We start from the raw sequence: 144,179 nt of genomic DNA on the forward strand, positions 1-144,179 counted from the left end.
TCTGTATTTGTCCAATTTCACCAACTCCGCTTGGGACGAATTTTTGCATGATGCTCAATGATGTTTTAACATCTGGATCAGCGTAGATTTTCCTTTTAAGCTTATCTTCATCTGCGGTCTCTATGTATAACCCATCTTTTGAAGTCACTCTACTAATGGCTACATATGCTTGACCAGCAGCAAAAGTACGATCCAAATTGACCACAACTTTATCTGTTGTCATTCCTTGCACTTTGTGTGCTGTGCATGCCCACGACAGCTTAAGTGGAAATTGGTGTCGAACTACGTTTTTGGTATTCTTTTCCTTGATTTCTTCCTGAATTCTTTTAATCACGATTCGATTTCCGTGTGGGGTCATTGTTCCATGAAGTTTACCGATTTCTTTACTGTCAAAAATTACTTCAACTCCTTGAATGTTTTTTCTCTGGTGATCTCTTCCAAACTCAAAGTGCGATATATAACCCATTGCACCATTTACAAGTCCATCTTCGACACTCACATTTCTTGTTAGCATAACTCTTGCATTCACAGCTAAAAGCAGTGAAGATGAGAGTCCATCTGTTTTGGTTGTGATCAGTGGTTTTTCGCGTAATTTTAACCTTCCTGTTGTTTTGTCTTTCTGGTAATCCTCTGCATCTACCTCTATAAAATTTGCACAGCATGTCTGCAACTTTTCGAGATTGAAATCGTTTACCTCGTCGTTTGTAGAATAAACGTGCAACGCATCTTCTGGACCTTCCCTGATGCAATCTCGCAGTACTGTCAAAGCTTCGTTCGATATTTGCTCATCAATTGTTCTAACACGCAAATAATTCAAAACGGTAGCAAACTCAACATCCTCTCTTTGACGCATTATTTCATCCAGCTCAATGATTTTGAAGAAGTCTAACCAGTAGTCAACAGGGTATGTGTCATTAACCTTATACAATCTCTCGTCTTTCCGTTGCTTTACAGGGGGAAGCTGGTAAAAATCACCTACAGCAATGACCGAAATACCACCGAATGGTTGCTTGCATTTTTTAATTTGGACAAGTCGTTCATGTATGTAATACATCAGACGTTTAAAGACCATGGATACTTCATCTATGATCAATATTTGTACATTTTCTAATTTGGACCTCATTGCACTCAAAGTTTGTTCCTTTAAGGGTTCATATGGAATGGGCAGAGCTTTAGTCAACGAAAAAACGTGATGAATTGTGCTTCCTCCAATGTTAAAGGCAGCCGTTCCTGTAAACGCAGTTAGAAGAATTGATATGGCGTTAGGTATGGACAATGTCTTTCCAAGAAGTCTTGAGGCTTCATAATGAATCGCTTTAATCAAGTGACTTTTGCCTGTTCCAGCTCCGCCCGTTATAAAAACATGCAATGGTTCTGGATTTTCTTGTGATATTTTCTTCAGACACCATTCGCGCACTGAATAAAAGACCTCTTTTTGCTTATCATTTAAGCTTTGCAGTAAAGGAAGCATCTCTTGTCTTGAATTGGAAGCCTCCCTGATGTGATATAAAACATCTGAAGAATCTTCTCTTTCAACTTCCTCAGTTACTTCCTTTGGTTGGGTGTCTTTCGAGTGCAATATTGATTTCTGAATTAAACACTCTTCACGCTTCATTTCAGTTTCGGGACAAAGACTTGCCCATGCATCTTCAGGCTCGCCAATCAATTCAAATATTTCAGCAGCATTTTCAATTGCTTCCTCGTCTTTTGAAAACTGATTTCGATGTCCATTGACAACATCCTTCACTGCTTGTAAATCAGTATCTACTCTGACAAACCCATTGCTATAGAATGACTCATATAGATCAAAACCTGGTGGTTTTAGTTGCCTTTGATTAATGTAAGGCAAAAACAGCTGTAGTATTGATTGAAAATACTTCTCTGGTGCACTTTCAGCATTGAATCGTGGGTATCTTATGACAGCTGGTTTACCTCTTGTTCTTTTCTGGATATAGCCTTTCCCATTTCGCAATTCATATATTCCTTCCTTTTCACCCTGTGGAACTTGAGATTTTGCAAGTACTCTGAACTTGGAGCAGAACTCTGCAAGACACATCTGATTAAAATAGTCAGTCTGTGGGCGATTTTCATATCTTTCTACAATATTCGTCATCCAAATATCTTCCTCATCTTCATCGCCTTCAAATTCGTCCGATTGCGGTTTTCGTTTTGTTTTTAGCTGTGAAAGAGGTTTGCTTAAGCGTGTCGGATTTTCCCCAACAGGAATAAAAACTACTTTCCTTGAGCATTCTTTCATTTTTAAATTGCATACTCTGTACACAGCCTCTTGTGCACTGACTTCTCTGTGGTTTAAATAAGCTGATCCTATTTTCTTCATAGTTTGCTTTGCACTTAAATTTCCTTCGGTTGCCTCAATTTTCGTTTGTTTTAATAACATGCCCATTTCCCTTTCTGCTTTTGAGATGTACGAAATAATGTACACAATACAACTGTATGGGTCAAGAACATACTGAATGTCCATGTTGGCATCCCAGCATTTGAGGAGACATTCGTTGTATTGATTTGTCCACATTTCAACTGGGTCTCTTTTTAAAATAGTGGTTGTTCTTGATGCAAGTACTCTATGTGCTTTCTCATAATCCTCTTGCGACAAAGATAAATCTGCAAATATCTCCTCAGTTGTTTGAGTTTCGCTATTATCATCAAGAACTTTATTCCACACATTAAGTAAAGTATCCTTAGCTTGTGACGTGTTCATCTGCATATTGGTGTGAGGAATCTCTGCATCTTCTTCACATAGTTCAGCGATAAAAGTTCTCTCTGATGGCGGTCTTGGGAAGTTGAACCTGCATTCTGTTCCCTTTTTTCGGCACGATTTAGAATGATTTTTGCTATGTTGTTGAACACTTAACACCGCCTGTCTTAGATCTTGTTCATCATTTTCGGATGGAAGGGAACATGACACATACTTATCAATAAAGTCACATACACGTTCCTCAGAATCTTCCCCAAATTTTGGCGCGTCTTCAACCCAGTATAAGCAATGCATATGTGGGGAACCCCTTTGTTGGAATTCAACTCTTATGAAGTAGTCAACAACATTTCCTATGGGATTGGCCGGTGACAGAATGACTTCTTTTTGGAATACATGAAATCTGTGTTCAAACATTCTGGCAACAGTGACCGGATTTCTTCTAAGAATTTCACTCTTTTCAGACCAGTCTAAATCAGCAGAATTTCGATTGTCATTATCATGATGTAAAATGCAACCCACTATTTCATTCCATCTGAATTCAGCAGCCGAAAAAGAACAAAACCATGTTGGGATTCCTAACTGTCGTAGCATTGCAAAAAGATCTTTCTGTGTTGTGGACCAATACGCAGGTGTTCCTCTTATTGGCTGCATGAATCGCAAGGCTTCGTCATTTTTGAAAAGTTTCGAGAGGATGATTGGATCTTGTAGCATGTCTGATGTTACCAATTTTCCATCGTTACTTTTTGTCAAGGATTTTCGTACTGATATCTGTGTTTTCTCTATCACCTGCTTTAATTCTGACATAAATTGTGCAAAAAATATGTAATTCGTGTCCTTTGCGAATCTATTGTCTGTATTCATAAGTCGGTTGTTGAAATATCTAGATAGTGTTATCCTTTCATCCCTATCTTCATTCCATGAGAATCTGCCAGAAGGAAATAAATGTGGGAATGACTTTGCTTCATTTCCTTCTTCCTGTAACATCTTAACAGGGTTTTGTCCTTCGCCTGGTGCAATATTAAAGACATCATCAAAGTAATGATCAAGGACTTCTTGCGCTATGTCAACAGGCTGTAAGCATGTATCACTTGCAACTTCCTGGTTGTGATTTATCTCTATTTCTGGCGTTTCGTGATTGCTTTCATTAGTATCAATACTATCACTCATCAAACACTGATCGTCATTCTCAGTCCAATTACTGTTAATGGAAACTTCTTGGTACCATTTATTGTTTTTTTTCAAAAATTCAAGAGCAGCTTTAATGTGTCGTGGACTTACGAACTGGTATTCGAAATAGCCCTTGTATGATAGTTTGCGTTTCAGTTTCACCCTCAGTAACAGATTCTCATCATTGTTTAGTGGTAAACTGGTTGTTTTCTTTATGTTTGAAGGAACGCACACTACAGGGCCATGCACATTTCTTTGACCACCTTGTGGAAGAGACATGACTTTCATAAAAGGGATGTGTAAAGCAATGAGGTGTTGCTCTAAGGAATTCAAATCGCTGAGCTCTGGTGGAATTTCCTCAAGTGACATTTTATTAATTGCAGCCTCTTGTGGTATTTTCCCACTCATGATTTTTCTGTGACATGTAAAACACACCCACATAGTAGATCTCGGACAATAGTCTGTACAAGACGCGCCACACTGGTGAACATATTTGTCACCTATACACAGATCTGCCACATTTCTTGCCTGATGGTTCATTGTATACATTTCATGTGTACATCCTCGAACTTGGTTTTCAAACAGCAAACGATGACAACAACAACATGTGTACTCTGGTCCTTGTTTGATCTTGTTTCTAAAGAAATTCACTACTTCGCCTTCACCTTTCAACTTTTCCATTCGTTCTTGTCTTTTCTTTGAAACTTTTTCTTTCTTTAGTCTTTTAGCCTCTGAACTCAGATGATAACTCGCTTTGCTTGCAATTTTAACTTTTTCTCTGTGATCTTCATCTAATTTGTATTTTTCTATACTTCTTTTTTTGACATTTCGTCTATGAATGTCATCCGCTTTGTACTTTTCTGTACTTCGTCTTTTAACTTTTTCTTTGTGCATGTCATCTAATTTGTACTTTTGTGTACTCATACGTTTCACATTCTCTTTGTGTGTAATATCAGCTCTATACTTAGTTTTGCTTCTGCTCTTCACGTCCTGTCTGTGCGACTCATCTGTCTGGTACTTTGCAATACTTTTTTGTTTCATGGTCATTCTATGCTCAGCGTCCAGTGCATATTTTTCCACACCTTTTTGGATCAAATTTGTCCTGTAATGTTCGTCATTCAGATACTTTCCTTTACTGGTTTCTTTAACCTTTGACCTAAATGTCTCATCATTACTGTACCGCATTTTTTTCTTAGCAAGCAAATTTTCACTTGGCATTTTATAAAAAGAGTTGCGTTTTGCTCTCATTCTTTCTCGATTGCTTACCCTTTTGTTATATTCAACCTCAAAACTTGGTGTCAAAGGTTGATGCTGCAAATTCGTTGACCTACTCGAGACCATTGTCACAACATCATAATGATTCTGATCTTTATGGTGCAAATAAATGGACCCCGATTGTCCAATATCTAAATCTTGATCGACCATTCGCCCAGAAAAAAGCACCCACCGATTGTCTGAATATGTATAGATATCCGTCTTCAGCAAATGAGAAAGTCCCAAAATTTCTATTTCAGTTGCCCATTTTCCATTTTCAATCATATGCGTGTTTGAAATATGGTTCTCAACAGAGGTGTCTTCATGTCTTAAAAATGGTTTAAAACACAACTGGTTCTGAAGTAAATGATGACAAACTGCTGAGCGAATTACCCTATGAAAGTCTTGAGATTCTGTCAAACTAAACGAAATTGCCTTAAACAAACAATTTCCATCCTGATCTATGTCTTTCACCTCAACTGGTTTTTCCATGTTTAATATGTCAGCTGCCACGTCTTTAGAGTTGTCAACAGATGAACAAACTATTCCAAATGACTCACACAACTGTCGTTTCTTTACACCTGACAGAGGCATAAAATTAAAGCCGTTATTTTCCCTGCATACATACTCAACGTCATCATGTCTTGATAAATGAGTGTTTGGTGTAGCATTGCAATTTTCTCCTACGTATACTTCTGTAGCATTTGCATTCTCCATAACACTTACAGACTCTCTGTGTTGCTGCCTTTCAAGAGATATTTCCCTACACTGAAATTGTATTAATGAGCAGTGCACTCCTGTTATTTCACATTGCACAGTTTCAGAATACCCCATCGACCTGGCCAAAGTCACAACATGATTGAATAATTCATGGATTGTCCTGTAAATAACCCTTGTACTCTTTCCACTCTCACACAGATATCCCTCTTTAGATCTAGAATGGGAATCAAAAGTAAAATACTCTTCATTTGTTTTCCCTATTAAAAATGTATTTCCGCCAAAACAAACAAAGCATCCGTCTGTGTCAGCAAGAGCAATCTGAAGAGCCTCTATAAGTGGATATGCATTGAAATCATCATATTGAGGTTCATCTCTAGATAAATTGATCAAACTAGGTAATGACTCATTTGCTTTGAACTCAAAAGTTTGACTGAAACACTCAAAAAACTGGGGTAATTCATGTACCAAAAGGTATCTACTGACAATTGTTGAACTGCGTTGCAAGTAACTATACAACTCATTTCCTGTACATAAAACAGTGTTCATGTCTTTTCTATCCCACCATTTAGTATCCTTAATCCTTTGAAATGCAACTGCTGCGAGACAGTTTGCTACACATTGGGTTCCAGCATTTTCACCGAAAATGATGTCAGCTTGATGATAAGAAGCTTGAACAGAAAAACAAACCCTATTTGTTGTTGACATGCTATTGTTGTTGGTTTCATCATCATCATGATCATGATCACATTCATTTCTCATATATACAGTATCATCATATAATTTCCTTTCAGTATACTTATTAGTTCTCGTCAAGTTTCTGGGTGCATCAATTGATATCCTGCTGGACTCACCCCCACAAATGGAGGATGACATACCCAGCTGCGCCTGTCCTGCTGAGCCAGACACGTGCACGGTGTCCGGCTCAGGTACCCTCGGTGAGGTACAAACCCACGGTGGGGAGTCAGGGGACGGTGCCATGCCGCCGCTCTGGGCACACAGACGACTTCCCTGAGAAGATGCAGAACTCAGGGCATTTGGATGCATTCTCTCACGAAGAGGGGCCTGCATCCTGGCCAGGGGTTTTTCTTCCTTCAGAGGAAACCCCATGGAAACCTGCCCCGGAAGATTACCGAGGGGAGCTGAGACAACTCCATCTACTACCTCGCAAGAGGTAGAAGAATTTTCAAGTGGGTGATCTAAAGGGATCTGCTGCTGCTGTCTTGCATCTCTCATTCTCTGCCTGTTTTTAAGCCGACTGACCCTTTCACTCTTGCCCTTAAGCTTTCTCTTTGGCATCTAAAAAACACAGATAATAAACATTTTTATATCCTACAAAAGGTTGAAAGATGATTATTTTTGTACACAATTTCAAACTAAACATCATTGAAATGGTGACCATCGTTAAGATACTACGGATATTAGTATGTAAAGCAATTTAATAATATGAATCTGACCAAGATAAAAAAAATATATCTTCTATGACCTTCACATTTGACCTTTCAATTTCATTAAAGGCCACAGCACACCCTTTGCCCAATCGGTCGGTTTATCTAAAGTATGAGTCAAATAGGGCAAAGAAAGTATCTATGGTCTGAAAAGAAAAATTTTGAATGGTTTTATGTAACCTTAACCCTTGCTCTGCAAGCATCACTCAGAGTAATCATTCATCCTTTGTTCAAAGGCACCATGTCAATGTGTGGGTGTAGTATAAACCAGATTGGAGAGAAAATATGCTCATGACAGGAATTATTCATATTTCTGCTGTGACCTTAACCTTTGACCTACAAATATGGTTCAAGGTCACAGCATACCATTAATCTAAAGGCACTCTTTGGGTTAAGTTTGAGCCAAATTAGGCCAAGGTGAGAGAAGATATCCTTTGGAGAAGAAATCTCATGGACAGACACACAAAAAGACGCACATACTAATAATTATAGACTGCATGAAGAGTGGGACCTATTTTATATTTTTCATTTGTAATAGAGGGTAAAATACATTATGAAAATTGTATACAAACAATGAACCCATTTATTTTCAAATGATCTTTCATCAAACCAAGGACGCAAAAATAACATCTTTCCTAACTTACAAAATTATGCACTTACTCATTGAAATCTTATTTCACTATTGAGCAATATACTAAAGGTTGCCAATATATGATGATTTAATTGCTGAGAATCAAAACATATTTTGGGAAAATATAAAGTTTCAATTATGGAAAAAAGAAGCATATTTGTATTGCATAGCTCAGACTAAATTTACATATGCCAAGAACTGCATTTACATGCAACCAAAGTAAATGTGTTATAACAAAAAAAACTCAAAAGTATTAGATAAAAGCTCTTTGTTATCAGGGCTCTACATTAACTTTTTTTCCTACTTGTCCATTCGGACAAGTGATCAAGACATTTACTTGTCCGAACTTCAACTTCATTTGTCAAACATTTTTAATATTAAAGATTAAATATTGTCAACTTGAAAACTACAGTTCTGTATTACTAAAAAAAAATCATTTATTGATTACTCTAGCTATAATTAATAACCTGACCTTTTAAATGGAAACTGAAGGTGTCTGTCCTAAATGTATTTTTTCCATATAACATTAAACATGATTTGTCAGCTGTAGCTTTGTCGTGGCAAATTACAAGACATTTTAAATTTAGCAACAGGTTTAAAAGTATATGTAACTGTTATATTGATTTCTTAGCTGTTTTTTAAACTGAACATTGAAAGTCATCATAGTCTTTAAATGATGAACGAAACCTAAAATAAATTACATTTGTTTCCATAATCCTTTATCTTTGCTACCTTTTCTTACTTTCTTTTTTCTTATCATGTGTGTTTGGTGATTTGTAAGAACTAAGATCCACACTATTACAGTTCAGTTTGAAATTAGTGAACTGTAACCCCAAAGAGTAACTCAAGTGCATTGCAATTTAATGTCGGGATCAAAATTCAAAATAACTAATCGATAAACTTATAACGAGACTACGGATAAACTTATCACTAAACTTTGTTTTCTTTTTTAAATGTTGGAGACTTCTTTACATAACAAGAGGCCCATGGGCCACATCGCTCACCTGAGGAACAATAGGTATGATAAAGTCAGCTTAATGGAGTCATAATACAAACAATCTGGACAATATACAATAATACATGTAGATCCTGTATAAATAAAATCCATTATGCCGCACACTGCGCTAGAGAGGCCAGAACACCAGCAGGGATGACCACACACTAGTGCTATGCCGCAACCACCACCATTACAAGCAGGGATGACCACACACTTGTATTAATGCGATACAGGGCAGGGATGACCGCATACTCTGTATCGTAGGTTAGAAAACACGAAATTAGATAGAGCAGGGATGTCCACACACTCAATCTATCCCAACCTGTTCAAGTTTAACCCCATACAGTCGCTCAATGTAACTCAGTAGACACTGTCCCTATACATGTGCCGGCCTAAAATAATTCATAGTATCTAAAATTGGAAATCAAAAATAAACAAAATAATCCGTCCTAAACCAAAACTACTTATGCAGAACAACTTATATACATTGAATATTAATTACTGTATAAAAATAATCATCACAATAATTGGATAACAGTGGATGCATTAATTAAAATAATCAAGAATCAATAAATCAAGGGCAATAACTCAATACAGTAATACAAAAAGATTCTAATGAAAAAATAGCTGCCTGCTTCAATTGTATAGTCATATCACATGTTGAGTATTGAAGTTCTCAAAAAGATCCTTTACAATTGTTTATATATGGGATATTTAGCTACATCAAACTCTGAGCCTTCTTGTGGGACCAAAGAATTGTCCTGGAGCCAAAGTCTTAACAATTACAAAGAATCATCTTGCTGATTAGTTTCTGAGAAGAAGATTCTTAAAGATTCACTCTGTATATTCCTATGTAAAACTTTCACACAAAACCCCCCCAATGTGGCCTCACCATACCCACAGGGATCATGATTTTCACAACTTTCAATCTACACTACCTGAGAATACTTCCACACAAGTTTCAGCTTTCCTGGCTGATTAGTTTCTGAGGAGAAGATTTTAAGATATATTTACTCTATATATTCCTATGTAAAACTTTGACCCCCCATTGTGCCCCACCCTACCCCAGGGATCATGATTTTCACAACTTTCAATCTACACTACCTGAGAATACTTCCACACAAGTTTCAGCTTTCCTGGCTGATTAGTTTCTGAGAAGAAGATTTTTAAAGATTTACTCTATATATTCCTATGTTAAACTTCAACCCACCATTGTGGCCCCACCCTACACCCAGGGGTCATGATTTTCACAACTTTGAATCTACATTACCTGAGGATGCTTCCACACAAGTTTCAGCTTTCCTGGCTGAATATTTCTGAGAAGAAGATATTTAAAGATTTACTCTATATATTCCTATGTTAAACTTCAACCCCCCATTGTGGCCCCATCCTACCCCTGGGGGTCATGATTTTTACAACTTTGAATCTACATTACCTGAGGATGCCCCCACACAAGTTTCAGCTTTCCTGGCTGATTAGTTTCTGAGAAGAAGATTTTTAAAGATTTACTCTATATATTCCTATGTTAAACTTCGACCGTCCATTGTGGCCCCACCCTACCCCCGGGAGTCTTGATTTTCACAAATTTGAATCTACATTACCTGAGGATGCTTCCACACAAGTTTCAGCTTTCCTGGCTGATTAGTTTCTGAGAAGAAGATTTTTAAAGATTTACTCTATATATTCCTATGTTAAACTTCGACCCCCCATTGTGGCCCCAACCTACCCCGGGGGTCATGATTTTCACAATTTTGAATCTACATTACCCGAGGATGCTTCAACACAAGCTTCATCTTTCCTGGCTGATTAGTTTCTGAGAAGAAGATTTTTAAAGATTTACTCTATATATTCCTATGTTAAACTTTGACCCTCCATTGTGGCCCCACCCTACCACCGGGGGGTCATGATTTTCACAAATTGAAATTTACACTACCTGAGGATGCCTCCACACAAGTTTCAGCTTTCCTGGCTGATTGGTTTCTGAGAAGAAGATTTTTAAAGATTTACTCTATATATTCCCTTGTTAAACTTCGACCCTCCATTGTGGCCCCACCTTACCCCCGGGGGTCATGATTTTCACAAATTTGAATCTACATTACCTGAGGATGCTTCCACACAAGTTTCATCTTTCCTGGCTGATTAGTTTCTGAGATGAAGATTTTTAAAGATTTACTCTATATATTCCTATGTTAAACTTCGACCCCCCCATTGTGGCCCCACCCTACCCCCGGGGGTCATAATTTTCACAAATTGGAATCTACACTACCTGAGGATGCTTTCACATAAGTTTCATCTTTCCTGGTCTTATGGTTCATGAGAAGAAGATTTTTGAAAATTTCTCGAAAATTTTCATAAATTCCTAATTATCTCCCTTTGCAAAAGGGTGTGGTCCTTAATTTTCACAACTTTGAATCCCCTTAGGCTAAGGATGCTTTGTGCCAAGTTTGGTTAAAATTGGCCCAGTTGAGAAGATGTTGAAAATGTGAAAAGTTTACAGACAGACGGACAGACGGACGGACAGACAGACAGACAGACAGACAGACGGACGACAGACAAAATGTGATCAGAATAGCTCACTTGAGCTTTCAGCTCGGTGAGCTAAAAATGCAATAGTGGCCCGCAACATTCACTTGTTCGTATATTTTTTTAACTGGTACCAGACAAGCGTTAATGTTGAGCCCTGGTTATGTACAAATTAACTTGAAATGATGAAATAAACTAAGGGGAAATAGAAATGCATACATCATTTTTTATACTTAAAATATTTTAATGCAAATGAGATATTAAAACCATGAAGTTTTAAGCTGAACAGAATCTCTATATTCTTGCTAACTACAAAAATCATCATCTCAGTAGCTTTTTTTAAAAATTGATTTCTTTAATCCTGATTTATCACGAAAATTGACTTATATTCAATATTTAATATATACAGTTTCAACAATGAAGGCAAGAAGCATAATACTTTAAGTAATTGAGGGACATGTTGGTTTTTTTTTCAGTTTTGATTATAAAACTTTTTATGCATTAACATGCCACATTCAGAAAATAACGTCAGGGTCAAGCTTTAATTTGGTTAATTGATGGTTTGTTACATTGCATGCTAGCCAGATGTTTGGGGGTATTCAAATCTACAATTTCACAACTTCATAAATATGTTAAAGATACAGGAAGTACTAAATAGCATATACGTATTGGAAGGCCCCAAGCGATAAAGATCCCAGAGATTATCGCAATCAAACTTGCACACTTGAGATACAATAGTAGGACATCAGTGGAATCTGCAAACCTGTTCCTTAAAAGAATAAGTGAACAAGTGATAAGCTGTGAATGTGACAGCAAACCGGGTTTTAACTGTAGCCATATCATAATCCATGTCAACCCTGAATTGATAAACACTACCTACCGTATTTAGTGAAATGGAGTACCCTATATGCAATATTTTGCAAAACAATGATTAAGTTCAAAAGCTGGTATTTTTTTTTTTTTTTTTTTTTTTTTTTAGAAATTATCAGAAATCTAAATCCTAGCGAAATACACACCTCTGATACACAGTACCCGCAAAGTTATTTTTTTACAATCTTATCCTATCCTATCGTGTATCAATCCAATCGTATCCTGCGTGTATACTCTTCTATCATGCGTTAATCCTACCCTATCGTGCGTGTATACTGTTCTATAGAGCGTTAATGCTATCCTATCGTGTGTTGCCCATAGACTTCAATGCAAAATTCAAAGAGTCATTAGTTGGACCATAATCAAAATTTTGAATATCCTTTGGTGGAGAGTATTTTTATTTGATAACACCTTCAAAATGATATCATGATTAAGAATATCGGACCATTCATTTATAAGGTACAAAATGTGGTCATTATACATCGAATACCTTAAGTCAAAATTAATTTTTCCGTTTTTAATGTTTAAACTGCACAAGCAATGCATTTCTAATAGTCAACCAAAATTTGAATGTCAATCAACGACTTCTTAGTGAGATACACAGATCACAATTCTTTGTTATGAAAAAGGCTCATGTCATGCTTTTGATAACATTTTAAATTTTCAAAGTTTAGCTAAAATAAATAAGATAAATGCTATGAACTGTTTATTTATGTTTATAATTAAGCACCAGATAGAAACATGAGCTTGAAAAAAACTTTTCACAGAATATCAATCCAATGTAAACAAATACATGGCACAAACCAGTTACCTTATTTACATAATAAAGAATTGCGAGTTCTGTATCTTGCATATAACTCCACAAATGACACTCAAATTTTTATTCATCATACAAATCTCATAATAAACAAGAGGCCCATGGGCCACATTGCTCACCTGAGCAACCACAGCCATGATAAAATCAGCTTTACGGAGTAAAATACCAAAAAAATATGGACAATGTAGTCTAACAGATTCTGTATATCAAAAATTCATTTTTTTCCCAGGATATTCTGTTTATCATTTGATCCCTTTTTGTCACAGTATAGTCATTTCACATATTGAGCATTACAGTTCTCAAGAAGATCAAAATCAACTGGGATATAAACCTCCATCAAACTTGTGTCAGCCCAAGAATTGTCCAGAGGCCAAAGTGTAAACAATTTAAAAGAATCAAAAATATGTCAAAATTTTTGCATACAAGTTAAACCATATATTATAACATTTGAACTTTGGTGAATTTAAACTGTTTTCTTTTGTAAAATTGGACCCTCCACCCCATGTGGCTCCATCCTACTCCTGAAAAATATGATTTTGACAAATTTGAATCTGTAGTATCTAAGATTGCTTTCGCTAATGTTGCACCTTTTCTAAGAAAATGCTCTTTTTTTTAAGAAAAAGATTTTTCTCAATATATTCCTTTGTATAGATTTAACCGGTCCCCGTTGTGTCCCTTCCCTACCCCTAGGGATCATAATATGACCAAACTTGAATCTACCCTACCTGATGATACTTCACACAAGTTAGAGCTTTTTTAAAAATAAAATTTCTCTTTATATTCCTATGTAAAAATTTTACCCTCCATTGTGGCCCCACCTTACCCCAAGGGATCATGATTTGAACAAACTTAAATCTACACCAACTTGACAAAATTGAATCTACACTATCTAAGGATGCTTCCACACAAGTTTCAGCTTTTCTGGCCAAATGGTTTTTGAGAAGAAGATTTTTAAAGATTAACTCTATATATACTCCTATGTAAAAAATCGAACCCCCCATTGAGGCCCCACCTTATCCCCAGGGATCATGATTTGAACAAACTTGAACCTACACTATCTGAGGCTCCTTCCACACATGTTTCAGCTTTTCTGGTCAAATGCTTTTTGAGAAGAAGATTTTTAAAGATTAACTATATATACTTCTTGTAAAACTTTGACCCCCCCCCCCCATTGTGGGCCCACCTTACCCCCAAGGACAATGATTTGAACAGACTTGAATCTACACTATCTGAGGATGCTTCCACACAAGTATCAGATTTCCTGCCCAAATGATTTTTGAGAAGAAGAAGAAGACCCCCTTTACAATAGGGCGTGGCCCTTTATTTTGACAATCTTGAATCCCCTTTACCCATTGATGCTTTGTGCTAAGTTTGGTTGAAATTGGCCAAGTGGTTAAGGAGAAGAAGTCGAAAATGTAAAAAATTTACAGTCAGACAGACAGACGGACTTGAGCTTTCAGCTCAGGTGAGTTAAAATTGCAAGTAATAAAATTAGAAAAATCAAGTTTTTGACTAAAATTGTGACAGTGTTCCTTTAAGGTGGCTCACTACACCTTAAAATATTTTCTCAAATCAGCAGGAAATTTATACTTGATTATGAGAGATATCATAATGGATAAGGGTGTGCAATATTATCAATATATCAGTATATTGTAATTTATTAAACCCAACGATAATATATCGCAATATATTTTTCCAATACCGGTATTTACGATATTTTAACCGGAAGTGTCCAATAGACGCTAAATATGGTGTTAAAGCTGAATTTCAAACCCATTTAAATTATTTTATTTTCTTGTTTGAATTAATTACAGTGCATAAAAAATCGAGATTGAATAAAAAACGACCAATATATAACGTGGTATTCACTGCATTCTTAAGTTACGGTCACATACTAAGTTACTATACAACACTTTTCCGGAATACATGTCGAAACATTTTGCGGTGTAGAATAGGTGTTTATCAAAATGGTGGACGAACACAACGTAGAGCAAAGTACTGATATTCCTGAATTGGACTATAGTTTTATAAAGAATAACAAATTATAACACATAATAATGTGTGAGTCATGTTTTTTTATCACATGTAAAAAAACTAGTCATGTACTTATGTGTTTTTTTATAGTGCACTTATGCTATATATACGTACATATATTTTGTTTCCACTTATTTAATGTAATGTAATGAGATTAAAGAGTTGTTATTCAACTTTGATTTTAATGAAGAAAATTCATGAAAACTAGTCTTTAAACCAAGATTTTACGAGAAAAAAAGAAAGAAAAAAATCAATATATTGCAATAGTTATCGCAATATGCTACAAAATATCGCAATATGATTTCTCTGGCAATACCCTTGCCTAATAATGGATAAGAGGTTTTTAAGTCTAATAGGCAAAGAATGTGCAATTTTGGATGGAAAGTTGCATTTTCAAAAATTTAATTCAGTTAACATGAACAAAAGCTCCACGCCAACTCGAACTCATTATCTGCGGTTCAGAAGCCCAATACCTTAGCCACTGAGCTACGACAATATTCAACCCAATCGAACAATATAAACATACTGTTTGACAAAACATTTAAATCGCCACCTTGTGACATAGTGTCTCAAAAAGTATAAGTCTGGGTGTGGGGAGGTATCTTAAACGAAGGGACCAACTTCAAACAAATAACCACTTTGTATAAATTATAATCCATTTTTGATGAAGCATTAATTCAAGCTGATGAATGCGAACATTCAGAATAAAAATGAATTTGTAGCTATAGAATTATTACTTTAATGTTTCAGATAGAGGACAATAAAAATTGAAAAATAATTTTAAAAAAATGAAATATCTCAGGGCAAAGCAGAAAAAATTCAAACCATGCCCAACCCAAATTGTTAGTCTGCTATCCATGGGCGTCGGAACCGGGGGGCTAGGGGGGCTTAGCCCCCCCCCCCCCCCACTTTTTTTGCAAAGTTAGACCTAACCATTAGAAACATAGCATGATAGAGGGTTCAGCCCCCCCCCCCCCCCCACTTTTTCTCTGAGGATTAGTCTAGCCCCCCCCCCCCCCTCTTTCAATTTGCTTCCGACGCCAGTGCTATCACTACCCCATTCCAATTCAATCAATTAAATTCGTTCAGAGTTAAAGCACGTTTGAAAATTTAGGGAAGAAACACGTTAATTAAAATTTATTATTCTATATTCAGAATTGCCATTCTAGGAACAAAGCAGAAACGCGAGGCCTGGATAGAAAATACAACCATGTAATACATTATCCCTTTCGGCGCCCCGTTCAGGTTTTAGTCTCATGCGTGATGCATTATAAATATAGGTTTTTGATGTTATTCCTCTTTCATTTTAACTAAATCAACATATACAAAAAATAATAAGCAACTCAGTATTCAACCATTTCCATTGCGTTTTGTGTATTTAAATATTTATAATGTGACTTCAGAACATTACCAACCCCTATGGCCATTGTTATAACCTACAAGATGGCGCATGCAAACGCCTTTTCACTCATACAAGACATTTCGTCCCAAATGCATGTACTATATACTTACACTGAATTTCTGAAGTGTACATACACACACTCTTTGTTACTTGATTAACAAGACTTTTACTTTACACTTTGATGAGGTTTGTTATATCAAATATTGCTCATGTGCAGCTCCCCGAACTTCTGCGTTCTTCTTTGTAAACAAATCTAATTATAGATAAATAACGCTGATTGGCTAATTCTCCGGTGAGAAAATTTACCCAAATGGCGTCTCAAATAATTTAATTCCTATTATCATTCTAACAAAATATTATAGGCTAATGGACCATGTATTCAAATTGATATTCAAAAGTTAAAAATAGTTATGTTGCACTCAAGTGTAGAGGTAGCATCGTTTTATGAAAATTTGGGGGTGGGGACGGGGGGGGGGGGGGCAGACTCATCCAAAAAATTTTGGAAAAAAAACAAACAAACAAAATAAATAACAAAACAACATATTCAAAAATCTTTAAGAAGAAACCTATATATAGCTTCTATTTCACTCTTAATTTCCGTATTTTCATTCCAATTTTTACATGCTCACCAAAAAGTTGAAATGGGGGGGGGGGGGGGGCAACTCCATGATAGTTCAATTGTTTATATGTAATTCAAGAGAATTAGTTGCTGCGAGAAAAAGTGGGAAGGGGCAGCCCGTCCCCCGGCCTCCTGATGCTACGAGCCTGAAGAAGAAATTTTTGGAAAAATCTTACGTAATTTATCAAAGTATAGGCATGCATAAATCACATAATATCAACATCGCAAGAACTAACGGTACGTTGTTTAACAACGTATGCTATTATGAGTACATGTTATTCGTTAATGAAGCAATAACAACTTGTATGTCACTGGGTTCATGCTAAAACGCGGGACGAAAAACGGAACGGATAAAAAAACGGAAGTTCCTAATTCTTAATTGATATATTATATATAATTATGTGTATCAAACATTCACATTAATATAGTATATGCATTGATCACTGTCCCAAATTAAAAATCGATGGGAGGGTGACCCAGACATTTCCTACACCTCATATGAATCTATTCGCATCATATAGAAGTTGCTCGCATGTTTTAACAATAAATGAATCACTTAGGCAAAAGTAAACAACTAATGAATACACATATATTCAAATAATTATACTAATACACTATTAATTGATTATGTAAATAAAAATATCTAGACAACGAATGCTGATAAGAAAAGAACATATTAAGATAATTATAACATTCCATCTACAGCGTTTAGTTAATCTATGCAATTAGATTGTGTTATATTTTGATAAAATGATTTTGAAAATAGAATTACATTGATCGGCTATCAAAATATGATGTGCAGCCAAGATGGTCATGGCTGTTGTTTGTCGGTAGTTTTTAAATCTCAATAATGCGTTATCTTTATTAGTATGTGTATCATTATAATTTAAGATAGTATAAGATAAGAAATTTCACAGAAGATGGGACTTGATGTAAACTTTTTTGTACATTTTTCCTGTCGTTACTTCCGATACCAATTTATCGGACATTTTTTGCTAGCGCTCTCGAGCGCTAGCAACTACGATAGTCCTTAATTTTCACTGGAATACTTATGCTCGACTCCGTAGTAGAGGGTACTGGGAATACTGTACTACTGTAGATAAACTGTACCATTTTTAATTTCTTTTTATCATCTTCACGGGAAGTTTTATGTTTTATCGTGTATGTCAAAAAGTAACAGTAGCTTCGGTCTTATAATGCAAAGATATTTTCAATATTATAATAAATAACATGTAGCTAGCTTTATCTTAAATTCCTTCAAGTTCGGAAGACAATTAACTTCGGATATTTTCTTCGGGCTTGCCGGAAAGGCACGAGAAGATACGATTGCTACAAAACAGTACCAATGGTTCCTGAAAAAAATTTACCTCGAAATTGAAATTAAAGGAGATACATTATGATTAAGGCACAGCCAATGAGTTTTGTCATTGCCGATGTGCAGTCCACTCTAGATTCACAATTTCAAATAAGTGAGACCCCACTCCAGCACAATTCTAGCACACCACTGTGCCTTCCTATTGTTAAATAATCGATTCAGAAATTTAAACCAATGTTTTAGAAATCTGCTTCTGTGTTTTATGATTGCTACAGCGCTAGCTCACCAATCTTTTTTTTAAATGATAAGCTTGTACAACCTTTTTTGTGCAGAGCTGATCTCAGGAACTTTACTATTTATGTTTACATAATATGTCAAAGTTTATTCTACCGACACCTGCTACATAAACTTAACATTTACATGTACATGACGTTTCATTAATCATTTCGTGTTAAGAATGTATTCGATGCGAAACATCACGGTGCGAACCATCTCAGTGCGAAACAGAATAGGTGCGAACCATCTCAGCGCGAAACATGTTTAGGTGCGAAACATTCCGTACCCATCTGTAACACCATACATTATCCTGTCACTGAATGTACTATATAAGAAACTTTTTAAAAGATCTTATAATTAATGCAAAAAGATTTTTTTTTTAATTTTATTATCTTCAGTTTATATACCTATATAATTAATTTCTCCATATATGGAAATTCCACTGACTAAGCCACCGGTATGGACCAAACAAAACAGAGAGATCTACGGGGTTTTATCCATGAAATTAATATCAATAAACAGCCGTTTCCACATTCCGTCCGCGATAGATTAAATTCTTAATCTCAAAATAAGAATTACTGAAGTACGACTTAACCATATCACAAATTCCCGCCCTTTTTGGACCTGCGAACGGAATGATGAATTCAGACCAACAACCTGAACAATACGCATCTGGCCCCAAAAAACAGAAAATGGCAACATCTCCTGTAAGTTACTTTTATCATGGTTGTGAAATATATATTCTAAACGCTTTATCTATACGTATGCGCGGATCCAGAAAATTGTTTCACGGGGGGAGGGGGGGGGGGGGCGATGGTTATTTGGATCCGAGGCATATTATGGTAATTTTATAATGTAATTTAAAGAAATATGAAGTTTAGGGGGGGGGGGGGGCGACCCCTCAGACCACCCTGGAGATCCGCGCATAATACAATTAAGTTTATTTTGTAGGGGGCAATGCAAAAAGTTTTTGTATTGGAGGAGACAGAAGAAAGGAAAACTCTCGAAGGAAGACGGTTTGGAGTCACCAACTGTTTGGCAAAATCCTCCAATTATAACTCTCTTCATGAAATGATAATACCAGAAAAACATATTCCTAAGATTCAATCAAATTTGAACAAATTCGTCTTATTAAAAGGATATTCCCAAAAGGAGGATGGATCCATCCGTCTGGCAGAAAGTTCGACTGTAAGTATTGTTTCATGTTTTAAACATTAAATTATTCTGTTCATTATTTTTTGGTTGATCCTGAGTATTCTTAAATTGATATAGAATACCTCCTCTTTCTTCAGTACATTGTAATTTTATTTTAAATTACATTTTAGGAAGTGTTTTAAATTGAACCATGTTGTTTAATGTTCTCTGACCATCACCCTCAATGTATTTTTCCCTCAGAAAAATGTGATTTTTCTTTCAAGTTTTATAAATGAAATAAAAAGAAAGTTATTAAAAATTGACTTTTAATTGATATAATGGAGTTTAATGCAGGTTGAGTTCAAAGGTTAAAAAAAATGGTATACAGGTGGCTCAAAACCCTTTACCTAGAATTCACTGCAGCCACTACCCACTACGCCAAGCATTTTGTTGAATAAACTCAATGCTTATAGTACATGTAATACTACAACTAATTAAGTTTGTAAGTATAAAAGGCAGATTTATGGGATAGATAGAAAAATTATGGTGAGGCCACATGATATATTCAATTAGATTCTTATCCAAGCATCTTTTGCAAAAAAAATGGTGCAAGTGGGTAGATTTTATTTTTCATATATATATGTCACCTTTCATCTTCTTGAAATAACAACTGCTCTCTATGTTTCAATTGTTAAAGCTAACCAATTTGTAATATTTCAACCCCATTTTATTTCGACTGAACTGGTAATGCATGTATACATTTGCATCCTTATGATAACAAATATCACTGTAAGCAAATCCTAATCCCCATGTCAAGCAGCTATTAGAATGTTCGAACTTTTTTGTATACCTAGCCAAAATTGCTTATCTATCAAAACAACAAACATATTTTGAAGAAAAGCAGTAGGCAAGAGACTCTTAAAAAGCAGCAGACCTGTGCTTAAAGTGGAACAGTTAACATGTATGGGATATCTATCATTAATAACTATGTATTTTATTGCTTGCAATCACAGATCTTAATATACAAAATTACCAGTATTAAACATATTATCAAGAGAAAACAAGATTAGAGTTGAATTTTGTGGCATTTTTTTTTAACTGAGATAAATTGAAAACATACTTAATATGTAAACATATAGTTACTTATATATCTTAACCATCTTTTTCAGGTCTTGAACACTTCTGATTCACCAGTGTCAGCTGAGGTTATTCAGATGTTTAAAAAACCTGAACCAGTGCAGATAGCTGCAATAAAGACAAAAGACAAAGGCCAGCGAGTCTCTCTAAAGGCACAAGTGGAACATGTATGTTACAAAAATATCCAATTTTATGCCCCACTTAAGTTCTTAAAGTTTGCCACATAAACTGCATTCTTAGTTTCTTATCAAAGGTATTAAAAGTATTTTATTATGCCCTAATCTGAAGAAGGAAGGGCATATTGCTTTGCTGTTGTCCATTTGTCTGTCGGTCTGTCAGTCCACCAACAGTTTCCGTTCATTTTCTTTGCAGAGGTTGAACATATTGAAATAAAATTTTAGATATATATATACACTTGAACTTCGATATCTCGAACACCCATATCTCAAATACAATGGATATGTCGAAGTGATTTTTAAGTCCCAACCACATATTTTTTAAAGCAATATGAGCTGCAATTTTAATGATAAGATTTTTTTTAATGAAAATGTTATTTTTTACTAAAATGACAAAAATATCATGGTGTTTAAATTTCTTTTGCCAAATTTGTGTGAAAAGGGCCGTTAAGGAGCATTAATTGGAGCGAAATTGAATTATTGTCGTCCTGTACAAAAATTGATTTACTATATGTTCCTTAGAAGAATTAACTTTCCTTTGATTTAATGATTTTTTTTATAACCGTAAATTTTTTGCTCCATATATTAAAAAAAAAAAATTTTAAAAAGCGCCCCTGGCGCTCAAATTGAACATACGACTCAAATTTCCCCCCTTAAATATAAAAAGGGTAGTAAAATAAAATAGCTAGATAAATCCCTGAGTGTGAAGAAACCTACATATTCCAAGTAAAAAACTATTTATACAATCAACTTAGATATTATCACAGTGAATGATTTGAAGGTAAGGTACCTCACTACACCTACTTTATACTTTTTAAGACACTACGTCACAAGGTGGTGATTTAAATGTTTTGTTAATCTGTTTATATCATACAGTTGGATTGTATATCGTCGTAGCTCAGTGGTTAAAGTACTGGGCTTCTGAACCAAAGATCATGAGTTCAAATCTGCCAGGAGCTTTTATTCATGTTAACTGAATTAAGTTTTTAAAATTGTACTTCTTCATCTAAAATTGCACATTTTTTTGCCTATTAGACTTAAATACTTTTTATCATTATGATCTAGCTATCATAATCAAGTAATTTTCTGCTGATTTTAGAAAATATTTTGCGGTACTGAGTTACCTTAAATGTAAAAGCCCTGAACAAAATATAAAGCACATCATAACAACCAAAAGTCCATTTTCTCCCTAAAACCTATTCACACCACAACTTTTCACATCTGATACTCCCCAAGCAAACAAAGAATCTAATAACTTGATTGGTTTTCAGCTAACCTTAGCTAAAAGCTCGAGCGAGCTTTTCTGATCACATTTTGTCTGTTGTCCCTCCTTCTGTCTGTCTGTATGCAAACTTTTCATATTTTCAACATCTTCTTAAGAACCACTGGGACAATTTTAACCAAACTTGGCACAACGCACGCTAAGGCAAAGGGCATTCACAGTTGTAAAGATTAAGGATCACACCTTTTTTCACATGCTTTTTCACATAATTTATTTAGGAATTATTAAAAAAAATTGAGAAATTTTCAAAAGTCTTCTTAAGAACCATGGAGCCAGGAAAACTTAAACTTGTGTGGAAGCATTATTAGGTAATGTAGATTCAAAGTTTTCAAAATCACCTACCCAGGGGTAGGGTGGGGCCACAATGGACGCGTCAAAGTTTACATAGAAATATATAGAATAAATCTTTAAAAATCATTTTCTCACAATTAAACTAATCAGCCAGGAAAGCTGACACTTGTGTAGTAACATCATCAGGTAGTTTAAATTCAAAGTTGTGAAAATCATGACCCCCCCTCCCACCACCACCATGAGGGGTAGGGTGGGGCCACAAAGGAGGGTCGAAGTTTAACATAGGAATATATAGAATTTTTTTTTATGAAAACTAATTAGCCAAGTGATTCTTATAATTGTTTAGACTTTAGCCCCTAGACGATTCTTTTGCCATACAATGCTGGGTCAGAGTTAGTAGATTTATTTCCCATATATTTTTGTCCTACCCACAAATACCACAAAAATTGAGCCACCTTAGATTTTAATGATTCCACAGTAGTTTACTTTTCATAATGAGAAAACAAATTTTGTACTTGAATTTTTATTTCTGTAAAGATATCACCATGCAAATGTTTTATTCATTTGAGAGTTTTTTTTAAAGACAGATCTGTTTACAATTACAAACAAATTATTTTCTTATTTGTATGAAAATTGTCACAATAATTGATGACCCCTTCTCAAAAATTACCACAATCTAACTTCCTCTCCAAAAATAATTCCTAATTACCAATGATCACTTACATACTTTCACCCTTTAATGCTTCTAGATTTCCAACTTGCTCACAACTAATGCCTCCAAAAGGAGAATAGTACGTCTGTCAGATGAAACTGGAGAAATTGAATTAAAACTATGGGGTGACAAGGCAAATCTGATTCATGCAGCAAACGAGACAGTAATCATCACATGCGTTGGCGTTGATGTATACATGAGCAAAGTTTCGTTGAACACAACCATGTCTACAACAATCCAGGTATTCTCAACACCTTCTAGATACCATTGATTTGTTCTTACATTTCTTTTGATACTGTAAACATTATAATATATCTTTAACATTTTGCAAAAGTAGAATGGAACATTGAATTACAATAGAACTTGTCTAATCCAGTGGAGGATAGTTCTGAAAAATTATGCCGGATTAGCCAACATCCGGTTTGGAGGACATTATTGCAAATTAATAAAAGCATTTAATGCAGTAGCTCTTGCTCGTCTATTCTTAAAATTCTTCTGAAATATATTAGACATCTTTGATAATGATTACAGTGCTGATTTTCATTTTTTATTTAAAAATTAGAATTGCTTAATGGAATAAATACACCAAAAATACTTTTTTTAATAAGATCACTGTAATTTAAAATTTTTCCAAAACCCGAATAACCCGAGATGTCCGATACGGGACAACTGCATGATTCATATAGATGGCTGATTACATAATGGCACAAACTGTTTTAATGCAGTTACAATTGATAAATATTCAAATACAGGGGAATTTAATTAAAAATGGAGCATTAAGTGTAACCATACAACAAGCATTACAAACGATATCGGCAGTCTTTCTCGTGGGCTATTCACAATCATGGTCTGTAAAAGAAATTGGAGTGAACTATAATATGCAATACCTTTTTGATCTAATTTTGGCTAAAAAAAAAATGTGTATTTATTTATAATAAGAATTAATGAGTTGTTAGTTTTGGATTTATATTCACAGTTGTTTAAATCAATAGTTACGAGAGGAAAATTAATTGATAATTGACCAGTAACTATCCTTCATAAGACTGATCGATAAGTGGCCACATTACGGGACATAACTTTCACTAATTATAAGCAACCAGTTTTTTTTCATCACGGCCAGTGTACAGAATATACAGCATCCGGATTGCACACCATTTTTTAAACAAAATGATAGAGAAATTTCATGGGATTGAATAATGTCACAAGATGCTAATGCACAACATCTGGATTCAACAAGTTTTACTGTATTCATTTGTGGCAAAACACATGCAAACCAACCTTGTTTTTATTTTTCAAAACCAAGAATTTTGGTAATAATTTATACAGTTCCATTACAAATGTTAAATTTGATATTTTAGGTTTCTGATCAGCAAACCAGTATCAAAGGTGTTGTGGAGGCAGCAAACTTTGATGAGTATGTAATATGAACGTAGTTACTGAAATTTGATCAAATTCTACCATCTTTAATATCTACAGCTGCAGGAATGTAACTCATGGTCTTAAAAAATTTGAAGTTACCTGGCTGGGAGGTACAGTTCCCCTCATAGTAAAAAACTGAGATAAATGGCATACAAAAACTGTGCTAGTTTTGGAGTGATTAAACCTATTTCCAAACACATTCTGTGGAAAAAATAAAACCATTAAATTCTTCATTCAATTTACTGATGATATTGGTATTTTACTTGCCTCAAACTTTCTCTGAAATACACTAATGACCTAGGAAATTGAAGTATGTTAAATTCACCTCAAGCTCAAAAGTCACCCTTTCTAAATGTAAACAAACTGCATCACTTCTTTTACGGGACTGGTGGTGGAGTTTAAAAGTAAAGTGATGTTGTTTGTAGTAAAATGTCAAAGAACTATATGGAATCAAATGTTTGTATAGAATGTGTTCGGAAATAAGGTTTGTCAGTTCATTCTGCTCAATTTTTTGTGCTCCGTAAATTGCAGTTCTCTTAGACAGGAAGATACAAACCTGCAGCTACTTAAATATCAAGATTATGGGGAAGAAACTACCAATTGTGATTGTTTTCATTTACTCTACAATTTTACATTTAAGAGAATATGTAAAACTTGATAATATATTCCCATAATCTGAAAGATTGAATATTTATTTCAGAATTTTCTCTCCAACATTATATCAGACATTAGCTAATAGAACTTTACCACATCATTTTTTTTCATACCATAACACATTTCAAAATTATTTGGTAGGAAAAATGATTTTAATAGCTTTCATATTTTTAAATAATGAATATCATTATTCTAAATATACTCATTGTATGTAAATAATTATCAAAGTACTGTATAATATTATGAAAAAAATCATATATGGTTATTTCAGTGATGAATTGTCTGTACTCATCAATGACCAACTATTCACCATTCCTCAAACTTTGATGGACAGAATATTTCCCCTTGGGGATTTCAGTTCCGATGTTACAGTCACTGCTGCAGTAAGAGGGAAAAGTATCATCAGCATGTATGCATTTATTGATCTGATTACCCACTATTCAATAATGTAGTAGTGGCTATTTTTGAAAGCTGCACATTTACTTAAACATCATTAAGTGAGTTGATAATTGATACATATCTTCTTCCTTCTTAATAGCATTCACATCCAAGGAGAGGATCTTGATTGAAAAAAGGGATAAAGATGAAAGAATAGCCTTTGACAGGGTTTGATACCAAAGTAAAAGGGATAATTCAAAAACAGGTACCTTTACATTTTTATACCCCTGCAAACAAAGTTTAGGGGGGTATATTGTTTTTACCCTGTCCATCTGTCCATCTGTCTGTAGACCCAACTTTGTCCCCCCTATAGAATTTTTATTACTGCATGGAACAATTTGAAAATTTGTACATAAGTTGAACACCATTTGAAGATGTGCACCTGCAATTTTTTTAAGATCAGACAAGATTTAATGATTTTATGACATTTTTTATTTTCCTTATTCTATATATTGTACACTTATGTTGAAAAGTAAGGGAGCTAATCCTTACAGATTTTATTAATTAATAGTATTAAAACACTCTCAAATATATTTATGTAAATAAATCCAGATGGAGGTTGTTTGTCTTTATGTATTAATTTATAAAGAAAAATATTTTTTATAAGTATTCTATTAACTGACAATGCAAAGTTTTTGTTTGTCAATGATAAGTTCTTAGGAGCATAAAAGATCATCAAAGACAACGGTGGCTGAATTCATTTGTTCCAAAGGAGCCATTATCTGAGCCATGGCTCAGATGCAGCATGTGTTTAGGGGAAAATGATAATCTGTAAATTGGGTGATGGTTTTGGGGCTATTTTAAAACTGTTTCATGTAAACCAAAAGTTTCTATCATTAAAAGGAAATAATTAATAAAGCAGTTCAACTATTTTTAGAAGTTATTTAAATTTATTAGTCAAGAAAATTGATGAAGTGTCTCTATTGGGAATTAATTTAAATGGAATTCAAAATAACTGAAATGATTGTAGTGTTTTGGCAATTTTAGAATTGTTTGTAATGTTAAATTTTCTTTTTTACATATTTTTATATAGTATGGTGATTATGGTAATGTTTTGGGAGTTTAGAAATTTAACAAGCTCATCAAAGAAAATCATAGTCCTATGGGATCAAATTTCTGATATGGAGTTCCATTGTGCCATAGGAAATATTGAGGAAAATTGCATCTGTCAAGACTCTAATTAGAAAAATATTGAAAGTTTTATCAACAGAAAAGCATTGCTTGGCTACTAGTATTTCCATTTACTGCAAAGGGAGGGGTTATTGACATTTTGTTGGTTTTTCTTTAAATCAATTAAATTTAAAAGAAAATATCAGATACATATTTTTGTAAATGTATTACTGTTATAGATATGTATTTACAGTGAAAATCTGACAATATTGATTTTAATTTTTCAATTAAATATGCCAGAAAAGACCAAATTATAAAATTTTTCTCTACCTCTACACTTGTTGGGTTAAAGCTAAAAACTATGTTATGAATTCCATGAAGCCCTCTACCGATATTGTGAAAATCATGGCCCCGGGATCAGAGGTTCAGACCCTACAGTGGGGTCAATATGGCCATTTTGTAATCAAAGTACCGAAGTACTGAAAGCTGGGCTCTTTTGGTGTGTCTTTAAGCATATTGTGTAGTCAAGACTGAAAATCTCTCTCTCTCTCTCTCTGTCTGTCTCTCATGCTTTTAATGTCGGCAAAGCATCAGAGAGCAACCAAATTTTGTAAGTGGCTATAAACAAAAAATATGTCTGTCTAGTAGAAGTTAAAAAGTTCAATAGTTGCTGCCTTGAATTTTGCAACAAGCATTATATATTCAATCCCCATTTCTTCATCGCGCAGCAAAGTAGTTCATGGAAATTCATGCGCATTGTATGTGTCCAAAATGCATAGTAATGTTTTAAAAACACGTTATTAATAAGAAAACTAAAAAAGATAGACAATTCATTCGAAATTTAAAAAAAAGAAACAAAATGCCAACACTTTTGACAAAACGTGGCTCTTTGTGTAACTATTTGGTATAGCGGAAGCTTTACCTTGACGCTGTTTGTTTTTTTGTTTACTTGTGCTATTTATAGTAACATTGACGATTTGCCTGCCTATAGCCAGGACTCTGCTTACAGCAGAGCCCGGCTAAAAATGGATTTAGTTTCTATTAATCTTTTTTTTTATTCCCATATATGATTGTTTAAAACTGAATTCATCGTTATGAAGTCCTCTCCATAAATTGTAAAATTCATGGTACAGGTATAGGCCCTTTGGTGAGGCCAATAAAGCATATTGAAAAAAATGTTTTAAATATTGAAAAAAAAAATCTTCTCCATTCCCAGATATAATTCAGAAAAACTAAATCTATGGTAATGATGTCCATAAACTTCACTCCCTAAATTTCTGAAATTTGTGCCCGTGATGGCTGCTGGGTCATATGATCAGGCACTAGGACGAGGCCAGTATGGCCCTAAAATTGATATCTCTACGCCCATAAATACTTGTGTAAAACTTAATACATGGTCATAAGGTCCATATTAAAAACATCTACCCTAATTGTGAAATTTATGTTCCCCACAACAGGGTTTCAGGCCCTAAGGCAGGATCAATAACTATGACCATATGTTGAACATGTATTTTAATTTAAGATCATTGCTGTCAACCATTAACAATTTTAAATTCATCCTGAAATTCATAATTTTAAAATTATCACTTCACAATATTGATTTATAAATTGAATATTTGTTGTATTTTAGAAATTCTACTTTTTTATCCTGTGCATTGTATACTACAGAAAAGAGGTTTTGTCTGCATTGTGAATATTTTAAGATATTGACCATTAAAGGCCTGCAGGTCTCTTACTATGAAAAGTTTAAAATTTTTGGCCCCTGGAGCTTAGGTATAGATAATCTGAGATTCCTCCGACTTTTGAACCCCATTGCTCCATTTTCTTGAATGAATGATTTCATGCATCAAATATCAAATGCAGTATACAAGTCGGAGGAGTCTCAGATTAAGGTTTAGACTTCAAAATTAAACTTTGAAAAAAAGCGTATATTTTTTAATGAAATTCCCAATGTATCCATATAATCTTGCACACATACATGTTCTCGTGCCCTACTTAGTGTGCTAATTAAACACATCTGTCATTCATACAGAGTTAATACAACTTTAAGTCATGTTGTACACCACAACTGTAGTAATTCCAACATATAAGATAAGTGATAGTAGATCTAAGAAAGTAAAAATGAAACACTGTTTTATCAGTTTTTAGAAATACCACTCCATTTTCTATATTCCATGCTTTCAATGCACGATCTTCAACAGAGTGTGGTATGTGTGATAGTAAAACAGTTTGATCAATGAGTTTTAATATATATGTGTCTGAATTTCAGTTAATTTGTTTCCTTTTGCATTGGACATTTCTTACCAGTTTTGTGCATCATGTCAATATTTTTGTTTATATTTCTACAAATCATTCTCTGTAATTTAACATGTTCAGATGAAATACACTGTACTTTAAGGTGGAATAACACATCATCACAAAATGGCTGACCGCTGATCAAAATGACATTTCATTTTATTAAAAGGATTTTATTGACTGCAACATTTAACTTACTCCATAGCTGCGTGGATAAAGTGTCGGACTTGTGATCCTTACATCCTGAGTTCGAATCCAACAGGGGCTTTTGTTGTTACTTACTGGAATAATTATTTCAGATATTCATTTTTTATCCCCAAACTGCAAATTTATCCCTTATTTGACATTTGTATAGTTTATTTATCAGTATGTCTTTAATTATTAAAAAAAATTCAGTTATTTTAAGTGACTTTTTCCAGGTGTGTTTTTCCACCTTAATGGGGTGAAGTATGATTAGTACTCTCGGCTTCATATAAACAGTGTGTAGTGATGACAGTGATGATAGAAACCATAAAGTAATATGGCAGTAGTGAAAGAGATAAGAGAAATAATCCATCCTTTCTTTAACCATCCAGCTTTAATGACACAAATTTTTTCAATATCTAATTCCTCTTTATTTTCTTTTACAGTGAAATCCAGGAAGAATCACTGATGCCAGTTACTGAACGTTAATTAGATATAGATGTTATGATTTCATTTTATTGCTGGCAGAAACAGCATTTTACTTTAACTTCATGAATTGTGCCATCCAGTCTTATTCTTACAGTAGGCATTGCCTTTAAAAGATAAGACGGTGTCCAACAAAAAAAGACAATTATGTAGCAAGTGTTTTTTTTTTCATTTCCCTTAAATATGTTGAACAAATACTTGAAAAAAAAATATCATGTAAGCATGCTGTTTTTTAAAACCTATAAACTCAATTTTTTTAAATATTAGGACCAAAGATAATATGTTTCCATTTATTTATATTATATTTATTAACTGCAATATTGAGACTTGTACAGAAATATGATTTATAAAAACTGTTACATCACAAAAAAAAAAAATTGGACTGACTTACAAAAAATATTCACAACATTTCATGTGTACATTATGTAGATTAGGCAAATTTTAAGTGTTTAAGGCACTCTACCCTACTCCCAAGTTAAGTTCTATTATTTTGTTTGTACACTATGTAGATTAGTTAACTTTTCACTATTTCATGCACTATACCTTAAGTTACAGACACAGTACAGATATATTTGTTCGTTTCAGATTTGCAATATTAAAATCCACAACGAATGCATATTTTAATCATATTCATTGGCTTATGATATTCTTTTTCGTAAAATGAGATATTGTATTACCTTTGAAGCAACTAAACAATTGAATTTTCTTGCCTTTTAATAATTGAAAATGTTCCGCTACATTCTCCAACACACAAACTTATCGTCCTATTTTTTATCATCACTTCAGACAGAAAATAATATTTGATGATTTTGCTTGTTCACAATTTTCCTCAAAAAGTTTAAACTAAGACAGATCTTTCAAATTGTCACTGATGGTAAACAGTGTTTAGCCGTAGTGCTCTTTGCATATATCACTAGCGGTCGTCACCGGAAGGAAACAAAAACGCATTAATTTCTGTCTTGTTTTCCAATATGTTTCTGTTATTTTGCAATAAAGATGCTTAAACGTATGCAGAATATGTATTTTGTTTTAATATCTATTGACGCATTTTCCAGATTTCATGCGTCAAAGTTCTGAAGCGAAGGTCCCAGTGCCGTAGGGAATATAAGAGTGGACTTATGCCCAGGCGACCCTGGTTCAACATTGAATGCCAATAAATATTTTCTTTTTTTGTGCTTACATGCACAATTCATTGGTGACATGAAATCATAAAACCCTTTGGTCGCCATATTGCATCCAACGTTGGTCACCTCACAACTGCCACGGTTATATTTACCGGAAAGTTACGGTCGGTTGCTTTCTGATAGAGGAGTTTGCACGAACTTCTAAATAAATGAACTACACAGAAGTAAAATGTTCGTAATAAAAAATAAAGGAAACAAAAAAACCCCACAAAATATATTTATTCTTTGAAAGAATTTTCAAGATATCGGTGTTATTTTGCACAGATACTGCTGCTTTAAGTCCTAAGCGTTGGTTAATTGAAATATGACGAACTTAAAAAGATATACATGTAGAAAAAAATCCTTTTCTTATGGATCGCTTAATATATTATGCTGTTTATGCTCTGAAATTCAGAAACGAAATATATTTGCATTTCGGTACCGCTGTCATTAACAAAATGTTATCTTTCTTTTATTAAAAAATAAATACATATGTATTATTACGAAAAAATCGAGTTTAAGGAAAAGTTACATCAGTTGAAAATAAATATCCCAAAGCGTTTCAGAGAAAAAAGTTAAAAAGTAAAGTCCCATATCCCATGCGGTAGGTGCTGGCACGATACAAAAACCCAAACTTACCGATGCCTAATATCGTTGAAGAAATCGAAGGATTCATGGATAATTTTAGGGAATATAAAAACTTTGAATATAAATTTCAATAAGTTTTCTGTTTGATTCAGGGCGTAGAAAATGCTATACATGTGGAAGTCGCGCTTCTTTTAATTATTTTTTTTTTATCCTTTCTTTTTTTTTTTTGGTGTAAGTATTAGGTGTCGAATCGGACTGTTCTTCAACACAACAGACAAAAAACATGGTAAATAGCTTGTAGTACATTACGTTTTCCGACTACATACTCAACAATGGTTATTTTATAACTTGAAATTTTCTTTAGCATTATTGTATTAAAATATTTTTCTGACGTTTTAAAACTGTTTGGTTACCCAAATAGCAATCTGTACAAAAAGGGGTCAATAGGGGGCATTCTTGAAACTTTGACTCTACGTAAATTAAGGAACGATTACTATCTTGCAAATATTTATCATGCAAGAGTCGTGCAGAATTTGAGTCGTGCAGAATATAAATCTAAACATCATATATCTTCAAAACTGTCATAGCGACTCCAATTAAGGACTTAGCTGATTAGATTTCTCGAAAACTATCCAACCGACCTCAACCAAATTTTCACAGATGATTAGACGTGATCTGAATTTTATACATTTTTGACGTCCTCACTTTAGGTACCGATTGATCGGTGATTTTCAAATTTTTCACGACCCATTTTATGCAAACTTAAACTCAGAAACTATCAAAGATATGATTATGAAAAATAGAAGCACAGGGAAAGCTAATTTTTGTATACTCTTAGATGTAATCGTATTTCAAAAAACATTTGTCTTTCAAGGCACATCCACAAGCTGTGCAGTCTGTTTACATACAGACAGAAGTCACGATAAACTTTATGAAGCTAGATTTTATGGACCAGCCCTGTTTGATGTTTTGATTAAGTTTCTGTTTTAACTGATAGCATAAATAATCGATAAAATTTCAAAATTTGATAATAGGAATCGATTTAAATCAAAAATTCAAACGTTTTCTCTTCTATGATGTCTATCAAAATATGTCTACTTCTCTAGTTATATTGCGTCAAAGTTTAAGTACTTTGGCCCCTAAAAATCCCTAATTACGTAATAAATGGGCGTGGCAATGATTTTTTCTAATAAATATTGGTTCGATCAACAACTTTGCTTCTATAATGCATTACAAAATCTGTATCGTTTTTAAATTATTTGTAATAGAGTTAACGAGTGCCTTGGCCCCTAATTTAAGGGGCCAGCCCCTTTTTCTTGATTTCTTTGAGAATGTCTTAAGAATACTAACATTTTTTGTTCTTACACCCATCTAAAATTGTTGATCATTTTTGAGATACAAATGATTGAATATTTAGGGGCCAGCCCTCTAGATCCTTAAATGGTACAGAAATTCGTGTTTTGACATGTGGAATCGATTTAAATCATAAATTCAAACATTTTCTTTTCTATGATGTCTAGCAAAATAGTTCTACTTCTCTAGTTATATTGCGTCAAAGTTTAAGTTCTTTGGCCCCTAAAAATCCCTAGTTACGTAAAAAATGGGCGTGGCAATAATTTTTTCTAATAGATATTGGTACGATCAACAACTTTGCTTCTATAATGCATTACAAAATCTGTATCGTATTTAAGTTATTTGTAATAGAGTTTACGAGTGTGTTGGCCCCTAAAAAAAGGGGCCAGCCCCTTTTTCTTGATTTTGTTGGAAAGAACTTTTGATTTTCTACCACTTTTGTTATATATGTCTTAACAAAATATATACTGATAAAAAGATATAAATCAAAACGTGTGAAAATTTTGAATGAAAATTCGTACCCAATTTTCGTGCCCAGGCGAGCTCTAAGAAATGGCGCAACAGGCATTAAACAACTACATGCTGCACAACTTCAAACTATCGTCTACCTACCCTGAAAATTTCATATTCATATCTCTTATGGTTTCCGAGTTTATAGCTGCACAAAATGGGTCGTCAAAAATTACAAAATGGCCGACAATTCGGTACCGGAAGTGACTACGAAAAAATTAAGAAAAATGTATGAAGTTTAGATCACGCCCTAACATCTGTGAAAAAATGGTTGAGATCGGTCGAATAGATTCCGAGAAATCTCGTGCACAAAATTTGGAAAAAAAAAATAATAATAATAACTAGACACGATCTCGTTGCGAGCAACGAGGAGGTCTTCCGTCCGCTGAAGCCGGAAGACCCTAATAATAAAAAACTGTTTTTGTCTAAATCTTAATTAAAGAGTGTTTTTCAACTTGTACTATAGTCCAACACCCTTTTATGTTGAATATTTTAGTTAGAAAATTAGAAAAAAAAGGGAGAAAGAACAAATCTTGGCTCCGGCGAGTTTACAACACACAGCCTTTGCAGGTGTCTCAAAACATGGCTGACGCGAAATAATTCCCGAATTTGTCTTTGAATTTTGGAAGTTCCCGCCCGGGAGAGGAGCTGAGTTTTTGTATGAGATGAAAAACAACGTGTAAGATGTCTGACTATTCAGGTTTGGTAACAGTGCGAGGTCATTTGAAATATTGATGCGTGTTTGTGTCTGGAGGGGGGGGGGGGTGAAAAGACCCGAGCTTGATTTTCGTCTTAAATAAATCGAAAATAGAATTTTGAGGTGTGGATCTCAGATTCGGTTAACAACAATTAGGGGAAGTCCTAAAACAATGACTGATTCATTTTACCCATGTATTTCAGTGTTGAGAATGTTTTTTCGTGTCGTTTACTATTATGTTTGACTGTTTTATTTCAGCAGGATTGATAAAATCTTTATAAATGTAGAAATAACGAAATCAGTAACACGTAAATTTATTCGGTAATAATTTGATGACAGTAATTTCCACAGTTGTAACATTCATTAGTAGTTCACACGCTATCGTAGATACAGACTAAACGGAAAACAAGAAATATACATGCAACAGAAATATTACGCGGATGCCTACATCCCTTGTACTGTGTAAATTTTAAGTCCCCGTACAGGCTATACTCGCCGTTTGATCTCAGGAATTTCTTCCTAATTGTTCAATCCGCTGCATATTTCACAGACAATAAGAATGGGGTCCGAGGTACATTTACACAAAATTTCATTAGGATTGAGTAAGGGGCTCGGGAGTTAGAATTTTTTTCTACAGTACATGTCAAGCACGCCAATCGAAACTCGAATGCCCAAAAATTCATATCTCTCTTAAAAATGAACGAATAGGTCTGGTTATAAGTACAGTAATCTAGACTGGAACTAGGTTGAAAATAAAGGTTCAAGATGACAGATCCAGTAAAATCAGGCCAGGAAAACTAAATGATTTTGTGAATAGGAAGGGGCGGGGGGGGGGGGGGGTCGGTTTCTTGTACTGTGTAAATTTAATTTCCAGGTTGTTTGAAAGATGTAACTATTGATTTTTTTTACATCTATTTATTCTTAGGCTCAAACACTCATAAACGGGTGGTCAGTTTTCAAACCTTGTCGCAGTCACCCGTTCGTTTGTATAGTTACGTGTATAAACTTCGGAGGCTTTTCTTAATCCCGACAGGCAACATATTTGTATCAGTATATAGACATGCACAAAAAAAGGAAAAAGTACACCATCTTTAATAAAAATGACTTTTTAGCGTTGACTTCCAATCAGTAAGAAGACAATCATTTAACAATGAATTTCAAATTATTTGAATCCATAGACATTATCCCGTAACTTGATATAAAATACGTATAATTTTTTGGACGCCAATGTGCATTTAGCTTCTATCCAATTTACTCCACGTTACCTGTACTAGTTCTTATTCAAATGCTAAAACATTTGTACTTGAGAGAGAGAGAGAGAGAGAGAGAGAGAGAGAGAGAGAGATTACATAGCGTTTTATAATGTTCAGGAAATCAATATATAAGCAACCTATGTCAATAAACGCATGTATACATGCATGTGTGTATCTATATATGGGATTAAATACTAAGCAGTCCTCCTTTCTAAGCCGAGTAGAATTACGTGGGTGCATTGCTAAATGTTGTGTGCATACAGTCATTGAGATGGCGGCATTTCTTTGATGCCGGCAAAGCGACCCAGCGAACTCGAATGCGGTCGAACTGCAGGGGCACTTCGGCGGCATGTCTTTGATGTCAGCGATGCGACGAGCGTCGTAATTTAGAAAGCTCTATATTTGTACTAAAAAAAGCCGCTCTTTTTTTTTTATTTATGACAAAAATAAAACGGAAAACATTCAAATCCATCATTTTAAAAAAAAAACCATTAATCAAAACACAAATGAGAGAGAAAAAAGATTCGGCACTCAGGGACTGAACCCGGGTCGCCTGGGCACAAGTCCATCACTCTAACGACTGAGCTACGCGGACCCTCGCTTCAGAACTTTGGAGTCCAAAATCTCAAGAATGCATGGATTGATTTTAACACGAATTTCATATTCTGAAGTTTTGAGAGCGTCTCTATCGACTGAAAAAATAAAAAAAATTCAAGTTTAAAAAATTGAAAAATTAAGGTTTTTCATTTCCTTCCGGTGACGACCGGAAGTGACGGCGGACGTTCGGATATGCGAAGGGCACTGCGGCCGTTCACTCTCTACCTTTTCTGAAAATTTGAAAGTCCTATCTTGAATACTTTTTGAGAAAAATTGTGAACAAGCAAAAACATAAAATCTTTAATATCTCGGTACCGGAAGTGACGACCAAAAAAATCTCGTGTAATTTTTTTACAAATTTTGTCCTGAATAAGATCTGAAAGTTTCACAAAAATCAGCTGAAGCGTTTTTGAGAAAACGTGACAGAAAAAAAAAATAATAATAATAATAATAATAGAGGAAAAGAAACAAAGCAAAAACAATAAGGTCTTCCGTTTCCAACGGAAGACCTTAATAAGAAACAGTACGAAAACAATAAGGTCTTCCGTTGGAAACGGAAGACCTTAATAATAACTAGATACGATCTCGTTACGAGTAACGAGTAGGTCTTCCTTGCGATTTCTGTTTTTAATCATACCATTAATAATCGATGTAATTTTAGAATTACCCCCCCCCCCCCACACACACACTTTCAGATAATGTATACAAATCCCTAATTACGTAATAAATGGGCGTTGCAATGAGTTTTCCAGATAGATATTGCTACAATTAACAACTTTGCTTTTATAATGCATTGCGAAATCTTAATCGTTTTTATGTAATTTGTAATAGGCTTTACGAGTTTCTTGCCCCTCCCCCCCCCCCAAAAAAAAGGGGGCCAGCCCCTTTTTCTTGATTTCTTTGAAAAGGTCTTAAGAATACCAACATTTTTTGTTCTTACATCTATTTAAAATTGTTGATCATTTTTGAGATACAAATGTATGAATATTTTAGGGGCCAGCCCTCTAGATCCTTAATGGGGACAGGAATTCGTGTTTTGATAAGTGGAATCGATTTAAATCATAAATTTAAACATTTTCTCTTCTATCATGTCTAACAAAAAATGTCTACTTCTCTTGTTATATTGCGTCAAAGTTTAAGTACTTTGGCCCCTAAAAATCCCTAATTACGTAATAAATAGGCGTGGCAATATTTTTTTCTAATAGATATTGGTACGATCAACAACTTTGCTTCTATATTGCATTACAAAATCTTTATCGTTTTTAAGGTATTTGTAATAGAGTTAAAGAGTGCCTTTTCCCCTAAATAAAGGGGCCAGCCCCTTTTTCTTGATTTTGTTGGAAAGAACTTTTGATTATCTATTTTTTTTGTTATATATGTCTTAGCAAAATATCAACTGATAAAAAGATATAAATCAAAACGTGTGAAAATTTTGAATGAAAATTCGTGCCCAATTTTCGTGCCCAGGCGAGCTACAAGAAATGTCGCAATTGGCATTAAACAACTACATGCTGCACAACTTCAAACTATAGTCTACCTATCCTGAAAATTTCATATTCATATCTCTTATGGTTTCCGAGTTTATAGCTGCACAAAATGGGTCGTCAAAAATTACAAAATGGCCGACAATTCGGTACCGGAAGTGACTACGAAAAAATTAAGAAAAATGTATGAAGTTTAGATCACGCCCAACCATCTGTGAAAAAATGATTGAGATCGGTCGAATAGATTTCGAGAAATCACGTGCACAAAATTTGGAAAAAAAAAATAATAATAAAGATACGATCTCGTTACGAGTAACGAGTAGGTCTTCCTTGCGATTTCTGTTTTAAATCATACCATGAATAATAGATACAATTTCAGAAATACCCCCCCCCCCCCCCTCCCCCACACACACACTTTCAGATAATGTATACAAATCCCTAATTACCTAATAAATGGGTGCGGCAATGAGTTTTCCAGATAGATATTGCTACGATCAACAACTTTGCTTGTATAATGCATTACGAAATCTTAATCGTTTTTATGTTATTTGTAACAGACTTTACGAGTTTCTTGCCCCCCCCCCCCCCACACCTAAAAAAGGGGCCAGCCCCTTTTTCTTGATTTCTTGGAAAAGGTCTTAAGAATACTAACATTTTTTGTTCTTAAACCCATCTAAAATTGTTGATCTTTTTTGAGATACAAATGATTGAATATTTTAGGGGCCAGCCCTCTAGATCCTTAATGGGGACAAAAATTCGTCTTTTGATGTGTGGAATCTATTTAAATCATAAATTCAAACATTTTCTCTTCAATGATGTCTAACAAAATATGTCTACTTCTCTAGTTATATTGCGTCAAAGTTTAAGTTCTTTGGCCCCTAAAAATCCCTAATTACGTAATAAATGGGCGTGGCAATATTTTTTTCTAATAGATATTGGTACGATCAACAACTTTGCTTCTATAAAGCATTACAAAATCTTTATCGTTTTTAAGTTATTTGTAATAGAGTTTAAGAGTGCCCTGGCCCCTAATTTAAGGGTCCATCCCCTTTTTCTTGATTTCTTTGAAAAGGTCTTAAGAATACTAACATTTTTTGTTCTTACATCTATTTAAAATTGTTGATCATTTTTGAGATACAAATCTTTGAATATTTTAGGGGCCAGCCCTCTAGATCCTTAATGGGGACAAAAATTCGTCTTTTGATAAGTGGAATCAATTTAAATCATAAATTCAAACGTTTTCTCTTCTATGATGTCTATCAAAATATTTCTACTTCTCTAGTTATATTGCGTCAAAGTTTAAGTACTCTGGCCCCTAAAAATCCCTAATTACGTAATAAATGGGCGTGGCAATATTTTTTTCTAATAGATATTGGTACGATCAACAACTTTGCTTCTATAATGCATTACAAAATCTTTATCGTTTTTAAGTTATTTGTAATAGAGTTTAAGAGTGCCCTGGCCCCTAATTTAAGGGGCCATCCCCTTTTTCTTGATTTCTTAGAAAGGGTCTTAAGAATACTAACATTTTTTGTTCTTACATCTATTTAAAATTGTTGATCATTTTTGAGATACAAATCTTTGAATATTTTAGGGGCCAGCCTTCTAGATCCTTAATGGGGACAAAAATTCGTCTTTTGATAAGTGGAATCAATTTAAATCATTTATTCAAACATTTTCTCTTCAATGATGTCTAACAAAATATGTCTCCTTTTCTAGATATATTGCGTCAAAGTTTAAGTACTTTGGCCCCTAAAAATCCCTCATTACGTAATAAAGGGGCGTGGTAATAATTTTTTCTAATAGATATTGGTCCGATCAACAACTTTGCTTCTATAATGCATTACAAAATCTTTATCGTTTTTAAGTTATTTGTAATAGAGTTTACGAGTGTTTTGGCCCCTAATTTAAGAGGCCAGCCCCTTTTTCTTGATTTTGTTGGAAAGAACTTTTGATTATCTACCACTTTTGTTATATATGTTTTAACAAAATATCAACTGATAAAAAGATATAAATCAAAACGTGTGAAAATTTTGAATGAAAATTCGTACCCAATTTTCGTGCCCAGGCGAGCTACAAGAAATGGCGCAACAAAAATTAAACAACTACTTGCTGCACAATTCCAAACTCTCGTCTACCTATCCTGAAAATTTGATATTCATATCTCTTATGGTTTCCGAGTTTATAGCTGCACAAAATGGGTCATCAAAAATTACAAAATGGCCGACAATTCGGTACCGGAAGTGACTACGAAAAAATTAAGAAAAATGTATGAAGTTTAGATCACGCCCTAACATCTGTGAAAAAATGGTTGAGATCGGTCGAATAGATTCCGAGAAATCGCGTGCACAAAATTTGGAAAATAATAATAACTAGACACGATCTCGTTACGAGTAACGAGGAGGTCTTCCGTTCAATTTTTCAAACGATACCATTAAAATATCAATGAAATTTCAGAATTTCCACTCACATTTCACATACAGCACATTAAAGATTTAATGTTTTAATCCCATAAAAATTCCTAATTATGTCATCAATGGGTGTGGCTATGAGTTTTACAAACTGATATTGTTACGATCAACAACTTTGCTTCTATAATGCATTACAAAATCTTTATTGTTTTAAAGTTATTTGTAATAGAGTTTACGAGTGTCTTGGCCCCTTATTTAGGGGTCAGCCCCTTTTTCTTGATTTCTTTGAAAAGGTCTTAAGAATTCCAACAAATTATTGTTCTTACACCCATCTAAAATTGTTGATCATTTTGAGACACAAATGATTGAATATTTTAGGGGCCAGCCCTATAGATCCTTAATGGGGACAGAAATTCGTGTTTTGATATGTGGAATCGATTTAAATAATTAATTCAAACATTTTCTCTTCTTTGATGTCTAACAAAATATTTCTACTTCTTTAGTTATATTGCGTCAAAGTTTAAGTTCTTTGGCCCTTAAAAATCCCTAATTACGTAATAAATGGGCGTGGCAATATTTTTTTCTAATAGATATTGGTACGATCAACAACTTTGCTTCTATAATGCATTACAAAATCTTTATCGATTTTAAGTTATTTGTAATAGAGTTTAAGAGTGCTCTGGCCCCTAATTTAAGGGGCCATCCCCTTTTTCTTGATTTCTTTGAAAAGGTCTTAAGAATACTGACAATTTTTGTTCTTACACCTATTTAAAATTGTTGATCATTTTTGAGATACAAATGTTTGAATATTTTAGGGGCTAGCCCTCTAGATCCTTAATGGGGACAGAAATTCGTGTTTTGATAAGTGGAATCGATTTAAATCATTATTTCAAACATTTTCTCTTCTTTGATGTCTAACAAAATATTTCTACTTCTATAGTTATATTGCGTCAAAGTTTAAGTATTTTGGCCCCTAAAAATCCCTAATTACGTAATAAATGGGTGTGGCAATATTTTTTTCTAATAGATATTGGTACGATCAACAACTTTGCTTCTATAAAGCATTACAAAATCTTAATCGTTTTTAAGTTATTTGTAATAGAGTTTAAGAGTGCCCTGGCCCCTCATTAAAGGGGCCAGCCCCTTTTTCTTGATTTCTCTGAAAAGGTCTTAAGAATACTAACAATTTTTGTTCTTACACCTATTTAAAATTGTTGATCATTTTTGAGATACAAATGTTTGAATATTTTAGGGGCCAGCCCTCTAGATCCTTAATGGGGACAGAAATTCGTGTTTTGATAAGTGGAATCGATTTAAATCATTAATTCAAACATTTTCTCTTCTATGATGTCTATCAAAATATTTCTACTTCTCTAGTTATATTGCGTCAAAGTTTAAGTATTTTGGCCCCTAAAAATCCCTAATTACGTATCAAATGGGAGTGGTAATTATTTTTTCTAATAGATATTGGTACGATCAACAACTTTGCTTCTATAATGCATTACAAAATCTTTATCGTTTTTAAGTTATTTGTAATAGAGTTTAAGAGTGCCCTGGCCCCTCATTAAAGGGGCCAGCCCCTTTTTCTTGATTTCTGTGGCAAGGTCTTAAGAATACTAACAATTTTTGTTCTTACACCTATTTAAAATTGTTGATCATTTTTGAGATACAAATGTTTGAATATTTTAGGGGCTAGCCCTCTAGATCCTTAATGGGGACAGGAATGCGTGTTTTGATAAGTGGAATCGATTTAAATCAATAATTCAAACATTTTTTCTTCTATGATGTCGTACAAAATATTTCTACTTCTCTAGTTATATTGCGTCAACGTTTAAGTATTTTGGCCCCTAAAAATCCCTAGTTACGTAATAAATGGGCGTGGTAATAATTTTTTCTAATAGATATTGGAACGATCAACAACTTTTCTTCTATAATACATTAGAAAATCTTTATCGTTTTTAAGTTATTTGTAATAGAGTTTACCAGTGTTTTGGCCCCTAATTAAAGGGACCAGCCCCTTTTTCTTGATTTTGTTGGAAAGAACTTTTGATTCTCTACCTCTTTTGTTTTATATGTCTTAACAAAATATCAACTGATAAAAAGATATAAATCAAAACGTGTGAAAATTTTGAATGAAAATTCGTACCCAATTTTCGTGCCCAGGCGAGCTCCAAGAAATGGCGCAACAGGCATTAAACAACTACATGCTGCACAACTCCAAACTATCGTCTACCTTTCCTGAAAATTTGATATTCATATCTCTTACGGTTTCCGAGTTTATAGCTGCACAAAATGGGTCGTCAAAAATTACAAAATGGCCGACAATTCGGTACCGGAAGTGACTATGAAAAAATTAAGAAAAATGTATTAAGTTTAGATCACGCCCTTACATCTGTGAAAAAATGGTTGAGATCGGTCGAATAGATTCCGAGAAATCGCGTGCACAAAATTTGGAAAAAAATAATAATAATAATAAATAATAATAATAATAATAAGAAACAGTACGAAAACAATAAGGTCTTCCGTTGGAAACGGAAGACCTTAATAATAATAAGAAACAGTACGAAAACAATAAGGTCTTCCGTTGGAAACGGAAGACCTTAATAATAATAAGAAACAGTACGAAAACAATAAGGTCTTCCGTTGGAAACGGAAGACCTTAATAATAAGAAACAGTACGAAAACTATAAGGTCTTCCGTTGGAAACGGAAGACCTTAATAAGAAACAGTACGAAAACAATAAGGTCTTCCGTTGGAAACGGAAGACCTTAATAATAATAATAATAATAATAAGAAACAGTACGAAAACAATAAGGTCTTCCGTTGGAAACGGAAGACCTTAATAACTAGACACGATCTCGTTGCGAGCAACGAGGAGGTCTTCCGTCCGATTTTTAGAATATGGAATAACCTTACTCTTGACCTTCATCAACGAAACGTATCCGGAAAAGGAGGCGGGATATATGAGTAATGGGTGAAAGACTATTTATCCCTTTGGTGTCCCTTATTTGAGGGATCAGCTCCTTTTCATTCATTTTAGTCTAAAGGTATTTTTGTGTACCACTAATAAGTATTTAGAAATTGGTTACCGTTTTTATCTTGGAAAAATCGTTTTGATATCCGGTCCTAAAACTCCTGTTAGAGTCCAGATAAAAACAATATATGGTTGTACATTGTTAAGCTCAATATTTTGAGCATCTTTTGTTCAATATTGCTTTCCAAAGTTTTCCTCCATTTTGAGATATTGAGCATCAAAGACTTCTGGCCCCTTAAAATCCCTAATTACGTAACATAAGAGTATATGATTGCCATGTACATGTACATAACATTAGAATGAACTTAATTGCTTCTATAACGCATCAAAAAATATTTAACAGTAAAAAGTTATCATTAAAAGACTTTAGAGCCCCCTCAGCCCCTTATTAGAAGGGCCAGCCCATTTTTCATGATTTCAAATGAAAGCTCTTGTCAATTCAAACACATTTTGTTCAAAAAGTGTTTACAAATTTTGTACCGTTCTCGAGATATCTGGAGAGGGTCGTTTTAGGGGCCGACCCTGTAACTCCTTTTAGGGACCGCATAACAAGGAAATTATGGTTTCAGATTGTTAAGCTCAATATTTTGAGCATCTTTTGTTCAATTTTGCTTATCCAAATGTTTCTTCATTTTGAGATATTGAACATCAAAGTTTTGGACTTCTGGCCCCTTAAAATCCCTAATTACGTAACATAGGAGTAAATGATTGTCATGTTTAGGTTAATGACCTAAGAATAAACATAATTGCTTCTATAATGCATCACAAAATATTTCACGGTAAAAAGTTATCATTAAAAGACTTTAGAGCCCCCTCAGCCCCTAATTTGAAGGATCAGCCCCTTTTTCTTGATCTCAAATGAAAGCTCTTGATTTAATTAAGTTGTTTTGTTCTACTTGTTTTAACAAAATGCTTTCGAGAAAAGAGATATTCAAAGAAAACCAAGAAAAATCACGACGCCTTTTTAATCTTAATTTTCAAGCTCGGGCGAGCTTCGGTGCTCTTTGAGATAAAGATGATTAATTACCATTAGACACTATTTCAATCTTTCGTCTATCAGCCCTGAAAAGTTCAACATCATATCTTAAATGATAAAAGAGGAGTTCTCCGCACAAAATACCCCTATAAAAACAGTTAAATCCACGATATCTCAAGACAGGAAGTGACGTCATCAACAAAAAAAATTTCCAACAAGGTTCAGATCATTACCTATCAAAACTGAAAATTTGACGTAAATCAGTTCAGCCGTTTCCGAGATATCGCGTGCACAAAATCGGTAAGAAAAATAATAATAATAACTAGACACGATCTCGTTGCGAGCAACGAGGAGGTCTTCCGTCCGATTTTTAGAATATGCAATGACCTTACTCTTGACCTTCATCAGCGAAACGTATCCGGAAAAGGAGGCGGGATCTATGAGTAATGGGTGAAAGACTATCTATCCCTTTGGTGTCCCTTATTTGAGGGATCAGCTCCTATTCATTCATTTTAATCAAAAGGTATTTTTGTGTACCACTAATAAGTATTTAGAAATTGGTTACCGTTTTTGAGATATCTGGGAAAAATTGTTTTGATATCCGGTCCTTATACTCCTTTTAGGGTCCAGATAAAAACAATATATGGTTGTACATTGTTAAGCTCAATATTTTTAGCATCTTTTGTTAAATATTGCTTTCCAAAGTTTTCCTCCATTTTGAGATATTGAGCATTAAAGCCTTAGACGTCTGGCCCCTTTAAATCCCTAATTACGTATTATAAGAGTAAATGATTGCCATGTACAGGTACATTACATTAGAATGAACATAATCGCTTCTATAACGTATCACAAAATATTTAACAGTAAAACGTTATCATTAAAATACTTTAGAGCCCCCTCAGCCCCTTATTGGAAGGGCCAGCACCTTTTTCATGATTTCAAATGAAAGCTCTTGTCAATTCAAACACTTTTTGTTCAACAAGTAATTACAAATTTTGTACGTTCTTGAGATATTTTGAGAGGGTCGTGTGAGGGGCCAACCCTGTAACTCCTTTTAGGGACCGCATAACAAAGAAATTATAGTTGATTATTGTTAAGCTCAATATTTTAAGCATCTTTTGTTCAATATTGCTTATCCAAATGTTTCTTCATTTTGAGATATTAAGCATTAAAGTTTTGGACGTCTGGCCCCTTAAAATCCCTAATTACGTTACATAGGAGTAAATGATTGCCATGTATAGGTAAATAACCTTAGAATGAACATAATTGCTTCTATAACGCATCAAAAAATATTTCACGGTAAAAGGTTATCATTAAAAGATTTTAGAGCCCCCTCAGTCCCTAATTTTAAGGGCCAGCCCCTTGTTTATGATTTCAAATGAAAGCTCTTGTCAATTCAAACACATTTTGTTCAAAAAGTGTTTACAAATTTTGTACCGTTCTCGAGATATCTGGAGAGGGTCGTTTTAGGGGCCGACCCTGTAACTCCTTTTAGGGACCGCATAACAAGGAAATTATGGTTTCAGATTGTTAAGCTCAATATTTTGAGCATCTTTTGTTCAATATTGCTTATCCAAATGTTTCTTCATTTTGAGATATTGAACATCAAAGTTTTGGACTTCTGGCCCCTTAAAATCCCTAATTACGTAACATAGAAGTAAATGATTGCCATAATTAGGTTAATAACCTAAGATTAAACATAATTGCTTCTATAACGCATCACAAAATATTTCACGGTAAAAAGTTATCATTTAAAGACTTTAGAGCCCCCTCAGCCCCTAATTTGAAGGGCCAGCCCCTTTTTCATGATCTGAAATGAAAGCTCTTGATTTAATTAAGTTTTTTTGTTCTACATGTTTTAACAAAATGCTTTCAAGAAAAGAGATATTTAAAGAAAACCAAGAAAAATCATGACGCCTTTTTAATCTTAATTTTTAAGCTCGGGCGAGCTTCGGCGCTCTTTGAGATAAAGATGATTAATGACCATTAGACACTATTTCAGTCTTTCGTCTATCAGCCCTGAAAAGTTCAACATCATGTCTTTAATAGTAAAAGAGGAGTTCTCCGCACAAAATACCCCTATAAAAACTGATAAATCCACGATATCTCAAGACAGGAAGTGACGTCATCAACAAAAAAATTTTCCAACAAGGTTCAGACCAATACCTATCAGAATTGAAAATTTGACGTAAATCGGTTGAGCCGTTTCCGAGAAATCGCGTGCACAAAATCGGTAAGAAAAAAAATAATAATAATAATAATAATAGGGAAAAAGAAACCTAAGAAAAACAATAAGGTCTTCCGTTGGAAACGGAAGACCTTAATAATAGGGAAAAAGAAACCTAACAAAAACAATAAGGTCTTCCGTTGGAAACGGAAGACCTTAATAAGAAACAGTACGAAAACAATAAGGTCTTCCGTTGGAAACGGAAGACCTTAATAAGAAACAGTACGAAAACAATAAAGTCTTCCGCTGGAAACGGAAGACCTTAATTACCAACAGAATCAGTACAAGGTCTTCCGTTGAAAACGGAAGACCTTAATTAAATATTTCTTCAAGTTGTTACTTAAAACAAATAATTTTCAGCTTTTTATTCGGGCAAACATTACAGAGAGCGCCAAAGGAGTTCAACTTTAAGTGATTGTTCAATGTCATGGGGGTTCGAGGCCTGAAATATATCATTTAAAAAATTTGACAGATTACTTGAAATTATTCATATCAAATTATTAGAGACATTTGAAGAAATATAAGGATTTCTGAGCAAAGTGCACGAAGCAGGATAAAACAAAACAGATGCCACATTATGTAGCATTACAAGCACATTAAATTTTGTATATATATGCTTTTCGTACGTTCTCTCACAAAACATTTACTGTAAACATATTACATTTGTCTGTGTATTCTTTTTAGCGTTTTTTTGCAGAAGGCCGCTTCCGTCAAATCAAGTACATCCCTAAATGCCATTTCTATATATATACAAGAATAGGAACACTCAGAAATAGGCTATTTCAAATCCATGCTAACTTGTTGAAAATAATTTTCCGCTAAATATCATACTTTCTTTAAAACTTTTTTAAACAGTTCTTCTTTCAGTTTTAAAAAGTGTTTAAAATTATTAAGATTAAGATGTTCCCGTATTTAATAAAAAAAAAAAGTAGCCGTCCCCATTGTCCGATTTTTTAAAACGCTTGTAATGAATGCATTTATCTTAACACGCTACAATAATATATATGTAGGCTCATTTGGATACAAAATCATTTACTATATCATTAATATATTTAAATTTCTTTTGAATGAAATAATACAAAATTAGTTAATAAAACGATCTATTTATATTTTCCATTACTGTAAGATGTCTCAAACATTTTGTTGAAGGTTCTGGTTTTGAATATGAAAGTACACAAGATTTGCAATAAATAGTGGCACATAAAACAATCCTAATAATTAATCAGTTTTAAAGAACAACTATAGATACACCGAGAAAAAAATATAAGTTCTTTTGAAAATCGAAACACGTGATTTTATATTTTAAATAATAAAATGCAGGTTACCGTGCATTTGCTCTATAATATGTTAATACAGGTTTTGTTAACCATGATACGCTTGTCCTTTCTATATTGTAGAAGTATGAGCAATTATACTCAGCATTCTTCTCCTGTGTTTTATAGTGCTACATCTTTTCTCGTTAGGCTAACAACAGTACGACTCACGTCTTGCGAGTGTATGTTAAACAGAGTTGTCAGAGTCTTAAACTTGTCTCTACGGAAGTGATCACGTGGTTGCACAGCCTCTAAAGAACAGTATGTGTTTCTGGAACCGATGCTATCGTACAGAGATTCTGCGCATGCGTCCTCCATGTGGACAATCAATTCACTGTTGATGTACACCCCTTCATTAGGGCTGTCTAATATCTCTATGGTTCTGTATGGATTTAAATCATCGAGACTTTCCAGGTCCTGTGTTTGTCTTTGCAAAGAAAACATCGTACAATATGAGAATGTGAATGTCATATTTTGATGCAATATCTGTATTAGTTGAACAATGTTAGAAGGTTTTTTTCAAAATAGTTTCTATACAGTTCGATAAAAAAAATTGCTAAGAAGCCTTTGTATACTAAAATAATGAAACAGTAAACTTATCCACGGAATATTGCTATTTACCTATATGATCTTCAAAAGATTGTCCGAAAATTGCACTTACCTTCCGGCGTTTGGTAAAACTACAGAAGTGGCTTTTTTCCTTAGGTGCAATAAAACAAGTTTTTTAAAACAAATCTTTATTATTCAAAATTGTGACGTATTATGACATATATTCTGAAAATTTAACACGGACAGGAAAGCTTTTAAACAGTTTTTGTTATGAATTTTATCTTACCTTTTCCTCCATGCAAGGTAGAACAGAAGAGTAAAAGCAATGTTCAAAACAACAAGTGTGGACATACATATTGAAGAAATCAAACTCACATCTTAAAACAAATGTAAAAAAAAAATGCAAATACAATACAAAAACACCTTCAGATTTTAAGATAAATTGTATATGTACATACACCTTTTTATTTTACATGTTTTAAAACCTACATCAACCAAGAATGCTGATAAGAATCAAAGTTGATTACCTATTTTGGGCGCATACTCAATTTGATCAATGGTTTCGAGGATCTCTCGAGTGGTTAGAGTTTCGTACTCGGTCTTATTAGTCCAGGCCAATGTACTTGTTGGTGCATATTCATTTGCGGTACCTGCTATGCAAACAATGCATTTTTCATCACTTTTTTTTTTTAATTTTTCACTAACAACGTTTGCCTTTTATCATTAATTTTATTTTGAATATTATATCGAGATCCATATACCGCTTAGTATGGTCAGGTATACTTTAATGGGCATAGTCACGATTTTTATCAAAAATCATTTTCTGATTTTAAATCATTACAATGCTATGCCTCAGTAAGACATTTTTAAGAAGCAACCAAAATTTAAGCGTTATTCGTTGAGTTATAAGCGAGTTACAGAGCTTACAATGTTTTGCTTTGTAAACAAAGCTTTTGTTTACATTTTTGAATGTTGAAGAAAAAATTCCAAATTTAGACCTAAAATGAATGTATTAAACGTTAGGGAGAGTTTCTTTATGCTTAAAATGGAAAAAAAAGATAAACAAATCAGATTTAAAAAGTGTTTAACTGGTATATTGAACCTACGTAAGCAAATACAGGGCACGAGCCTTGTTTACATGACAAAGAATTGGGAGCTCTGTATCTTGCGACTGACTGTCAAATTTCATTTGATCATTAGAAATGCATCGCTAAAGTATTGTAAATAATAAAAACAGAAAAAAGGTAATTGACCAAAATTATGACTATGAACCTTTAAAACGTTCAGTTTTCAATAAAATGATTAATCAAACATGTGTCACTTTTAAATATAATTTAAAAACACGTGCAAACCACAACAATTCAATGCTCTTCCTGCTTTTTTCGAAGAGAGCAATAAAACTTATACTTCATGTTTATCAAACATCAATGGTATTTTGATGATATAGAACTTTTAATGTATAATTTATGTAAGCTACGAGTTATTTATATAAAGATTTTTAATAAACTTGAAAAAAATTAAAACGCATGAATCTGTTAAAATTATTTAGAAAAAAACTTACTGCCTTCTTGAACTCTGGGTATGAGGAACGCCCGAGAGACTTTAGTTATGTCCTCTGAATAATTGACTGGTTTTTTGAAAATAGAAAATAAGACTTTTGAGTTAAAAGCAATCAGTGTAGAGAGTAGCAATGTATTTAATATCAATTATCAGAATTTCTTTTTTTCAGAGGTTTTTTTTTCACTTGTTCATCATTTAGTTTGATGAGTTTTGTTTGTTTGTAATAAATGTACACAAAAACATGGCAACAGAATTCTGAGCTCCATGTCTTAAATTTTACTCTACAAATTACAATGAAATTATGTCTGACCATTAGAAATTTCTATGACCTTAGTTAGGCATCGTATAATTTTTTTTTTTTTAAATAGAATTTATAAATTTTCAGTCCAAATTGCGAGCGTGCCTTTTTCAAAAACGACTAAAATTCACTTAAAATCATCAATATGGGTCAACACAAGAGGTATCTAGTCTCCATTTCTTATCTTAGTATCTATACATCTTCAGGTGGTTTTTATACATTTGAAGTTCCAGTCGCAAACTACTCGCTAAAATGCATATTCCAAATACATTACGTCAAAAAATTCTTTTCTTTATGTCGACAGATATCGTTTATACCAAGAACTGCTTTGCGAATTCTCACGCACTTCGTTCGATACATTTTTCAACTTACCTTCAAGAAACATCGGTGGTGTAATTTCTGAATTCATATATTTGTGTCAGGCATTGACGTCTCAAAACTGTTCTGTTGGTTTGTTTTGAATAATGTCCCTTTTCAAACTATATACTTCTATTCAATTACAGTACCAAGTGGCCTTTACGACATGAGCACGAGTTTTTACCTGTGCATTTCCGCATATTGTACATTTTTTCTGGAAATTAAAAGTGGATTCACATGAAACTATAAACAGGCTTATTATAGTTTGCAATAAAAGCCATCATAAATTGTGTTTCAAATTGAATCAAATTCCTGCATGCAAATCTACTTGATAAACTTTTTTTATTTAAAATTTCAATGGCTTTTTAAATCAAAGTACTGAAGTACTGAAAGCCGGGCTCTTTTTGATGTATATTCATGTATATTGTATAGTAAAGACTGAATCTCTCTCTCTTTCTCTCTCTCTCTCTCTCTCTCTCTCTCTCTCTCTCTCACATGCTTTTAAAGTCGGCAAAGCGCCAGCGAGCGACCAAATTTTGTAAGCGGCTATAAACAGAAATATGTCTGTCTGGTAGAAAAAAGTTCAACAGTTGCTGCCTTGAATTTTGCAACAAGCGTTATATATGGAATGCCATAGCTGCCTTAAGGTCAATTTCATATTATATGAATTGGTATATTTTTTATATGCAATAGTAATATCATTATATGCAGTGCTAACATCATTATATGCAGTGCTAACATCATTATATACTATTATGTGATCCTAACTGTATACGCGGATCTAGAAGCAGAGGGGGTATACAATTTCTACAAAGTACAATCATTTTTTGAAATTTATTTTACTTTTAAAATTAAACGCGTACTCTAATAAAAATTCATTCGATTTATCACACATCGATGTATCAAGAACAGAGAATATCTCTCTCTCTCTCTCTCTCTCTCTCTCTCTCTCTCTCTCTCTCTCTCTCTCTCTCTCTCTCTCTCTCTCTTCAAAACAAACGACAAGTTGACCAGGAAATGTGCATCGCCACAACGAGCGCGGCATCTTTTTAAAAATAAAACTGGACCTCTTCCCCATTAAAACTTTTCAGCGAGAACCAGTTTACAACCGCATCATAAAGAGTTACGACTGCATATAAAGAAGTTACCACTCCATATAATGAAATGATCACATCATGTAAAGAACTGACCTCATAATACAATGACTCAACAGGCATATTATAAAATTGTCACATCATATAAAGGATTTACAATTGCATGTAAAGCTTTCACCACAATACATAAAGGTTTTACCACCATACATAATGGTTTTATTACACCATAACATGATGTTAGTACTGCATATAATGAACTTATCACCTAATGTCAAGAAGTTGCACTGCATAAAAGGATTTTGCAATTGCACATGAAGAGTGTACCATATAACCTAACGATTGAACAAGAGTTCATTATGAGTTTAGCTCTGTATGAAATGAGTTTATCATATCATATAAAGATTTATTCATAGCATATAATGAATAAACTACTGCACATAATAATCTTACGACATAATGTAATAATGTTACCACTTCATATAAAGATTTTACCCCTGAATATAATGGTGATATAATAGTATATAATGATGTTAGCACTGCATATAATGATGTTACCACTGCATGTAATGATGTTACCACTGCATATAATGATGTTACCACTGCATATAATGATATTACTATTGCATATAAATAAGATACCAGTTCATATAATATGAAATTGATCTTAAGGCAGCTATGGCGTTCCATAGTTATATATTCAATCTCCATTTCTTCAACACGCAGTAAAGTAGTTCATGGAAATTCATGCGCATTGTATGTGAACAAAATGCATAGTTTTGTTTTTAAAATACGTTATTACCAAGAAAACTAAAAAAGATTTTAAATAAAAAGAAACAAAATGCCATGTTATAGCGGAAGCTTTTACTTTGACGCTGTTTGGTTTTTTGTTTACTTTTGAAGTTGTGCTATTTATAGTAACATTGGCGATCTGCCTGCCTACAGCCAGGACTCTGCTTTCAGCAGAGCCCGGCTAAAAAATTATGCAACCCTCTTAGAACGCGGTAATAATTTATCAGAGCACTTGAAATATTTCAAATTTCTCCTACGTACACTTAACAGTTGTGAACTGGTGGCAAAATTTACGTTTCAATCACTCATGAAAACTCGGGTGACTTCGTTGTTAAAAGGTAAACTTCACGAAAATCCAGTTTTATGTTTTGTAAAACCGTTAAACAGTTCCAAGAAAAGGTTTTAAGATTAATATTTGTAAACTGCAACAAAACTTTTGGAAGTGAGCAATTAAGTGCAAGGCTGGTTTGAAAGCGCTTTGATATTGTGATTTTATGGGAAGTCAATTTAAAAATGAAATTTTTATTCATTTTGTTTCCAATTCTCGCAATGAATTTATTCTTCGCGGTGAAGAATTTTTCTTCTTCTCGGATGCAGGAGAGTTTTTGATTGGTGGAAACTTTAAAAACAAAAGGGATTTCGGAAATTATTCGTTGTGTGACTGTATGTAACATTCCTGGCCCCAACCACCCACAAAGAAAGGTTACCTAGGCAAGATACAATTTAAATCACAATGAACTCGTACAAGATTCACACAGTTTATTCTTTTTCATAAAAAATTCCATAAATGTTTGGTCTTTTCCCCATTTTTCCCAAACACAAATATCGTCATCATTTTCAATACAATACCAGCGATGGTATTGAGACCGTTTGTCCATTGACATTTACTCAAGAGATTATTTGCCTTACATAATTATCTAAAATCAGTTTTGTTTGTTCAAACTGAACTCGGTTGGAAGACCTCGTTGAAACTACGCGGGTTTGATGATCGCTTTGCTCCCTCCGCCTATTCTTCACTTCATATGATCTTATTATTACGAAGATATGGCGGTGATTATTTTGCACAATTATTTACTGCCTTTTTGGCTTTATTTCTACATGTAAATAAACTGATATACATGTACCACTATGCAACAAGAAATAGTACATGTGTAATTGACAAAATAGATTTCTTAGTGCATTTTTTCACTGACATGATACAAGTTTGTTTCTCAGTGTTGAAGACAAATATAAGCCTTATTTACTTCATTCATTAACAATTATACACAACTTAATAAATTAATAATAGGATGTGCAAAAGGGTATATGACGCCAAAGAGGAGGCGGAATCAACGACAAAGATTGAAAATGCACAAGTACGCAATTAACTTAGATATTTGATAAAGAACTAAACCACATATACTCTCTTTAATGACCAAACTCATAGAACTGAAAATGATTATTTATTGAGATTGTTAAGATTATTTCTAAATCATGATTTAATACAGAAAATTTATGGGTTAAAGAGACGTACCTTGACACGATTTGAGGTCGTTCTCCTAAATTTTTATTTTCAATTTTTAATGTTTAGAATTGTAAGTTGAATATTTTAATTCTTCATCAAAATTTGATAGTAAAATATCAAGTTACAAACAAGAACAGAGTTTGAAATTCTTTATTTTGTATACAACGCTCCAATAGTGTTAATGTTCACCTATGTTTTATTGGGATAAGTTGTAATCAAATGTTGCTTTCTTCTGTTTATAATATGTTTTGCAAACAAATATAGGACATGAGATTTGTTTACATTCCAATAATTCATTACCTCTATATCTCTCTTACCGGTATAACTTGACTTCTAACACTCAAAATTTGGTCACTCATTCAAAATGCACAGGTAAACCATTTTACAAAATAAAAATAAAACTAAATTTTAATTAAAAACGTGTCAAGGTCCCTTTAAGATACGTTTTAAGATTATTTAAGATACGTTTTAAGACTAAGGAGATGTTGAAATCTGGACTTATAATAAAAGTCTGATATTCTACCATATGCTTTCGTTTTTAATGTGCATTATTTCAATTATATAATTATGTTTCCAGAGGCTCACCGTTTCGCAAAATTCACATAGAATTATAGGCTATTTTATAAGGCAATTTATATGCTAATATCTGTATGCCCCATTATAATATATGTCATGCAAATGTTGAGGAACAATTACTTGATAGTTGATACATGTGACCTTATTTCGAATATATGTCGCTGTTTGTACCATTTCAAATTAAAATGTTATAAGACTGGGTGGTTTAATTCAATCTAGGAGGAAGGGGTGTCATTGGTCTGTCAATATTATATAACATGATTCCAAATTAAGAAATTAAAAAATGATAATTAGTTCAAATACGTAAAAATTCACGCTATACGATTTATTTTGAGAAATATTATGCCAAATAAGTCAAGCCAATTAAATTTCTCTTTCCAAACAAAAAAGGAAGTTTGCATTCATACGATCTTCCTCCTAAACAAACATTGATCATTTCATCTCGAATGTTCAATAGAGTCTCACTGGAATGATTAGGATAACAAGAGGTGATGTCAATTATGATATGACGTAAATAAATCAGTTTAAGAGCATAATTTAAAACGTATGTTATGATTATGAAGAAAAGAAACACTTCTGGTTTTTACATCATTTAAAAAAATGATTTCCAGTCAGTTCAGAACTGCAGTTAATACTGAAATGAGATTTCCTTTATATTTTGTCTCATATAATTAAAACATAATTAGGTCGACGTCTGTGTTGACGAAAACTTGAAAGCATTTTCCAACAAAGACAGAAGGTCGGTTTGCTTTGAGCAATCACTTGTATATTATTTACCCGAGTTAAACAGTTGATTCGTTTTCAGTTTCTAATTTCGACAGAATATTTTGTACGTCTTTTGCATTTAAAGTAAAGAATGTCGTCAAAGTTTTCCATTTGTCACTCTGGCGCCTGCCACGTGACATGACAGGGTTCAAGCAATATCTGGAATCGAGGGTGTCGTAGGAAGCATAGCTGCAGTTGGAGTTCCGTACGCCAACTCCCGTATACGCGTGATCTGATGTTGTCGATGCGATTCCAGATGTACATGTATTGTACGGTCGTGTTTCTGCCTCTTCTGTACTCTGTCTGCGCCTTATTCCCAGCCTTGAAAGAGATATAACACAGGTCTCTTATTAATCAATTGAATTTTCAAGCCGTTTAATCAAACAACAAGTGTCATTTCAAAATATGTTGTGCAAAATTGCTTTAAAACCCCTTCTTAAAATTCCTATAGATATGTCTGATTGTCCCTCCTTCAGGTCCAGTCAATTGCTTTTAAAATAAGAAACATCACCGGTTGTGTTTGTCTTTGAACAAAACTATCCATGGTTCTATGGTGTGTCTTGAGCTTAAACTAAGGTCGCAAAATTTCACATAATTTCCAGCATAACATGACTTTGATCCTAGTTTTGATGGGTCTTTATTTAACTATGAATATCATTGATATTGCATTAGTTTTTGGTCCATATCTTTAAAAGAAAAATCATCAGAGACGGTCTCTGAAGACCCATAGCTGCGTAATAGACCTGACATAAGGTTAAGGTTATGCAATCATCAACAAGCCAATTATCTAAAAATTGACCTATTTGTGAGAAAACATTTGGTTAATTAAAATGTTGCAGCATTTATGCTCCATGAAACAAGGTAAATATTCAAAAAAGATTCTCTTGACGACTTCAAACTGACAAGATAAAAATTTGTTTTTCTTAAGTGCTTTACTTTTTAACTACCTTTTCTTCCAAGAAATGTAGAAGTACAGAGTAAAAGTTAGGTTAAACAACAGCAGCACAAAAAGACATAGCGTTGTTATTACACTCAAATCTGTAAAATATCGAAAACATAGTTACAAGTCAACAATATTGCACTCATACTGCAGAATATAGAAACATACATCTTATAAGTATTTTCCGTCATATTTCTTGATATATTTTTGGTTAAATGTTTAATGCTAATGACACATTTTAACGCCCGATCAACCCAGTTAAAATTAAGTTGTCGTGTATATTCCTAAAATATTTCAACCAACACTGAGAAAATTGTTTTGAAATTTGTCTAGATTTAAGATACATCCTTGAAAATTGATTTTTCTTTCAATATGTGTATTTTTTTATTTTAAATAATAAAAAGACATTTATGAAAAAGAATGTTCGATCCCTTGTGAGTTCATTTTATTTCAAATGGAAATAGATATCCCTGAATTCCAACCCTCCCTTTATAAATGTATATATAATTATAGAGATTTATTATGTTAAAGATCTTATACATCAAGATGAATACAGTTTTTCTCACTCAAATTGAACATGAAAAAATATCTTTACATGAAACTTTCCTTTTAGTAAGTTGCTATAAAATTTATAATGACATACCGAAAATGGATGAAGTAGAAGCAGAAGTTTCGGTTCCTGTTGAAATTGTAGTAGATTGATTCAGCATTGGATAGCTTCTGAATAAAAACTTATGCCTAATTTGTGATAAGATTGAATGGTGAAATATTTATTTCACATTCTATAAGACAGGGATTGATTTCTCTCCTAGCTATTGGCAAGCCAGATTGAAAAAATAAAACTTTAAAATAGTAAAAGAAAAAGATGACAAGTGGGCTGAATTAATTAGGAAATCAATCAAGGAAACAATTAATTGGGATATGATAAGATTTATAAGAGAAAATTAATGTGGAAACACGTTTACTTGACCTAAGCTGCCAAGGTCACAGAAAGACATTGGTTTTTGGAGGGAAGGGGGGGGGGTGGTATGATGATTTTTTTTTCCAAAATTTTCTTAGGACTTTATAAATATCCACGAAACATTGTAAAAAAAATATGATTCGAAAAAAAAATTGTTTTGTTTTGTGAAAAGAAATTGACGATATACAATAAGCAAGAACTTCTTGCCACAAGATCGATTCCATTTGAATTAAAAAAAAATTACTTTCAAAAATTTAAGACCCGACCATTTAGGTTCAAATAATTATTACTAGTATGAATGAAGGAATGATATATTTTTATTGCGTATTACGTTCATGGAATACATGTATTTCAGCATCTCGTCATTAATGATTCATAATAACTTTAGCTTACGTTTATGACCTCTCAATAAACATGATGCTCAATGATAATTTTTTAAATTTTTGTTTCCATGTTGGTTGCAAAGTACTGGTAACAAAAACACAGTTGTTTTGTAAAAGTACATCAAAAACATTAAAGATGAGCCTATTTCTATACCGGTAGGTAATACAGACTTACTGCACTAGTTGGATTGTTCAATTTAGCCTCTAGTATCCACAATTAATGAATTACTCTACATTGCAAATAATTTACTACTGTTTATATGTTTGCATTCTATTTGAACTCAAACATACAAACACATTCGAATGGTGTTCTTTCCTTTGCAGGTGGGTTATATACTGGCTGTGGGAAATTGTTGGGAACAAACGGACGTGTCACTAGTTGCAGTTTGTACTCGACGTGATTTACTACTAATTAAACCGGAAACATGTTAGAATAAATATTTCCATGTGAAATTATAATGACAGGGTGTGTCAGCAATATGTACCAATATTGTACTGTGAAATGATTGTTTTAAAAACTAGATTGACAAATAATTTTATGAATAAATACCTTATTCTTCTTACAAAACCAAGACTTTTTTTAAAACACTTCTCTAGGGAAACGTTTGTAAAGCACGATACATAATGTACTGCAGATGTTTTTATGTAACTTTTATCTTAATTTATGATATAATCAGATTTAAACATTTAAGATCACAGGGAATAACTGCATATGTGTAGAAAACCTCAACTTAAGGTGAAAAATTCAAATTGGAATGTTTTGTAAAACATTTGAACATTGTGATTTAACTAATAGTCACTCAAAATAGTCTTACTTTCAGAAATGGCAGTGATGAGGTTGGTTGGAATATTTCACCAGCGCCTCCTTTACTTGGTAGATGATATGAAATGCTGCTTTGCAATTTAATGTCTTGAAATTGATAAAGACTATCTTAAACATGTTTATGATCAAGGATAAGATTGCTTTAAACAACATGCAAACAATACACGATGCAAATAACTCCCCAACATTCGTTCGAGAGTTAAACTAGAAAATGTAATGCTTTTAATATAAAATCAAGCACTTTTGCAAAATCCTACGTTTCCTACAAATTGAAAAGCTAAAAAGCATCATTGGTATGCAAACATTTTATTAAAACCAATTACATACTACATTCCTTTCTCAAGGCAATTATAAACGTGTCTTAATTGTGAATTGATTCAAATGTCTCTTCAATTCCCTGCAAAGACATGTTCCTAGAATTGATAAGTCTCATCAAAATTATATAAGCAGAATTAATTTTACGTGTTAAATTGGTTTGGCACTTTATAAATAATTGTATTTTGGACTAAAGATGCTAACACTGATAACACTCACTTCTCTGGAGTAGAAAGGTCATCAGGACATATATATATATATATATATATATATATATATATATATATATATATATATATATATATATATATATATATACACATACATATTACGTAATACGTATATTTAGAATTACACTGTATAAACATATCACGCATGAAATTGTTTTTTTTAAATTCCCTAATTTGAAAACTTTTAATTCTGATATCACTTGTTAATCCACAAAATAAAGATCTTTTGTTTACTGGTTTTTCCAACTTTATAGGATACATGTATATATTTAGAAATATGTGTATTCAGTAACAGATAGATGAAGCATTTATATTTTAATCGTTCATCATTAATGAGGGTCATAAATAGATCCTCGTGAACGCAAATTAAGATTATTCATTTCATTTTAATTATACAAGGTTAAATCACTTAAATGGTCATGATGCCAATCATTATGTAACATAAATAGACCAAATTAAGAGCATAGGGAGACAATTTGTTCACACGATATTGGTCACGCAAAGATCGATCGTGTTAAGGAAGAGGTTTCCATATGGGACCTGATCTCATTATAAAATACAAATATGGTGTTTTCTCTTGTACAAACATAATAAACAAAATAAAATAGGTAATTTATTGATAAAAAATAATAACACATTTTGCAAAAAATTCAGATCTTAAGGAAGAATGTCTGTTTAATTAATGTTTTTTTATGGAATCATTTTTCCTAAGTTGTTATGCTAAACAGAGGATTCATTTTCTGGTTCCAAATTCTTTAAAATGTTTTGTACGTCTTTGGAATTTAAGTCAAAGAGTGTGGTTAGTGTGTTCCATCTGATACTTTGGCGTTTGTCACGTGACTGGACAACAATGCTGCAGGCAGAACTCCGTACGCTCTCATAAATGTGTTCTGTCGATGATGCAGGTACGATTTCCGGTTTGCATGACTTGTAAGGCTGTTTTTCATCCATATATTGTCTGTGCCTTATATCTTGCCTTCAATGGAAAGGAATAACAATTGAATCAAAAGTTAAATCAAGCTTACATTTCGGAATTCATTGACTAATAAATATGAATTAATTATCCCTGCAAACAAATATCACTAGTAGGTAACCCACTAATATATCTTTGTTTTGAGGAACATGAATGTCTTTCTTGTCCAGTCCATATATTCTTTTTGAGAAGAATCATTGTAGATTAATTCATCGCACAAAGGTTATGTGTATGCCTTTTGGTCGTATAGTGTGACACAAACATTAGGTCTCTTAATCGAGCTTAAGGTCACATCGTTGCCAAAAGGACATGACCCTTACTGGAAGTCTTTGAACCAAGACCATGATCAAAACATCCTCAACGAGTCATTTGTGTCGTTTGACTTTAAAAAAGATGAAAGTAAGAAGCATACGCTTGGCACAAGTGTTGTCCATAACTAAATGAGTTTGACGTCCAAGAATAAAATAGAATGATATTTCGTCATCGACAGCAAATATCTAAAACGACATCTTTGCTGGATACGTTCTTGTTGGGATTGAAATCAAAGATCATTTTATGCTAGCAGTAAAAAACATTTCCTGATGATGTCAATACATGGTAATGTAAGTGGAAGATTCTCGAAAAAAAAAAAGGCAAACCAAAATTTTGATGAGATAACAAGTTGATTACTATTTAAAGGATGATAAAACAACACTACCTTCTCTTCCAGGATATGTAGAAGTACAAAGTGAAAGTGATGTTAAACAACAGCAGCACAAAAAGACATAGCGTTGTAATATGACCCAAATCTGTAAATATTGACAAAGTTATAGGTACATGTGTATACCATTTAAGCACAATAATACACTTATGTTCGAAAATATATATGGAGAGAAATCGTTTAGCTGTAAAAGACTAACTCTATCTAAATAACAACCGAATGTTATAAACTTGACCCAGCTGTGTGCTTGAGATACACCAAATGACTCTGTATATATACTATAGCATTGAATGATTTATTTTTGACGTCGTCGTGTCAATAACTGCCGTCAGGTGAGCAGACAAATTATCATAACGCGCTAACGCGCGTTATTCAATTTGTCTGCATGCTCACCTGACGGCAGTTATTGACACGACGACGTCAAAAATAAATCATTTAATGCTTATATTTACATTCCCTTACTGAAGAAATCAATTGTTTACTGAAATAAATCGATATAAAGTGCAGATCACGGAGGGAGTAAATTAGTAACAGCAAGAACAGCCGATTTATAAAACCGGTTTAAACTGGTTTTCACAGAGACCGTTGAGATGAGATCGACGAGCATGAAAATATAATCCATGAAAAATAACTATTGAAATGTTGTTTTTTTACAATAAAGTCAACTGTTTTGTTGAATAATTATAAAACATGGTGTTTTGACAACATTTATGAAATACATTTTTTAACTGATATCATAGAAATCACTTTTTGAGATCTACTTGTAAATTACATGTAAATTCATACGCAGTGAATAGGTATTGCATTCAGAGGCATTTAAACATCACGGAATTTAATGGAAAAACACAGTAGAATGTAAATATTAGATTTTATAAAGATACTGTTTGGACAGTGTTTGTGTGCATTTTTTTCTGATACATTAGTATTCTTCTTCTTTGAAGTTATTTAAACAATAAAATGCTTTCTTTGGTGATTCATTCGGGATATGAAGGTAGCGACATTGCAGAAAAATTACATAACCCACGTTAGCGGGTTATGTTAATTTTTCCTGCAATGATCGCTACCTTCATAAGCCGCATGAATCATCAGAGAAAGCATTTTATTGTTTATATTAACATCTTTCATTAACTAATTAATAAATTGATTATGAAAAGTTAGTAAAATTCACTAAATTACTGTTAATGTACATAAGTACGTTAGCTAAAAGAAACAGCCAAATCGTCTCTTGTGAGACTTTGAGTCTGGCATCATCATCATTATTTCGTGCAGTCCATGAGTTTACTTAGGTCGCTGTAGATTCAGACCAATCGATAAACAGGGCGTGTCAATTTTAGTCCAGTCACTTTCAGCCGCTGTAGATTTCGATCAATCGATAAATGGGGCGTGTAAATTTCAGTTTGGCTGTTTGTATAGAGCTTTGAATTGACTATATTTTTCCGTAAGAAAAAGAGGAAATTATACATGGTAGATGTAAAAATACAGTAATGAAAAAAGAATGCTCGATCCCTTGTTAATTCGCGTGGTCAATTGCAAACAAATATGTTCCCATGACTTCCAATTCAAATTAACGCTTTATAAATAAATATATAATATTATAATATAATTATAAAATATATGATTTAGAATATTTAAACCTTAAATGATAACCATTTCGTATTCAAATAATCCTCAATGTTGTGTTGTCTTTTGCTGTAAAATTTCAAATTACGTACCAAAAGTAGATGAGGAAGGGTCAGACTTTCCAGTAGTTCCGGTTGAGATTGTAGTTGATAGATTATGTATAGGCATTTGCATCGGATTTTTTCTGAATATAAAAAACCTGAACAATAAAGAAGTGATAAAATTAATTGTACATATATGATAGACTTTACTTTATTATAAAAAGGAAATTGAAAGTGCGCCTTGCAGATTTAATTCTTTTTGAAAAAAATAGAGCTACTTCCCAGATTCCTAATTTAGATGAAACGTGGGATGGGATTTAATATCAATAATGTTTTTATATCGACCTTAACTCCCATACTAAATACTATTTGGTCACCTAAATGTCTGGTTTTATCTATTACAACTGTCTAAAATAATAACCCTATCTATCCATCAAGTGTTGTATTAATAATGGTCTTAAGAGATGTATCAATCTTGTGAGAATTTTCAGATGGCATCTAGCAGGGTATGGTTATGATGATCCTGAAAGCGCAAATATGTACTTTTAAAATACATATTTGTCACATAGATGAATGAGCTAGTATTTAAAAACCATACCATAATTTCTTTTGTTATACTTTCATGTTAAATACTGAAATCTGATTGGTAAAGACGCAGTTAATAATATTTTCTATTACCCTCAGCGTTAGCAACGCACTTAGCAACGGGTAACATTAAAAAATGTTACATGCGCAAAAATTATGCGCGTAAGGTTCGCTGTAGAATTCACGTTATTCCTATATAAAAGCAGTAAAATTTTCTTAAAAATTAAGACATTCAGTATAACAAAATAAATAGTGCCTGTTTGGAAGGATAACAGTTGAAATTGACACCCCTCGAAAACCATTGTCAACCTCCGCTTCGCGTCGGTTGACATTGGTTTTCTCGGGGTGTCAATTTCAACTGTTACCCTCCCAAACAGGCACTATTTATATAGTATTTCACTATAGTATATAAAAAAGCATTTTTGTGTCTTATATGATTAGTCAAGAACATTTCGAATCTATGACGAATCTATGTCACAATCATGTCTTCAAGGTCTGGATCGCAGCTTTTAGTAATTGATATGTAATCTTAAGACACTTTTAATCACCATTTTGTAGGCTATATTTGCGAATTCGCTCCAATGTTGGAATAAAACATCTTACATGTATAACGCAATGGTTTTAAAATTATACAAGAATTTCCATAAAGGGCTTGTAATAAATAGAAAAACAAGACTTACTGCGCTGATCAGAATCTCACTTTAATTTAAGCTAAAATATCCATATTTCTTGATGATTTTTTATCCTTCTTTATTTTATAACAATGGTACCCCTGGGTTAGTTAATTACTGCTGTTGAAATATTGTATACCTAATACGTCAAGTGTTTGTTCCAGGTTTCAGTTTGTACCACGGTACAATTTTCTTAAAATAAACTAAAATCGGAAATTATGAGTTAATTATTTTCATCTAAAAAAAACGGACATGCCTAGGGCGTCAGTAATTAGTGCCTGTTCATGTAGACTTTATACCCGAGAAGGGGGGGGGGGAATTTTGGAGAAAACGTACCCAGGAGAACATCGAGGGTGGAGTGATGTTTTGAATTGAAAATAAAGGAGGCAGCAACTATTTTGTTTATTTGAAAGACTTTTATTAAATTATTTTGTAGAAAAATATTAATATTGTGTTTTGAATAGAATATGTTTAACTGTAGTTTACATGCGTTTGTCAAAATAATGATCAAACAACAAGACTATGTTTTATAAAGATTCAACATATCCTTCCTGCAAAGAACAAAACATTCTGTCGTTTCCCCGGAGAATTCATATATTTAGCGAAGTAAAACGGTTTGTTATAATATTATACGTAACATTCTTATTTATGTTACCTGACCAATTATTAATCACACATACTTCTGCTTTCTAATAACTTTTACTCTCTTACTCTCTTACTCGAACAACCCGCGATTTCACTCGAGATTTTTTCGGAGTGCATGGCCACGACAGGAATTTAGCTAAAATATGAAGAATGCAAAGAACCACAATCAAGTTGAGTACTAATCTTTATTGATCAAAATAAAAAATACTTTTTAAATTTCGTGATCTACATGTACATCAGAGTTGTATGGGCCTTATATATATATATTTCTGTTATTTATTTATACTCCTAAAAGTAATTTCAGTTTTAACTTCCTCTTCCTTGATCTACTTCCTGGTCTTCATCGCATTTCTATCCTGGAAGTAAAAAGTGAAAGCTGTAAAACTAAAAACAGGTGGTTTAAAAAAAAGGGTTGATGTTGAGGAACAAGACTTATTTTTAAGAATACATCACACTTGTTAAATAGATATTGTTAGAGCTGATATAGGATTGACTACTCAGGATTAGGGTGTGGTCAGTACATCCGCCATCAGCTGTCACACTTACTTGGTGTCCGTGTAGTCACTATGAGACCACACACTCCATTCGTACTTCCCATCAATCTTCTGAGGATCTCTCACTGAAAGAACATATCAAGCGTTAGTCTAAGAGCATTTCATTGCATTTGTTGGGTATGGTATATTTCATATTTAAGAATTTTTTTAAAAACAACAATACCTTTAGATATAGATGTTTTTCGCTTGCAGCTGGAACATACAAGAAATAAATAAGAAACTAAATGATGAGATTATAGGCCTACAACAAAACAGGTAGACAATATAAAGGGAGGGAAAATGATGTCATACCATAAACGTGACAATGCGTCAGAATTGCGAATGCACTTATACAGGAAATAAAACAAGAGCGCCACCATTATCGCTGCCAAAATGACCGCCGGAACAAACCAGGCCAAGTTCTCCAGATTGTCAAAGAAGCCGTCCGTAGAAGAAGTGGAGCCACCGGCAGTAGGTGGCGCTGCTGTGGTCGTGGTCGTGGTGGTTGATGTGGTTGATGTGGTGGTTGTAGGGTCTGTAATTGATTTTTAGAATACATTAATAGGAGTTGAAGGACAGTGACAATTAGGTATTCTATTAATTTGATAGAAAATGGCATTCAGCTTTATTTTTGTCCTCCCACAAAACAAATTAATTGATAATCCACATTTTGCTAATTCGTATGAAGATCATGAGAATGTTAAATTTATCCATAATAGGTTTTAAGAAAGAACCAGCTGAGTTATACCTGTAATGACGATTGTTACCGGGGCGGTATCCTTTAACCCGTCGGCGTTAGACGCAGTGAGCGTAAGGTCATACTTTGTACCCACGGGTACGTCACATAAATCCTGAGCAACGTGAATTTTCCCGTCATTCCCTACCAAGAACCCTACGTTCGATGTGAGGTCAAATGTCACGTCCTTGTGCTCGGGCTTTACGTCCTTGTCTGTAGATGTGACCTGACCAATCGGAGACCCGACGGACGTACACTGCGAGACAAAGTAAGAGTAGCTTCCCTTGTCCAATACGGGGGCGTTATCGTTTATTTCGTTGACAGTGATTGACAGCTGGGTTGAGACCGTGTGTCCGCCCTTGTCCGTTGCAGTGACCGTGCATGTTACCACTTCCTGTGTCTTTCCAGCAGCATCAAGGTCATACTCTGATGATAGGGTGATTAGTCCTGTATTAAAACGATGAAATATATTAGTTTAAGTAGTAGTAGGCAAATTGAACATTGAAATAGCATTATAATTACACATGAAACATTTTAATAAAGGAACTGTTGTACCACCTGTATTTGAGTTCATACGGAATTGCCCTTGATTGGCTCCACAGTCCATGGTAAATGTTTGAACATCATTGAAATCGGGATCTAAAACTTGCGTACCAGTAAAAGGATTCGACAACACGTCACCTGACTAAACACAAGGAAGAAAGTGTGTTTTAATAAGTAAAATATTTTGAATGCATTTTATTCTGGCTTAATTTTAAGTACCTTTCCTTCTCCCGTTTCTGTGGAATACATCGCCTTAACAAACCCAGTCTGTGGCTCGTTGACGTCAATCACCATTAAGGTCATCTGTTGAGGTGTCGAGCTCTCCCTGCCGTCGTAAGCCGTGATTGTGACGTCATATTTCAGTTTATTCTGCGTTCTGAGAGTCTCATAATCAATACTGCCCTTCACGGTGATTACACCAGCTTTAGCAACGGTAGAGAAAAGAATCTATATTGGTAAAGGGTTGTTACAAATATGTTTTAATTAATATCATGGTTTTTTTTATTAGTATATAATTAGCGGAAAAAAATATTTCGTTGTTATATATATATATATAGTTAGTATTTGGTTATTTATTCCTTAAAAGGTTGACATATACTTAGAAATGTTGATGCCATGTTTAGATTTATACATTATTTTTTAAAGATCTACACAACATCAACTATCAAACAATCTTAGATTAGACAAATATATATAGGTTCCGGATAACCAGGTCGTACTGTTGGTGTCTACAGTGAAGTAGGCCTCCCCCTCGGCGGGGCTGTAGACCACCGTGTAAGTGTGGGTGTCTGCGGGGTCCACATCCCTCACTCTGACAGTAAACACCTCCACCCCCACGGCGGTGTTCTCTGGGACCGTCACAGTGGCTGTGGGGAGATTGCTGATCTCCGGAACGTGGTTGATATCTGGTTATAAAAAATAAACTCAATTTTTGGTATTTTATTTGAATTAATATTTATTTCTGATTGAAATAAGTAAAAATTTTGATAGAAAACGATACACAAAAATTTATTACAAAAATGTATAAAGAAGATGGTAGAAAGTATTTATTTGATACGTACCGATTACATTAAGAGTAAGAGTTTCTGGTCCAACCAGAGAGCGTCCATCATATGCATAGATGTACAAGTCGTATGATGGGACTTTGTGTAGCATTAGATCCTCAGTCGCTTTTACTTTCCCATCTAAGGAACAAACGTGTATACAAACGAATTCTTTGTGAAGACCACGCAGTTAATAATTTCTGTCCGGAATGAGTCTTAAAAAATTTGTCGAAAAGATTGGATTGAGTACAGTCAATTTTTTTTAAATGTTCTTGTACCTCCGTTAATTTCAAAAGGACAAGGGTCAGGGGAGCACGTCTTATTGTAGAAGACCTGACTGGAATCTGGATCAGTCGCAGAGGCATCGAACACTTCCGTCCCGATGGTCGTAGTTTTGGCCGACACTGACACAGTTGCTACAAAATAGAAAGTTGCAAGAACTGCAGCCATGTTAGTTGGAACAATGGCGATTAATCTCAGCTCAGCAACGGTAAGTCAATCATGGAACTCCAATCAAGAAGCAACTCATCTTTACATTGTATTTTCAACATTTCTCAAAACCGGATGGAAACAATTGCAAGTTTGTTAATACATACAGAAAATATTGCAGTTGAAAAAGATCAAATATTTAATGATATTATAAAATTTTAAAATGTGTAAAATTTTAGCTTTAAAAATGTCATACCCGGATATCAGTCTTTTAGAACAAAGAAAGAAATGATGGTTCAACTTATGGCGTGTACCTGGAAGCTTGTCCAGTTCCGGTGGTTTGTTTGGTTTTATATTTACAGTAAACTCCCCCCATGACGTCAGACTGTATTCATCAGTACAGGTAACGTTGATCTTGTACTGGGGAACAAGGGAATAGGAAAAGGTCGGGTTCTCCGTAGAGTATATGGAATATACTACAAGAATGGAGGTTTACATTGATGTTTCAAGTGAATAAAAAAACCGCTATCTATACATTGTGTATAATAAAGTATGGCAGTTTAACATATCAAATGAAGAACATCTCAACCTGAAGTTCCTGGTGCCTGCTTTAGAGTAAATCTGGTGTTCCCGGAACTTGGTTCCACGGTGCTGATTGCGCATGTGTATGTTTGTACATCTGATACGGTTAGGTCCTTGAGGTTTGTCTCGGATGTTATGTCTTCTGGCAGGTCAGAGGACGAAGGGAGGTTAGATATGTCGGGGGTCTGAAAGACAAAAGTAATGTCTTCATAATGACGTATTTTACCCTTGGTATAAATTAAATTGATCGGCATCTTACCTTATGATTAAGAATATGTTGATTTTTAATGTCGTTTAAGACGTACTGAGTTTTCGATAACAATTGTCACTGTAGAGGATGCTGCATTTCCGCATTGGTCTGTTACAGCAACTGTGACGTCATATGTACCAACGGACCAGGTCCACCCAGTTTTAGTGGTAATCTCGTCTGATGAAAAAATAATTTATAGTAGTTCACTTTTTATTTATAGAATCCAGTGTTTTAGGGAGTTCTGATGATTTTTTTCATAATCATTTGATAACCAATGCATATTGGATTGCTGAGGCTGCATATCGAATTAACTAAATGTACCAACTTACTAGAAGAAACACTGAACTTGTCAGTGTGTGTTGCTATGGTGACAGATAGCGTTGTCAGGTCCCCTGTGTTGTCGTCTGTCACAGAAACCGCCATGATGGTCGTGGTTGGAGTTGTGTCTGGATAGGTCTTGGTTGTTGGAAGGTTTGTAAATTTTGGCGCGACATCTGGAAAACACTGATATGGTAAATTTACAATATACAGTTTGGTCAAACCCTTTTTACAGATTTAAAAATCTACCAGTAAACAACCAATATTCGTTTCTCTATTCATCAAGGCCTGGTCTTACTTTCTTCTATATCAGCCTGGACACCGTAGGATCGTTGGCTGAAGAAACCAGCCGATGTCCAATCATAGGATGTTCCTACAGAGGGGGGCGTGGCAAAAACCTGCATGTAATTCCCGGAAGCAGACCCCACCCCTTGCTTGTAAGGCACCATATCACCTGGGGTAGTATACCTACGATGAAATCAAGAAATAGGAATTATTAAATATCGGTTATGATAAGAAGAAGGGAAGCGAGGCAACATTTATTGGAAAACCTGGAGATGAACAAATTAAGAAATCTACAGTTGATGAGAAAAAGCAGATAAGACTTCGTTTACCACCCGATGGCGTCATTTTGTTGAACCACGATCCTCTGACTTTGTGGAACATTCAAAAGGTGAACGATTAGTTGGCTTGCTTTAAAAAAGAATATAGTGCAAATACATGATCACTGTTCCGTATTTTTTAAAGGGGCATGGTCACGATTTTGGTCAAATTTTATTTTTATGTTTTTATTATTTACAATGATTCAGCAATGCATTTCTAATGATCAAATAAAATTTGAGAGCCAGTCGTAGAGTTATAAGCAAGATACAGGGATCACAATCATGAAAACAAGGCTCGTGCCCTGTTTTTGTTTACATAGGTTCAATATACCAGTAAAAATTCTTTTTCCAGCTTATTTGTCTATCTTTTTATTCATTTTAGCATAGATAAACAGTTCCTAACGTTTAATACATTCGTTTTAGGTTTAAAATTGTAATTTTTACTTTAACGTTCAAAATGTAAACAAACGCTTTGTTTACATAACGAAGAATTTCAAGCTCTGTAACTCGCTTATAATTCAACAAATGACACTCAAATTTCAGTTGCCTATTAAAAATGCCTTTCTGAAGCATTGTAAATATTAAAATCGGAAAAGTAATGTTTGACCAAAATCGTGACCATGCCCCTTTAAATCTCTATAACTGAGTTAGATATGATTCACATATTGTCCTCTCTCCCTTATTTTCCAGATATATGGAATTCATCATAATTTTAGACAATCATACAACCGAATAAAGTAAATGCTTACCAGAGTTAAAGGAGAAGGAGTTTTCTCCGACAAGCTTGAATTTAGCCCCTTCGGGGCGCCATATTTGGAGGCTGATTTTGCCGGGGGCCTGGATAGAGACCCTCCAGCTTGTTAGTACCCCGCAACACCCCGCGGTGAAGGCTGGGTCCGTCACCAGGTACCCGGTATCTGCAGGAACAGGATTGGAAATAAAATATTCACTTAAGTACAGTTGATGCTCTTTTTGCTTGTTTTTGCTTAAATTAATGTCTTCGTCATAGATTTGTAGCATGGATAATACATATTATGGACTCCTTTTTAACTTATTAGTTAATTGATGGTTGAATGATTAAGATTTTTTTAACATACACTAGTAGATGGATAACGGGACATGCAATTGTGTAACCTTACCATTATTATTTTCAAGGTTTTCATTGTTAAGGCTTGGATCTGCTCCCAGTGTTGTTGTACCAATACAAACTGCTCCTGCATCGAATAAGTTCTTTTTTACTATTCCCCTTATTTTTATAGAATTCGTCAATTATCAACAAGCAAGTTACATCTTTTTTTTGTTTTGTTATTATTTTTAAATTACGCATTGAGGGGGGGGGGGGTCTCCAAAACATCCTTGCAAGCATATCAATCAAAGAATTTTAAAAAAAAGAAGTCTGAAAAAGAAATGCTCAAAAAAAAAATAAAACAAGATTTAACATTAGATATTTTGACAAATTTGGCAAACCAAAAACTGATGTTCTTTCATTCAATGTCAGGGTATTATTTCATTTTGTCTAAAATAAAGTGAAGGAGACAGTTTATATAAAAAAAATTCCAATATGTAAAATTAAATAAAAGAAGATCATCTGACCAAAAATAAGGGGAGTCCCTTTTAATGAGGGGAAAAGGATATGGCATGGTTATTATCGAGATCACATAATTCTGGTTGCATATACATGTATATTATAATGCTCGTTTAGATTACCAAATAACGTTAATAACGTTTCAATAATTTTGAAAAAAAAAAATACATTGATTAACAATGTCATATTGTTTTGAGTAAACATACCTTCAACTATGCAAAACTTTGCAGTAAAAACCGCAACACATAGCAACCACTTTAGAAACATTTCTATCTCATCGTCCAAAGAAGCGCTGGTATGCAATGAATTTATTTCATGTATTCGAGCATTAATATTAATATTAACTTTTGAATGTGTTTTTGTAGCCATTTAGTGATCAAAGAAGCGTTATAATGATAAAACCTGGATTATGTGATCAGAGAGGCGAATGATGTTCAAATTTGGATTATGTCCATGCGGATATGTACAAATTATTGACACTTGTATAGATCAAGTGTATGTGATTTAAATCGATACAGTATTGATGTTTTAAATATGAGGCGAAATTTTTTTTATAAACACAAGGCTAATAAAATTTTTATAAATTATTCAAAAATCTTGTTCGACGTGTAACGTTACTGTATGTCGATCAGTGAAAAATTAATTTTGATTGAGAAATTAAAACTATTGTTTTAAGATTTCCAAAGAAGACTTACATATTTAAATAAATGCAATTTTATTTTTTAATTTACATGACGAGAGAAAACGTGCCACTGAAAGAAAAAAATTGTTTCCACGTTTTTTTGGCCTAATAAAAAAAATTTCATTATTTTTCAAAAGAAAATTTATTCCTTTTTATTGATTTTTGAAATGATAGACAACTCGAACTGATCGATACCAGTGTTATCTTCTCCTTGGTAAATCCCCGCTTTCCCACGTCTGAAGTTTCAACCAATCAGAAATAGACACGCTTGTTATTTCGGGACAACAACGTGTTGACAGAACCCGGCTTCTAAAAACTGAGAAGTGGGAAGAGAAAACGTTATTTGAAATAAAGATGATACCACTAGGTAAGTGAAATTTTTAGTATATACTGTACTATTTTATTAGGCCTATATGTCAAAAATACGCATTTGAAAAGAGTATTATTACACCGTGCTTTCTGAAGTAAAATTACTTGAAACTGAAAGTGTGTGTACATGTATTAACCTTAATTAGTTTTTGAAGATTAAATTAATTATGATTTACCATTTTTCTTGTCATTAGATTACTCGTGCTGTGTAAATTTATACCACGATCATGAGCATTTAGCAGTCCTGGGATGAGTGTGTGTATTATAGGCGGGGTGGTTCAAGGAGAATTTTTAAGGGACATTTTTTTATCTCTGTTTATTTTTGTCCGTGTGTGATTTTTTTACGAGATTCCCTATTACACGAAATCTTAACATTGTTTTCATTAGGATGAAACATTCAGACAAAATTAAAAACATTGTCGACAGTTCGTGCAAATCAGAAATCCAAGTATGTATAGTTCTATCTCTATTGGGTGTTATTGATGCTCCAAGGAACGTGTATTCTTTAGAAATGTTTTAAATGACAGACTTGAAAAATATGTACAGTTCTGACTATACAATGTTCTGAAGTTATCAAAGTACTTATGTACTTCAAAGGTTCAAAATTGATGTCGGATCTCTGTAGTCATCCATTCTTTTGAATCAAAGTTAGATGTAGTTTAACGTAATGTACACCTTTACAAATTACAGAGGGGAAGAGGAAAGCCTAATTTTATTCATCTTTCATTGGTTTCCAAACCCTTATGATATCAAAGATGGCGATAACAAATGTTATTATCACTCTCTAAAAATTATAAATGTTACATGATTTGTGGTCAATCAAGCATGTCACTATATCTTTAATCTCCCACGTACATAGGTAATAAAGCTAACAACATAAAATTTTACATCCTAGATTATAAAGATTTGCATTCATTATAATATATGTACCGGTATATTTATTACAGGTGTTTAGCTTGGTGATAGAAACCTGAGATTTTCACCTGCTACAGTATGAATATATTAGCTCTCCGAGTTACAATTGACCTTGGGTTATTTTTTTTTTCTTTCTTTCCAGCGATTTTGGCTGTGGCCTTATCCTCGGCCTCTGCCCTATACTCCAGCTCAGATGATGTCCTAGAGTTAACCCCCTCTAATTTCAACAAAGAAGTCACCATGTATGATGGTCTTGTGTTTGTGGAGTTTTATGCACCATGGTAAGAGACCGTTCTATTGTTGTCCCATAGCTTAAATTGGAAACTCATCGGTGATCAACTCATCTCAATATTAAAAGTTAATCTAGCACTGAGAAATTTAAAATGCTACAGTACCTTCATGATGACAAAGAAAAACTTAACAGCAAAGAAAAACCATGGTGATAATTATTTATCTTGATTTTTACAGGTGTGGACATTGTCAATCATTGGCTCCCGAGTGGAAAAAAGCAGCCACTGCTCTCAAGGTAAGGCTACTCCTTTAATTCCTAGTTTGGGGGGGGGGGTATTGAAAGAAAACAGATTCTGAAGGAGTAGAATTATATTTTAGCTCACCTGTGAATATAAATATGAAAACATGGTCATTGGTTTACCGGTATTGAATGGTTCTTTGTTTTGTACAGGGGGTTGTGAAGATTGCAGCAGTAAATGCTGATGAGCACCAAAGCTTAGGAGGACAATATCAGATCCAAGGGTTCCCCACCATCAAAGTCTTTGGTGCCAATAAAAACAGTCCATCTGACTACCAAGGTAACTTCTATACGACTCTCAAATGTTTGTATCAATATCAAATCATTTGTATAACCTTTTAGAGGCATATCGCAGATACCACTACATGTGTTTTAAGATTTTCTAACTATGATTTCAAAAAAACATATCATTATGGATGAATCAATGCAGACTGAAGTCTATGATATTAATATGACACATCCTTATATGGTTTATTGTACATTGTGATAGGTGGAAGAACAGCCGATGCCATTGTTGACACAGCTCTTTCCAAACTGAAATCTCTGGTTCAGGACAGGCTGAAAGGTCGTGGTGGATCAAGTGGTCGAAGTGGTGGCAGTGGTGGAAAGGTAAAATTTGTTAAAAAAACAAAACAAAACATATTTACTTGTTGGCCGTAAAACATGAAAGAGAATAGAATACCCTAATACAGGTTCTGACGTAAAAGTAATTTTACCTGTTGTCAAGAGCAGTGCTCCCACTGGACCAAAAATCCTTTTCGCCACCCTAGCACAGCACAAAGAACGACCAATCTCTTGACTTAAAACAAATTTTGGTTTGAAGTTAACATTACTTTGAAGAAATACACTACACATATTGGTTTGATTTGAAAGTTTTATTGACAAGTGGGATGTTGTTTCAGTCGGGTGGCGGCAGTGCTGACGATGTGGTAGAGCTGACAGACAGTAACTTTGAGCGGCTGGTGCTGGACAGTGACGACATGTGGTTGGTCGAGTTCTTTGCCCCGTGGTGTGGACATTGTAAGAACCTGGCCCCACACTGGCAGAGTGCTGCCTCAGAGATGAAGGGCAAGGTCAAGTTTGGAGCTCTGGATGCTACAGTGCACAGCGTCATGGCCAACAGATACGGGGTAAATTTTACTTTGTTTATTAGAAGTTGTAAGGTTATATTTTATGAATAATGATTTTTGAAATATCCTATACAACAGTGAGACATGGTTAAAGCAGAGGCGAGTTCAACAGAGCAAGCGCTCGTGATCGCTCGCCAAAATTCCCAATACCCGCAACACAAATTTTGGCGAGCGTTCGCGAGTGCTCGCTCTGTTGAACACGCCTCTGATATGCTTATTACAAATTCATCCTTAGTATCAACTCTGTTTCATTCCCCTATTATTAATATTGTATTAAAAACTTATAAAATTTAACAAATTATGTTTATATTGAATCAAAATGGCTTGTCCCTAACCCTTTGGTATAGCATATTTTACTGTACTTTCTAATGGGAGTTTTAAAAAATGTTTATGAGAAATGTGCCTTCTTTTGTCTAGGTCCGAGGATATCCCACCATCAAGATGTTCCCTGCCGGTAAGAAGGACGGAGATGCCATGGAATATGATGGAGGGCGAACCTCTTCAGACATTGTCAACTGGGCCACAGAAAAACTCGCTGAGAACCTCCCTCCCCCGGAAGTTGTACAGGTATACCCGTAGCTTTGAATAAAGATATTGTTTTAGGGGTCAAAAGGTGTATGGGGATAATTTCTTGATTTGGGCCAATATTTTCAGTTTTAATAGATGCACATTTATTATTTGGGTCATTGTTAGTAATGTGAAAACATCTGAAAACTTTTTTGTAAGACCTCCGTAAGGTTTACAAGGTAAAGCCATATATTTTTTTGTGTAGATAAACCACTGCGATAAAGTTAGCATTCTTTGTTCTCTTAACTTCAATCCAATTTCCTTTTTTTCAACAGATTGTGTCCCAAGACACCATCAAGACAAACTGCGAGGAGAAGCAGCTGTGTGTGGTCGCAGTCCTCCCCCACATTCTGGACTGTCAGTCCAAGTGTCGAAATGACTACATTCAGATCCTGAAGGACCTGAGCACAAAGTACAAGAAACAACCCTGGGGGTAAGAATGTTGTTGCTCTGTCTCAGAGAAAATAAACACACAATTTAGAATTTTTGTGTTATCCATGGTTAAATGTGTACATGTATGGTTATCTGTGCTGTGTGGTAAATTTTGACAATTAACGTTGGTTTCTGTATTATTTGTTTGCTGTTGATTTGTTTTGTGACCACTGCTGTGAATTTGTTTTGTATTCGTGATTGTAGATGGGTGTGGTCTGAGGCGGGTCAACAGATGGAGCTTGAGGCTGCTCTTGGCATTGGTGGATTTGGTTATCCCGTATGTATCAATTCACTCCAACCATACTGATTTATTGTGCTATCACGTGTCTGACTGCTGGGCAGTACTGTTCATAATTTCAGCAAAAAATCCTACTTTAATGAAATAATTTTTTTTCTTCATATTTCTGTTGGTTGTGCATTGTTATGCAAGTTTTAATATTTATAACTGAACAAAAGGTAAACATTTCTGTGTCTTGTACTAGCCCTGTATCTAAAGAATGCATCTGATTTACCATTTAACAAAATGCACAGCATTGCAAAGTTCATTGTAAATAAATTCTTTTGCAGGCTATGGCAGCTGTAAACACAAGAAAACAAGTCTATGTTTTACTGAAGGGTCCATTTAGTGAAAAAGGCATTAATGAATACCTCAGGTAAAAGCTTTAGTTTGTGTGAAATTTGAACAGAAATTTTTGTATAGAATATTTTCTCTAATAAATTCCTCCTATTAAAAATACTTCTTCAATATCATAAGAGAGGCAGATCGAAACTCATGAATTCACTAAACTAACTACTGGTAACTTTGATTCTCTCAGACTCTCTCTTTATGAAATACATGTATGATTTCAGTAAGAGAGAAAAAATTACTTTTATGGCCATTTTTTCTTTTATGGAGTGGAAATATGCAAAAATAACAAACCCGTGTTTTTATATTTACAGAGATTTATCATACGGCAAAGGTGCTCCTATCCCTCTCAAAGATACCAAAATTGCGAACATCGAAAAAACTGAACCCTGGGACGGAAAAGATGGAGAGGTAAATAAAAAGATTTCAATGTTCAGTACATTAACTATTGTCAGGTGTTTTCGGGCAGAAATTAAAAACATGAAAATTTTATTTATGGTTTCTTAAAGTGAAACACAACAGGAAAGAGTTGTTCCCCTGTAAATTTTAAAGCAGCAACTTTTTTCAGTGAAATAAATTTTCCTTTCAGCTCCCTGTTGAAGATGATATAGATCTGAGTGACATTGACCTGGATGATGGAAAAGATGAATTATAGTGACTAATTTGGAAGGAGTTAGTGTGTGCATGTGTGTACATGTGTTTATCTGAGAGTGAATGAACAAGAGGGAAAATTTGTTGTTTTTTTTGGTGTATTTTGTATTCTTATTTCATTCCTCATGGTGTGTGTTGATGGAATAGTATTTCAATCAGAGGTCACTAGATGACCCTTTTAACTGTACTTTATGTCAGGTTTTTGACATTTCAATGTATAAATGTTTATATTGTCACTACATCTACTTTCGTTTTTTAAATTGAAAATCCAAGTGACATGGGGAAGAAGAATCATCTGATTATGTTATATGATATCAGTTATTTGAAGCTGATGACCAGAAGAATGCAGCCTATTGGATGCTATTTTTGTAATTGATGGTGTGAATGCTTTATGACAATTTATTTATCATTTATGAATGTTGAAAATTTATTAAAAAATGTAAAATTTAATGCATTTGTACTTTGGTTTTTGATGTCTGGTAATGTCATTGTAACAATAACATTCCCTTCAATCTCTTCTTATATACCGGTAGTCCACAGTGCTGCAGTTTTGCCTGCCCAAATTCAGCCAACATGCATGTACACTTAAAGATTAACTAGAGTGTATAAATAAAGCTATAATTGTCCTTGTGTACAGTCATTGGACATTTCTTATTTTATTATTTGTAAGCAAATCATCGGAAACTTCATAACAAAATCTATTTTGTGAGTTAAGAGCAATTTTCATTGATAGGAATACAAAATAATGATTCAGTCAATTTGATTCATATAGATAAGATCAACTTATACAGATATAAACAAAAATCATGTCCATTTTGATGAATATCAGTTTATAAACATCAGAGTTACAAGAACTCCAAAGCAGTTTCAAAACAGTTGAGAAAATTCAACTGTACATAAACAAGCCTTGATCAGCAAAAAATGAATTCAAACATTCATAGTGTGATGTGAAAATTAGATCTCATAATTAAGACTAAAGAAACACAACATAATAATTCGCTCTCAATATCCGAAATAAAAGGATAATATTACCAGTTATTATTGAAGAAAACAATCCCAATACAGTTTGGTATTTTACATTATAGACATTTTACACGTACAACCAATATGGTTCACATAACACCCCAGTTTTGTATCAGTACATAAATTTATTAACATACACATATAAACTAGAAGTAGCAATATTTCTATCAAAAAAGTGCATTACCGGGGGTACATACAGTTAGCAACAAAGTGGGTTATTCAACAACAGGAAATAAATCTGCAAATTCATACTGCTAGCCAGTAAGTCTTTGATTTAAAGAAAGTTTACTCCTCTATCAAATTATGTCAGTTTACGAATTATGAATTGTGCTATAAAAATACGTAAAGAAATTTCATAATTTTGTTAAGATAATACACATGTAGATATTCACAGCTGCAAATTTTAACAGAAAATAAATGTCTCAAATCTTTTAAATAAACTCCAAAACTAACAATTTCATAGATCTATTTACACTGTATAACTTCATATCAATTTCAAAAATTGCACTGGTATTCGAAACATTCAAAAGGGAGACATTGAAACAATCCTTTATTGGTTAAAAAAAATGACTGGTTTTGACAAAGGTTATTGCAAATTGAAATAATTGTAAATTATAGATTCTAAGCATTCCGTCGTCATCTGCGTCTCTCTCCTTTCTGTGTTCGTTTTTTCTCCGTTTCCTTTCTGTCTTTCTCCTTCTGTTTTTGTTGCTCTCGGTCTTGTTTGTCCTTTTCCTTTTTCTTCTCGTATTCCTGTTTCGACTGCTCTCGTTGCTCCTGAACTGCTCGCGTCACTGCTTCGGCATTGTCATTTTTCTCTAACTTTCCTATAAAATATAAATAACAATGTACACAGTACTAAAGGTAGAAATGGCTTCTTATAAGAAAAAAAATAACCAGGAAATTGACAAAATGATAACCAGTATATATACAGCTACATGTATGTAGAATGAAAAAAAAGATGATTTGATTTGATAAATACATTCTTGAATGAACATATGTATTTGTGTTCTACTGTGGTTTCATCAATATTCATTGAATACTAATTTCGTTATTAAGTTGATCCACGAAATTAAGTGTTAATTGAAGTGCAATTTCTATTAACATTCTGTATTGAATATGGTCATTGGCCACGAATTTACGTATCCTTGAAACTGTAATTTTCACCTTATCCACAAAAATTGATACCCTTGAATATTAATGAAACCACAGTATGTTAAATAAGAATTGATGAAATGAGTTTGGTATACGGTAATCTGGTTTGGACTGAATCTACAAGGCTTTTTAAATGGTATGGGACATCTCCATTTTGTGACATTTTTCCTATCGAAATAAACATTTAGATATTTTTCTTTCCCAAATGAGTTATCTAACAGCATAGTGCAATGGGTAAGGTCGTTACCTACGGATCCGTAAGTCATGAGTTGGAAACCAGCTGGGGCTTTTAAAATTTTCACCTTTCCAAAAAAATTTAAAACTTAATTTCGGGTGCGTCTTTTAACCCCAAGGAACCCCAAGGAAACCCCAAGGAACCCCAAGGAAACCCCAAGGAAACCCCAAGGAACCTCAAGGATACCCCAAGGAACCCCAATGACAAAAATTAATAAATTTTAATACCCAAGGGGTCTTATTGGACTTCAAGGGTCACCTCTTAGTACCCCAAGGGTACCCCAAGGAACCCCAAGGAAACCCATAAGAACCCCATGGAACCCAAATGATAAAGTTATTAACCAGTGATACCCCAGGGGTCCCATTCGAATCAAAGGCTCACCCCAAGGTACCCCAGTGATAGAAATTAATAACTATTTATACCCAAGGGGTCTCATTTGAATCCAAGGGTCACCTCGTAGTACCCCAAGGATACCCCAAGGAACCCCAAGTATACTCATTAGAACCCCAAGTAACCCCAATAATAGAAATTAGTAACAAGTCATACCCCAGGAGTCTCATTATACCCCTATACCCCCACAAATGAAGTTTAAGGGGGTATATTGGTTTCACCCTGTCCGTCCGTCTGTCCGTCTCTCTGTAGATGCAACTTTGTCCCCCCTATAGAATTTTGTACTACTGCATGGAACAGTCTGAAAATTTGTACATATGTTGATCCCCATCTGAAGATGTGTACCTGTAATTTTTTTAGGATCAGACAAGATTTAATGATTTTATGGCAGTTTTCATTTTCCTCATTCTATATATTGTTCACTGATGTTGAAAAGTAAGGGAGGTAATCCTTACAGATTTTATTAATTAATTTATAGCATTAATATACCCTAAAATATATTAATATAAATACATTCAAATGGAGGTTTTTTGTCTTTATGCGTTAACTAAATTTATCTTTTATAAGTATTCTATCAACTGACAATGCAGAATTTTTGTTTGTCAATGATAAATTCTTAGGAGCTGGCTTAATTCATTTGTCCCAAGGGGGCCATTATCTGAGCCATGGTTTAGATGGAGCATGTGTGTATGGAAAATTGAAAATCTGTAAAATGGGCAGTGGCTTTGGGGCTAATTTAAAAGGAAATAAATAATAACATTATGAAAATAAAGAAGTGAACTATTTTTAGAAGTTGTTTGAATTTATTAGTCATGCAAGTAAATTGATGAAGTGACCCTATAGGGAATTTAATTTAAATTATAGATTTAAAATTACTGATATGATTGTAGTGTTTCTGCAATTTTAAGATTGTTTGTAATATTAAATTTTCTTTCTTACATATTTTTACATAGTATGGTAATTATGGTAATGTTTTGGGAGTTTATTAAATTTAACAAGCCTGTCAAAGAATATCATATATAAAGTCCTATGGGATCAATTTTCTGATATGGAGTTCCATTGTACCATAACAGAAAGTGAGGAAAATTTGAAACAACTAACTGCATCTGTTAAGACTCTTATTAGAAAGATATTCAAAGTTTTATCAACAGAAGAGCATTGCTTGGCTACCGGTATTTCCATTTACTGCAAAGGGTGGGATTATTGTCATTTTGTTGGTTTTCATTAAAACAATTAAATAAAAAAAAATATCATCAGATACATTAATTTGTAAATATATTACTGTTATACATATGTATTTAAAGTGATAAGTACCCCCAAAGAACCCAAATGAATCCCAAGTATACCAATGAGAACCCAAAGGATACCCTTGAGAACCCCATAGATACTTCAATGGTGGAGAGTAAATTTACCGTTTCTTTGATCTCTAATTAGAAAATTAAATACAGAAAATAATAGGATGTGACAAAATAATATGATATTTAAAAAATAATAAATTATGCATAAGATGCATAATAATTTTAAAATAAATGAAGTTTTAAATGATAAAATGTAAATTATAATTAACTTATACAAATGTATGCTGGTGCCTAAACCATTATTCATTTAAAAAATAAAATGAAAATTATAATTAACTTAGAAAAATGTAGACTGGTGCCTAAACATCTTGGGGCCTAAACATGTTGGGGCCTAAGCGTCTTATCAATGAAGGGCCTAAACATCTTGGGGCCTAAAAGTCCTGTTACCACCAAGGCCGGTCTCATTAAAAATCAAAGGGTCACTCCTGATACCCCAAGGATACCCCAATTATAAAAATTGATAACTATTGATACCCCAGGATACTCATTGGAGTCCAAAGGTCAACTATTGGTACCCCAAGGATACCTGTAGGGGAATCAAGTTAAGTCGTACCCAACCCGACTCGCACCCAAACCAACTCGTACCCAAATATTTGAGTATGACTTCACTAGTCAACTCGTACCCACGGGAAAAATATATTTATACTAGGAAAATAAAACACAATAGTTTTCATTCATATGTTTTGTTTTTTATTTATGTTTTATTTAACTTTAAATTAACTTTGCCTGTTGCCTAATCCATTTGATTACTCAAAAAAATATGTTTTCATTATAAAACAATATCTAAAATAGTGATTAAATTACTATTTTCTTGCAGGAAACACACCTCTCTCGAACCATGTTGATCTTCCAAAAGTGATGAAAATGTGTGTTTATTCTTAATTATGAGCAGCATGTTTATTTTGTGCTGACAAACTCATTGGTTGATCGGTTGAACGGATCACATAAAGCAATTAATTTTAATTTTAATTGATGATAGTTAACCTGCTCAAAATCATTCTTTGATCCGTCCGCATTCAAGTACAGAACTATAGTATACCAGATTTTTATAACAAATTCTTTTAAATTTGTTATACAATTCGCATATTAATGTTATCGATAATATACAAAACATAACAACATACGAATAAAAGCCATTCATTTTATTTTCCTAGTATGAATATATTTTTTCCCCGTGGGTACGACTAGTGAAGTCGTACTCAAATATTTGGGTACGAGTTGGTTTGGGTGCGAGTCGGGTTGGGTATGACTTGACTGTAATTCCCTGTAGGAACCCCAATTGCAAGGTAACCAATTGATAGAATTTAATAACCACCCCAATGGTTGTACTGTAAAACATATTTACTAATTAATACCCAATTACTCAATGGAATATCATAAAAACATCTGGGCAACCCAAGGAACACTTGTGATACCCCAATACATACTGGTATGATAAAAATAATGTTTCTCCTGACTTAAAATATCTGTTCACTTTGGATGAATTTAACAATTAGTGTTGTCAAATCAGTTGAAAATCATAATCGAGTACCGTTAATCAGCAGAATTTGTTGTCTCTTACCAACTGATGATCAGCCAATATTGAATCAGTAACAAATTATATCAAATTCATGAAAATAGGGCACTAAATTTTATATCACCACAAGGAAGTCTGCAATTCTTCCGGTGAACCATTCATATGAACACTTAATATGACAATTTTTCTTCGGTGAAATTTTCAAATGAAGTGGAGAAAGATATTGTTCAGTTACAAAGACCCAAACTTGTTTTACTATTGACATAGGGAGTGTTACCCTTATTGGAGTACTTTTGAGAAAAGACAAGAAGTGATCATGGAAGTGTGGAGTGGGGCTATCTCCCCTTCGTGGGTACAACACAATGGATTGACCCATTATGCGTGCAGAATGTTCACCTGAGAGGCACCAAAATACCTGTTAATTGCAGGTAGACACCCCGTGTATATTGGTGGTAGCTCTTGAACAGGGATTAAAGGGCTAACATAATCCTTTACATGTATACACAATGGCTTCACCATCACTGTTGCAATATATTTACCAACACCTACATCTCCTTGTTTATTGGTAGACAACCCTTGTGAATTTTGGGTGTCTTCCCACTTTGCTATAATTCTGAAATTTTTATTGGTGACTGATTTTAGCTAAGTGGGAATGGTGCTCAGGTAAGGGTTTCAAAGAACAAAGGAAATTAATTACAGGTAAATTATAGTCTGTTCTTAAGCAAATTTTTAATAAAAAAAAAATAACAGGCAGTTTTTTGAGATTATGTTTAAAATAAAGTTAAAAAAATTAATTAGATACATGTAATAGAAGTAAATTTTGATAATTAACAAGGGTTTGTTCTATCATGATTGATCGTACAAACTAATTTTTATTTCATGTAAAATTACTCAATATTCATTCTTTTGAGGAGAAGGAAAACTATGACATTACTACCCCTTCTATGTCCCTTATCAAGAACCTTGAAAAAATAAACATAATATGGTTCAAGTATTGGGCTGTTGATTTTAATAATGAACAAGAGGCCCAGGGGCCACATCGCTCACCTGAGCAACAATTGCCTTAATTCTGATCAAATTAGCATTACAGTATCAAAATATCTTGACAACTAAGTACAGTAGATCTTGCTAAAAAAATAGAAAATCTGTCAATTTTTATCCACCTCTTTTTTTGGGTAAATACCAAGCCCCTTTTGTTGTTGTACCTGTAAGAAGATTTTTCTCTATTCCAATTTACCCCCCCCCCCTCCATTTCGTGGCCCCCCTTTTCTCTAGGGAATCATGGTTTCATCAAACTTAAATCTGCATAACCTGTGCTTTCACACTAAGTACTGAGTTTTGGACCGAAAACTTTCCCAGAATATTTTTAAAGATTTTTCTCTATATATTCCTATGTAAAAATTCAAACTGCCGTCACGGCCCAGCCCTATCACTAGGGACTGTGATTTTGCAAACTTGAATTTACACTATCCGAGGATGCCTCTACACAAGTTTAGGCTTTTCTGGCCAAATAGTCTTTAAAAAGAAGATATTAAAGATTTTCTCTATATATTCCTATGTAAAAATTCATCCCCATTGTGGCCTCACCATACCCCATGACTATTATTTAAACAAACTTGAATCTTTACGATCTTGGGATGCTTCCACTTAAATTTGGGCTTTCCTGGCCTTATAGTTTTGAGAAAAAGATTTTTAAAGATTTTCTCTATATATAAAAATTTATCCCCCATTGTGGCCCCGCCCTACCCCCAGGGACCATGATTTGAACAAACTTGAATCTACATTATCTGAGGATGGTTACAATTTGAGCTTTCTTGGCCATAAAGTTTTGAGAAGAAGATTTTTTTAAAGATTTTCTCTATACATTCCTATATAAAAATTTATCCCCTAATTGTGGCCCCACCCTACCTCTGGGGACCATGATTTGAACAAACTTGAATCTACACTATCTGAGGATGCTTCCACTCAAATTTAAGCTTTTCTGGCCTTATAGTTTTTGAGAAGAAGATTTTTTTTAAAAAATTCGATATATTCCTATGTAAAACATGACCCCCCTCTTGTGGCCCCATCCTACCCCCGGGGACCATAATTTGAACAAACTTGAATCTACACTACCTGAGGATGCTTCCATTTTAATTTGAGCTTTCCTGGCCTGATAGTTTTTTAGAAGAAGATTTTTAAAGATTTTGTCTATATATTTCTATGTAAAACTTGATCCCCTAATTGTGGCCCCACCCTACCCCTGGGGACCATGATTTGAACAAACTTGAATCTACACTATCTGAGGATGCTTCCACTCAAATTTAAGCTTTTCTGACCTTATAGTTTTTGAGAAAAAGATTTTTAAAAAAAAATTCTGTATATTCCTATGTAAAACATGACCCCCCTCTTGTGGCCCGAATTGCAGACGTTTAGGCCCCAAGATGTTTAGGCCCCAAGACGGTTAGGCCCCAGGTAGGATGTTTAGTCCCCAAGATGTTTAGGCACCTGTTGTTTAATATGTTTTACGGTGCTACCGTTCTGGCGAGCGCAGCAAGAATTACACATACTGTACCTTGCATCATTGAATTGTCAACTTATAGTTTTATTTAGGTATCAACGAACGTCAACGAATTTTTGAGAGAGTATTGCTCTACAATAAGTATGCCAAATGTACTAATTTTAATGGTTATGATATATACAGCGCAACCCCCTACCCAGAGAGAGAGAGAGAGAGAGAGAGAGAGAGAGAGCCCGGTACCTGTTTGTAGGTGTGTAATTTCCCACTTTTATTTAATGGTATGACTATATGCAATATCTACATAATTTTTTTACCTGTTTATTTTTTCATTTTATTCCTTTTTATTTAGTTCAAAATGTCCTATTGTTTATTTCCTCCCTTAGTACTCATATACTTACCTGCCTACTGCACGGTACATGCATGCACAATTACTTTAAAAATGGATCGACATGACAGTAAAGTATGGCCCTTGCTAGTTTATATATATATAAAATTTCTATATTAAAAAAAAATTAAAAACAAATCAAATGTCAATGAGGCAGGTATCGCAGACTATACTGAAATAGCCAGTACACTCATTACAGATGTTTGATCCACCTCTAAATTTTTCGCGGGAAATATAGCGCGAGTGCACTGTGACGTCATCCATGACTTTGTTCGTCTTTGTTTACGTTTCTCGACTCAATACGAAGGTATGGAAGCATGTAACAAATCTTTTGAGTCTCGCCAAAGCATATGCGGTACTCAAAACGTGTCTTCAAACTTTAAGTCACCGTAAATTACGAGTTAAAAGTCGGCCATTTTTGGCATAGCACCACGGGTGTAAACATTGGAGAGCATTATGGGACATAGACAAAAAATTTTGTTTGATGAACTGTAGGTTTAGCTCGTTCTTTTTCCCGCGCACACTGGTTCTTAGAGCTCGCTGCGCGCCGGCGAGCTGCGCTCGCTATAATAATAACTGATAGTTGAAAGAACATGGATTTTAAGCACTTTTGAGCCAATAAATGCAATTTACTTTAATTTGTAGTAAACTAACAATCGTTAATAATAACTGAAAGTTGAAAGAACATGGCTTTTAAGCACTTTGGAGCCAATAAATGCAATTTACTTTAATTTGTAGTAAACTAACAATCGTTACGCAAACATAGCGTTGTTTACTTTATATACAAGTTCTTGAAAAACTTTAATTACGGAAACATTATGCTATAAACTTGCATGCACACGCTATCTTTTTCTCTTCATGGTTTACTTCCAACGTGGGGTGTGAAACCCTCATTGTATTACTAGAGGATCTCTTCATTATCTTTTCCTAATTAGCACCTATCTAGAGAGGGAGCAGGATACGGTGGGGGTGTTGTTTTAACTATTTAATTCATGTCATACAAAAAGTAAATGAAAGTCTTTACCATTTCTTTGATCTCTAATTAGAAAATTAAATATAGAAAATAATATGATGTGACAAAATAATATATTTAAAAAATAATAAATTATGCATAAGATGCAGATTATACTTCTTTATAATTTTGAAAGTAAATGAAGTTTTAAATAATAAAATGTAAATTATAATTAACTTATACAAATGTATGCTGGTGCCTTAACCATTATTCATTTAAAAAATAAAATGAAAATTATAATTAACTTAGAAAAATGTAGGGTGGTGCCTAAAAATCTTGGGGCCTAAACAACTTGGGGCCTAAGCGTCTTATCAATGAAGGGCCTAAACATCTTGGGGCCTAAAAGTCTTGCTACCTGTGGCCCCACCCTACCCCCGGGGACCATAATTTGAACAAACTTGAATCTACACTATCTGAGGATGCTTCCACTCAAATTTAAGCTTTTCTGGCCTTATAGTTTTTGAGAAGAAGATTTTTTAAAAAAATTTCGATATATTCCTATGTAAAACATGACCCCCCTCTTGTGGCCCCACCCTACCCCCGGGGACCATAATTTGAACAAACTTGAATCTACACTACCTGAGGATGGTTCCATTTTAATTTGAGCTTTCCTGGCCTGATAGTTTTTTAGAAGAAGATTTTTAAAGATTTTGTCTATATATTTCTATGTAAAACTTGATCCGCTAATTGTGGCCCCACCCTACCCCTGGGGACCATGATTTGAACAAACTTGAATCTACACTATCTGAGGATGCTTCCACTCAAATTTAAGCCTACTGACCTTATAGTTTTTGAGAAGAAGATTTTTAAAAAAAAATTCTGTATATTCCTATGTAAAACATGACCCCCCTCTTGTGGCCCCACCCTACCCCCGGGGACCATAATTTGAACAAACTTGAATCTTCACTACCTGAGGATGCTTCCATTTTAATTTGAGCTTTTCTGGCCTGATAGTTTTTTAGAAGAAGATTTTTAAAGATTTTGTCTATATATTTCTATGTAAAACTTGATCCCCTAATTGTGGCCCCACCCTAGCCCCGGAGACCATGATTTGAACAAACTTGAATCTACACTACCTGAGGAAGCTTCCACTTTTATTTGAGCTTTTCTGGCCTAATAATTTTTTAGAAGAAGATTTTTAAAGATTTTCTCTATACATTCCTATGTAAAACTTGATCCCCCCATTGAGGCCCCACCCTACCCCCGGGGACCATGATTTGAACAAACTTGAATCTACACTATCTGAGGAGGCTCCCATTTTAATTTGAGCTTTTCTGGCCTGATAGTTTTTGAGAAGAAGATTTTTAAAGATTTTGTCTATATATTTCTATGTAAAACTTGATCCCCCCATTGTGGCCCCTCCCTACCCCTGGGGACCATAATTTGAACAAACTTGAATCTACACTACCTGAGGATGCCGCCACACAAGTTTGAGCTTTTCAGGCCGAATAGTTTTTGAGAAGAAGATTTTTGAAAAATACCAACAAATTTTCAATAATTCTCAATTATCTCCCCTTTAAAGAGGGCGTGGCCCTTCATTTGAACAAACTTGAATCCCCTTCACCTAGTGGTGCTTTGTGCCAAATTTGGTTGAAATCAGCCCAGTGGTTCTTGAGAAGAAGATGAAAATGTGAAAAGTTTACAACGCCAACGCCGACAACGACGACAGACAACGGACAAATTGTGATCAGAAAAGCTCACTTGAGCCTTTGGCTCAGGTGAGCTAAAAAAACTATATATGTTAATTTTATAAGAAATGCAGAGGAATTATCACGTACATCATACAATTTGGCAATAGTGGTTATGATATAAAAGAATTAAATGCTCAACAACATGCATGTACATTTAGGACTACATTTTCAGACTGATGGAACTATTTCAATATTTTACCCCTGAAATTCAGAAAAATTCTTGTAAAAGGACTATATATATATGATATGGGCCTAAAATGGCCCCCTAAAATGAACATCATCATTTCTCTTTTTACAGATATATATGTGATGTTTTTACATAATGTTCATTTTGATTCAACTGCCCAGAATTTAGAAATATGACATCATAAAGACAACCTTTTCCTGCCATTTTTGCATTTTTAGCATAAAACAGCTTGTTTTCAAGCAGTTTTTCTTTCAGAAAAAATAGAGAGCATGCTTGAACAAACAAAATATTTTAATCAGAGATGTATCTAGCCAAGGCTAATAAGTGACAAAAAAATTTTCCCTGTTCAAGCATGCCCTCTATATTACCCATTCATAAAAAGATAAGAAAAATGTAAATTTTTGACTGATTTTGATTGAAATATAGAAATAGCGTCACTTCTGACGTTATTTTCTGCCAGTGAGTGCAAAAAAATCAAAAAAATAGGTGAAAAATAAATTTTACATCAACTCTTCTAAAATATAACATAACATATTATTGTACCTGAAACACTTTAAAAAATTGCGAATAATGGGGGCCAAATTTAACTCATATCATATATATAGTTCTTTCGTACTTCAAATCACCATCTACCAGTTGAAGTGGGAAGATGGGAAGGTATCCCATTAAATGAAAGATTTTGTCCTCTCTGTTACAAAAAAACGTATAGCCGATGAATTTCATTATATTTTAGAATGTGATGCAATATCACAAGTCCGAAACAAATTTATAGACAAAAAATTTTCGGCTAGACCAAATGTATTTTAAAGTATTACATATTAGGGTATCCTTGGGGTTGTATGGTGTATCAAGAGTTATAAATCTGTATGATTAGGGTATCTTTTGGAGTTCCTTGGGATTTCTGTGGGGTTCCCTAGGGTATATAGAGGTTTTGAGTCCCCAGTGGTATCAAGAATTTTTAATTTGAATTATTAGGCTATATCCTTGGGGTTCCATTGGGTTCTATGGGGTATCCAGATTTATGAATCTGTATTATAAGGGTATCCTTTAAGTTCCTTGGGGTATCCATGGGGTTCCGTGGGATACCTAATGGTGTCTGGGATATCAAAAAGCCTTGAGGGTGTACCCAGAGATATAAAATTGTGTTATTAGGGTATCCTTGTGGTTCATTTGGGTATCAAAAGTTATATTACTGGGTATCCTTGGAGTTCCTTGAGGTATCCATAGGGTGTGTCAGGGAAAACAATGGGGTATCTGTATTATTACTTTTAGAGTACTATTAGGGTATCCTTTAGGTTTCTTGGGGTACCCATGGGGTTCCCTGGGATACCTTGTGATTTGTCTAGGATATCAAAGAGACCCAAAAAGTATCAAGAGATATAGTGTATCCTTGGAGTTCCATAGGATATCAAGAGTTATAAAATTTATATAACCAATACATGTATAAGAGTATCCCTAGAGTTCCTTGGGGTATCCGTGGGTTTTGTCTGAGATACCAATGAGTCCCTATGGGTATCAAGAATTTAAATTTGTATTATTAAGTTATCCTTTAAGTTCCTTGTGGTATCCTTGGGGTTCTGTGGTGTATCAAGATTTATGAATCTGTATTTGTAGGGTATTCTTGGAGTTCCTTGGGATATCCCTGGGGTTCCCTGGGATTCTTAGAGGTGTATCTGGAATACCAATGAGTCCCCAGGGTTATCAGAGTTTTAAATTTGTATTACAACGTATTACGGTATCCTTGGGGTTCTATGGAGTATCAAGATTTATGATTCTGTATTATAAGGGTAAACTTGGAGTTCCTTGGGATATCCCTTGGGTTCCCTGGGATTCTTAGAGGTGTATCTTGAATACCAATGAGTCCCCAGGGTTATCAAGAGTTTTGAGTTTGTATTACAACGTATTACGGTATCCTTGGGGTTCTATGGAGTATCAAGATTTATGATTCTGTATTATTAGGGTATTCTTGGAGTTCCTTGGGATATCCCTGGGGTTCCCTGGGATTCTTAGAGGTGTATCTGGAATACCAATGAGTCCCCAGGGTTATCAAGAGTTTTACATTTGTATTACAATGTATTACGGTATCATTGGGGTTCTATGGAGTATTAAGAGTTATGATTCTGTATTATTAGGGTATTCTTGGAGTTCCTTGGGATATCAATGGTGTTCCCTGGGATTCCTAGAGGTGTATCTGGAATACCAATGAGTCCTCAGGGTTAATAAGAGTTTTAAATTTGTATTATTAGGGTATCCTTGGGGTTCTATGGATTATCAAGAGTTATGATTCTGTATTATTAGGGTATTCTTGGAGTTCCTTGGGATATCCCTGGGGTTCCCTGTGGTTCTTAGAGGTGTGTCTGGAATACCAGTGAGTCCCCAGGGGTACCAAGAGTTTAAAATTTGTATTATTAGGGTATCCTTGAGGTTCCTTGGGGTTCTATGGTGTATCAGGAGTTGTAAATCTGTATTATTAGGTAATCTTTTGGGTTCCTTGGGGTATAATTGGGGTACCAAGGGTAAGGGGTGACCCTTGCACTCTAATGAGACCCCCTTTGGTATCAATATTTATTCATTTCTGTTATTGGGGTATCCTTGGGGTTCCTTGGGGTTTCCTTGGGGTTCCTTGGGGTTTCCTTGGGGTTCCTTGGGGTTAAAAGACGTGCCGCTTAAGGTTTGGTCAAATTTTGTAAAATCAGAAAATTTTAAACCAATATTAAAAAGTATTTTGATTATATTGACTTTTTATCGACATTAATATTGACAGGTGTCCCATACCATCTTAAGAATGTCTTACCTGCATTACCTCCCCCTGGGTCTTCATCATCATCTCTAGGTCAAAGGTCAAGGTTTAAATGGTCGGTAAATGTACCGAGTACATATTTTTCTGCTTCGTGATTCTACAGTCTACACTTTAAAAATCTTACAAGAGGGAAATGGAAGAACTTTATAATTATTTCAATAAAGGACTGGAATTATCATAAATTCTTCCAAAATACACAATTTGGATTTTCTTTGCTTGGATGGGAATTAAATAACCATCAAATTAAATGCTTTTTGAAGGTAATAGTCAGAGAAACAATTAAGATCATAAAATTTTCACTTTTACCTTATCATCTAAGTACCGGTATATCAATTTGCGATAATGTTATGAAGGATACGTTTCTCCATCTGAAACAGCCCCATACTGAGCTAAAATGGCCTCTTTTCGAGCGATTTCATCTGCACTTTTTTCCTTTGGCTTTACACTCTCTATTTTCTGGTTCTCCAGAATCTCAGACAATTGGGTAGCTAATGTACTAGTATCTGCAAAAGTTCACAAGTTGGATCTATGTTTAAAATTAAAGTAAAATTGCCCTATGTATAAAAGAACTGATTTATTGACAGTTACTACAAACATTTCCCTGGTATCTCTGGAGAGAGGGTCTTAAATTTATAATCAATGATATATGTTATTCTGGGTACTTTTTGTTTAAGATGTTTTAAGGAAAAATTTTCTGTCTGGTCAGATTAACACTGCTTCTATGGGGAGTTTGTTGTATTAAACGGACCTGTCTCTGGTTTTGCTTGTTTGCTATGCTCTTGATTCCACCTCTGTACTATTTCATCACACACTGTCTCTTTCTCTTCCTCCTATGGAAACAATTACATGTAATATCATTTATACTTCAGATGGACAAATAAAATTGAGTTGATATAACAAGGTTTACATGACAGTCACATATTGTACTCTGAAACTGAGGACAAAACAGATGGCTGGAACTCAACACACATTATTGTATACCTGAATGTGGTAGAGTCAAGTTCATGTATATGGCATTCCTACTAATGATTAAGCTTTGGCTAGTGATTTAACCCTACAGCTTGGTTGGTAGAGTGCTGGATTTGTAAGCAAGAGGACATCGGTTCAAACCCCAGCAGAAGCAGTATATTTCTTTGTTACATTTGCACCCACAGTGGGTCCTGAGCATTCTCTGGCAGGTGAGTGAACAGGTGTTGGCACTCAGGAAAATTTAGAGACGACTCTTTGTTGGAGAGAACAACGCCATAAATTAAGTACATGTATATGACATTCCTACTAGCTTTGGGTAATTGAAATAACCCAAAACTCGATCGGTAGATGGTTGAATGACCTTATAGGCTCAAACCCTAACAGAGACAAAATTTGTCTTTGTCTTACAGAGCATACATGATTTACCATGTTTACAAGTGGTAAATGCAACTATACTTTATGATTTTTGTCTTATGATAACTATTCTTACAGTAGTGTACAGTGACACTTTAGATGTAGATGTCTGTGTAAAACGCAGGCTAGTTTTAAATAATTTCCAAGACTAAAAAAATGGTTTTACCAACACTTCGCCCAAAATTCCCAAGATGGATTCGCGTGTATCCTCTTCATCTGTTTCTGTTTCGAGGATACCAGTAATGTAAGTAACAAAAACCTCCGTATCAACTTCAGGATTCAGAGAAGTCAATCTTTCTCCTAACCAATCCTCAAAGCTAACACTGGCAGCTGCCATTTTTGAGTTCGGGTTATTCTCCAATGATCGGTTATTTTCCAAAATAGGTAAGGAAAAATTTTGAAAGTATCCGAATGGACGAAAAATGGCAGCCCCCATTGTTTTGGCATGACATGAACTTGATGAAGCATACAAGTAAGATATTTTAGTAAATTCAGTGTTATAGTTAGGTATATGTTTTAAGAATAATTAAAAAAAGCGAATTCGATTCATTTATGATAAAGTTTGTTGCATAGAACGCGTATGTATCTTTAAATGTTTGTTTTAAATGTTTGTATATCTGAGGAAATTCGCATTACAGTGATGATAGTCCAGTTTCTGAAAGCTTGGCGCATACAGCCGGAGAATAATATTAATTTCGTAATTGAAAAAGTTGTATGGTTGATTTAAATATATAAATGAATATTGCAGAGGTAGCTTCAGATACGGAGCCTGGTCTCCATTATCAAGGATGCTAGAAAAACCTCCTACTTCACTCAAGCTTGATCATGTTGATCGATGTGTTTGTTGTTGAATGATAAATAATAGAGAGGTTAAGCATTTCAACGTGTACGTGTACGAGTACGTGTAATAAGGGGAATCCCCTAATTTTATGTGTATTACGTGACATTTTCCGTGTACTGCGTAATTCTACAAGTTGTACAAAACGTGTAGAATCAAAAGTACACGTAGATGAAAACTTGTAGCATTTTCTGATAAGAATATAGACTAAGTGTAGATAAGATGTTGTGTAATGTAAAGCAGACGATAAATTATGGACAACTATGCTGTTGGTTTCATCATAGTTAAAGAATTATTTCATAAACAATGAGAGTTAACTGAACATGTTCATAACGTTGAATCTAATTATTTTACACGTACGCGTACACTAACATATATACAAATTTTGGTACGTGTACGTGTAAGCATACTTGCAGCTCTACACGTACCCGTAGACGTACACGCTTAAATGCTTAACCTCTCTAATGATTCCTTATATAGGCCGTAATGTATAATATGAAACACTATTGTATTATATGATACAATTTTATATAATGTATTATATTGGTAAAAAATGTATGATATTATTTATCAATTTTTTTGCATGATCCTCTATGATATTGTATAATATGATATCGTTAACTTACATATGATATAAATGAATACATTATTGTATCACATGAAATTGTATCATATTATACTGTAATATATAGTATTGTATAATATGAGACTATATTGTATAATATGTTATTGTATTGTATAATAATTTATTGTATCACATGATATTGTTTCATAGATATGATATTATACTGTTGTATCAAGTTTAAATTTGCATTGTTCTACTATTTGAAGGAAAGATGATACCAGTATATACTAGACTCTGCTTCAGAAGGATATTGACAACTAAAGAGAGTTTTCTACTGTGCAACCAAAGATATTCACAGAGCCTCAAGTCGAACCCCATCCATCAAGTCTTAGTCTCAACCACAGATGACATTTACACAAATCTAGCTCTTGAAGAATGGCTGTATGAAAAGGAGAATCTGACAGACAAATCTATTCTGTTTATGTGGCAAAACAAACCATCTGTTGTGATAGGAAGGCATCAGAACCCGTGGCTGGAGTGCAATGTTCCTAGACTCAGGGACTGTGGCATTGATTTGGCTCGGAGAATAAGTGGAGGGGGGTGTGTATACCACGACTTGGGAAATCTGAACTGTTCTTTCTTGAAGGCTAAACCTCTGTACAACAGGAGACAAAATCTAGACCTGGTGGTGAGAGCCATTACATCTCGCTGGGATGTGGATCTGCAAGTCAATGTCAGGGAAGACATTGTGTTAGAGGGCCTCTATAAGGTAAAATGTTTAGGATTTGATTCCAAGGTTTAGGAAAATTTTCAGAAAGGTTGTTGTATGAGATTTTTTTTTAAAATGTGTATATGTACCAACTTACAGATGTATTAAAATAAAATAAAGTTTTCCTTTACCTTCTGTGATTGATCAAATCTTTTTTTAACATTTCTTTATTTCCGTCTTATATTTCGATCATCAAGATATTTTACTTGATTTCAATGCAGAACACTGTACATGCTATTACATGTATCATTCAGAGTTTTATAATTGCTGAACTAATTGCATATTGTATTGAATGTACCTATATGGGATTTTTTTTTAAGGTAGCTCACTACACCTTGAAATATTTTCTCAAATCAGCAGAAAATTACTTGATTATGATAGATATCAGAAAGGAAAAGAAGTATTTAAGTCAAATAGGCAAAAAATATGCAATTTTGGATGAAAAATTACATTTTCAAAAAAATCTAATTCAGTACACACAATTAAAAGCTGCATGCGGATTCGAACTCATGATCTGCGGTTTAGAAGCCCAATACTTTAACCACTGAGCTACAATAAGCTATTTTTGGGTTGTCTTTTACATGTAGGTCTTGTGCCAATAGTAACTTTGGGTGTTTATTTAATATATAATTCTAAAAAATTTCTTTATAACACTAGGTGTCAGGAACAGCCTCCAAGCTGGGAAAACACAATACATTTCATCACTTTACTCTACTTCATGATGTCAATGTAGAAAACCTAGAGATGGCATTGGAAAGTCCAATGAAGGTAAAAATTGTCAGGTTCAAAACTGTTAATCCACAGGAACTTGACACTATGCCAACATTTCTTATTAAGTTGGGATGGAGCCACTCAGTAAAGAATATTAATTGCCAATTGTGTCCATCCCAGTGTTACAATTGTAGTAGGAAAGGAGGAATGAGTATAAAAATACAATGAAAACATATGGTTGGACGGGGAATCGAACCCCTGCAACTCTAGTCATGAGGTCTACCACTGAGCTACCCAGGCTGATATCCACAGTCCATATAGCCCCAACTACTACATTCCTTCCTCCTTAAATAGTCTTCGACCCCAAAGACCCAACACAAGTTCACCTTGTCAGGTCTTATATGTTATATTTATATGCCTGAACAAGGAAGGCCATGGCACCATCTGTAGTAGGAAAGGAGGAATGCATGAGTATATCAATACAATGAAAACATATGGCTGGACCAGGATTCGAACTCGGGACCCCTGCAACTCTAGTCAGGAGGTCTACCACTGAGCTACCCAGGCCGATATCCATGGTCCGTATAGCCCTAACTACTACACAATCACAATTTATGGGTCAGAAAATTGAAAGTTAAAGAAAGAATTCTCAAGTGTAGTGATCTTTTACTTTTTTGTTCTTTTTGTACTTGGAGGAGGGTATATGTAATTTTTAATGATTACTGGTAGGCTGTCCAAAGTTAATCCTATGTTTGACAGAGCCCACATGCATAGGTTTAGGAAAAATTGTGTTTTAAAAGAACATGCAAACAAACCCCCTATTTATATTTTATCTTTTCCAGTTATATTTTACTAGACTTCTGCAATCTTTAGAAATTTGAAATGTTTAGAGCACATTATGGACTCTTTATATTCAGATATGCAATGGGATTGTCAGGAAAGATCATTATTAAAGGGGTAACCTATGTACATGTAGCTGAATACTCTGTGACTGTAACTTAAGAAAATTTTAAACCCTCTGTATTTTAATTAATTCTATTATTGTCAACACAAAATGTAAAGGATTTGTGCAATTTAGATAAATATATTAAGAATGCTTTTGTTATCAGAAAACTTCCTGTATAAACTTGCCTTTTTCAAGTGACCAGTATATGTATTGAAACATGTGTAAATTAATTGTATATGTCTACGAGCTGTACAGCTGTTGACCAATAAACAATACAATACGACTGTAATTGTATTAGTGAAAATGATTAAAAGTCACTTGTTTAAAATTTTGATTGTTGAAATTTAATTGTCCTTCTTCGTAGGTTTGGTATTTTGAAGTGACATTAAACGTAGAATCAACTTTGGGCAGCATTATGAGTAGAAGACAAGGAAGGTAAAATAATTTTCAGACGCATTATTCTGTAGATGGGTGTACAAAGCAAAGCCACAGAAAGCACGAGATCCCACATAAAAAACCTATCCGAGTGCGATTTCACCATAGATTTTATGTCATTGGTGGATGTCATAGGCCACCAGTTCTACAAAGAGGCTGGGGTTCAGGTAACGTATTGCGTTATTATGTTGAATACATTCACTAAATTTTGTGTATTGTAGCATTAAAAAAAAATTACTGCTTGCAACATAATAGGTAAGTAATACACAACCTTTGAAAAATACTGTATTACTGTTAGGAGTATTTAACATCTTACTTGTTGTTTTAGGGAGAAATAGAGTGGATCAATCCAAAAGATGAGTCCTTATTCCCAGGGGTGTCAGAAATCAGGAAGCTGGCAGAAGGATGGGAGTGGAAATTCGGAAAAACACCTAAATTTTCTACAAATAGAACATTTACCTCAGACAAACTTGGGACCGAGCTGTCTTTGATCTGTAATTTTGAGAAAGGAAGGATACACAAAGCCGAGATTGTCTGTGACTGTAGTATACCAAGTGTCAAAGAATATACGGACACTCTTCAGAGAGAGCTTTTAGGACAAAGACTGTGTAGGGAAGATTTGAACCAAGTATTAAAGGTGCATGATTTATCTCACCTTGTCAGACATGAACAGCTGGTGATAGAATGGATAAATCAGTGCTGTGTACAAGCTCTTTGTACTGGAGTCTAGTGATATTTATGTTTAATTTTGCTTGTTTTTAAACTGATGTCTTTCAATAAAAAAATTTTAATCAGGAAAAATAACAATTTTCAATCGATGAATAAATACGTTTTATGATATATACACATCGGAATACAGAAAAACAGGATAATAGTAACAGACTATAAACAAATTTATGCTTATAGTGAGGTCAGTTTCACATCTAATTATTACAGTATACATGTATGTATTTGTAATATGATTTACAAATGTATGTATAGGACAAAATCAAGCCCTTCAGTGTACGTATTTTACTGTATGTTATAATAAAGGAGCATTCAAAATATTTACTAAAATGTTTAGATAATAATAATGTTCTGTATGCAAACATTCTTCCAGGTTTCATAGTTTTCATTTCAATATTAAGGCATACAGACCCACAGCAAAAATTTCTTTTAAAAATTATGTGAAGTTTTTTACTTTTTACTGCTTTTTTACCTTATATATCCAAGATATTAAAAACTTATCACTAGTTACCTGAAAACACATAACACCAACATGAATTTGATTCACGCTTTTTATTCAGTTTCAATTTCAGTAAATACATGTAATTTCAAAGTATACAACAATTTCATTGACTTTGGGACTAAAACTGTTATCCCAGACAAGCTGAGTGGGTCATGTTAAAAAAAATTGTATCTAAAAATGATTTAAAAATCAAAAATTATCACAAAAAAATTCTTGAAAGAGCAGTGTCAAAATATCTTTGCAAATCAGTACGTTTTGACTGTCAATATTTCCATATTCAATGATGATGTTTATAAAATATTCAAATCATGATTCACTGCAATTTAATTTTCACACTTTTATAACTACTATCACGAGATCTCCCTTCATTCCCTATCAAATCTCTGATTTCTGGTCTATAACTAACAAACAAATACTCTTAACACCACACCTAGTACACATACTAAATAATCTGACTGATCAAATAAATAAACATCTTAATTATGACCAACATAAGTATACGGTGATTTTTTTTTTACAGAAACAATAATTGAATATTTTATGCCAGCACTTTTTCATGTTAGCAGTTATACATGGGCATACATACATTCTCTCAAACTTTTTCTAGACTTCAGAAACATAACACAATTCAGGTTTAAATTTGCTTCTGTAATAAATATACATTGTAATTTTTTTTCCAAACATTCTCACACAGTTTTCACTAATCAAATTTTATCAATCAAATCAATGTACATTATTAAGTTTTAAATATCATATCCAAAATCTCTTTCACTGACTTGAATATGTGTTAAATCATATATAAGAATATTCAATTGTTTCGGGAAAAGAATTTGTACTTTGTACAAGTTGTATTATTCTCCAGCTAGACAACAGGGGATAAAATGAAACGCTTTCTGATTGAAAATTAATTACATGTATTAAAAATGCGAGTTATTTACACTTGCATATATATCATCCTTAATATCATTTCCAAGAGAATCATATTCAGATTGTCAAATTAATACCAACAAATGTTAAAATTGCAAATAATGACTATACAAATTATTCCTTTTTTTCTGATTGTTGTTTTGAAAAGCTGTATCTATCAAGTTCAAGGGTTATAAGTAGCAATTACCAGCTTTCAATGAGTAAATACAATATTTCAGGTATCAGCTTAGGGTATGTATTTAGCTATCACATGTACTGTATATTTTAAAATATGTATTGTGGAGATGTCAAATTTCATCATTTCATTTAAAATACCTGTACCAGGAAAGATGGAGAAGTGTCACCTGAAACTTAATTTCCATGTTCCAAAATAAGTAAAAATTAATGTAGAAGTGGACATTAAAAATGCAAGAGGGTTAAAAAACATACAATCATAAAAAGTTAAATATACTCCAAAGACAAACTCTGAGTGATTAAATTGTTACAAGTAATAACAAAAATACATGATGATAATAAATAAGTATACATGTATCTACACAATGCGTCAAGATATATGAAATAAATAATAAGGTAGGGTATTTTGAAAAGCAGCTTTCAATAAATAAGAATAATAAGAATGTTTTCAAAAATAAAATACCGGTAAAATTACATCATTAAGTAACATACAACAAAACAATAATAGTTGTTTTTGATATTTTTTAAAAATAAAGTGCAACACCAAAAACAGTTATAAATGGAAACAAAACAGGGAGATAACTCTAATAAAACCAACACTTTGGAAAACAAGGCGCTAAATTTAGGTTTCTTTTGGAACAAAGTGAATATCTCTCTACAATAGATATCTCTACAATAAGATGTAGACTTGATTATCATAATAACAAGGACATATTACATCGCTCAGTGCAATCGTTCACCGTGGGAGTTACAATGTATGTGCTACATTCTCAAAAATCATTATAATGTACAAAAAACCGTGACTGGTGCTAGTGAACATCTATCGGTCATTCATAGCAAATCTATACATGAATAAGTAGTTTGATGAAAGTATTAATGTACTGATATCACATATCCTTATGTATCTTTCAGATAAATTTTAATGCCACGACTGCTTTGTTTTACAACTGATAAATATGCCTCACAGTCCAATTTCATTTTTATTTTATTTTTTAAAAATTAATTGTTTAAAAGAACTTTAATGACAATAGAACTAAAATTTGATCCATCACTTATTTACATGGAATATGGTCATTTTTTGTTTTTTAACATTTTTTCACAAACAAAATATTACATGAACATATCCTGCACTTTTCTACTTGCTATACACCGTGCCTTTATATGTACGTTATAGGAAAGTGCATATCATACATGTAACGGTACTGATTACGAAACTTTAGTAGAAATTTTCAGTGATAATATTGGTAGCAATCTCAAAATTAGTTTTCAACTTTTGTGATGACATTCTAAATACTAGGTAAATAAAGATATAAATAATGAGCATTAAATGCTATACCTGATCAGTCAATTTCATTAGTCATGGATTTTCGTTAGTATTATGATATGTGTTGTCTTGGTAATAGTGGAATTGGTCAAAAAAAAAATGATGTCAAACATTAAACATTGGGTAGTCTACAACTGTAAATAATAAATTAATCAGCTGACAAGTGTTATCAATATCAGAAAACCAGCTGACAATAAACACAATGTCAGCTGACAATGACAGCCAGCTGTCAATCAGGGAGACTAACATCAAGATGCTGAGATAGCTCCCTCTGCCCCAAGAACCACACCTCCACAAGAAAGGTCCTCGAGAAATTCATGATTGGTCGCCCCCAGGCTCAACGGTGGCACTAGACTACTGTCACATATACAGTCCACTTTCTGTTTAGCCTGAGTGTCAGTTGGCGTGGTTGGCTGAAAACATTCGTCGTTTAATGAGTCAATGCTCCTTTGTCCAATCACTGTAGAGGAATCAGCAGCATGGGGGATAATGGCGGCCGCCATGTTCCCAGAGTCTCCAAAATCAAGTGAAACCACCCTCACCGAATGCCCGGAGTGGTCGGAATCCGACGACCTCACTGTGGAATCTGAACTGCTACGCTCAGTCAAATATTCTGATTTTTCACTTAAAGTCTCTGACATCCGAACCAACTCTTCAAGGCACTGGTCCGCTCCACCAGCATTCTCCATGCTCTCGGTGTGGCTGGCTTGGCGAGACATCTCACACATGGCACTTTCCGTCGCCGAGATGCCATCACTGGTAGAAACACCTCCATCGCTGTTCTCCTCTAGAGAAGGTGTGGCTACCCTTAATTTTATTTGGGCACCCTCTTCATAATATTTCTACAAAAATCAGAAATGTAATACTTACATCAACTGTATACAAATGTTTAAACATAATAACAAGTGTTTAAAGTCTTACAATGTCAAAACCCAGTTTGTAATTCAATTAAAGAAGAGACAAATACAAAACCAGATCTTTGTTTATACCTTTCTGGCATTTAGTTGCTCCAAAGATGCCGGAATTTCAGATACATTTGATGGCGCATTAAGGTTCAATGAGGCAAACTGGGAAAAAATCTGTGGGGTGTGGGTCAGGGATTTCAGCTGTAAAATATGAAATCAATGTTTCCCTATAAATTAAAATTTAACAGATATACAAAAATGATCCTTTATTAATTTTTGTTTTAAATTGTAGTAGCAATCCATTGAAAATGTTTCAAGATAATCTCCCTTTACATGTTTAAGTGAGGTTCCTTCTGCTGGAATGCTTATATTATCTTAGTATTTGAGATGCTAACAACCCACCACTGAATTCCTCTTGCTTTTCTTGCTTGGTCTCTTCCCTCTCTTGAGGCGACGATCAGGAAATTCCTCCTCCTCATCCTTCTTCAACAGGACATACTTTCCATCTTCTAATTCATTGGATATTGCAGCTGGAAAGAAAATGTTCACAATGTATTGCACCAGTCAGTGTAAAAATTCTGTTAATTCGTTCATCGTCATGCTATAACAAGCTAAAGACTAGGAATTCTCCACTGTATTCTCATCTCTGAATTGACACTTGCAAAACATTTTACACTCATTTAATTTAATGATTAGTAAGGTATATCATAAATTTATTTTGTGTATTATGAAGTGACTGTTACGATGAATATGGTAACTGCAACGTCTGATATACAAAATTATACATTTCAGAAGTGATTATCTAGATCATTTACCGGTAAAAGTCACATTTACTATCTTGAATATCACTAACTGTCCATTTATCATTAATTTGTTCTAAAAGATAAGGCAATAAAAGTCATTGAGAGTGATACCTTTGAAAGAATCTGAAATATAAACCTAACCCAGGTATACATTTATCACAATTATTTAGAATCTTTTCACCATTCAGAGATTTTTTTTAGTAATACATGTACAAAATAGACCCTTGATGAATTAGTATCCATGACTGGGTGCATGCTTAGCTTTCTTTCATCTCTATATGTATGATAAATTACTCCCAGGAATGATCTGTCACCAACATTTATAGCGTAATTAATTTACACATAACATTTTGTATCATTATTGAAGTCCTTCAAAGTAAAAACTAACAAATTTCGAAAAAGTATCAGTAGAATTTGACCATGCAATCTAATATTTCTGCCTTCTAGTACATTTATCTAAAAAAATAAATGTTTTGCTCTCACTTGTTACTGTAATGCATACAAAAATGGAAAATAAGTACTATTCGAGCCTTGATGTTTAAATAAATAAGTATCTGACACTGTTTTTATAAAATATGATCATAAAGGTGTAAAATTTTGAACCAAAAAAAAAATGGGGATGCAAGAACAAGCAATCAAATGCAAAATAAGTAAAACATTGCTCACAGGAAGTGTCAAAAGCCTTGGTTACTCACAGTTACTGGAATTTCAAGAATTTTGAAATATGGATGGCTTTTCAAAAATATCTGCAGGTAATGAGTTTTACGCACACATTAGATATATACAATTGATTAAATTAGCATTATTGATTCTATTATTTACCACCCTTTAAAGCCATGTAGAATATTATTTACAAGCTACAGCTTGCACGACTAAGAAATATCGGTACTTGAAACACACAGACAAATTTGATCTGAAGTTCTCCTTTGAGCAGTGGATGGGTAGAGCTGTGAGGTTATCATATATATACAGGACAAAACAAAAAACATGTACCACTGGAGGACAAATGATATTACTGGATGAAAATGCAACGAAAATCTCATATATACAAGTAAACATAATGTGGTATGCAGCTATACACTTTCTATATTAATTTGTTACTTCAATAAAACCAATTACCTGAAGAATCCCCATTTCCTTAAGAAAAAAAGAATCAACTCCAATGATTTTCATGAAACTCATGACCAATATCATTAATTTTACACAACACTCAATTGGGATGTCATAATTCGTGATCCATTAAAAATAAGAGTAAAATTATTCCACACAACACAAAGATTAATTGTGCAATAAAAACATAAAAATTTGAACAACATTTTTTTCCAAACTGCCCAAACTTTTTTAATGCAATTTCAACTTTGTAACCGAATTGGTATTTCAAAGTTCCTGATCTATTAAAGATTGAAAATTCCAAATATGACTGACACTGTACCATACAACATAAATGTTAATTTGTGCATTAAAAACATAGAAATGTGTACAACATTTTTTTTCAAATTGCCCAAACCCTTGTAATACATTTGGAAATTTGTAACTACTTTATTATGAAACCATTAACGCTCTTACAAAATCAAAATACCTAAAAGTATTTTATTTACCTTTGATGAGGGACCAGCCAGAGGCTCGTGGAAGGGACTCTGTTTCCTCTGCTGTCTCGTCAGAAGCCATGTTGAACTTCTTCAGATAGTTGATCAGAGTGTTGCACAAGTTGACCTCATCCTCAAAGGGCATTCTAGCTGTTCCGTATACCTCCCTACAATATTACGAAGATGAATTGAAACATGTACAGCAATCATTCACAAAATCTGACTATAGCCCGCCCATGCTATTCACTTCTCGTAGGGGACCCTATAACATAAGTGAATAGCAGGGGCAGGCTATGGTCAGAATGTCATTTACATACCGGTAAATCATACCCTGAGGAACTTAAACTTTAGTAAGATTTGACCCACAAAATCAAGCAGGTTAACAGGGCCAATATAAAAAATTAAAAGATAGGGGCAATTCACAGGTGCTTTTCATTTGCACCACTAAAGTGGCTTAAAATTCAAATTTAAAATAAAATTTCACACAGATTACATCACAACAGGAGTCAAATTGTTTGATGGGCTTTAAAGACAAGAGGCCCATGGGCCACATCGCTCACCTGAGGAACAATAGGTATGATAAAATCAGCTTAATGGAGTCATAATACAAACTATCTGGACAATGTACAATAATACATGTAGATCCTGTATAAATAAAATCCATTTTCCCCTGGATATTCTTATGTTTATAATCATTAGTCCCTTTTCTAACAAGATGATTTTATAGTCTTATCATATGTTGAGTATTGCAGTTCTCAAAATGATCCTTAACAATAGTTTATATATTAGATATAAACGTACATCAAACTATGAACCTTCTCGGGAGGCCAAAGAATTGTCCTGGGGCCAAAGTCTTAACAATTATAAAGAAACATCTGGCTGATTAGTTTCTGAGAAGATTTTTAAAGATTTACCCTATATATTCCTTTGTTAAATTTTGACCCCCCCCCCCATTGTGGCCCCACCCTACCCCTGGGGATCATGATTTTCACAACCATGAATCTACACTACCTGAGGATGCTTTCACACACGTTTCAGCTTTCCTGGCTGATTAGTTTCTGAGAAGAAGATTTTTAAAGATTTACTCTGTTTATTCCTATCTAAAACATCGACCTCCCATTGTGGCCCAAACCTACCCCCCGGGGTTATGATTTTCACAAATTTGAATCTACACTACCTGAGGATGCTTCCACACAAGTTTCAGCTTTCCTGGCTAATTAGTTTCTGAGAAGAAGATTTTTAAAGATTTACTCTATTTAATCATATGTTAAACTTCGACCCCCCATTGTGGCCCCATTCTACCCCCAGGGGTTATTATTTTCACAACTTTGAATCAACACTACCTGAGGATGCTTCCAAAGAAGTTACAGCATTGCCGGCTGATTAGTTTTTGAGAAGAAGATTTTTAAAGATTTACTCTATATATTCCTATGTTTAACTTCGATCCCCCATTGTGGCCCCACCCTTCCCCCGGGGGTCATGATTTTCACAACTATGAATTTACACTACCTGAGGATGCATCCACAAAAGTGTCAGCTTTCCTGGCTGATTAGTTTCTAAGAAGAAGATTTTTAAAGATTTACTCTATATATTCCTATTTTAAACTTCGATCCCCCATTGTGGCCCCACCCTACCCCCGGGGGCCATGATTTTCACAACTATGAATCTACACTACCTGAGGATGCTTTCACACAAGTTTCAGCTTTCCTGGCTGATTAGTTTCTGAGAAGAAGATTTTTAAAGATTTACTCTATATATTCCTTTGTAAAACTTCGATCCCCCATTGTGGCCTCACCGTACCCCGGGGGTCATGATTTTCACAACTTTGAATCTACACTACCTGAGGATCCTTCCACACAAGTGTCAGCTTTCCTGGCCGATTAGTTTCTGAGAAGAAGATTTTTAAAGATTTATTCTATATTATATTCCTATGTAAAACTTCGATCCTTCATTGTGGCCCAACCCTACCTCCGGGGATCATGATTTTCACAAATTTGTATCTACATTACCTGATGATGCTTTCACAAAAGTTTCAGCTTTCCTGGCTGATTAGTTTCTGAGGAGAAGATTTTTAAAGATTTACTCTATATATTCATTTGTTAAACTTCGACCCCCCATTGTGGCCCCACCCTCAGGTGAGCTAGAAAGGTTAAGTTTACAATACAATAAGTTGTTAAAGTTGGTTTCTGGAAGAACAGACTTTGAAAATTTTCTTAATAAATATTGACAAATATTTTACTTTTTTAAGCTTTAGTTTTTAAGATCTGTGTACAAACATAGAATTGTGAGCAAATCGCTGTATCTTGCTTATAATTCGAAGCTTAACACTCAAATATGGTTAGTAAATAGAAATTGTAAACAATTAAACACAAGAAACATGCACTACATGTATAACAAATAAAGAACACAATTTATTTTTTCGAAATGAATCATATATATATACATGTATATACCTACATATTTCCGTCAGCGATATCAAACTCTATTTAAACTGAATAAACTCGAAAAAATGCCGAGCATCTCAACAAAACCTATTGCATTAATCTACATGTACCATTACGCAAAAGATAATGCCGAATTACCGATAGAATGAATTGTATTTCAGTACCCGTCCCCTACATCCGATTTTGCTTAATTTGCGCAGGTAAACAGTTAACTGTTTGATTTACCGAAGTCTCTGTTTGATTTGATACGTAAAAATCACGAAATACAGACGATAGTTTCCAGGTTACAAAGCATAATGAGAACGAAACGAAAATCAGAACAAGCTAACACCAACGTCATGTGTGAAAACTGTCAACGCATTGAAATATTTAGCCTCAATTTACTTCACAAAATCGGCACCAATATATTTTGTATGTTTCAAAATTTCCCTTCATACGCGAACTGTTGCACAACAAGCAAATTCATCATAGTCAGATCGACCCTTTTTCGTATAATGTCATGGCTGCTTTAAACAAAGAACCTCGTTTTAGAAGTATGGAATCATTTTACCGGATGCCGAACCCGAAGCTATTAAACTGATTGAAACACGCATTTCCTTTATTATTATTTTCGTAATAACTCAGATTTGAAACAAAATTTCCACTTAATTTTTGCAATTTATATTTTCCTTCCCATAAGGATAATTTATGCTAAACTATGTTGAATTTGCCTCGGTAGTTCTTGAGAAGAAGATTTTTAAAAATGCACCCCCCTTTTTCTACAGTTTCAAGGTTTTCTCCGCTTTGAATACAGATCAAACTTTTATTTCTGCAATTTATATTCGCCCTCCCATAAGGATGATTTGTGCCAAATTTGGTTGAAATTGGATAAGCGGTTTTAGAGAAGAAGTTCAAAATGTAAAAAGTTTACAGACGGACAGACGGACGGACGGACGGACAGACGGACAGACGGACGGACAGACGGACGACGGACAAAATGTGATCAGAATAGCTCACTTGAGCTTTCAGCTCAGGTGAGCTAAAAACAAATTGATTGAAACCAATGAAAATCAAACACACAGTATTTGAATCTAGTACACATGTACCGAGACTACATCACAAACAATATAGAGAATATGTATACATACAGATCTTGCTGGAAGGACTCCATGGTATTCCTGCGCTCCTGTTTCTTGATGAAGCTCTCCTGCCTCTTGACTTTGTTCTCTTCTTGTTTGACATCCTTATATTCCTTCTCAGAGGCTTTAAAGTCTTGCACAATTCTTCTTTTTGTTTCATGAATTTCATCCAGTTCTAATGGAAACATAAGAAACATTCATAAATTAACGCTATATACAGTAAAACACGGTTATAACGAAGTCCCAGGGACGGCCAATTTAACTTCGTTATAAGCGTAATTCGTTATATCCGTCAAGTTTACAACATGAAATAGAGACTTGGGGAATGAAATTCACTTCGCTGTAAGCGTCAATTCATTATAAGCGTGTTCGCTATAACCGTGTTCTACTGTATTAACCATATTTTCAGTAGAAATACTAGCTTTTTTTATAACCTAGATAAACTAATGACTTGAAAACTGGATTCAGATATCTATTTGAAATAAGGTACCTTTGTTTGAAGGCAAGAGTACAGCCATTTAAGTGATAAGCAAAAACACTTCTTTTTAGGGTGAGAGAAATAATTTGGTAATTTTTTGCTTGAATATTGTTTCACCTCAAGCCTAATACAATAATGCTACACTGATTCTATACATCCACTGACATCTATCCTACAGTCAATGGGACTATGAGTGGCGACATGTCACCTGTGTTTGGGATCATTACCTTTCTTAACCTGGTCCAGCTTGATCTTCCTATCATGGTTACTTCTTCTTATGCTGTCTTCTTCAATTCGGATTTTGTTGACAACTTTCTGCAATCTCTGTGATGAATAAATGATTATGCTGGAGCAATTTTCTATTAACAACTATGTCACAACTTTGCCTTCTATCCAAAGAAAGGATATATGTCATCTAAGAGTATATGTGGCAGGAAAGAGTACTGGGCAGATTTTCACAACTTTCATCATTGTCCATGCTTAACTGTACTACATTTTTTTTTAACAATATGGGATTTTGTAAATAAAGTAAATCTGACTTATAAGTTCTTTGAAATAATTAATAAAAGAAACATTGTATCTGATTATGAAAATGAGATGTATTCATTTGTTTTTGTATAATAAATTTCTAATACGACAAGCTAGATTAACTTTGAAACTCAAAACTACTCTCTGATACCAAGTCTTATCGTTCTTAATACTACGATTATATTATCAAAATTTTGCTGTTCCATCCATTTCTGGTTTTATTTTCTAACTGTGTTTGTGTAGGTTGGATAGGGGAGTAGGCTATAGAGAATCTCCATTACGACTTACATCTCTCTCTTCTCGTAATTGTCGTTGTCGTTCTCGCACATCATCCATCTCTTTCTTTTGCGCCACATAATGCCTGAAAAAATCCAGGAAAATCAGGTAATGTAATACTCTAATCTATGACTGAGAGACACAAATATAAAGTTGTTTCTTGATGAGAAATAAACTTACACCAAAACCTTCTTGGAGCGCTGAAGCTTGTCAATTTCTGCCACGATTTTCTTCTCCTCTGACAACTTAAAATTTGTCCTCTTTAACTGATATTCCAGTTTGCTGCAAAGAAGGACAAAAGTATTGATGTGAAGCAAAGAAGAAAAATCAAAAACATCATCTTATGTCTGACATTTATATTAATCATTTCATTATCATTTAACCAATATTCTAAAAAATACAGTACATATACCGTGATATACGTACTTTTCATTAGACTAAAGACTTTGTACTCAAGAACAATAATAATGTCTACCACAACATGTCCCATAACATTTGTTTATATAATTAAAAAAACAAGGACACTTACCCAACAGCATCATCAATTTTCTTCTCATTCTTGTAAACAAGATTTGCTTGCAGTCTGTCCAATGCTGCTCTCTGATCATAATATAAAACAAAACATTTAAATACGACATCAAATAAAGCTTAATATTATTTCATCATAAGTTACTGGTAAGTTTGATCATATGAATAAATGTACATAATCATCATTTCAATCACAAGAACTACAGAGTATTCACAAGTAACTAACACAGAGTGTGACACTGACCCTCTTTGTGACATCAGCACTGATAGCACGGATCTCTGTATCTATCGCCTTCAGTGTGTTAATGATCTCAATTTTCTCTGTCCTTTTGCTGGCAATGTCTCCTTTTTGGCTAGGCTGCAGTTTTTTCTTAATAAAAGTTAAAGTTTGAGGTCATTTACAAAGACATCAATAACATCATGTAATGGTTACCAGAGAGCCAATGATAATAAAACCAAATAGTTGTGGAGAACAAGAACTTTTATATATACATGTATTAAAAAATTATATCTAAATACTGTAAACAGGGAAATATTCACCCCCGTTTTATTTTCGCCCCTTTCGCCCTTGTTGTCAAAGAGCATGCTACTTTAGGACTGGGCGAATTCTATATTGCAAATAATATCTGTGTTAACACAACTACCTCTGGGCAAATTCAAGACGGGGCAAAACCGTTTGCAATTGATGAAGGGCGAAAATAACCCTGTATACAGTATTGAAATTAAATGGCTTTGAAATACTGACCCCATCTCAATTTTAAAAAAAACACCACAACTCTAAGTACTCATCTTTTAAAAATGCTTTGAATTAAACAGAGATATTTTTAATTATTCTAATCATAGTGTATTTCATTTTTTTTTTTAAACCAAACAGCCATGACACCTATGACAAACCTGCTCAATCTCTAGGTCTCGAATTCTGTTGCTGATCTGTTCCAAGTCCTCCTCAAAGCGTTTCTTATTGGGTGGCTTTACCTTCTTAGTGGCAGCTAAAAGAAAAAAAGATTGTGTATCAATTGACCACTACATCCAGTAATGAACAACTCTCCCACTGACTTAAACACTGTCGTGTATCCACGCCGGTAGTGACATGTTTGGATAACGTGAAAATGGCGTATCCATTGCAAAAACAATGAGTGTTGTGTCCTTTTTTCTATCGACAACGAGGTAAATATTAATTAAAATATCGTAATAGTCGTTTATATTTTTCTGAAGGTTTTGCAGTTGAAAAAAGTGTGCGTTATTTTTGTTCATCGTTAATAAAAACGACTTATTTGTAGAAAAATCGATCGTTAACGTGTCATTTTAACGCTAAAACCAAGAACTATTTCTAGATTACGTAGATAATATAACACATACTAAAAATCTGAAGCAGCCAAAATTTATTTAAAACATTAAAGTAACCAAATAAAATCAAACCGATGTTTTTTTAATACATTAATATGTATAAAAATAGCAATAACTTCATGCACCTGCTAAAGAAGTAGTACGGTTTGGATAAATAAATTATTCCGGTTTGGATGATAAAATATAAATTGTGCAAATGGTACGGTTTGTACGGCGGCGTGGAAGGGCCAGATGAAAAAATAAAAAAATCTTATTTGTTCGGACAAATCAGTTATTTGTTCGGACGAATTACGATTTGTTCGGACGAATAAGTTATTTGTTCGGACGAATTACGATTTGTTCGGACGAATTAGGATTTGTTCGGACGAATAAGTTATTTGTTCGGACGAATTAGGATTTGTTCGGACGAATTACATTTTTGTTCGGACAAATAATTTATTTGTTCGGACAAATAAGTTATTTGTTCGGACAAATAATTTATTTGTTCGGACAAATAAGTATTTGTTCGGACGAATAAGTTATTTGTTCGGACGAATTAGGATTTGTTCGGACCAATTAGGATTTGTTCGGACGAATTACACATTTGTTCGGACAAATAATTTATTTGTTCGGACAAATAAGTTATTTGTTCGGACGAATTAGGATTTGTTCGGACGAATTACGATTTGTTCGGACAAATAACTTATTTGTTCGGACAAATAACTTATTTGTTCGGACGAATTACGATTTGTTCGGACAAATTAGATATTTGTTCGGACGAATTAGGATTTGTTCGGACGAATTAGGATGTCATAATCATGGATACATAAATGTGAAAAGTCTAATCAGTTTACATGATCATGCGCGGATCCAGAAAAATTTACCGGGGTAGTGGTGGTGGTGGTAGTGGTGGTATGGGGGGGGGTCTGATAGATAGTTTTGTTTGTGGGATGGGGGTGCAAGGCCCCCCGACCACCCCGGCTCTAGATCCGCGTATATATGTATGCCAACTCTACGCAGCGCATGTTTTTTCTTTGCTAACTATAAGTTTTATTTCGCGCAATGCCAGAAGAAATGATTTCAATAGTCATAATTATATGATTCCGCAGGTGGATTTCGATTGTCGATGTTTATATTGAAAATGTAGTCATTCTCCTGTTTACTTGGGACACTGGACATACGAAATTATCTTTCGCCTTAACTTTATACATATACATGTATACGATCAAAGTTAACTGATATACTTCGTGGAATTGTAATAATCGCACAATTACTTAAGTGACTTATAAAACAAACTAGTTTTTACTTATACTTTATAATATAAAGACTACATGTATATTTAGACTACATGTATCTGCTCTGGTAATGATGTAGATGAAAGGGGGGGGGGGTCAAGCCACCCCTTTCCTTCAAATGATAAATTGTTGATAATATAGACATAGGTGTTACATGTATACTATCTGACATGTATGCAATATCTGACATATTGTGCTGTCAAGCTCAATTTTCAAACTCTATCTATCTAAAGGATTGGAGTTATATTATCTTGGTGCCATGGGTTTTCGATAGTCTAAAACTAATGTTGACCTTAATGGTTGTCTCATTAGTCAACTTTGAATCTATTTCATTTTTAAAATCAGACATAGCATCAAAAATCGTCGATAAAAATCAAAGTTAGTCGTCATCATATGCAGTTTTTATCTATAAATAACCTGGATGCCGCATTCGACCGATGAAAATAGGCATCAGATGTTTACGATAGTATGATTCATAAACAAAATTTTTCAATATTAGTGAAGAAAAATGAGATACAACCTTTTGAAAATATTGAATAAAATTGTCAATTGTTTTGTAAGCTTTTATTTCACCTTAAATCGTCCAATTATTTTAATTTTCCCCGTAACTTGATTCAATCGGTTATGATTATTCAATCAGTTATGATTATTGATAATGTTTTTATTTGCGCTCCTAAGATTCCAAACATAGGAAAACTTTACAAAGCCATATGATAATTTTAACATGCAAATACGTCATCAGAGGTCTATTTGACGGCCAATAAGTATTTTTATCATTAAATTCTATTTTTATTACTTTTTTGCATTATAGTTAGGATGTTGTGATATTTTGCTGACTTAATATTATAATGTATAAGTAAAAATTAGCTTGTTTTATCAGTCACTTTAAAAAGTAACTGTGCGATTATTACAATTCCACGAAGTATATCAGTTAACTTTGATCGTATACATGTATATGTATAAAGTTAAGGCGAAAGATAATTTCGTATGTCCAGTGTCCCAAGTAAACAGGAGAATGACTATATTTTCAATATAAACATCGACAATCGAAATCCACCTGCGGAATCATATAATTATGACTATTGGAATCATTTCTTCTGGCATTGCGCGAAATAAAACTTATAGTTAGTTAAGAAAAAACCTGCGCTGCCTAGAGTTGGCATACACATACATCTATACGCGGATCTAGATCCGGGGTGGTCGGGGGGGGGGGGGGGGGGCTTGCACCCCCACCCCGCAAACAAAACTATCTATCAGATCCCACCCCCCCCCCCCCACCACCACCACCACCCCGGTAAATTTTTCTGGATCCGCGCATGATCATGTAAACTGATTAGACTTTTCACATTTATGTATCCATGATTATGACATATCTCTCTCTCTCTCTCTCTCTCTCTCTCATACATGTACCACTATTAATAACTTATTCGTCCGAACAAATAAGTTATTTGTCCGAACAAATCGTAATTCGTCCGAACAAATCCTAATTCGTCCGAATAAATAAGTTATATGTCCGAACAAATCGTAATTCGTCCGAACAAATCCTAATTCGTCCGAACAAATAACTTATTTGTCCGAACAAATCGTAATTCGTCCGAACAAATCCTAATTCGTCCGAACAAATATCTAATTCGTCCGAACAAATAACTTATTTGTCCGAACAAATCCTAGTTCGTCCGAACAAATAACTTATTTGTCCGAACAAATAGCTAATTCGTCCGAACAAATCTTAATTCGTCCGAACAAATAATTTATTTGTCCGAACGAATCCTAATTCGTCCGAACAAATCCTAATTCGTCCGAACAAATAACTTATTCGTCCGAACAAATAGCTAATTCGTCCGAACGAATAAGATTAATTTTTTTTCTCATCTGGCCCTTCCACGCCGCCGTAGGTTTGAATAATTTTAAGTTATAGCATTTTTGATATTTTAGACATAAAGAGAGCAGTTTGCATTTTATCGGTGTGCAACTGAAGATACATCTTTTTAAAAAATATTGGGTCATTCAATTACACAGCATGCAAAAGATGTATTTTAAGTCAGGTAAAAAGAACATAATGTACAGACGATGAATTTTTCTTTCCTGTCCGACATTTTTATAAAATTATGTGATGAAACCAAAATACTTCCACATGTTCGAAGGGAACTAAAACTGGATGACTAGGTTCATTTCTTTAGACAAGCATGTTTTTTTCCTCTGATTAAATGGTATACAAATGTATTAAGTACATGTATACAATTGATCAGAAATTGACTATTTAACAAATAAGGAATCATTCTTTGATCGAATATCATGAGTTGATTATATTGGTCGGGGCGTGGTCAAACCCAATAAAGCTTGAAACGAAATTACACCTCACAATATCGAAAGAATGATTTCTTATTACTTATATTAATTTAATTCAAAGCAATTGTACTTTTAAATATTTGAATAAGCAAACGTCATTTGAATTTACTGGACTGAATATGAACAAATTGATACTTAGTGTTATCACATGAAAAAAAACTGAAAACTGTAAATATAGTTATATCAAGTTTTTTTACTAACATTTCAAAAGACTACTTTCTTTAATTTTAAATTATAAAGAAAATATGAGTTGAAACATGAGGAACACAATAAAATGTAAAAAAAAAAAAAAAAAAAAAAAAAAAAAAAAAGATTTTCACCTTTAACCTGAAAAGCAATACATCATATTAACTATGCATATCGCGACATTTGAATTTCATCGCTTTCAAACTCATGAATTAACCAGATTATTTTATGAAAACGATAATAAACTTCATTTTTAATGAGTATAGAAACTTTTTATTTTAAAAAATCCGAAAATTGAAAAACATGCGATATGTCCTTTAACAGACAACTATCAACTACTTTTATGGCAAGCGACTATATGATGTGTTTTTTAGTTATTCTGAAATGATATTTATAATCGTGAAGTAAGTTGAACGGAGAACGTGCTTGGTAATACTACTATGAAAGCGAGCCTCGTTTTCATTCAATACCAAGCCTGTACATCGCTAGACAAAGAAATTTCTACAATTATTATGATTATACAACAGACTTAACATATTTGTAAAGCACTCTGTATGCCATTTTATAAGCCAATTGCAAGTTACTTGGAGCGTGTGTAAAATTAAATTCAAATTACGGTATAGTAAGTTTTGTTGGCTTAAATGCACAAGTCTTTAACGTGTATGTTTATTTTTTTTAAACAATGTGACTTTATATGTCTATCACATGATGATATCCATAATATTGAAAGCATGCTTTTCAATGAGGGCATGTATATCGCACAGTAGCGATGCTATATCCCCTTCGCGAGGGGAAATTAAAGGAACTGTTTACACTCACATATTAATTACATCCAAACCGTATCAGATGCGTATCCAAACCGTTCTGTTTTGAAAAACAAGGTCATCCAAACCTGTTCCGTTGTTCAAAATTAATCGACATAAACTGCTTATTTACATAATTTTAACATAAACTTCGTAGAACTTTAAAGATTTTATACACTTTTAAATAGATCTGACGATCTTTTTCATGTAAAAGTAGACAATGTATGCCTTAAATAACGCGAAAACTTTTCAAGAAGCAAACGGAACCACCATTTTCACTTTATCCAAACTCGTCACTACCGGCGCGGATACACGACAGTGTTAAACCTCAATAACAATTTGCAGCTTAATATAAAAAACTAAAAAACAATTTTCAGGAACATCTCTTTTATTGATTACAAATTATCTGAGTATAAATTACATTACATGCATTTATAGGGTACATGAAAATTTCATAGGCATCCCAGATTCACCATTTTTGTATTTCAAAGATGGTAATATGCTCAGCGCATAACCACAGAAATAATATTAATACACATCAAAATTGTAAACTTAGAATTGTCCTATATTGCTAAAGTGTTTCTATGGCAACATGGATTATGAAATCCTGATTAATATTAAACTTATCATTCTTGAGAAAATTAATAAATGTTAATACATGTAATGATGATGTAATGATGATGAAAATATCACTGTACTGAAAAATTACATAGAAAATGAAAACTCTGGAAAAATCTAGAGCAAGCAAGGATTAAAAAATTTCCCTAATCAACTCATAGCATATGGTTATACAAAACCTTGATAGATTAATTAGTATATTAACCTAGTTTTCTAGCTGCCAAATATACGTGAAATGATTCTGGATGATGAAATAATAATTAAAATACCATAGCCCTGCCTGTCCACTTAGACAAACAAGGAAGGTGATCCCCCATGATCTGTACTTAACATTTTTCCCTTTACTTGTCCACCTACACACAGGGAGCATCAAGTACAAGTCTTTCATAACATCATGGGCCAATGACCTACCAGGTTTTTGTCATTTATTTAATCAAAACAAAAAACTTTGTAATCAATAGTTGAAACTATATGTACGGAATGCAATGAGATTTACTTGTAGAAATTAGCTAGGACAAGAAAAGAAGTTTTTATAATTACTGTATGTTCAAAATTTAGGATACAAGTTTTAGGTGTTTAATAGTGCTTTTTTTTTAATTTCATTATCTCATTCAACTAAATTCTATCTAGTGCACATTGGCGGATCCAGAGGGGGGGTTCCGGGGGTCGGAACCCCCCCTTTCTCTGGGACATATGAAATTTTTTGAAAACGTTTAATGCCTATTTAAAGGCAATTTTTCCCATTTATAATAGAAATTCTGTAATTATCTCAAATAAATGCTTTTAAAATTGCTTATTTAAAGAATTTCGTATTGTTTTGTTTCCATGAATCGGAAATTCTGTTACAAAAATACCGTGTAAGGGGTTAACATTATGAAAATGCACAACTTTTAAAAACTTTTCTAAATATGATCGCATCTGTACTAGTGCCGGATGATGAGGCTCATTACAGAGGTCACATGAAGTTCCCTGGGACGACAATTGCTTTTACCATTGAATTACACACGTACCATCTTTTCAGAAGATAAATTATCCCCATTTTTTGTCATATCCTATCATTTAGACCTTTATTGAAGAAGGCAATCTATAGAAATCAAAATTGATAAATAGTTCAGAATTTAAAAACATCAACGACATAAAAAAAAATACCCAAAATATCCATTTCTATAATAGTTTGTCGCAATTAGTCTGAGTTATTTTTTATCAAATACAGTTGTATACGCACTGAAAACGTTCAAAATGTCCTTGTTTATTGACAAATGATGAATTTTGCACATATTGATTTTCAACAAATGGAACCCCCCCTTTTCCAAATTGCTGGATCCGCCTCTGGTGCACATTGTTCATTCTAAGATACTGTAGGATCAGTAGAAGTCATTGCATGTGGATCTGTTTTGCTGAATTTGTGTGTACCCATGCAGGGCCCTAAATCAAAAATTAACATCCCCACTGGATTATGAAACACTTATTTAATACAATGTAATTAAATTATACAAACAAACAAATCCATAAGATCACATCCCCACAAACCATTCAAAAGTTGACAGTACCAGTATTTACATTTTAAAAAGGAATCTTGTTTATCATTTATAGCTCATTAAATGTTTCATTCATAACAAAGTTTCAAAGTGTCATTCACACCTGCCAACTCCATTGTTTTTATTACTCTACCTAATGGTCATACACATGCTACTGACTAACTAAAACATTTTTATCAAATGATAAACAAATTCCTATCATGCCAATCCTCACAATTTATGGAACAAAATTTTTAAAAACATGTACCATGCACTCTACAATGATTTGGTCAGAATGAATTTTTCTGTCCAAAACACCTGTATTTGTGACCTGACCATGTGATAAGTTTAAAGCTCAACAATTCCTGCCTTGTCACTCTTCAATATTCTGCTGATCTATTACATAATTGTAGTTTGTAGTGTGTATGCGAAAAGTTATTTTTACCAAAAAACAGTGAATGCTAACCAGATTCTATGACTATAGGATTAGGACAGGTATAGTTTGTGGCAACCTGTTCAGTAGCAATGACAAGAGTTGCACAGCATGGGTGCATCATTTGGACCCTAGTTTGGTGGGAATTTATATCTACTGACACAGAATTAGCAGAATAAAAGTTATTTAAAGTGTTGATATCAGACTATAGCTTATACAAGAGGAATGCATATATACATATCATATATGTACCAATTGGCAAACATTGTTCTAGATGTTTTTTAATTAATTCCACTTATAGCTTGAAAAGGGTAGCAAAATAAAATGTTTTGCACAATTTATGATACAAACCATTGAAGCAACAAGATCTCATATATGGCAAAACAGTTCTTTAATTATATAGTAAATGTTTTGAATAGTATCAGTTGAATAAGCTCATTTCACATATCAAAGAGTAGTCATCAATTCAAACAGAGAATACAAGAAGGTTATGGATTTCCTATCTGCCTTTTTGTATCTTGATTACTTCTTGGAATTGACTTTTATAAGGAAGTAACGGTATATGCACAGATGTAAGGCAACCCAAAATCATTCTATTTTGAGGAACATACTGCACTGAATTTTAGACAGTGTGAATCAAGAGTTGCCCACAATTTGCACAAAAGCAAATACTTTTAATTATGAGATCAATATATTTTCAGCCAAAAAAAAGTTTCACATTTAAATTTATTGGGAAATATCAAATCTTTTCAAAAATGGTGTTATAAAATTTCTGGGCTCTTCTTACTCTCTCATTGTGATGAATTGCGAATAAAAGGTAAAAGTTTAAAAATCTTCCACAAATACCCCATTAAAGATCGCACAAAGTTGTCTACAGTTTCTCTTGTATAAAAGCATTTTTGTAGATAAATATTTGCATGGGAGGGGGAATGGCATTTATCAATGATTCTGTATGAAAACAATGATAACTTAGTGCCCTTTGGAATACAATAGATTTATCCTTCCAAAGGTAAAAGTAATCAATATAGTTCTATAGGCAAACTTTGATGTAAATATACCAGGTATACATACTTATGTTTCTTAAAAATCAATAGAAATAGTGCAACCGGGCAATCATTTCAAAACAGTGAGAACACCTGGTCAGTTCAACATTAGACCAGCTCATCAATGAGGATGTCGTAGTTCCTACACATTACGCTTGCATTGACGTTTGCTGACGCAATAAATAAACAGAAGGCTCAATTCAACAATATCCAAGGTCCATAATGCAATTACATAAGAAACTCAATACCATTCACATGCAAACTCAGCTATACTGAGTGAAATTAAATGCAAAGGCCTAAATATATATTTAGCTATGATGCTTTGTGTCAGAAACCTCATGGTCTCCAATGACTCATGTTTTTTGGCATACACCCATTCTCTTTTGAGACTGACTTCCTAAACCCCGATCCAAGTGATTCCTGGGTCGCTACTGACCTTGTGTTTCCTCCTCCGTATCCCCCTGAGGGGCTTCTTCTGGTTCCTCCATTGTTTTCTGCAAAATCAGCACAGGAAGTAGCAGCCAGAGGCGTTAGTTGCAACAATTGTTTACTTGAGAAACATACGTATTACCACCAGCCATGTTATGTGTTACCACGTGATGAAAACGTCATTTCGAGCAAAGTCCTTGTTAAACTGGTTCGCGCTTCTCATTGTAGTTCTTTGAACGGTCTCAAGCAGAGAACCAAACAAAGGAGCGGATTGTTTGGAGGCGGGGGATTTAAAAATTAGGTCTAGGCCTACAGCTATACATGTAGAAATGTTTCCTTCTTATTGAAACGCTTCCTTTTGAAACTATTTATAGTCTTTTTGTGTATTTGTATCACTTGCTTTCTATACAAAGAGACAATAGATTTCTATTAATCTTAATTCTGTAATGAGGCCCTATTGAAAAATACAATGTATTTTTTATTGGGGGAGGGGGGCTAGGGTTTTTTTTTTGCATCATTTTGCTCCTTTTGGTCAATGCGGTCCATGGTCATCTTAATGCTATTTCCCTTCATAATAGTAAAATACGTAATTTCGAGGGGAGAGCACGAGCTTTTTCTGAAATGAAATATTTTTTTAGAAAGTCCGTAAGACTATGCAGGGTATAATATGATAAAAGGGTCCATTTTATATCGCTTGGTACGAACTGAATAATGCGTCCATAATCCAGTTATAGTTTTTATTCACGAATTTTATAAGGTTGCTTTTCATGTAATATGTTTTTGGTGGGTTTTTTTTGACTAAACTCTGCAGTGTTTACTAAATTGTTCATTAAAACAAAGGTTGTTTTTTTAATTTCAATATATAATCTTCATTACATCATGATGTAATTGACGATTCATTCAAACGATGAATGATGCGCCAGTGATGGGTCGAGTATCAGTTTAGTGAACATGCATTTGAAGACCGCCGGAATTTTATGTATACTCGTTTTAAGAACTTCAAATTCATGATTTTTGGGTGTCTTCAAATTATCAAGACTGTTGTTTTTAACAAATAAAAAACGACAATTGTGTTCCAAAGTACAAAGGATGATATTAACCTATCCACTTCTCCAAAGAAAATTATACATTGTAAGTATATACTGCATCAAAGATTTTGAAACAAATCCGGCAATATACTCCCATCCCTTTCTACTCAGTGAGTTTTATGATTTTCATATATGTCAATTTGCATTAAATAGGCATTACTATAGACTACATGAAACCTTTGTTTTAACAAAGGTGTGAAATGTACTTGCATCTGCAACTGATGGGAACGAACACAATAACAACAGGTGACTAGCGGAAGAATTTTAGAAAATTGCCCGTAAATTTTCAATGAATGTTCTTTATTATATTCATTTACTCTTTGAAAGCTGTAAAATATTTGATAAAATTTTGCACACATGTAGTAATGCATTCTTTTGACAAAACGCCGCATTTACCTAACACCCCCATTTCCTATTTGAAATAAAAGCGGTCTAAAAAGGAGATGATCAGCGGTTCTTTTGAATTGGATAGAATATAATTTTAATAGCCTTATTTAGTCAATTAAAGTATTTCATTCATTAAACAATAACTCATTTTATCGAAGTCTATGTAGCTAGGTCAGTCTGGTCACTAGAATATGTGTTGAATCCACTGTGTGCAGTCAGGGACGTATACACTGACTATACTATATACTATATATAGTATATACGACCCTGGTGCAGTTTGGTTTTTTTTTTTTTGTTGTTGTTGTTTTCTTTCATTTTTGTATTTACAAAGGCAAATCATAATAAATTTAAGGTTTTAAATCTATGGAAACGAATTTTAGGAGGGCGAACGGCGTCAATGGCGAACGCGTTTAAGGGCGAAAAAAAAAAAACACGTAACCCCCCCCCCCCCCCCCTTTTCAAAAAAAAAAAAAAAAATTCGGTCGAGATCGATGTTCAGAATATCCTAAATCCTTGAGCATGGCAGCCGTTTCGAGCAGACTAAAGTTAAGTAATCGCGATATTTTTATATTAAAACAATGTTTCAAGAAGCATTTATCGATGTCAACTACCTCTAGTGGAAATACACCAACGATCCTTTCAGGCAAAGGGCCTACACCATGTCGGGTATGTGATAATTCGTTATGCGTCTCTAATATCCAACCGGTAAAATTCGACCTTCACACTGTTTGTCATAAATACATGAAATGAAAAAAAAATAAAAATTGCAGATATATAAACACTAATATGAAATGGTTTGGTGAAAAAATTATGTAAATTTTTGTTTCAAACTCGTTTAATGAAAGTGTCGTTCCGGTTTCTGTTCGAATTTTCTCGATTACACAACCTTACAGCTGATAGCGGATATAATACGTAACGTTAAGCAAGACCAGTACAATCACTAAGCTTGTATTACCTACATAACTTGATTTCCCGTATGAAGTTGATTTATTTAGCTGTCTTTATGCAATTTCGCTTTCTATGTAAAACATGGTAGTCCTTAAATGCAACCAAGACCAAAAATAGTTAAAACATTGCAACACATGCATTTCTATTTTTTTGAGTAACCGTATGACACTTTGTATGCAATGAGGCATGAATAAGTGTGATTACTTCACATTGTGCTAAATTATTACCAATCAATATTTTTTATTATAATGTTAACCAGAACTGTTTTTCTTTGGGGGGGGGGGGGGTTCATATAAGAAGTAGCTGTTTGGCCACATTAAACAATTATACAGAGTCTTAAAACTTATAGAACTTTAATAGATCTCAATTAGGCTGAAGGAGCAACATTTTCAAAAGTGCGTTTTTCATGATTTTTTCATGAATTGTTAATTTTTTCGATAAATTCAAAGTCGAAAATTATTGCTACACCTAAGTTTTGCTCTGAGATGTAAGAAAAATACATGTGGTAGAGTTTGGTACATGTATATGGCATCCCAACTAGCTCTGACTAGTGGGTTAACCCTTTAGCTTGATCAGTAGAGTGCTGGACTGGCATGCCAGAGGACCCGGGTCCAAACCCTATCCAAGGCAAAGAAGTGTCTCTGTTACATATATAATTGAGTTGCTATAATCTGTTCCAAGATATTTATAAAGCACATTTTCTTAAATTTTTCAATATTTCTAAATACCTCAGGGTTCAAACAATGTTTGAAGTCTTCAGGGATTTTTGCATTGCAAGCAAATTGAAAGTACCTGGATGATAACGTTGAATAAATGGGCAAGGTAGTCCAAATGACTTCTGACTAGAGAAATGTCGACATTTGCCATATATAGATATCTGCAAGAAATCTTCTTCTTTTTTTCCTGTGAATTTTTTTGGAGTGAAAATGTGTCAATGAAGATATTATGGATAATTTCCCATTTCATCAATTTCAATTGCACTTCTTTCACAGGTATTTGTAATTTTATTAAAAATTGCCCAAATGTGCTGCATAAATATCAAGGGACAGACTTTAAAATATACCGTACCTACTTCAGGTATACATTATAAAACAATGTAGGTAATTCAAGCTAAATTGCTAAATTTAGTGATTGTACCAGACCTGGTAACATCAAAGATTTTAGCAATTTAAATAAAAATATAGATAGAGAATTAAAATATATAGAAAATACTTTTATTATAATGTACTCCTACTTCTATTCAGTCTATTGCATTCAGTATACAGATGTATTTTAACATTTTTGTAAACAGTGTAAAATTGCATAATATGTACTGGCTATATAAGGACTAATTCTCACAAAGTACATTTTTTACATGTACGTAACATAACAATATCAATACATAAAATTATGTGATGGCGAGAATTGACACATGGAGAGAATTAGTCTTAGAAGTTATATAATGTGAAAATGTTACATATCAATTGAAATGAGTACAATGTATATTGTTTTGTAGGTTTCTCCTTGCAAATTCAGAATATTGCAGCAAAGAGAGCTTACCTCCCAAACTCTACACACAGATACCAAAAAAGATGTTAACCCATTCCAGCTCGCCAAGCCCGAGTTAGATCATATATGTAGTAGTATTAATCAGGTAACATGGTTATTTTACCTTCTTGAGACCTTGTTCCTGTGGCTAATAGAAAATTCTCTTTTTTTATATATACATACATGTTTCGGTATACAACATTTCATTCTTTATGTTTTGAGACTAAGTTGAGACTAAGTTTCATAGTATTCAAATTGATATACAAAATTTTCATTCTTTTTGTTTTGAGAATAAGTTGCATAGTATTCAAATTGACAATATACTTCAACATTCTCTTTTCATATTCAACTTTTTTTTTCCTAACTTGGAGCAGTTTACGCTATAAAAACTGTGAAGCGTTGTATAAAAAACTGTGTAAACTGCTCATATAACATAGGTAGAAAATAAATTGATTCCTTATAATTAAATTTTCTACATCTAAAAGTAGAAAATATGGCCCATTATTTAAAGTACTTATTTAAGTAATGATGTTATTTTGTATAGAATTTAAGTATTATATCAAGCAGATTAATATGTTGTGCATGTTTATCGTATTGTGATGTATGCAAATAATGTTATATGATATAAATGAATTTGTAAAGCCAATCAATTAAGGCGTTAAAACCAGAGCTAAATTATTGGATAATAACATTAACTACTTGTATTTTATTGACTTGAGGCATATTGTATTCTGTTATGATGTAAACCTTTTTTTGACAGACATTAAACACTCAGATGACAGAGCTTAGAGAAATGGCACAGTATTATTTTGATGGACAAGGCAAAACATTTCGTCCCTTAATAGTACTGCTAATGGCTAAAGCCCTCAATGCACATGGAAAAAATACAGACATGTAAGTTGCTGCTTGTGTAATGTGAGTTCACAGCAAAGGTAATTTAAGTTAGAATTCAGGCATACCAGTATACATTGGAATCTTTTTAGATTGTGACTGAGGAAGCACTGATGTCCACTGTTTGTTTTTATAGGGCATTACAAAGTGAAAATTTCATGATGTTCCTTTATTATTTTAAACAGTGATATTAGGTTTTGTCTTCATGAAAATTGCATGTAAATGGTCGGCACACATTAATTGTTTTTGCCGTGATTTATTTGCCAATTTTTAAATACTGTACCATACATATGTTTTTTTTTATTCTAACAATCATATACATATACTTTGATTGCAGAATATCCCAGTCTCAAAAACAAGTTGCAATGATATCTGAAATGATCCACACTGCCAGTCTAGTACATGATGATGTGATAGACAACTCCTCCACGAGGCGAGGAAAGCCCACTGTAGACAGCAGATGGGGCCAAAGAAAGGTTAAAACACTGGTCATTAGATGCAAGAATTTTAAGGAGGTTTTTGAAATGTGAAGTTTGAAGTAAATAATTGTTTGAATAGGAACTCTGACTCAAATCATTGTATCAGATGATATTGAAGGTGCGTTGAGGAAAAATTTATCAACTGTTACCAGCACAATATTCGTACCGTTAAGAATGATGTTGTGGTAACGTTGCAATCAAGTTTGATTTTTTATTTTTAATTCACAGGCCATTCTGGTGGGGGATTATATTTTATCTGTGTCTTCCAAGCTTCTGGCTCAGCTTAGAAATGAGGAGGTTGTCAAAATATTGTCTCAAGTGATTGAGGATTTAGTCAGGGGTAAGCAGGTTTTAGATTCTGACATCACAGTGAACAAATATTAGAGGAATATAACAAGATAGTATATATCTCTCTCATTGTTGGCCATTTAGGCATACTGTAGATTCCTAATTAAATGCGAGGAATTAGCAGTCGCATATAATCGTTAGAAGGTATTTCGCAGATTTTGAAATCTCACTTTTATTTTTTGGACACAGGTAAATTAAATGATCTTAAGATTAAAATTTGGCATTCATGATTTCATATTCTCATGGTATGATGCAAAACAGTGCAATCGCAGAATTAAGTACTTGAGTAAAATAGGAATCTACAATAGGTTCATAGAAATTGACGTTATTTGTCCTATACGTTTTGTGCCCACCGTGGTAGCTACCAATACTTACTGTATCACAGGTATTTTCTTTGGTTGTTTATTTTCTGCAGTATTTTGGAATATGAAAATCCCAAAGAAATTAAAATCACAAAATATTCTCAAATTATACACTAAATGATTGATCGGCTGTACTTTAAAATGTGGTCAATATGGTACTCAATATCTATAGTCGGTAATTACATGTGATTACCTTAACTCATAATATATATCATTTCAGTTCAATGTCGTTTAGGTGAACAGTTCATTAAATTCTTATTCACATTTACTATATATGAATCATAGTCAAGTATAATTATAAATCTCTAAAATATAAACATTCAAAAAGTAACAAAATTATCAGATGTGATTTATTTTTCAGGTAACATGTATCAATCTGCATGTGCAGATAATGTTTTTCAAATGCATTAATGAAATTCATTTGCAAATTTCATTCAGAGCCAGAGCAACAACAGTCTTAGATGATAATAGCATAATTAAAAGAATATTTATAGATAAACAATCACTCAAGAAAGGTTTTGTTCAAGTATCTTCAATACAGATCGGTTAATCTAAATCGTACCATATGTCTACATTATTCAAACATAAACACGTTATTATACCCCCCGCAAACAAAGTTTGGGGGGGGTATATAGGAATCACCTTGTCCGTCCGTCCATCTGTCTGTCTGTCCGTCTGTCTGTGCAATCGTGTCCGGTCCATATCTTTCTTATGGAGAAACACTGGAAGTTCTTACTTCACACAAAGATTGCTTATGACCTAAGGGTGTGTCATGACCTTGACCCAAGGTCATTCAGGCAAGGTCAAGGTCACTGGCAGAAAAAGTGCAAAATTCGTGTCCGGTCCATATCTTTCTTATGGAGAAACATAGGAAATTCTTACTTCACACAAAGATTGCTTATGACCTAAGGGTGTGTCATGACCTTCACTCAAGGTCATTTGGGCAAGGTCAAGGTCACTGGCAGAAAAAATGCAAAATTCGTGTCCGGTCCATATCTTTCTTATGGGGAAACATTGGAAGTTCTTACTTCACACAAAGATTGCTTATGATTAAAGGGTGTGTCATGACCTTGACCCAAGGTCAATTGAGAAAGTTCAAGGTCATTGTTTCAAAAAAGCTAAATTCTCTCTGTGAGATGTCTTGTATTAATGGTAATATTAGAAGCTAAAAATTAACAGTTTTCAAAAATAAAGCAGTTGTTGTTTATAGAAAATGGACAGTGAAATAGATTCATCCAATATTTTCTATAATAGCTAAAATACACGTGTTATGATTTTTTTCTTAGCGGGGGGTATCAATTGTGAGCTTGCTCACAGTACCTCTAGTTTAAATAGGGTTTACAAGTTTAAAAAAAAGATTTAATTTAATCATCATTTGTATATTCAATTCAGTTGATTATATTGAATTGAATTTGTATATTATTCGTGCACAATTTTAAGCTACAAAACATGAGACAAATACGTGCTCCATTGGAAATTGCAAGATAAATATTGACCACGCAACAACTACTGTAGCTAGGAGTCAACATGTGGCAGGTTACGTATCTAATTATCTGGTTTTTTTTGTGGTCAAATATAACTGCAGAAAATTGGAAATACCTTTTAGGGTCTGAACCACAAGTTTTGAGCCGCAGAAAATACCCGTGATACAGAATTAAAAAGCGTATATTTCACCTCAGATCTGCATAAATTCAACTTATTTTGATGTATAAAATTGAGAGTCACATCGCACTCAAAGTCCAGAGTCTTGTTGAAATAGCTCTTTAATCCTTGCAACTCTCTTTGCTTGCACAGAATTGTGCAACAAATAACTATTTCATTTTTCACTTTCATTTAAAAAATGATTAAAAAGTAGTAAACATTACATTTTAAAAAATTAAAAGAAATACTCCTCGTGAGTTGCAATAATTTTCAAATGTAAACATTTGTACATGTATGTTTACAATATTTCTTGATACAAAAACAAATGTACATCCTCATTAATTTAACGGTACTTTTATAGGAGAGTTTATGCAATTAGGATCAAAAGAGGAACCAAATGACAGATTTAACCATTATCTCAAAAAGACATTCAAGAAAACAGCCAGCCTTATGGCCAACAGTTGTAAAGCTGTGAGTATCACATCCTGGAATTGAATAAAATATGGTGTTTAAATGTTTTTGACAATATAAAACAATGTACATGTAAGTGGATGTTCTATATTGTAAATTGTTTAAGGCATTTATGGCATATCTTTGGGCTAAATTTTTGATATGTGCAGATGCTAGTGATGCATCATATTTAACTCTCCATCAACATAAACCTATTTTGCAAGAGTAATTTGGCAATCATTTAGCAATCATTTTACTGTATGTACACCTTTAAAATTTTAAAGATATCAAGAAAGAGTGACTAAGTGTGGAATGACCTATTACTTAGTGCACAGTTTTGTGTTGAAGGTTGCCGTGCTTAGTAACTGCAGTGACGATTTAACTGAAAGAGCTTTTGAATATGGACGGAATATTGGAATGGCATTCCAGGTAATTGAACTCTTAATGCAATCAGTACATGTAATACATGTAACTGGTGATAATTTCTTACTTATCAAATATTTACAGATAAAATAGATAAAGGTCGATAAGAATTGAAAAAAGTCTGATTTGGGTTTCTTTGTGGAAAAACTACAATCGAAAACTCTTTATTTCTCTATCTTCTACCATGTTTAACACACTGACGTTACTTTACTTGCAAAGTTTCATGAACAACTATAGTCCAGGTATTTATAGGACATGACATTTTTTTAGCACTTAAAAGCAAATTGTAAACAGTAGTCTTTTTGCATAAATTGTAATATTTGGGAAGTTAAAGTCAGTTGTATATTATGTGCAAAAAGCAAAATTCTACCATTTAGACATTATTTAATTAATCATTTCAGTAGCAGGCATCTCAAAATCTCCAAAACATTTTCATATCTTTTACTGAGAACTTCAAAACATGATATAGATTAAGATTTCATGCAAAAAGCGTTAGAAAATAAATCCAAGATATGCATATTATTTCTATGTTTAGAATTTTCTACCCTATCAATTTAAAACTGTTGCAAGAATATAATTTCCTTTCAGTTTTTCCCTGTTTTCGTTCATTGTACAGTATTAAATTTCATAGATGGTGTAAAAATATTTTCTGTAAGAGTGAAAATATACTGTATTTTAATAGGGTGCATTAAATACTCCGCAATGAAAACCCAAGTTGGCCTTCTTAATACATAAATAAGAATATATCAAATTTTGAATTTTGCCTTACATATATAAACCATGATTTGATTCTGTATGTGAATTATCTTAACTCACCGATTATTGTTTTGAAGCTAATAGATGATCTACTAGACTTTACATCACACGAGAGTGTAATGGGTAAACCAACAGCTGCCGACCTCAAACTAGGACTCGCCACTGCCCCTGTACTGTACGCCACTCAGGTAAGACTTGCCATTGTACTGTACGCGCTCAGGTAAGACTCGCAACTACCATTGTACTGAACGCCACTCAGGTAAGACTCGCTACCACACCTGTACGTTATGCTTCTCGGGTAAGACTAGCACAGCTCTGAAGTAGAAGCCACTCCTTAGCAGTAGGAGTAAAATGTCCTTGAGATGACAACAAACAGCATTCTAAATTTACCCGAAGATATGATCAACATAATATTTTACTTTTTAGATAACAACCACTCATATAATTTATCATAGTTACAGTTGTAATTATCTTATTAAAAGTGTGCTCTGATCTGAAATACAGGGTCCAGTTATCTTAGCTCAATTGCTCTTGTAAAAGGTTTCACCCCATTTTGAATGTGATTTCAGAGAAAAAACTGGTTTTTCTTTTGCTCCTTTTGAATTTGCCCACTGGCAATGAGTGCAAATGAACGGGTAGGGAAAATTTCCCTATGGCTTTTCTATACCTTTTTTTGTTTTTGAAAGCTTGCAATTAAGTCTTCAGATATCAAGAGTATGAGAGTTCAAAGTTATTTAGGTATACAGAGGGTTCCGCTTAATCTGACAGTCAATTTGTCAGAGAAAAATTATCAGATTAACCGATTATTATATTAACCAATTTAGCGTTTTTGTGCTCTTTAATTTTGGTAAAGAATAAAATACAACTTGTTTCAATACATAATTTATCAACAAAAAGATATAATCTGTTTGTCAATAGTTTGAAATGAAATAATTTACCTTGCATTAGCAATGAAATAGCATTTTAGCCATTATTTTGTTTGTAAATGCTCAAAAGAAAATGTTTCCCTTCATCACTGTTCATTACGATGGTTTCAATGTGGCGGCCATTTTGACAGGAAGTAGTAAGAGGAAATGGCTATTTGTCTGAACATTCCCTCTTTTCACCTGGACAATTTATTTTAATTCTTTTTCTGGTATATAGAATGCTCTTGAATAATTAATTATGCATGATAACAAATTATTTGAATTTTATTCATTAAGTTTTCTACCCCGATGTAAAATTGAGAGTAATCAGAATTTCCTCGATGTCACATGTTCCCAAGCACTTTTGATTCAGAAATTACATGTTTAAATAATTCTTAATGGTGCAAGCCTAGCATGAAATTAACACAGGCAATTGGTACATGAAAAAACAATAAAATGTGTACACAGGTAAGGTCAGTCCTGTGTGCGGTCATCCGGAACAACTATCGATGTCGGTAGCTTTCATCTTACGAAGAAGTGAGCCACTCGTGTGTGTTGAAGTGAAACTAATGCCCTGTAAAGAGTTACTGTGTACACAAAGGGGGTGTCAACTAATTAAACAAAGGAATATAAAGGTGTTAGAGGGTGGGCTGAACTATCGATGTCGGTATCTTTCATCTATCGACCAGCTGACCATCTGTGTGCGTTGAGCTGTGACTAATCCCCTGAAGCACCGTTATTTGCAAGTTTTAGGCACGTGCCAAGCTGTTTACACAGTGAGAGGTTATACACGAAGTGGACATGGTGGAAGAGGTGTGAAAACGTGAACTGATATTTGATCGGCCGACAGAAATCGTATCAGATTAACCGAAAATGACATTTTTTTCAATCAGATTATCAGTAGAAATTACAAAGGCTTATATAGCAAATGGATCGGTGTTTTGATTTTATATCAGATTAACCGAATTATCACATTAACCGCGATCAGATTAAGTGGAACCCTCTGTAATGTCATGGTCATAATAGAACAGTGAAAGTGACTCACTAGCTGGCCTGGTAGGGCGCAAGGTCAACAAGTTATATCTGATTCATCAAAGCCATGCATTCAAGTGTGCGAATGACCATTTAGTTTAGGAAACCTTTTCTTTAACACTGATATTCTCTTTTAACAGGAACACAAAGAACTGAATGCCCTTATCATGAGACGGTTTTGTCATGAAGGTGATGTTGAATTAGCGAGGTCATTAGTTGCCAAGGTAACATACCTTTACCACTATTCTGACAAAATATCATAAAGATCATAAAGATTTTGGCATTCTGATGCAAAACTGAAATGCTGTTAAATGATAAGGACTTATAAGATCGATTTTTTAGCCTATCAGTATGGTAGCCTTTTCATTGATATTTTTTCTTTTAGAGTGATGGAGTGTATCAAACTCGACTGCTAGCTGAGGCTCACAGTGCTGCTGCCATAGGACTACTGAAAGAATTCAAACCATCTAAAGCCAGGGATGCATTAGAACATGTGGCTACCATGGTGCTCAGCAGGAACAAATAACACACAGGAACTTAGGCACTTATACAATTGAATTTATACTGTTAATGATTATACAATATTTAAATTTTTATATTTTTTTTTCAAGGTATTGCTTGCAATATCTTGGTATATATGTGTATGTTCCCCCTTTTTTAAAAACAAAATTAAATGATTTTGATTAGAATTTGTGTTTCTTTTTATGTGTTAAATGGTAAATGAAAGTGAGTAGAAATTTATGGCTTTTAATTAGTCAGCCTCTCTGAATAAGCTGAATAAGTCTCATTCATAAATAAGGTCTGAAATGTTGACATCAAACAAAGAGCTTTCAGTCTATTAAAATATATTTTAGACCATTATTTTTTAAAGGTTCATGTATTTCATTCTTCAGTATGGCTTTATCAAGAATTTTTTGAGAAGTATGTTTAAATATGTAGATAAAAAGTTCTTCAAAAATACAAAAAGAGGAGTCTGATATTATTCTTTTCTGAACTAAAGCTCATTTAGTGTGAACTTTTTTTCCTTTTAAAGTGCAATTTTTGACTGATGTTTATCACTAGTACTTTAAACAAAGTAGGAAAATTAAATCGTGCAGTGATCAAATGGGAGATGATAAATAAAATTAAAGTGGGTGCAATACAATTGGATGAAAATTCAAGGTAATTAGAAATTATTACTTCTTGGGAAAGGCTGATGAGATTATGCTGGTTAACTACATGTATCAGGGGAACAGTTGCTCAGGTGAGTGATGTGTCCCATGGGCCTCTTGTTTTAATTGTAACAAAGAATTTTATACTTTTTAATGTACATAGTCATACACAGGTTTAAAAAAAAAAACAAGTTAATAGAATCCTGGAAAAGTTAATATTTTTTATCAAAGAAGAAAAAATATCGAAGCATTTGAGAGGACATAAATTGCTATTGTATTTTTTCCTTGACAACCTCCATCAGTTGTGGAAATGAACTATTCATGAAGTGGCCTTTGTCGGAGAACTTGCGGAGGTCAGAGCTCAGACCGTTCGCCACGGCTTGCTGCTCCTCCCACGGGATAAAGGGGTCGTCCGTGGACCCAAACTGCACCACGAAGTCTGTGTTGGCTTTGATGGACGTCCAGTCCCAGGGCCTGCTGTAATATCCACTTGCTCTCTCGTTGTCATCCCCCAAGTCAGTGACACATGCTGAAAATAGTTAACATTCACATTAATTTTTGCATTTCCTGAAGAATGAATGAAAAATGCAGGTGGGCAACATGTTAATATATATGCTTGGTTTTCATGTGGCTTTCCATTTCGGGATTTGATATTCTTCGTATGAATTTCAGGTATAAAGTATACAGACGTAAATACACCCCCCCCCCCCCCTCCAACCACCATCCCCACCACCACCAAAAAAAATGAAATATGAAAAACAGGCGAATAGTTTTTTGCAAAATACAAATTATAAGACCTGATACTAGGATGATGCCCTTGACCTTGTACTTCTCGGCAAACCTCATGGCGGCCTCTGCCCCTGAACTATGACCTATGATGACGGTGTTCTCGTCACACTCCATTTGTTCACGCATGAATGGGATCCATATGGACTCTTTGGCGGTGATGGGGTCCGGCATGTTACGTAAACCACACGACACGTTCTCCATCTTGTTGATTTGCTTGTGAGCCCAGCCGTACCAGTTCGCGTGAAAAACGTCCCCCGCCCCATTACCGGGAATAATGGCCACCTTCATCTTTACTCTGTTCAAAAATTGCAGAGGTTTTAGAAACTTGGCATGTTCAGAGACATATATAACAGTATATAGTAGTAAGTATAAACGTCGATCCCTGGCATGTTCAAACCCATGATTTTTTCCAGTAGGTAGGCCCTCTTCTACCACCACCCCCCCCCCCCCTTTTTTTTTTTTTTTTTTACAAAAAACGAATTCGGAAATTTTCGTCCAGCAAACAAAAATAACAATACAAAGGGAAAATGTAATAGTATATTTTTTTATCGACGTTCCAACTGTTAAGGGAGTAGTCGGTGAAGGCTTTCCTCTGCAGGTTACCATGAAAATTACAAACTACTCTATTACTTGCACATCATCTTCCTCAACGCACCCTTTCAATGTTGTAGTTGCTTCGATCGATTTATATCAAATTACATTTTTCAATGTCTTTGTCTGTGATAGCACTACAAATCGATTTTGTAATGTATAGTCCAATGCATTTCGTCAATGACTATTTTTTATTTTTAATCGTACACCTGCTGAAAATTATATAGATCTAAGTAATAAGGAATCATCCTTTGGATATTATCGGGCGTGATCAAATCTATCATAAAGCACTTCGGGTTTTATCATCCCCGACCATATTTGATCACCTCAAACTACTCAAAAAATGGTTCCTTATTCCTTAAATAAATACTTTTATTTCCGATCGCAAATCGCTAAACAATTTATGAAGTTCGTCAACAAAAATTTGCACGAAGAGCTTATAAATGAAATTTTTGAGATAGTTATGTAATTTTCGTGACTATCGTAAATCAGATCCAAATATTAGTATTGTAAAATATCATAAAATTGATTTACACAGGAAAACGTTCTTCATAAGAAATGACGTAACAGTGCCTTATGCTTGTGGCAATTGATGCGAAATATTATAACAACGCAAAATCTTATAAACCCCTATTCCTACCTTTTGGCGTTAATGCATTTTGCGTTAATTGATATGGACTTCACATGTAATAACATAGAAGCGTGGACTCATTATAGCTTAATTTGTAAATATAATCACCCATAATAGCTAATGTTGACCACAGATACAAAGAAATTATCAACAATATGAGTCACTCTTGGTTTTTATAAAATGTAATAACAACGCAAAATGTAGTTAACCCATTATATTACATTTTGCGTTGATATCGACACAAAAGGTAATCACGCAAATGTAATAACACAGAAACGTGGACTCAATATAGCTCAACTTATAAATATAATGACCCATAATGCAAATGTTGACCACAGATATGCGTAGTAGAAATTAAAATATTGACAATAAAAGTCACTTTTGTAATAATGGGAGTTGATCACATTTTGCGTTGTTATTACATTTCGCGTTGCTACAATGCTTTTTAAAGTAAATCCACCCTCCTGTGACGTCATACATTTTACATAAACCGTGAATCAATTACAATTCTTGCAAATAGATTTGTAATTTCTAAGTGATTATAGGTGCACATAAAAAACTCAAATCATTGTTTACTTGGAGATATTTAAAGTAAATCCACCCTCCTGTGACGTCATACATTTTACATAAACCATGAATCAATTACAATTCTTGCAAATAGATTTGTAATTTCTAAGTTATTATAGGTGCACATAAAAAACTCAAATCATTGTTTACTTGGAGATATTTAATAAGCGTTTTTCATCCTTATATTCGACATAATTCAATAATGACAAAGGGAAATAACTCTTTTCTATTTTTCTCTAAGTGATATATCTAAATGCTATAATTTTTCTAATGTAAACAATTTTTTCTCTTTTTTTTTTAAATTAATTTTAGTTTTCTGGCATAGTAAGCAATTAAATTTAAATAGATAAACAAGTATTCATCCACTTTTATTTAATTTTTAAACAAGAAAAAGTGTGATATTTAGATGATAATTTCAGCCTTTGGTTTTTATTACCGTACAACTTAAATAGTATGGATACATATATATTTTATTTATTTTTTGATGAAATTCAAGTCCAATAAGTTAAACAAAGTTAAGTTTTTTAATATTGAACCCATAATTTTATAGGTACTGAGTTGCCTTAAAATATTTTAGAAAAAAAAGAACAAATTCAATTTTTGATGTTAAGAGTACCAGTGCTCTAGGTCTGTTAGTTTTCTTACTCCTAGCTTCATGTTGTGAACAATTGCGTGACAAATTGTAATATCATATTGCTCCGATTCTTTATAGGGGTCTTAAACCCGTTAGATCGATCAATCGATTTTCCAAAGAAATAAAAAAAGCGCCATGATTATACGGACTATCGGTATACTTTGTGGTTATGGAGACTGAAGCTCCATTTCAAAATGATGAAATACATAAAAATAGGTGCCGGGCAATTCTTTAAATATTGTTCCTGGACCATTTTTGCAACTAAACTAATAAGTACACTGCGTGCACAATTAATAATTTTGAAACAATACGATTCCAATTATGAAAACAATTTTCCATCTGTCCATATCTGCCAAATATTATATGAACTATGATTTCTAAATTTAATAGCGTTTTCATTAAACAATCGATGGTTGTTTAAAAAAAAACCATCGATTGCTGCAAAGCGACAGACAAAATACATCGAATGTTGGATGAAAAGATACATATGCATTATAAATACTATATATGTAATGACTGATTCATCTTTTACTAAGGACCATGCAGTATATATGAATAATAATTATATTTGCCCCACCTTTTTTGTATAGCCCCTCTCTCAACCATGAACCTCGGTTTATTTTCTCTTTTAAAACAAATTATAATATTAATATATGGTTTTATCGTCGATTTTCTTCTTCCTGACTTGATTTTGACTGCCGCCTCACTTCAGTAACAAAAATGCAATGGTATTCGTATAAATTGGGTGTGGTTGGGGCTAAAAAGGGCATAAATACAGTAGCAATTAATAATATAGATAATCAAAGATGATCCTAAAAGTTATGGGATCCGAACACTCACGGCACTCCCTCCCTTTCCCATGTAACTTTTTAATTGCATGACCACCTATATCACTTGCACTTGTCCCGGCGACACACGGGGGGGGGGGGGGGGCGTGATCAGGCGTTACCCCCTCAGTCTGATATCAGCATGTATATAGCGACCACCCAAAGGCACTATTTATAAGCTAGTCCTTTATCGCTAATAGACATCCTGAGTAAATTTCAAACAATCCAATGAAATATTGATTGATAATTTGTCAATATAAACATTTATACCTAAATGAAATTATACTTGAGCTTGAATTTCATTTTATGATAATTCCCTGTACTAAAAATATGTGTGGTTTTATATGTACGTTTATAAATGCATGTTGAATGCATTCAGTTATAAACGGTAAGTAATCATACTGTATATATATAAGAATATATCAGTATATATACAATGGTCAACTCGGGTAAATCGTTATTGTGTAGAATATAATATTATAAAAGTATCGTATAGCGTACTGGAGTGGTCTACGTTCATGTAATGTACATATATTATTATTGATTTAGCCTCGAACCACGTGGTTCCCTTTAACATTTCCAACAGATTTCTATGGAATGAAGAGTTGTGTGTGGGATGATCCATTACATTAAAATTATCCGTTTAAAGTTATAACTACGGCCCAAAATTTGAATACACACGTACAAAGATGGCCATTCAAAAATAAAAGAATTTCTAGAAGATATACGAAAAGTAGGCTTACACGTGGTTTTGTTTTTCAATAGGAACCAATATGCGCGCGCATTCACAACAAGGGACCATGGGATTGCTACTGACGGCCCGAAATGGCGGCCATGATGGATTTTCCAAAATTCTCGAAAAGTGTTTCTTCAATTGGGACTTATTGAGACTCATTTGAGATAATGGTTTTTGTAATAAGGTTTGAATCGATGCATTTTGTGATTTAAAATTGTAAAGTACGCTTCAAAGCGAAGTATAATCTTAAATTGCCTTCAAAATAAGAAGGCTCTACGTGGATTGCTCATTAGCATATTTGAGGTCAGCACGATGAGCAAGGTATCTTTTCGAGCTCGGGCGCTGGACGCCACGAGGCCAATGCAGATTTTCAAAGCAGATGAGGTGCCTGACCTACCAGATTTTGCAACTATCAACCGATCCGTTCCACAGATGCCCACAGGAATGGAAAAAGAGGAGGAAACGGTATGCTTCCTTTTGCGCAGTTTGGCGGTCAACGGGCCGCCATCTTGGATTTTTGTGTATTCATTTTATAGGAACTGAAATAGCTCATTTTCACTTCTTATATGATTAAATAATGCATTGAAACTCCTAATCCTGGTCTTTTGGTGTTTGTTTTTTATTGTTACATACATTGATTTATGTAAAAGGACGAGATAAAGAAAATTTATTTATAGGAACCACGTGATTGGTTTCTCTTCCTCATTGAAAGTGAAAGTTGATGCAAATATTTTGCATCAGATCGTCTTCTCTCAAGTCACTAAAACATCTTTATACTTCACTTTCTACTGAACATAATGCTGAATTTGACATTCACTTGAGGGAAAAAAAATCCTATCCTAAAGAAAAATATGTTCATTGCAATTAAGAACAGGAATAAAGGGCTTAGTTGAAAATAACCTATGATTTTGCAATTAATGCCTAAAAACTTACATTAAACACGAATGATTGTGAATTCTATCTTAGAATTTTTTTTAATGATCTTAAGCGTGTTCTTAATTGTACTAAAAATAAAATATACCTGAATCACTTTTCTGTATTATCATCAATTAATTCTCTGAAATGATTTGGCAATGTACTATAAAAAAAAAATGCAGAAAATCAATCAATTTCATTGTTCAGTTGAATCTTTATTTATGGAAGACAATTTGAATAGACAATATGATGAAAACAAAGAGAAGGAATCTTGTCCAGAAAAATTTAAAATATACCCTGGGGTCATTTTATTTTGTTGGAAACAAGTTTTTAGATTGCCAGTTTTTTAATGATGTTATTTCATTATTTCACTTGTGTGCACCCTTCAAAAAGACTTTTGGAATTTCTTGGGAGTACTAATACCTGTTTGAGAATTACCCACAAAATTGTCACTGAATTCTAATGATTGTATAGTGTTTAAGTTGGAAAATTTAACACCAGCTTATTGTTATGCTTGAATGATGAGCACTGACCATTTCTTCTACAGGAGCACCATCTACAACGAGCTCTGTCAGCACAGCAGGTCTATGGTACTTCAGAGGCTCTTGTCATTCCAATTCCTGAAGTGGATGATATCTCAGAACATTATAATGAAATGTACAAGAGTGATTTTAAGACCACAAAGCAATTTATACATATACAAGGTAATTAATGCCAGTGGATTTGGAAGGTATTTGTTTATTTTATGCACTGTTGATTTAGTGTATTAATAGAAAGCTTCCAATTAATAAATTCTTCTTTGAGACACTGTGCAATCATAATAGGTACTCGAATAGATTATATCATTTGTAAGTTTATTTGTATAACATTCTACACCATGAGTAAATTCCTTTAGAACACAAACAAGTTTAATTAAGAATTTTTTGAAAAGGTAGCTGTGATATTTTTCTTAGGAATAATTCCATTTTACCCAATTAAATCGAAGTATTAAATGAGTCAGGTCATCTTTAAAGATAAAAAAATAATTATTTTAAAAGCCAACCCAGTCCAAGAAAATTATAGGAATTTATATTTATGAAATACATTAAGTTGTACTAATTAAACACACATTGATATTAACTTTGTCACACTAAAACAGCAAAAAGAAGTAAATTATTAAGAAAATCGATTTATATTTAAAGTTGGTATTTTGGTATATTTACATAAAGATGATAAAGAAAACATTATTTAAGAGAGAATTTAGCTCTTGACTTCCCCCCCCCCCCCAAAAAAAATGGCAATTTCCTGCACAATTCATATTATATAAGATGATTAGTATTGATTACACCTGCTCTGAGAAATGCATATTTTTTCTCTTCAGCCTATGGAATGGATCAGGAGATACCAGATTATGACATGGACAGTGAGGATGAATCTTGGGTCAATGAACAAAAGAAGAAGATGGAAATCAATCCCCTCAAGTTTGAGGAGATGATGGACCGTTTAGAGAAAGGCAGTGGACAACAGGTGCTTGTCAAACCTTCCTTATTAGCTTAATGCATACATTTTGGATACCGATCTACATGATGTAAGATAGTATAGAAAGAAGGTTGTAATCTAAATAAGTTGTGACGTGAATAATTTTCAGGTTGTGACATTACAAGAGGCAAAGTTACTGTTGAAAGAAGATGATGATCTCATAATTGCTGTTTATGATTATTGGCTGAATAAACGGTTACGACTGGTAAGGTTTCATAGAATGGTGGATTGCTAAAAGAATGGCATCTTACAGAAATATTTGTCATTGATAAGAAATTGCATATTGTAAGTTTATTATTACCTGTTCTCTATTAGGAACACCCCCTCATCTTGCAAGTTAAAACAGAGAAAAGAGATGGCTCAACAACAAATAATCCCTATGTGGCATTTAGGAGGCGAACAGAAAAAATGCAAACAAGAAAGGCAAGTTCACTGAAATAAAGATCTGTTCCCTTTCTTATTTCTTGTTATTGTGCAAATAAGTGAACCTCAACATTTACTTTGATATTTGTTTACAGAATCGGAAGAATGATGAAACATCATACGAGAAAATGTTGAAACTTAGAAGAGATCTAAACAGAGCTGTGTAAGTTTTATATTTAGACTTTAAAAGTCTATAGCAGTAAATACAAACACATTTATTAATGATAGATGACAATTGCGTTTTCCTTTGATAGTAAACATTTGTCAGAATTAATTATATATTTTTGAATTTCTATTGCAGAACTATTCTAGAAATGATTAAAAGAAGGGAAAAGGCAAAGAAAGAAATGTTACAACTCACAATAGAGATTATGGAGAAAAGGTAATGAAAAAAAAACATCACTCAGATCATGTATATACAAATTCTAACAAGAAGAGTCTTTGAATTTAAATTTTGAATTATTCCATATCTGTAGGTTTCAAGGTGAAGATTTTGAGGGTAAAATGCTCCAGGAAGCTGAGTCCATCCGCCACAAGTTGCCATTGTTTGTTCCTCCTAGCTATAGCTGGGGTGCTGGCACAGCGGTAAGAATTGTAGTTGTGTCATGTGTAATCACTTTATCCTGCTACAATTCTTGTCTGCAGACTCTCCTTTATGTTGAGGAGTAGTCCACTGGTTAAGTATGGTAAGACCTGCAACTAGTGCTCCCTGAAATTACCATCATTTCTTCATTGAATTCATCTTTTAAAAGATGGTGACAGTGATAATTAGGTAAAGTTGTTCAGGCTTCAAATTTGGGATCCGTCTCATTGTAGGAGGAGGGTGTGAGGAAGAAGAGGGAATACAGGAAGCGTAAGCACAAACCTGTGATTCAGCCCACTGTCCCCTCTGTACAGGCCAGTCATTATCATGATATTGATGTCATACATCCAGAACCATACAGCTCCGATGAAGATGGCTACTCACCGGTAAGGCTAGTTCAATAATCATGTTGCTGTATTCCCAAAATGAATTGCACAGCTTTTGGGTTATACAAATGTGATAAAAAAATTTAAAATTTGTACAATATTTTCAGGGAACTTCACCATCTGATCACGAAGATGAAAATGATCCTGATGGACCGTTTGCTTTCAGAAGGAGAAGAAATTGCAATTACTTTGCAGTATGTACACTTTTTTGGATCAAGCATACCATTACTTTTTACACATTGCAAAAAACATACAGGGAGTAAACCAGTGATTTTAGTACAAATATTTATGTTTTGTTTTGAATTTGCAGCCAATTTTGAATCGCCTTGGGAATTGGCCCTGGCACAGTCCTGAAGATGGAGGATTGGGAAAGAAAAAATTCCGTTACAACCTCTGTTCTTTGTCACAACCACCCCGATGTATTGGCTACGCAAGGCGTAGAATGGGTCGAGGTGGAAGGTGGGTATTTTCTTGTCACCATTCCTAAATATCTCTTATTTTATTAGAAAGGTTTTAAAAGCTTTATCATTTATGCTTAAAGATTGACAATATGTTAAATGTAAAACTTAATGAAGAAATTAACAATACAGTAATATTTATGTGGTCTGTTTTATAGGGTGCTTCTGGATAGAGCAGTAACGCCTTGGGATGAAACCCTACACCAGATCGACATGTCTTCGGGCTCATTTTCAGGAGTTGTTGGAGATTATGTGACATATATCAGAGACAAAAAAATGTAAGTCAATCCACCGCAATGCAAAATTCAGTGCTTATACATGTAACTGTTTATGATGAATTTCACTTGAGTAGATTACAGCATCATATAATGATTTGTATAAAAAAAAAAATCATGTGTATGCACCTTTGAAATGCTGAAATGTGCTATGCCATCATGAGTTGGGGCATGTCTGGCAAAAAGATGAGCAGGATTGGTCACGAGCTTGATTTAAATCTATGATTGGAGGGGGAGGTGTTGAGTACTTATAATCAGGACTAAGTTAATGCTTCTACATATGCTTCGAAAGTATAGATTGTATAATTGATTTCTAAAAAGAAAATAAGTAAATTTTTGTTTTGTTAACAGTCCACATTTTCGTCCACATTCTCCTACACTAGAAGAATCTTCATCTCATGAAAAACCCTCTCACACTGCTCAGGAAGATATCACAGAGTTCAACATGGAGAGCTTTCAATCTCACCAAGAACAGCTCCTGCAGATGACGCGAGCGCAGCAAGAGCAGTTACTTAAACAAGACACCTCAGATCTCAACAATTCGTGCAATGGTTTAGAACATTCCTTCTCCTCACAACCGACTTCCAGGTTCACATTAGATTCCGATAGTGCCAAATTTGCGGTGTCTGCAGTTATGAACACATCTCAGATTCAGAATCAGAACGCGAGAACAGGTGCTATATCATCTCAAACACCAGCAGCCCCAGAGACTCCTCGTACACCACAGACAGTTGTTCTGACCAACACAGTTCCAGCAGCTCCCACCACGTCTGCTAACGTCTCCTTGTTATCCCCAACTACAGTGCTACCCCCTATCTCCAGTGTCATCAGTAACGGACCAGTGGACCACAAAGACTTAGTTTCTAGTAAGATTAATCATGCATTTTCTATTTTCTAACTCAAAAAAAGACGAGAGAGAGAGAGAGAGAGAGAGAGAGAACATATACTGTAGAGAGCAAAGTATGACATTAGTTGTTGTTATTAATTTGGATGTGTTTTATGCTTGAATTCCAGGTAAAACCACAGGGCTTTCAACCTCTCCAGCAGCAACAGTTTTTCAGTTAAACTTTCCACTCAACAATAATAATGCATCTCACAATTCTCATCTTCCATCATCATCAACTTTGTCATCTAGTCTTTCCAACGCCTTAACAACATCAATCCCAAACAAGTCTGTCTCTACTGTTGGAACCAACCTGCTCAAGTTTACACCAGGCTACAAAAACTCCATATCGGATTCAATTCCTGCGTAAGTATAAAATCTTTTTCCAGTCTACTGCTTGTTTAGGCTACAAGACTTGGCTAAACATGTACATATAAATCTAAGTAGGGACATTGCTCGTAGTATTTTGTTTGGTGGTAAGGATTTCAGGATTGATTTGTATTTACAGACAGAACCATGAAGATGTTGCAAGGCTTAACAACATCCACAACATAAAACGAGAAAAGGTTGTAGCGATGGATGTGACATGAGTAGTGTTGTGCGTGAGGTGATGGTACACATTCAATGGCAAGCTGTGTTCTGTATACAGAACAAGTAACTACCCAGAAGGACGTGATGGGACAAAACTACACAAGTCTATCAGCCAAGCAGCAGCATATCATCAGAGGTTGTTACACCAGAACCATGACACCTTCATTGTTATATCCAGCATAAACATTTTGAGATCACAAACTGTTCCTATACATTGAGCTCAGTGTTAAGTTTTGACATTGTAATGCTATATCAAGTCAGGATTGACATTTCTTCTGTTGTAAAATTGTAATTATAATATAATGGGGATCTTTTTAACCCCCATCCCCCCTTTCTACCCATTCTACCCAGTCCCTAAGTCACAGTTTCTTTATCAGAAGGTTCTAATTTGTAATCAACGGGCATGTAATTTTATACATAACTGTTGGTCTTGAATGTAGGGGCCTGAAAGTATAGAAATTAAGACCATTCTTTGTCTCTCCATTGTAGTCATTACAACTTTATAGTTTTCAATGATATAACTCGCTTTGTGAAAGCTTTTCCACATTGTGGTATGTTTGTAACCCACATGGGCATTCTTTTTTAATTGCTTCTTATCTTGCTAACCCTAATTGTTTTTAGATAGACATTTTTTTTTGTTGCACAAAATTATCCATGGGATGTTTCATTGTCAATTCACCTATTTCATTGTAGTGATAAGTATTGAAATATTAATGGGAACATGTTCATTATAACCATCCAATGAAAAAAGCTGATTAACACTACCTCGCATTTGTATGGTGTATAGAAGAATAGTAGGAAGATGTTTTGTTTGTAATGTTTGTGAAGTCATCATTTTGTTTATCATCCGTCCAGACACTTAAATTTCATCTTTGAAGAAATTCAGAATCAAAAGATACATTGTCAGAGTGCAATTTCAGTTGTGAACAAGGTATTTTGATTTATGATTGCTATTTAGGGCACTGCCAAGTTTGTCTTTATCAACATTTTTAAATAATACTTTTTTGTGCAATACATTAAATGATTGTACTTGTCTTCATATTTAGAAGTGTGGGTATTTCTTGAAATGTTGGTTTTCTTCAGAGTCCTTTGAGTTCCATTGATTTGTAACAAATTTTCATGTCAATTTCACAACCTACCTTAATGCATGTGGATTCCAGAGAAAGTTACATAAATTTTATTTCAGAAAGCTAAATTTTTACTTAACGATTTCATATTTTCTGTAGAGAAAATTATTGATAGTTAAATGATGCATATAAAATGTTTATATTTAATGTGCAAAGAAAAGTGGTAGACATTTGACAAAATACTGATAATGGCACTCATCTGCTCTCCAATTAATGCATTACATTCAATTAATGTGGTCTAGCTGAAGATTTTTACATTTATGCATGAATATGTGCTTGTTACAAGGTATATACGAATATTGTATTGAATTTTATAAAATATTTTATAGTGCTTGATGTTGACGATACGAGTAATGTATAGTTGGAGAAACCGGCTGATATCTTGTGATGAGAAAACCTGGTCATTTTCTGTGTTAAACTAGAGAAAGATTTAAATAGAGATCTTTATTTATTAGAAAAGAAATTTTAGAAATTTGAACTCAATCTGAAATCATGTTATGTATGATCTGTTTTTGTACTGTGGCGGTATTGTCGGCATGGATGAATGAGTGCTGTGCTTAAATGTTGGCCTAATGATGGCTATGAAATATGAAAAATTGATATACACAATGTGTTCAAAACTGTGATAGCATGTGGTGTAGGAACACCACGTTAAAATATTGAATTAGGAAATAAATCAGATTTCCTGTGTTTGTTGTTCTTCTGTGTTCTTTAGCTCACCTTCAATTGCTTGTTGTTTACATTTTGAATGCGTTGATCAGTGCTCTATTTTAACCAAACCTGCCACAGCATTAAGAGGGCTTGATGGTTGTGGCCATTTTTAGACTATATTAATATCCGAGATGATGAACTCTGTATTTATGAAGTTTAAAGGGAAATATGGAAATAAAAAGAAAAAACTAAATTACTCAAATTGATAGTTAATGGGCAAAAAATAATACAAAATGTTGACAGATCTGATTGATAATCATACACCACACAACAAGTTTTGCAGACCAATTGTACATATATCAGAACTTAACCGCTAATGA

The 144,179-nt window shown here is 33.8% G+C and overlaps 11 protein-coding genes and 1 long non-coding RNA gene across 16 annotated transcripts in view; 5 read left to right on the forward strand and 7 right to left on the reverse strand.

Moving 5' to 3' along the window:
- Window positions 1-5,068, reverse strand: part of LOC128177537 (uncharacterized) — a 5,754-nt gene extending 686 nt beyond the window's left edge. Inside the window, exon 1 of the mRNA XM_052844274.1 lies at window positions 1-5,068. This exon is cut by the window's left edge and continues 686 nt beyond it. Coding sequence (XP_052700234.1) covers window positions 1-5,068 — 5,068 coding nt within the window.
- Window positions 5,069-19,405: 14,337 nt separating this feature from the next.
- On the forward strand, window positions 19,406-31,110 carry LOC128180142 (uncharacterized). The gene is made up of 8 exons (XM_052848062.1): window positions 19,406-19,493; window positions 19,738-19,974; window positions 21,090-21,224; window positions 23,556-23,759; window positions 24,877-24,932; window positions 25,863-26,000; window positions 26,130-26,234; window positions 30,064-31,110. The coding sequence occupies exons 1-7, from the start codon at window positions 19,422-19,424 to the stop codon at window positions 26,158-26,160; spliced, it is 873 nt and encodes a 290-aa protein (XP_052704022.1). The 5' UTR covers window positions 19,406-19,421; the 3' UTR covers window positions 26,161-26,234; window positions 30,064-31,110.
- A 15,647-nt stretch (window positions 31,111-46,757) lies between these two features.
- On the reverse strand, window positions 46,758-50,721 carry LOC128158823 (uncharacterized). 2 transcript variants are annotated; one of them, XM_052821795.1, is made up of 6 exons: window positions 50,489-50,721; window positions 49,820-49,885; window positions 48,786-48,908; window positions 48,545-48,635; window positions 48,371-48,409; window positions 46,758-48,136 (listed from the first exon to the last, which is right to left on the reverse strand). In XM_052821795.1, the coding sequence occupies exons 1-6, from the start codon at window positions 50,523-50,525 to the stop codon at window positions 47,833-47,835; spliced, it is 660 nt and encodes a 219-aa protein (XP_052677755.1). In that variant the 5' UTR covers window positions 50,526-50,721; the 3' UTR covers window positions 46,758-47,832. The 2 variants fall into 2 exon arrangements, with proteins under 2 accessions (XP_052677755.1, XP_052677746.1); XM_052821786.1 differs by having other exon boundaries at window positions 48,786-48,911.
- A 3,599-nt stretch (window positions 50,722-54,320) lies between these two features.
- Window positions 54,321-57,830, reverse strand: LOC128158572 (uncharacterized). The gene is made up of 4 exons (XR_008240013.1): window positions 57,661-57,830; window positions 56,785-56,861; window positions 56,149-56,239; window positions 54,321-55,522 (listed from the first exon to the last, which is right to left on the reverse strand). It is a non-coding gene; the product is annotated as an uncharacterized LOC128158572 (long non-coding RNA).
- A 1,653-nt stretch (window positions 57,831-59,483) lies between these two features.
- LOC128155184 (cadherin-23-like) lies at window positions 59,484-71,011 on the reverse strand. 2 transcript variants are annotated; one of them, XM_052816794.1, is made up of 19 exons: window positions 70,916-71,011; window positions 70,264-70,338; window positions 69,874-70,041; window positions 69,137-69,215; window positions 68,821-68,990; window positions 68,534-68,698; window positions 68,260-68,381; window positions 67,962-68,139; window positions 67,687-67,848; window positions 67,222-67,359; window positions 66,962-67,084; window positions 66,620-66,805; window positions 66,120-66,322; window positions 65,916-66,042; window positions 65,370-65,804; window positions 64,934-65,156; window positions 64,806-64,834; window positions 64,635-64,707; window positions 59,484-59,829 (listed from the first exon to the last, which is right to left on the reverse strand). In XM_052816794.1, exons 1-19 carry the CDS (start codon window positions 70,974-70,976, stop codon window positions 59,574-59,576), a joined length of 2,973 nt encoding a protein of 990 aa, XP_052672754.1. In that variant the 5' UTR covers window positions 70,977-71,011; the 3' UTR covers window positions 59,484-59,573. The 2 variants fall into 2 exon arrangements, with proteins under 2 accessions (XP_052672754.1, XP_052672748.1); XM_052816788.1 differs by lacking the exon at window positions 59,484-59,829 and adding an exon at window positions 64,309-64,444.
- A 600-nt stretch (window positions 71,012-71,611) lies between these two features.
- LOC128166241 (protein disulfide-isomerase A6-like) lies at window positions 71,612-77,059 on the forward strand. Its single transcript, XM_052831274.1, has 12 exons — window positions 71,612-71,758; window positions 72,818-72,956; window positions 73,144-73,201; window positions 73,358-73,484; window positions 73,695-73,813; window positions 74,107-74,334; window positions 74,752-74,901; window positions 75,177-75,334; window positions 75,538-75,610; window positions 75,901-75,986; window positions 76,273-76,369; window positions 76,548-77,059. Exons 1-12 carry the CDS (start codon window positions 71,746-71,748, stop codon window positions 76,611-76,613), a joined length of 1,314 nt encoding a protein of 437 aa, XP_052687234.1. The 5' UTR covers window positions 71,612-71,745; the 3' UTR covers window positions 76,614-77,059.
- A 1,106-nt stretch (window positions 77,060-78,165) lies between these two features.
- LOC128166249 (coiled-coil domain-containing protein 43-like) lies at window positions 78,166-92,623 on the reverse strand. The gene is made up of 5 exons (XM_052831286.1): window positions 92,411-92,623; window positions 91,610-91,691; window positions 91,220-91,364; window positions 90,856-90,890; window positions 78,166-78,459 (listed from the first exon to the last, which is right to left on the reverse strand). Exons 1-5 carry the CDS (start codon window positions 92,579-92,581, stop codon window positions 78,269-78,271), a joined length of 624 nt encoding a protein of 207 aa, XP_052687246.1. The 5' UTR covers window positions 92,582-92,623; the 3' UTR covers window positions 78,166-78,268.
- Window positions 92,624-93,900: 1,277 nt separating this feature from the next.
- On the forward strand, window positions 93,901-98,078 carry LOC128166264 (lipoyltransferase 1, mitochondrial-like). Its single transcript, XM_052831324.1, has 4 exons — window positions 93,901-94,416; window positions 95,074-95,184; window positions 96,541-96,675; window positions 96,837-98,078. Exons 1-4 carry the CDS (start codon window positions 93,919-93,921, stop codon window positions 97,236-97,238), a joined length of 1,146 nt encoding a protein of 381 aa, XP_052687284.1. The 5' UTR covers window positions 93,901-93,918; the 3' UTR covers window positions 97,239-98,078.
- An 11-nt stretch (window positions 98,079-98,089) lies between these two features.
- LOC128166254 (DNA ligase 1-like) lies at window positions 98,090-119,015 on the reverse strand. 2 transcript variants are annotated; one of them, XM_052831301.1, is made up of 13 exons: window positions 118,834-119,015; window positions 109,722-109,816; window positions 109,072-109,197; window positions 108,829-108,899; window positions 108,480-108,581; window positions 108,312-108,384; window positions 107,723-107,819; window positions 107,027-107,192; window positions 103,468-103,622; window positions 102,989-103,006; window positions 101,469-101,596; window positions 101,151-101,267; window positions 98,090-101,003 (listed from the first exon to the last, which is right to left on the reverse strand). In XM_052831301.1, the coding sequence occupies exons 1-13, from the start codon at window positions 118,883-118,885 to the stop codon at window positions 100,410-100,412; spliced, it is 1,794 nt and encodes a 597-aa protein (XP_052687261.1). In that variant the 5' UTR covers window positions 118,886-119,015; the 3' UTR covers window positions 98,090-100,409. The 2 variants fall into 2 exon arrangements, with proteins under 2 accessions (XP_052687261.1, XP_052687270.1); XM_052831310.1 differs by lacking the exon at window positions 102,989-103,006 and having other exon boundaries at window positions 118,834-119,014.
- A 1,793-nt stretch (window positions 119,016-120,808) lies between these two features.
- On the forward strand, window positions 120,809-131,296 carry LOC128180006 (all trans-polyprenyl-diphosphate synthase PDSS1-like). Its single transcript, XM_052847742.1, has 10 exons — window positions 120,809-120,967; window positions 122,745-122,882; window positions 123,537-123,670; window positions 124,005-124,143; window positions 124,375-124,486; window positions 126,859-126,968; window positions 127,296-127,376; window positions 128,204-128,314; window positions 130,204-130,287; window positions 130,449-131,296. The coding sequence occupies exons 1-10, from the start codon at window positions 120,821-120,823 to the stop codon at window positions 130,587-130,589; spliced, it is 1,197 nt and encodes a 398-aa protein (XP_052703702.1). The 5' UTR covers window positions 120,809-120,820; the 3' UTR covers window positions 130,590-131,296.
- Window positions 131,297-131,422: 126 nt separating this feature from the next.
- Window positions 131,423-136,990, reverse strand: LOC128180011 (serine hydrolase RBBP9-like). Of its 2 annotated transcripts, none has more exons than XM_052847765.1 (3): window positions 136,387-136,990; window positions 132,012-132,298; window positions 131,423-131,743 (listed from the first exon to the last, which is right to left on the reverse strand). In XM_052847765.1, exons 2-3 carry the CDS (start codon window positions 132,289-132,291, stop codon window positions 131,484-131,486), a joined length of 540 nt encoding a protein of 179 aa, XP_052703725.1. In that variant the 5' UTR covers window positions 132,292-132,298; window positions 136,387-136,990; the 3' UTR covers window positions 131,423-131,483. The 2 variants fall into 2 exon arrangements, with proteins under 2 accessions (XP_052703725.1, XP_052703714.1); XM_052847754.1 differs by lacking the exon at window positions 136,387-136,990 and adding an exon at window positions 135,997-136,157.
- Window positions 136,285-143,838, forward strand: LOC128179995 (enhancer of polycomb homolog 1-like). Its single transcript, XM_052847731.1, has 15 exons — window positions 136,285-136,454; window positions 137,452-137,608; window positions 138,265-138,410; window positions 138,532-138,627; window positions 138,738-138,845; window positions 138,941-139,008; window positions 139,147-139,227; window positions 139,322-139,430; window positions 139,662-139,814; window positions 139,922-140,008; window positions 140,125-140,273; window positions 140,431-140,550; window positions 140,899-141,413; window positions 141,562-141,796; window positions 141,939-143,838. The coding sequence occupies exons 1-15, from the start codon at window positions 136,302-136,304 to the stop codon at window positions 142,018-142,020; spliced, it is 2,259 nt and encodes a 752-aa protein (XP_052703691.1). The 5' UTR covers window positions 136,285-136,301; the 3' UTR covers window positions 142,021-143,838.
- The last annotated feature ends 341 nt before the right edge of the window (window positions 143,839-144,179 follow it).

The sequence above is a fragment of the Crassostrea angulata genome, chromosome 1 (genome assembly GCF_025612915.1).
Source record: "Crassostrea angulata isolate pt1a10 chromosome 1, ASM2561291v2, whole genome shotgun sequence".
Classification (NCBI taxonomy): Eukaryota; Metazoa; Mollusca; class Bivalvia; order Ostreida; family Ostreidae; genus Magallana; species Magallana angulata.

Bases quoted from the DNA above. Each gene is read 5' to 3' on its own strand.
- LOC128180142 (XM_052848062.1), top strand. From the start codon at position 19,422: ATGATGAATTCAGACCAACAACCTGAACAATACGCATCTGGCCCCAAA. The intron at 21,225-23,555 runs GTATGTTACAAA...TAATGCTTCTAG, and splicing joins TAAAGGCACAAGTGGAACAT to ATTTCCAACTTGCTCACAAC. The intron at 26,001-26,129 runs GTATGCATTTAT...CCTTCTTAATAG, and splicing joins GGGAAAAGTATCATCAGCAT to CATTCACATCCAAGGAGAGG.
- LOC128158823 (XM_052821786.1), bottom strand. From the start codon at position 50,525: ATGAATTCAGAAATTACACCACCGATGTTTCTTGAAG. The intron at 48,636-48,785 runs GTAATCAACTTT...ATTTGTTTTAAG, and splicing joins TGAGTATGCGCCCAAAATAG to ATGTGAGTTTGATTTCTTCA. The intron at 48,410-48,544 runs GTAAGATAAAAT...ATTGCACCTAAG, and splicing joins TACCTTGCATGGAGGAAAAG to GAAAAAAGCCACTTCTGTAG.
- LOC128155184 (XM_052816794.1), bottom strand. From the start codon at position 70,976: ATGTTTCTAAAGTGGTTGCTATGTGTTGCGGTTTTTACTGCAAAGTTT. The intron at 70,339-70,915 runs GTATGTTTACTC...TATTCGATGCAG, and splicing joins AAAGTTTTGCATAGTTGAAG to GAGCAGTTTGTATTGGTACA. The intron at 69,216-69,873 runs GTAAGCATTTAC...TCTTTTTTAAAG, and splicing joins CTCCTTCTCCTTTAACTCTG to CAAGCCAACTAATCGTTCAC.
- LOC128166241 (XM_052831274.1), top strand. The intron at 73,814-74,106 runs GTAAAATTTGTT...ATGTTGTTTCAG, and splicing joins GTGGTGGCAGTGGTGGAAAG to TCGGGTGGCGGCAGTGCTGA. The intron at 75,611-75,900 runs GTATGTATCAAT...ATTCTTTTGCAG, and splicing joins TTGGTGGATTTGGTTATCCC to GCTATGGCAGCTGTAAACAC.
- LOC128166249 (XM_052831286.1), bottom strand. From the start codon at position 92,581: ATGGCAGCTGCCAGTGTTAGCTTTGAGGATTGGTTAGGAGAAAGATTG. The intron at 91,365-91,609 runs GTCCGTTTAATA...GAACTTTTGCAG, and splicing joins ACAAGCAAAACCAGAGACAG to ATACTAGTACATTAGCTACC. The intron at 78,460-90,855 runs GTAAGACATTCT...TATATTTTATAG, and splicing joins CCCAGGGGGAGGTAATGCAG to GAAAGTTAGAGAAAAATGAC.
- LOC128166264 (XM_052831324.1), top strand. From the start codon at position 93,919: ATGATACCAGTATATACTAGACTCTGCTTCAGAAGGATATTGACAACT. The intron at 95,185-96,540 runs GTAAAAATTGTC...ATTATTCTGTAG, and splicing joins CATTGGAAAGTCCAATGAAG to ATGGGTGTACAAAGCAAAGC. The intron at 96,676-96,836 runs GTAACGTATTGC...TTGTTGTTTTAG, and splicing joins ACAAAGAGGCTGGGGTTCAG to GGAGAAATAGAGTGGATCAA.
- LOC128166254 (XM_052831301.1), bottom strand. From the start codon at position 118,885: ATGGAGGAACCAGAAGAAGCCCCTCAGGGGGATACGGAGGAGGAAACA. The intron at 108,900-109,071 runs GTCAGTGTCACA...TATTATGATCAG, and splicing joins GTGCTGATGTCACAAAGAGG to AGAGCAGCATTGGACAGACT. The intron at 107,193-107,722 runs GTAATGATCCCA...TGTTTCCATTAG, and splicing joins GCTGGACCAGGTTAAGAAAG to AACTGGATGAAATTCATGAA.
- LOC128180006 (XM_052847742.1), top strand. From the start codon at position 120,821: ATGGCAGCCGTTTCGAGCAGACTAAAGTTAAGTAATCGCGATATTTTT. The intron at 124,487-126,858 runs GTAAGCAGGTTT...GTACTTTTATAG, and splicing joins GATTGAGGATTTAGTCAGGG to GAGAGTTTATGCAATTAGGA. The intron at 126,969-127,295 runs GTGAGTATCACA...TTTGTGTTGAAG, and splicing joins TGGCCAACAGTTGTAAAGCT to GTTGCCGTGCTTAGTAACTG.
- LOC128180011 (XM_052847754.1), bottom strand. From the start codon at position 136,148: ATGAGTCTCAATAAGTCCCAATTGAAGAAACACTTTTCGAGAATTTTG. The intron at 132,299-135,996 runs GTAAGCCTACTT...ATTTTTGAACAG, and splicing joins ATTGAAAAACAAAACCACGT to AGTAAAGATGAAGGTGGCCA. The intron at 131,744-132,011 runs GTCTTATAATTT...AACTATTTTCAG, and splicing joins GGGCATCATCCTAGTATCAG to CATGTGTCACTGACTTGGGG.
- LOC128179995 (XM_052847731.1), top strand. From the start codon at position 136,302: ATGAGCAAGGTATCTTTTCGAGCTCGGGCGCTGGACGCCACGAGGCCA. The intron at 138,411-138,531 runs GTGCTTGTCAAA...AATAATTTTCAG, and splicing joins AGAAAGGCAGTGGACAACAG to GTTGTGACATTACAAGAGGC. The intron at 138,628-138,737 runs GTAAGGTTTCAT...GTTCTCTATTAG, and splicing joins TGAATAAACGGTTACGACTG to GAACACCCCCTCATCTTGCA.